Source organism: Mytilus edulis, chromosome 13, assembly GCF_963676685.1.
Source record: "Mytilus edulis chromosome 13, xbMytEdul2.2, whole genome shotgun sequence".
Taxonomy (NCBI): Eukaryota; Metazoa; Mollusca; class Bivalvia; order Mytilida; family Mytilidae; genus Mytilus; species Mytilus edulis.
Genome location: NC_092356.1, coordinates 57,070,048 through 57,214,226, shown reverse-complemented (window position 1 = coordinate 57,214,226; position 144,179 = coordinate 57,070,048). Strand labels below are relative to the sequence as shown.

Here is a 144,179-nt window from a genome sequence, read left to right as displayed (position 1 = left end):
TTATATTCAGGATTTTGGATTAAAATCAATTGACCAAAACTTACCTGTATTATTTCTGATCTATTTTCACACCTTATACATTATGTATCAGTATTGTTAAACTTGTGACACAAGAAGAAGGCCATTTGTTGAGCCGAAATATTTGTCAACACAATTTAATAACAACATTTACGTTTAATAACACCATTTATCAGTACCATTTGCAAATCTTTAGACTGATATATATATATACACAACTCGTCTAAACATCAACCCAACAATGTTAGATCTGTAAATTTGCTTTGGCAAATTTTTGGTTCTTCCCTCGCCGGGATTCGAACCCATGCTACTGTGATATCGTGACACCAAATCGCCTGCACTGCAGCCGTCCTGCTAGACCACTCGACCACCTGGGCTCTACAAAAAGAGCTTTCGCTGGCCGTGTGTTACCTTTTCTTGTCAGTTTTAATCTAGCGGCGTACTACAGTACATGATATATAAGGCATGAAGATGTTATTGTTACAGATCAGCTAAATTATCTATAGTAAAGGATCCTACATATTAATGTAAGATACAGTCACAGAAAATAGTTATATATAAAAAAAAATCTTAGTCAACAACTTTTAATTGCTGTAAAATTTTAAGTTTAAAGAATCTTGGGAGAACGCATCCAATACTGGAAAGATTAAGAATGGTGAAATTTGGTTTTGAATATTTTTAGAAAATACTTTGTAGTATTTGATTTGAAACAAATGAAGCATAATGCTTTGTCTAACATTTTGACTATCAAGATTAAAAGTTTTTAAGTATTGTTTCAACAGAAAGAAACTCAGAGGAATGTTTACTAACTGATGAAGTCAAAGAGATAGACTCAGAGGAAAGGTTACATACTGATAAGTCAAAAGAGAGCGACTCAGAGGAAAGATTATGTCGCCATTGTTCAGAACATAACTTGGAAATTAGAGGAAACCCAAGAAAAGATGGAAACTGTTTCTTTGCAGCTGTCAGCAGCCAAATTGAGATACTGAATCTCCAACACCATTTTAAACTTGATAGAATTGATCCACAGTACCTAAGACAGAGAGTTACAGACTTTATAAGAAACAACAGAACTATTCAGGTAAAATTATGTAATAATGATCAGAAGTGGCGTTTGCTTTTCCTTAACATAAGTGTATATCTCCCAATTGATACGATATTCCTGTGCTTGCATTTCCTATCATGATTTTCTTGATAGAGGGTTACTGCTTACAAGGAAGCTATTAAACCAAGAGTTCCAAATGGTGAAGTTGAAATCATCCCTTCGAAAAAATTTCGGACGCCATCTCGAGTTGGTTGACCGTTATGGAATAACGTTTCACAAATGATATCGGATATGTTCCTTATGTCGTAACTACAATCCCCTTCCCTTTCATGAATTTGACCTACCAAATTAGACTATTTACCGGATTTGTAATCACATAAGCAACACGACGGGTGCCAAATGTGGAGCAGGATCTGCTTACCCTTCCAAAGCACCTGAGATCACCCCTAGTTTATGGTGGGGTTTGTGTTGTTTATTCTTGAGTTTTCTATGTTGTGTCATGTGTACTATTGTTTTTCTGTTCGTCTTTTTCATTTTTAGCCATGGCGTTGTCAGTTTGTTTTAGATTTACGAGTTTGACTGTCCCTTTGGTATCTTTCGTCCCTCTTCTATTCTAAACTTACTATAATATTGAAGATTCTAAAATAGCATGTATCTAATAAATAAAAATTGTTGATGAAAATTTAGAAGATTGATAATATTTTCTTTCATGTTATTTACTATGTAATAATAAGTATCAGCATATAAGCTTCTTTAAATATTCTCATATAAAATCTAGATCAATCTTTGGATATAAAAAGATAAGAAGCTGTGGAATGATTGCCAATTAGAAAACTCTTTACAATAGAACAATTGACACAGAAGTTAACAAATATAGGTCACTGTACAGCTTTCAAAAGTGGGTAAAACCCATACCGTAAAGTCAGCTATAAAAGGCTCCAAATGATTAGAAAAAGAAAAAAAACTAGAAACATATATAACTACCTGATTTCAGTACAAATTTAAGAACAAAATACAATAGCTGTATTTGTATTCATTTCACAGTGAAACCCTGTTCATATAAGTTTATGTATTCTAAAAATAATGACACCAGATGTCTGCTTGAAAACACAAACAAAGACAAACAATAAACACATAGAAAAGATTGCATGGCTTTGATAAGGTTCAAAATGTGGTGATTTTATCATGCACAAACCATGTCAATACGTTTCTAAGCCATGTGTGATTAAAGTTAAATACACACAATGAAAATCCTGTACATTGCAGAGACATTTTTTTCTAATTTGAAAATTGATCACAATGAAAATTAATATGGTTATGATGTCTCATAAATGATATGGCACTATACTTAAATGAAAATACTTTTTTTCTTCTCAATTGACTGTTTAGAGATCTATCAAAGTCATTATTCACAAACAGTTTATTAGAAAAACAACAAAGTTTGCTAGTTGTAAAAGAATTTTATATATTTCATTTTATCATAATTTTATTTTAATTGAAGGGGACAGATATTGAAATAACGGATTTTGTTGGTGACATTGATGAATACTGCGATGGTATGGAAAAAGATGGACAATGGGCTGACCATGTTGCTGTAGTTGCTATGGCAAGAATGTTAAGACATGATATCAAAATATTACTAAGTACTCCAAGTTCTGATGATATAAAAGACAGATTTTCCTTAATAAAGGGTAGTGAGCAGCCTAGTGGGGAACCATTGGTTCTTGGTCATATTTTTGAGTGCCATTATGTGTCTTTACACAAAAAAGGTATGGATATAAAGTTTATTTCTTTTTTTCTGAGCATTACTATCCTTTTCCAGCCAAGTATATGAATAAAATTTATATTTTGAGGCAATGAGTTCTTAGTCTCTTACAACTGTTTCAAATGTGTTTATTTTTGGTCTTTTTTTTAGTTCAAAACATCCAACTAGGAATATATATTGACGCAAATGAAATTAAAAGATCTGTACTCTTCATTGACATTATAAGATAAACTCTTAAAAAAACGATTTGTAAACGTCATAAAAAGTGCAATCAATATATGGTCATTGACTATAAAGATCAATGTAATGTAACTGTACAAATAACACAATGGCAATATAAATAAACATAATTAAGATTGATTACATTATAAGATACTTTATGTTTTGCATATACAATACAGTGTATAGTGGCAAGCTTTTAATTTGATTTTTTGTCGAGCCTTCAACTTTAGTCAAAAAAGCGAGACTAAGGATTCCTACATTCCCTCGTCGGCGTCGTCCACAAATATTCACTCTGTGGCTAAAGTTTTTGAAAATTTAATAACTTTCTTAAACTATACTGGATTTCTACCAAACTTGGACATAAGCTTGTTTATGATCATAAGATAGTATTCAGAAGTAAATTTTGTAAAAATGAAATTCCATTTTTTCTGTATTTTATTTATAAATGGACTTAGTTTTTTCTGCGGGGAAACATTAGTTACATTCACTCTGTGGTTAAAGTTTTTTAAATTTTAATAACTTTCTTTATTATATGACTATAATTTTTCTGTTTTCTCATTGGCTAAAAGCATAGCAAATCCTCTTTGATAAAACATTATATCCACCGCAGCAAAAATCACGAGAGGTTAATATAAGATTTGGAACAGCATCCGTGTACCTAAATATAGAAACAGGGAATTCTTGTTAGCTATTTAAGGGATGTATAAATAAAATGGTTTTTAATTGAACGACCGAATAAATAACAACCAATCAGTGCTCTCGACATAAAATCGTTTCGATCTCACAGACGACAGTTACATGTTTCCGGCAACAAAGTATGGCTGGAGCAGCAGAAGTAGCTACTGAAAAACGCTTTTCATCGTTAAATAATGAGGAAATTAAGAAGATTTTGATAGAAAAGGATTCTAAAAATACTCGCCGATCAACAGATTCTAGTGTGAGGACATTTAAATCTTATTAACGAGAGAAAAATCTACCTAAATACCATCTAACCAAGGATATATTTCACAATCTAAAAATATTATAATGACACTGAGTACTAAAGAGTCATATAATAAAGCAATTGTTGACTTTTGATATCAGTTGATACAATGATTTATCAACCCCAGAGATGTGATATTCACCTCGGCCGTTGGCCTTGGTGAATATCACATCTCTGGGGTTGATTAATCATTGGTTCAACCTCATCAAAAGTCAATAATTGTATATTAACGATCCTGGGTTTGTACCAAACTTGGACAGAAGCTTGTTTATGATCATAAGATCATAGTATCCAGAAGTAAATTTTGTAAAAGAATAAATAATTTTTTTCCGTATTGTACTTTTAAATTCTGTATTCTTTTAAATGGACTTGGGGGTTTTCTGTCAGGAAACAACACATTCACTCTGTGGTTAAATTTTTAAAAAATTTAATGACTTTCTTATACTATTTTAAATTTGTACCAAACTTGGACAGAAGCTTGTTTATGATCAAAAGCTAGTATCTAGAAAGGAAATTTTGTTAATATTTGGTACCTGTGTATCTGTATTTTATTTATAAATGGACTTAGTTTTTCTTCCAGTTAACATTACATACAGTCTGCAGTTAAAGTTTTAAACATTTATTCGATTCATAAACTATCCTGAAATTTTTACCAAACTTGGACAGAAGCTTCTTACAATCAAAAGATAGTATCAAGAGGATATTTTTATTGATTGTTTTCCTCATTTTTGTTGAGCCTGGGAGTTACAGCAAAAGTAGGCGAGACACTGGGTTCCGCAGAACCCTTACAAATTATTTTTTGTTAAATGACACTTTAGACTAAATTTTCCAGTGCAGACTAACTGAAATTCAAAATTCATTTCCTTGTTGGATAAAAAAAAAGATAGAAATTGCACACAACACATTTGTGTTGTTGTATTCAATCAACTAAGTTAAGAGTAAAATGTTTGCTATTTGTATTATACGAATTTATAAAATTACATAACCCTGCAATAAATAAATGATTTGTATCTTTCGTTTTTACTTGCAGATGAGTTTTCGATAAATCAGGAACCTAAACCAACACACAAGCTCAATGAAATGTAAGTTGTTTGTAAAAAAACATTGAAAATGTTGTACTCTTTAATAAAAAAAAACATATAAATATACTTCTTGAAGTTTACCGTTATCTGACTTTTGAGGAATAAATCTTGCTCATACAAATCTCGTACTGTCTTGTTTTTGTAGAAGCTTTATATATTATGTAAATATAAGCATTGTTTATTCAAATGTAGTCAGAGGATTGTCAGTACCAAACCTGTGCTACACCCATGCAGACTATAATGCGTCATTAAATAAACAATGCTTATATTTACATGATATAAGGTTCTAATTATTCTGTGACTCCAGGGACTTTAGGGATATAACACAACGACTGAAATCCATGACTTTACAGAAGTAACCATGACATTGACAATATGATGGATGCAGCAAGTGATGACTGATTCATTGTTAAGTCTGTAATCTATTTTCTGTGGTTTATTGATAATATTCTTAACTAGTTATTCTGCCAATTGTTTCAGGTCATCAACAACAAAAACAAGTAAAGAACAGATAAAAATGAAAGGTAAGACTTCTTTGATCATGTTAATTGGTATTGTAATATTTTTTCCTTGATGAACAAAGTCCAGTTTTAAGCTTGCTAATGGGATATTGAAGTTTTCACCAGATATGCAAATATCAATGCACTAAGATAAAAGTATACGTCAATTTGTTATAAAAAAAAACGTGTTTCTTATTTTTGAATCTTTTTGCCAATAAAAAACCTATAGTGGAATAAAGAAAAACTATAAATAACCATAATGATTAAGAAAAGAATCAGAAATATTTCATTGCATTGTATTATATTTTTGAAAACATGCAAGGTATACACAATTTAATTCAGATCCAAGAAGCCTCTTGTTCACATTTTAAATTCTCCTTTGGATCATTAAAACCTTCTTTCAACTTTGTCATTTAAGTCTGAATAATTTTGTCAACTGTGCAATGCGTTGAGTGGAAAAATAAATTCCAGTCATCTATCTGATCTCGTTAGCACACTAGTGTTTACAGGTCTAGCCAGATTTGTATGAATCATACATCAGCAATATCAGCAATATCTTGGACGAGATCAAAAATTAAAAACGATCAATAATCATTATCTTAATTCTTGCGAGAACTTTATGAACTATATCAAGGGTTCATATTAGCAATTTCATGGATCAGTTAAAAAATCGATGTGAATCATATTTTTTATGCCCCACCTACGATAGTAGAGGGGCTTTATGTTTTCTGGTCTGTACATCCGTTTGTCTGTCTGTTCTTTTGTCCGTATGTCCGTTCGTCCGGCTTCAGGTTAACATTTTTGGTCAAGGTAGTTTTTGATGAAGTTTAAGTCCAATCAACTTGAAACTTAGTACCTATGTTCCTTATGATATGATCTTTCTAATTTTAATGCCAAATAATAGTTTTGCCCCCAATTTCACGGTCCACTGAACATAGAAAATGATAGTGTGAGTGGGGGCCTCCGTGTACTGAGGACACATTCTTGTTTAAAAATGTTGTGCCCCTTGGAAACACAGATTATATGGAAAGTTGCAATGTGAATTTTCTCGTATGTTATATTCTTTTATACCTATATCATAGGACTTTATCTATATTGTTTTGGGCGAGCTTCAATTATTTTAAAAGAGTTATGCCCTTGGAAAATTTAATTACATTGAAAATTGCATTATTTATATTTTTCTTTTTTAGTTACCTTCTATTTCTTTGTTAATGCTGGCCAAATCAAAATCATCTATTCTGGCAATGATATTTAATGTTTTGTCAAAGTCTGTTTGTTTAACAATATTCTACAGGTTTTCATTTATACTATCTAAATAATGGTAGAGATTTTACAATACTATTGTTATATACGACAATTTACTATTGAAACATCTGTATTCGGAGTTCAGTTAACTGGATTTCTTTCATCATTACCTATTTTAACTGTCAGCAATGTTTGTACATGTTTTTGTCATAATGTTTTGCACTGTAAAGTGTTGTTAGAGTTCCCACCTTGCAAGGGGAAAAGTACTCACAAACCTTATCACCAAAATACTCCAGACAAATATATAGAAGACTACAAATTTTGAGCAGTGTTATTGTCATGATTGAAATGGGCTCACAACACTTTAAAAAAAATATTGAAAATTAAAAATCCAATTTTTTTTTATAAAAGTAACATCACTGTGTTTAGAGATAATCCCACTGATTTTGTTGTCCTTTACAGGAAATAGAAAGGCAGAATTTTTTGAAAAAGATACACCCCATGGTTTCATCAAGAGATATATGTATATGAAATTCCTAGAGCAGTTCATAGCTGAAACACAAGATGCTGGTCTAGTTAGGCATGTGTATGATGTATTTGCTGGTGAAGGGAGTCGTTATTCGAATGACTGGTCTCCTGTAAACTCTAATGAGGGAAGCTCTACAAATAAAGAGATGTATGGGTCACCAGTAATAGCATTGAGAGTTGCAATAGAATATTTTGTTTCTGTGAAACAATTATCAAATGTGTATAATCCCTGTGTTTTAAGTGTAGATAATTTGAAACGCACTTGTTACAGTGAATTGAGGCATTATTCAATAAGGTTTTGCTTTGTTGAGAATGGAAAAAAATATTTCGAGACACTTGTCAACAATATAAAGCTGACATTAATATTTTATAACATAGATATTAACATTAAAGAAGTAAAGAAAAGAAAAAATAGAATCATGGAATTAGAAATTTCAAGTCAAAATGAAGATTTCCCAATCTTTGTTTGTATCAAAAATGATAAATTTGAAAAATTAGATCCACCAGACCTAAAAGAAGGGGAATGCATGATAACTTTTATAGATCCATATGGATATTCACAAATACCAATGAAGACAGTTGAAAAGTTCATAGGACCAAGAAAGTCAGTTTTTATTAACTTTATGTCTAGTTTTGTATATAGATTTAGGAAAACAGTGGTTGGGTTATCACATGTTACCCGATTGTTTGACTTAAGTAAGGAATTATTTGATGAACAAATTAATGAAGGAAAGAACTTAAATGAAATTTACACAGAAAGGTTAAAACACAAAGCTAAAACAAAGTTTGCCTTGAATTTTGAAGTTATAGATAAATTTAATCAAGTACTCTACTACTTAATCTTTGTAACCAATGATTACAGTAATTTAAAATGGATGAAAAAGTCGTTTGTCTTTGGTTCTCAATTTGATGACAAACTTGTGTTCTCAGATTTCCTGCTACAACGAAGAGATCGTGTGATGTCTCTTCGTGAAGACCAGGATGATCATAAAGCAGCAAGTGTTATATTTGAACATTTTTGTTCTCAGGCTAAAGTTCAAGTTGAAGAAATAGAAAAGTTTATATGGTGTAAAACTATTTTTGTATGGAGACAGACTCTTGTTGAGTTGATACAAAGGTCAAGGCGTCTTTTAAAGGTAGAGGATAGCACTGGTAATTCCATTAACTGCAGTGAATTTCCTCATGGTGCTTTGTTGTCATTTAGATAGAAATGTGCAAAAGAAAGATAAAAGATCTGGATAGTAATGGGCATTTAGAGAAAACAACAATTTCTGTCACTGCAAGCAGTTCAATTTGGTGTTTAGCATGTACACCAAACTGCACTTTATTTGCGTCAATTTTTTATTTTCATTTTTGCCAATTCACAAGTAAACACAAGTACTGAGAAATTATTAATAAGTTGTACAGAATTGTAAATGAAATATTAATAATTGGCGCAAATGAAAAATATTAATAATTGGCGCAAATGAAAAATACAATATTTTTAAAATTGGCACAAATGAAAAAAAGAAATTTTCAAAATTGGCGCAAATGAAAAATACAATATTTAAAAATGTGTTTGTTGTATACAATCGTTGTTAAGTGTGCACCCAATGTTTATTTTTAATTAAATCTAATTTTTTAATCATGATAATGTTAAGTTTTTGTGAAACCTGCAAAATGACCTTGATATCAAAGCCTTTCGATTGCAATCAATTATTATTATTATTATATATATTATAATCATTACCATATTGACGTCGCGTACGGTGTTGGTGTTAGTTTTGGTAACGTTATTTTGACGTTATTTTTCATGCATTGTATAAATAACGTCGTACTTTGTTTTATTTCGTGCAGCTTCATATTACAGCATAATTTATAGTAGCGGTTTGCTTGACTTGCTACGTATAGAACCGAAATGCAAAAGCGGCACATATTTTTTTTTTAAGTACAGTTAAATTAAAATGGAAAAATAATATTCATTTACATTAGTATCCCCTTGGAGCAAAGATATTTTCTCTTTCTTTTGATTGAAACAGGATATTTAAAAAAAAAGTTTAAACCACTGTCTTTTCTGCTGCCTTTTCTTTTAGTTTAAACATATTTATTTATAGTGGATTGGGAAACAAGTTATTACAACTTATATTAATCCATTTCCACTTTGAGGGTGTGAGTGCTTCTTTGTAGCCTTAGCCTGCTCTTTTCGAAATCTAAAAGGGTGACTTTTATGTGCAAGAGATATTGCTCTCTCTTAATAAAACACGGGTCAGTCATTTATCGCCCCCTTTCGACGGACTATCATTGTTTCACAAGACCATCATACTCGCAAATGGTGTCAAGGGCTAATTCTTTATCCGCTTTTGAAAATTTCCGAATTAAAATTTTATTAGTTGAATCGTTTGTTTCGTCGCCTGTATTAAATGTTAAAAGAATCAACAGTTGGAAGCAAATTCAAAATTAACCACAATAAAATTAATTAAATCAAATGTGCCAATTTCATAAACAAAAAAGAAATTTAATCTCAACTATGAACAAGAAAACAGATGGCCGCAGATAATTTTAGCGCAAAACTACTAGGGGACATTTTAGCGCAGACATTAGAGCCCATTTTAGCGCAGGATTAATCCGTTCAGCTGTATTATCGATAGCCCTTTTTAGCGAAAACTTTCCTAGTTGAATAATAATAAAACCACGAGCATTGATTTATGCTGGTTTAATATTAAAGTTGTATGTATATATATGTTCACTTTGGTTCATCATGGAAATAAAAGTAATTCTATAGTTGTCACTCAGCTATTTACGTTTTTCTTGATACTATCATCAAATTGCAAACAACAACATATATAAAAATACAACGTATAGGCGAATGTGCACCACAATCTAGACAAGATAAAGAGAAAAATCAGTTCCTTCTGCAACTGTATCAACAGTATTGTACTGATTGTGCATGGGTTTTCTCTTCTAGATCTCGCGCATGGGTCTTTGTTTTTTAATAAAAAGTGTACAAACAAAATAAATATTGAAACAAATATATAAAGAAAAATGCAAGGATGAACTTAAGGGTGTTTCATTAATCCTTGTATGTGCCCATCGAAATTGATAAAGAAGCATGCCAGCATTTTTTATCCTTGCATGTTTATATGTCCCTAGAAACACACTATCCATTCTTTCTGATTTGAAAATGTGCAATATAAATTGATCCTTTTTCTATTATAATCGTTCGTACTTAGACACCAGGTCCCATGTACTGAATAGAGAACATTCAAACTAGTCCCCCAAACTGCCTCAAATAATAGATAAAAGGGGAGGGAGAAGGTTTCAGAAACATTAAACCTGTTAAGAAAGTTTTGAATAAGCATTCAATGACATATTTGTCGCTGGACGTCAGATAAACAATGAATCAATACACAAAAAAATGCAAAGTGGAAAGGGATTAATATAAGTTGCAAAACTTGTTTCCCAATCCACTATAAATAAATATGTTTAAACTAAACAAAAAAATGCGCCAATTTGGGTTACGCAATGTTTCAACCAATCTAATTATTATAATTAAACCATACTATTGGGAGAGAAATTTGTTATATCAAATTGACAATTTGTTAATTCTAATTGAAAATTTGTTGTTATCTGAAATTGATAATCTGTTATATCAAATTAATAATTTGTTATACCAAATTGATAATCTGTTGTATCAAATTGATAATTTGTTATATCAAATTAAAAAAAGTTAATTAGCATGGCACGTAAAGGCTTCCGCACTTCTCGACGTTAGGCACTACATGTCAAGTTTTACAGAACGTAACGTCAAAACAAGTAAAAAAGCATGGTGTGACATTATGACTAGACAAAAGTAGTCGCTGACTGTGTCGTTAATACTTCCGGCATGTGATCGAAAATGGGTTCAAAAAAATCCCTGAACAGTAGATTTTAATGTTATATAGTATTTTTTTGTGCTATTATAATTTCAAAGTTCTCCCCTCCAGAACTGTATAATATAACTTATCATACTTGTAACAAAAATGTAAAAAACGGCGTTTTGTGACATTTTGACTAGACAAAAACAAAAAGATCGCGTTTATTTTTTTTTCAATATTTTCTATAAAAAATTATTTTTCATACACTTAAAAAAAAAGTTTTCACGTTTGAATAAAATTTCATATCGTAGAAAAGACTGCAACTGCCTATTACTTTTCATAAGACACTTAACAAATACGCCAAAACGTCAGAAAACGACGAGTGTGACATTTCAACGGATTTAATAAAACGAACAATTTAGGACATAATTTAAACAATACTTACTAATTGAAGACATAGAAAGTTGTATATTTATTGTATAATTTTGACACAGGAAGGGTGGATATGTAAATTGTGGTTTGGATCTGCAGCATTCGTTCGAATTTTGAAGAGCTCCAAAAAATATGCGAGATTTGGGTTTTGTGACAGAAATACAAATTTCAAAAAATCATTAATTCTGCCACGATCTTTTGAAATGTTGTAACACAACTTTTTATTTTTTTTCCCTTATTATATACGGAATAAAAAGATAGATCATTTTCGGAATAATCTATTTGAATTACCTTTAAAAATCACTCTTAACTTCACCCCTATCCATATTTTTTTTCAATTTTCGGCTTGACCACAAAACAAAGTGAACTTTTCGTCCTGGTCAGACGCGTCCAGTTAACGATGACGTCATAAATAAAACATACACCATTAACACCAAAGACTACTCTTGCTAGGAGTACAACTTTTTTTTAATAAGTTTAAAAAATGACAAGAATAACTTCAAAGCAACGCTGATCATATGTCGCGGTGTTACTTGTCTACACGCTCAAAATCAGTGTTATTAGGGATCATTCGAGTAACAAAATGAATACAAGTATTGATTTTAAGGCATATTCCATTTCTACTTTTAATTACGCACATTTTGATATATACATTTATATAGTTATCAATTCCGAAACTTTTAACAAATGCAATAAAGGCGAACTGGAAAGCAAAATCCGTATTATCACCAACACCGTACGCGACGTCTCTATATTGTTAAACGTATTATTCCTGTTTTACAATTTTCATTTGTTAGGATACTATTTTAAAAATACTTCAACTATTATCTAGTTTTTAAAATATGCTGAATTTTGCATTAAAAATATTTTGTGTAAATTTTTAGTTTAAAAATTAGATGAACCAAAGTCCCCTTCAATCTTTTACTGATATATACGTATATATATATATATAGTTTCTGTTTGATGAGATATATTAAGTGTATGTTTTTCATACAGTAATTTTATGTATTATTTAATAATTTTTATATGTGCCATGCTTTATTTTTATATGTTGATGAAGATTTATATTTTAAATAGTATGTCATGAAATATTATAAATTTATTATAATTATTATACAAAGTAGTACAAAGATTTATTAATTATTCTTACTGTTCATGTTAGCTTTCATTTATTTACTGACCATCTTTAGGTTTATAATTTGTTATATTGTTATAGTTAGTATTTCTATATATTTCTATATATTTAATAAAAATTAATCAAATTTCTTATTTTAAATTTTATTAACTGGGAATTTTTTTGGAGGGAGTGAATGCTTTGGGTAAATATGGATCTTCAGTTTTCTAAGGAGAGAACATCACTGTGGAATTATTTATCATTAGTTGGAGGGGTGAAGGATACCAGGGAGACAGTCAAACTCATAGATTGAAAATAAACTGACAACGCCATGGCTAAAAATGAAAAAGACTGACAGACAAATAATAGTACACAAGACACAACATAGAAAGCTTAAGACTAAGCAACATGAATCCAAACAAAAAGGAAGGGTAAGCAGACCCTGCCCGCATTTGGTACCCGTCCAGTTGCTCATGTTATTACAAACCCGTAAATAGTCTAATTTGGTAGGTCACATTCATGAAAAGGGAAGGGGATTGTAGTTACCACGTAAAGAACATATCCGATATCCTCTGTGAAACGGTTATTCCATAATGGTCAACCAACTCGTGATGGCGTCCGTAAAATTTCAACTTCACAATTTGGAACTCTTGGATTTAATAATTATTAGGAGAATGTCATATGACCTTGACCTCATTTTAACAGTTTCTTGGTCAAGGTGAACAAATTTGTGGTTGGATCTTTTTCTCAGGTCCTATTGGTAGGACCACTTTGTTTTGTGTATGGAATGATTGTTAGGTGAACATGTCAGTCTGGCATGGTTTATATAACCTTGATGTTATTTTCATGATTCATTGGTTAATGTAAAGATTTTTGGTTGGATCTTTTCTCAGCTGCTATAAGTGATAGGACCCCTGTGTTTGGTGTATGGAATGATTGTTACATGTCTGCCTGGCATGATTTATATAACCTTGACTCATTTTTATAGTCCATTGGTCAATATAAAGATTTTGTGGTTGGATCTTTTTCTCAAGTACTATATTAAAGTGATAGGACCACTGTGTTTGGTGTATGGAATGATTGTTACATGTCTGCCTGGCATGGTTATATAACCTTGACCTCATTTTCATGGTTCATTGTTCAATGTCAGGATTTTTATGGTTGGATCTTTTCTCAGGTGCTATAAGTGATAGGACCCCTGTATTTGGTGTATGGAATGATTGTTACATGTCTGTCTGGCATGGTTTATATAGCCTTGACCTCATTTTCATGGTTCAATGTAAAGATTTTTATGGTTGGATCTTTTTCTCAAGTTCTATAAGTGATAAGACCACTGTGTTTGGTGTATGGAATGATTGTTACATGTCTGCCTGGCATGATTTATATAACCTTGACTCATTTTTATAGTCCATTGGTCAATATAAAGATTTTGTGGTTGGATCTTTTTCTCAAGTACTATATTAAAGTGATAGGACCACTGTGTTTGGTGTATGGAATGATTGTTACATGTCTGCCTGGCATGGTTTATATAACCTTGACCTCATTTTCATGGTTCATTGTTCAATGTCAGGATTTTTATGGTTGGATCTTTACTCAGGTGCTATAAGTGATAGGACCCCTGTATTTGGTGTATGGAATGATTGTTACATGTCTGCCTGGCATGGTTTATATAGCCTTGACCTCATTTTCATGGTTCAATGTAAAGATTTTTATGGTTGGATCTTTTTCTCAAGTTCTATAAGTGATAGGACCACTGTGTTTGGTGTACGGAATGATTGTTACATGTCTGCCTGGCATGGTTTATATAGCCTTGACCTCATTTTCATGGTTCAATGTAAAGATTTTTATGGTTGGATCTTTTTCTCAAGTTCTATAAGTGATAGGACCACTGTGTTTGGTGTACGGAATGATTGTTACATGTCTGCCTGGCATGGTTTATATAGCCTTGACCTCATTTTCATGATTCAATGTAAAGATTTTTATGGTTGGATCTTTTTCTCAAGTTCTATAAGTGATAGGACCACTGTGTTTGTTGTACGGAATGATTGTTACATGTCTACCTGGCATGGTTTATATAGCCTTGACCTCATTTTCATGGTTCAATGTAAAGATTTTTATGGTTGGATCTTTTCTCAGGTGCTATAAGTGATAGGACCACTGTGTTTGGTGTATGGAATGATTGTTGGGTGTACATATGAAAAAGATGTGGTATGATTGCCAATGAGACATCTCTCCACAAAAGACTAAATGACACTGAAATTCACAACTATAGGTCACTTTACAACCTTCAACAATTAGAAAAGACCATACTGTATAGTCATCTATAAAAGGCCCTAAAAATGGCAAATGTAAAACAATTCAAACAAGAAAACTAACGGCCTAATTTATGTACAAAAAATGAACGACAAAAATACCAGGTAACACATCATCAAACGACAACCACTGAATTTCAGGCTCCTGACTTGGAACAGGCACATGTATACAGAATGTTGCAGGGGTTAAACATGTTAGCGGGATCCAAACCCTCTCCCTAACCTGGGACAGAGGTGTAACAGTACGACATAAGAAGGAATTATAAATATCAGTCTGGCATGGTTTATATTACCTTGATGTTATTTTCATGGTTCATTAGTTAATGTAAAGATTTTGTGGTTGGATCTTTTTCTCAGCTGCTATAAGTGATAGGACCACTGTGTTTGGTGTATGGAATGATTGCTAGGTATACATGTCTGCATGGCATGGTTATATAACCTTCGACTCATTTGTATGGTCTATTGGATGGTCAATATAAGGATTTTTGTGGTTTGAACTTATTCTCAAGTAGTATAAGTAATAGGACCACTGTGTTTGATGTATTGAATGATTTGTAGGTGTACCTTTAACAAAGATGTGATATGATTGCCAATGAGACAACTCTCCACAAGAGACCACATGACACTGAAATTAACAACAATAGGTCACTATACAGCCTTCAACAATGAACAAATCCCATACCACATAGTCCATGAGTCGGTTTTAAAAAGCCCCGAAATGACAAATGTAAAAACATGTCTGTCTGGCATTGTTCATTTAACTGTGACTTCATTTTCATGGATCATTGATAACATTTAGTTTATGTGATATTTGTAGTAAAACCTTCATAATACAGACTACATGAATTCAGTCATAAGTAAAACAGGCAAGACATTTCAGCATCTTCAGATTTCTGATATAACCATGACATACATTTTCATTATAATAAATGAAAACTGTTGGCCTTTTTTAGATGCTCTTGTGTTTTGTGTACTATTGTTTTTCTTTTTTAACCAAAGAGTTAATTTATTTTCAATTTATGAGTTTGAATGTCCCGCTGGTATCTTTCGCCTCTCTATTAAATTAACAACAATATAGAGACACTTCTGCTGAAATTTAAGCTAGCTAACTAAGTTTTCATCATTTTCACCATTTTCTTTGGAAAATGCCTGTACTAAGTCAGGAATATGTAGGATGTTTGTCACTCATTCCATTGGTTGATAGCTCTCATTCCATTGGTTGATAGCTCCCATTCCATTGGTTGTTTGTCACTCATTCCATTGATTGTTAGCTCTCATTCCATTGGTTGATAGCTCTCATTCCATTGGTTGATAGCTCTCATTCCATTGGTTGTTTGTCACTCATTCCATTGGTTGTTTGTCACTCATTCCATTGGTTGTTTGTCACTCATTCCATTGGTTGATAGCTCTCATTCCATTGGTTGTTTGTCACTCATTCCATTGGTTGATAGCTCTCATTCCATTGGTTGATAGCTCTCATTCCATTGGTTGATAGCTTGTGATTTTATTAGTTTTTCTGACTTCCCAATTTTGAATTTAACTTGGAGTGGGGTATTTTTGTTATACTTTTGTTTGTAGGTGTCCTGTGATTTTACAATTTACATTGTATATCTTTTTAAGAATAACTCAAGAACTATGAGCTGAAATAGATCGTATATTATTTTCTTACATTCAGACAAGCAAACATTAACACAAACAATCAATAACCATAGTAACATAACAAACGGAAATAATTATTTCATTGAGAAGTTTTTTTTCAAATAACCTTAATTAATAAAAGAGTCACTTGTTTACCAAGAACCTGGACTTTTTTTCACAAAAATTCATACACTCTATAGATAAAGTTTTAACAATGAAATATAGTGTTATTTACCAAAAGAAACAATTTTTATTGTCAAATAACATGAAATTAATTTTTTTAGGTTACAATCTGTTCAAAAAATAAATAAATAATAAAATTACTTGAGAAAAGAAGCAGTACAACTGCCTTCAGTGTAAAATAAGATGATGTGGTATGATTGCCAATGAAACAACTCTCTCATTATAGGTTATAATATTTTCCCTTTCTTCTTAATTTAATAAAATTCCTCAAATTAAAAAGACAACTATAATGATTGATGAACAAGAAGAGAGAAAAATTAAATACTTTTTATTTAAGAAATCACAATATGAATATGATACTTTTCTTGGAGTTGTAAATACCAATAACAGATTTATATGCATCAAATATTAATCTTACAATTTCTAATACTTTTTTCTCTTTAAATTTTGTTAACATTACAAGACACTTTATTTAAATTAAATCTCCAAAAGGGATATTTGTTTTTTCTACTTTGGCTTCTGAGTGTCATTTTGTATGTAATATTAAGTCATGCATAAATTTTAGGAATAATTTGTGTAAAATTTTCAACATATCCAATGTAATTAAACATACAACTAATTTATCTTTATTAAAATGTTGGGTTTTATTTTACTTGTAAAATTTAAACAAGGTAGGGGGTCTCATTGGGGGGTTTCGATCCTGGATCCCGCTTACTGTTTTGTCAGATTCCCGTATCCCGCTTACACTTTGTACCTAAGCAATTCTCATTTTTTTGTCATTTCCCTGGTCCCACTAGACCTAATTTCCCGTTTTCACGACACAATAATTTGACTTTCACGTGTCACGCTTACAAAAATCGGCAATCCTGCGTCACGCTTAGACCCCAATGAGACCCACAAGGTACTTGTGGATTCATTTATTTTCGTGGGTACCAACTTTCGAAGATTGAGGAAAACTATCATTCATGTGGATTTTTGATTTCGTGATTTTGCCAATCTCTGTTTACATATGGAAATCACTCAAAATTGTTGTTGAACATTTGAATTCTTGGTGGGTCACCTCTGCCCACAAAACAAACGAAAAATTGGTATCCAACGAATAATAATGAATCCACAGTAGCTTGATTTCCAGTACACATAAAAATATAAACTATTGTGACACTATGAAGCACTTCCAACAGTACAGTAAAATCCAGATATAAAGTCAAAACTTTTTAAGCGACATCACCGGTATTAAAAATCAATGTCTAAGAAATATTGGTTAATCTCAGAAAACCACAATTATTTAAGGTAGGGTTTTCATAAGAAATTACTGTGGCTTTCTTAAACATAAGGCCATAGTTATTATATTTTTAGTTTTACGAAATTTTTTGACAAAACCAATGGGTAGGAGGACGAAAAAAAAAAAAAAAAAAAAACTGCTGCTGCTGATTTTTTTTTTAATACCAACCGTCAATATCAAAAAAAAAAATTTTTATTTCACCAGGAGATTTTCTACTAGTGTAACAACTATTTTTTTTTCTTGACAAGGTTTGAATTGAAAATCAATGTGCAACAACTTACTAAATCACCAAGAGCATAAATTTAGATTCTTTCATGCAGTTATGAACTAAAATTTATTTTTTTTGCATGAAAAACACTAGGTCGGAGGAGAAAAAAAAATAAAAATCAACATTTTTAATTTTATTTTTTTTCCTATTTGGCAAAAATTAGGGTAGGAGGGTTCGTAAAACTAAAAATAAAAAAACTATGGCCTAAGACAAATTAGCTATGAATGCTTCAAATTTAACATATTTAAAGAAAGTAATGGGGCTAAGAATCAGTGGGTTTATAATAGAAACGTGAAATGAACATCCAAAATATGTCTAATAGACTTTTTCAATGATAATAATGTATTTATTATGTATAGCTGTGATCTTGTTAAATGCATATCACATATATGAGGGTTACAGTAATGCCCTTTACTGTCAGGCGTCAAACGATCATTTCCAGCTACCCTTAGCGTCAAATTGGTTAAAATTTTACTGTGATTCGTCAAAATATTTTTAACGTGATTGACCTGAGGTCTCAAATAACTATCGTTACCGTCATTTTTGGAAAAAAATTAACGTGATTTGTCAAAATCAGTCAATTTGTTTAACGTCTAAAAGAAAGTATACATTTTAATTTTATCCTCAAGCACCAAAAATTACCGTTAACGTCATTTTGCAAGAATTTTTACCGTTATTTGTCATGAAGGTACCCCCATTACTACCCTCATATATATCAATTTATATATGGTGTTCTGTATTTCTGATGGCTACAGCCAATTAAGCTTCGTAATTGAAAACAAAACTAATTTTTATGAACTATAATCTTATCAAGGGAAACGCAATTTATGTGTATGATTTTCAAAGAGAAGTTTAACCCAGACCTATATAAATGTAAAAAATATTATAACATCTGGGAGTACAAGAACCAAAGCACAAATAAATCAAAGCTAAAAATATGTTGTTTTTTTAAAAACCTAAATCCATGAACTCCTTCGAAATTTAGCTCCCTTTGAAACAAGTTGTAGATTAATATTTGGATATCATAAATAATTTCAAACTAATCATTTGCGTGTGACTGATTCAAAATCAGCTCCAACCCAATACTAGGTCCTTTCATAGGCCCCCTCATTTGTACAAGGAACACAATAAGACTGTATATAAAGATTTTACTGTAGCTATACATTTACACCATTATATACAGTAAAAGCAGGTTACATTTACCTTTTGAAGATAATTTTCAGCACTATAGATAAACAAATAAATTACTGTACAAAAACAATCTATTTCATAGTTTTGCCATTCTTTCATACAAATATATATTACTTTTGAAATCAGACTAAGAAAGACAACAACATGCCTGTAGTAAAAAAAAATCTTATAAAATCTTTGACATCATCAGCTTACTTAGATCAATAGACTTTCTTCATATAAATATTTGTTTTTTCGTATAATACAACAAATGGATGACTACATTTGTTAGCAGATCTGTTATTTTTTTTCAATAACTTCATTCTTAGTTATATTGTAGTTTCCATCAGGGGGCGGATCTAGAAATTTTCATAAGGGGAGCCCACATACTGCCTAAAAGGGGACTGCTTCATTAATGCTTCAGATATTTCTTATATAATCATACATTTTTTTTCAGAAAAGGGGGGGCCGATGCCTGAAAAACCCTCTAAATCCACATCTGTCCATGACTTAATGTTTGTGATTTTTCTATAAGATTTTTTGTTCACTGTAATTGACTGTCTCACTATTTTTCTAAAAACTCATGACAATTTGAATTTTCCAAGTTTCAAGCTATCAGCCAATTTCAAAAGTAATATACTGTTAAGGATCTAATATATAACTGGTATATACATACAAGTATGTACATAAATCATTTTTTAACTCATTTTCTAGTTTAACTTCATCAAAATGAGCTTCTAAAACCATCTATCAACATCGGATCCAATAATATATATATAGAAATACAAAATTTATAACAAACATAAATAGCACTACATTGTATACAATATAACAACCAAAAGTTTAAAAACTTCTATATATAGATGAACTATAAATAGAATATATAACGACAAAAGAAATCATTTTCAATAATAAATAACCTTAAGATGTTTAACATCAATACATATACTATTAACAAAGACAATAACACAGTGTTTTCTTTTAAGAACAACATGTACCTTTATCAGATAAAGGATTTACAATGGACTTTTACAATATATTTACAAAAAGGGGGGATATACAAATATACAATCAATTTTTGACTGCAACAAATTTGCTACTTTCCGTAATTTCGTCCAAGCTAGGTAACAATAATATTTACAAATCACATACGAACATAAAAATGCAAAATTCTCCTTTATAAGGCAATAAAATATTAAAACAAAAAATATATGAGTAAATTTATCTTCTAACCATGCTAATGTATGTAAGAGAATTAGAATGTTTAAAAAAATTAGAAAGACAATCAACATCATTATATGCTGCTACTTTAAAAGAGATCGATATATCTATAGATCTGTTCAATATAAAAATAGGAAAAGTTTAAAATTCTAACAAAGCATGTAAAATATAATCAGTTTTATAATCATCTAGTACAAATATCTTTTTATTCTATTAAAATTGTCTTTTAAGTTTTGTAAAGTCAGCAAAACAATGATATTCGTACACTGCACTAAAAGTCCTTAAATAAATGCCATGGCATGTAATTTGTATTCATGGCGAAAACCCTTCTTATATTTTTTTCTGCACCATTTGTTTGTTTAACTTATACTAAAATGAACTTAAAAACCAGCTGTTTCATCCATTTTATCAAATTTTTATGGGGACTGTTTAAAAAAAAAGTATATATATATTTATCTTACCTCCTATACATTTCTAGGAATGTGATTGGTTAAAAGCGCCCTCGTGGAGACCGTGTACGTATATTTGATATTAGGTTAGTAGGGAGGCGGGGCTTATCTCATACACGTTTAGTAGTGTAGTTACGTCCCTTTATATTCCCTATAAGGTAGTAGGGAGGCAGGGCTTATTTCATACACGGTTAGTAGTGTAGTAGTGGTATTACGTCCCTTTATAAAAACAAAACGGTACTGAGAAAAAAATCGTAAAGGTTTCAACAGAAGAAATTGATAACTGAAATTGAAATAAATTCATATAACACGTTTAAACCTCACAAGTTGTTATTGTTGGTATCTGTTTTTGTAGGATCAATGGAAGTAGTTTCTTAATGCTAACAGTATTGAGGAATTTCACACGTTAAGATAGTCGGTAAGATAAATTCGTTACATAGTGTGCTAGTGACCTAATACAGTATATATGGGGTCAGTAAATTCCATATGGGGATTCGAGCTTCGCTCTCACCCCATATGGAATTTACTGACTCCATATATATACCATATTAGGTCACTAGCACATTATGTAACTAATAATATTTAAACATATTACTAGTGGCAGTCATACAGAACATTATGTTTTTGTATACTTTTATGATGTCATCAAATTATTCCATTTGTTCAATCCTTACCCTTGTCTCATGGGTTTTCGTGCTATTAAGAATGCTTTGTGACGTCACAATATCCATTATAAAAGCATAAGTACGAGTTCATATGATGTAGGCAAACATATGCTCTGACCATAAAGTATTCTAAAGTAACTTTCATTTTTGTTTTAGATTGGGAAATTTTTCCCATTTATCTATCCAACATTTAAGGGAGATAATAAATTGCATTATTAAAATGATGGAGAGATAAAAAAAAGTTTTTACTAATTAACTTTACTGGCTAGTTACTCATTCCTATTTTATGGTGTTTAATCTGATCAGGCAAATCTCATTTGTTTTAAAACATAATATATAACAACAGGATAAAACACATTTTGTTCTGTAGTTTAAGTTCATTGGTGTGTAAACTGGACCAATTCACCCATAAATAAACAATGTGTAGTGATCCTTATTATTCTTTTATATATATATATTATATATATCCCTCTGAATATCCCAAGTATGATTATGTAATCATTGCAGTTAATTAGCCATTTTGAATATATTGGTAATGAACGTAGTCTGGCAAACAAGTTCTATAGAAATAAAAATCTGCAAAAAAATCACTTCATGACAAGGTTTTCAATCATTATATAGTAAGAGATTCTTATAATTATGCAAATCATATGAGAAATATTCATACATAAACTTTTCCCCAAAATATGGTGATAAAACTAAGCATTCATGCACTTACACAAATAAAAATATTCACAGAATGCAATCAAACCAGAAAAGCCACTGCAGACTTATTCCTATCTGGTAAATATATTTTCAGTCCAAAACACCATTTTGTTTGGATACATTAAATTGATTTTCTTGATCTTATCTCTTAATCGAAATGGAACTTAAAACTGTTAAATCACTCAGTTGTGAAAGATAATACGTCTGAATCAATACCTAAAAGGGGAATAAGTCGAAAAATTAATGTTACAACTGTTTGGAGACAACAGCTCTTTGATTTCAGAAAAAAATCCTTTTAGGGCGTTACATATCAAAACTCTATTGTAATAACAAAGGCAATCATCCTAATCAGTGATTATATGAATTCAATGATCACTTTCAAGGGAAGAACATTTATCCATATTTGGTCCATTAGGCTTTATTGTGGAAAAGGACCAATTATAGTACTTTCCTAAAAGTTGAGTAGAAACTGGCACAGTTACTGAAGAGTAATCACATCTTTAAGATGCATGTGGTGATGAATGATAGAACCATGTAACAGCAATAGTCCAAACAGACCCTTTGGACCATGTGAGCTAAAAATAGCTACATATAATTTAACAATCAAACTTAACCACCAGTCAATAAACAAAAGCATTGCAGTAAAGATGATATTGAATATACATCTAGTAAAGTTAGGAAAAACAATAAGTTGTAAACATAGTGCATGGATGTAAAAGGATTAAATTTTAGTTATACATTCTGATTATCGCATTTATTTTCATTTTTGCTATTTCCTTATAAATTGATGTGGAATTATTTTTAAAAAAATTGTCTTTTATGTTACAAAATCCTATCTATGACTATGGAGCCATGTTGCTTAGACCTTTTATATTTACATCAAAGAGATCTTGTAGGTGCTGAAATTATTTGTTATTTAAATTCTTTTTTTATCACCATTTGAAAAACGAAAATCTAATTACCAGTGGCAGATCCAGAAATTTTCAAAAGGGCACTCAACACAGACTGCCTTGGAGAGGGCTGTTTCAGTAATTCCCTAAAATATTCAATTATTTTTTTCCCACAGAAGGGGCTTACCCCACCACCCCTTAATCTGCCTCTGATTAACTTAAAACTTTAATAAGTTGATGCTGCCAATTTTTCTAATTGATATGAGGGACCAAAAAATAGTATTAAAATACAATCTACAGTTTTCGATTTGCATCATAACTCAATGATTGATTGTTCTTTTCTTAACATCTAGCAGGAAATATTTCATGCATATACTGACAAGAAAATATAATTAATAAATTTAAGCTACTGCATAATTACATAAAACGTTGTGAACATAATTAAAACATGCTGCTTTCCACAGTCGTCATGTGACATATGTACAGATAACTTAGTCATGTGACATATGTACAGATAATTTAATAGTTTAATCCTTCTACCATTGAAGATTATAACAAGATTAAAATTTTAGTTTTTAAACAAAACATTTAAATTGAGCAATTTCATTGAACTGCAATTGTATTTTGTTTGAACAACAAAAACTATACATAAACAACAACTTACCATTAAAAAAAGACGTTCTCAATTTTTTTATTGACCTTTCTTTATAACTGTTCTGAACCATATGAGTTTTTGGACCATACATGTATTCCACTTTATTTCATTACTCATTTACATCAATGATTATCATTTGATTAAATGAGAAAAGATTTCATGTTTAGAAATTTTTATATATGGTCATGATCATATAAGTATTGTCCAAGTACTCACATGGTTCCAAACATAACCATATAGCTAGACATACCTTCTAATTCAAAGCATTGGAAAGATCGGTGAATACATATTAGAACTCATCAGCTGTTGAACAAATATGAAGTTCTTACAAGTATTTTTTGGGAAAAGTGTGATCACATTTTTTTAGTTGTTTCAACATATTGAAAAATTCAAAGTATAGGTTAACAGGAAGTATTTGTGTTAGAGATCAAAAAAGTGGTTTTAATATTTATAATTAATCAGATTTATTTAGTCAGCATGGTTTTTATCCGACATTACAACTCGACACTGTTAAACTAGATCTTCTTTTCTGAATGGTTTCTAGTAACAAATAAGTAATAAGTATTTTTCATGTTGTTTGTGTTGACATGACTACATTAAGATATTTTTTAATATAAACACAAAAATAGATAAAATACCTACAGCTTAAGGATGTACTTAGGTGATCTTACATGATTTTAAATAAATCAAGAATTTAAAATTGATACTATAAGCTGGAATAGTATAAGTTAAGGATAAAAATAAGCTAAAAACATTGATAGGTCATGGAGCTCCTTTTCGAGATATTTCATTTTTAAAATATATCGGGAAAACTTAAGGCTGACTCAGACTTTTACCTTATATTTGCATTGGTCTTATTTTGATCTCAAACCAAAAGAAAAAAATCAAGAATCTGCTTAAATTTTGTCAAATGACCTTTTATGAGCTATTAAGTCTTATATTAAAAGATAAATAGGTGTTATGGGGCAAATTTTTACCTTGTATCGTATGGAAAAACACCAAGGAGTAGGAACACATCTGACACAAATTCCAATATCTCACCTAAGTACATCCTTAACAATTAACATTGCTAAGTAAAAAATAGCATTATATTATAGTTTATAAAACATCAATGCTGGTGTTGTAACTTAGTTACTTTTAAAATTCGCTAAAAAGTTATACAAATAGTTTGAAATAGTTCGGTAAATCTCTTTTTTACATAGGTTGCTGGCTGACAAAAGATGATGATGAAGAACTGATATGATTGGTTGCTTGTGGCATGTGATCAAATGTAGATCTTTGACTGGTGTGGTTGCTAGGTAGGCTACCATGACCATTAAGTTTGTTGAATTGTTGAATATCATTGATAAAGCTGTTGGCTCTTGGAGACTGGGACCCTAGTGGTGGCGGTCGTTGAAAAAAATCGACCCTAGGGGAATCAAATGGCATCATAGGGGGAAAACTCAATCTTCCATTTCTATTACGTGAATTATCTGCTAAGTTGACATTTGACCTATTGTTGACCTCTTGACCTCTGATCTGTGTGTCTGCTGGTGACAGAGAAGATGTATTACTAGACACAAGATTCTGCTGATCACGACTCATCATTGCTCTAACGATTAGATTTTCTTCGGAAAGTCTATAATTCTCTGGCTGCTGATCCTGCAGTCTGTCGTTTGCATTTTTATCTGGAAATCTAAAATCTGCTCTCTGTGTATCTAGTCGATCGGCAGATTGTCTGAAGTTGTCGGCTCTATGTGCATCACGTTCATCTAAACGTTTGTCAGTAAACCTATAATTATCTCCCCTATTATCTATTTCCATGCTTTCCGGGCCTTTGTTGTTAAATCTGAATTCATTGGTTTTTGTTTGATCAAATCTTTTTGCAACAGCAAGATGAGCAAATCTGGCAACTTCGTCATTTCTTTGCTGTAATGCCCTATCTAGTGGCGGAGAATTGGTAAATCTAAAGTTGTCTGCCCTTCTATCATCCATTCTATCACCAGAGTTCACATCACGTTCTTCTGAAGTAAGATCTATAGTGCTAGACATACCATTGCTAGGTAATCGTGTAGGCTTTGGTTTGTGAATTCGGTTGATAAGATCTGACGGAACACCATCTATTGACTTTAGATGAACATGCATCTGTAAAAGAAGATAGTTTATTTTAGTCATTTAATTTTTCTCTTAACAAGACCATATTTAATTATACATCCATAAGAAAAAGTATTCAGTAAATTTTGTTTCCCACTTTATACCACTATTCCTTTGAAAAAAACACATTGTTTTTACAATTATGGTGAGACTGTCGCTCTGACTTATATATTACTGAGACTATGCAGTATGGGTTTAATTCATTGTTGAAGGCCATACAACTTATATTTGATAGTTCTGTGTCATTTGGTCTCATGTGAAGAGTTGTCGCATTGGCAGTTATACTACATCTTCTTATTTTTATAATTGTGCATCACCTCAAAATGTGACAAGATCGAGCCCTTACAAATATTTATCTAACAAGTTAGTATTTTTAAAAATGATATGGAAGGAACATCAATAAGAATGGTTGTTTAATACAATTTTTAAAATATGTTAAAGTAGAACTATTTTTTTCAAATTGTTGAGTTAAAGATCTACTTCCCTCTTTTTTGATAATACTTTTAAAATCTAATCACAAATGAGTAGTTTTATAAAGTAACTTAGAATGAGAATTAACAAATAAAAAGAAATATCAATTGTAATATCTTTCAATCTACCAGAACATATTGCTAAATCACAAAATGTAGAAAAAATATAATAAGTTGAATTAAAAGTTTATACAATTCTTTGAACTTTACTATTTGTCATAAAATGCTTACAGAGGCTCAAATTTTAAAAAATAAATACCAAATTATTCTAATATATTCAACTGCTGAAATCTGAAATGGAACCATAAATCCTAAAATAGCTTGGTGCTGAGAAACTTTTGAATTAAGTTTCTAGAAATGTTTTCAAGCTTTTGAAGAAAGTAAGAAAGTTTCAGCATAAGTCAATGAAGCTATTTAGAATAAGTATACATTGTGCTATTGGTATTTTAAAAACGATGTATCCTATAAAATAATGAGTATTATGATCACAAAATTATAGATTGGCTGCTAAGTCAAAAGACTTATTTTTTATTCAGAGTTATTCCCCTTCCATCATATTCTGTTTATTGGTGTTACTCTTTGTGTATTTATATCATATGAGTATTCATATCAGATCTAATTGTTTACAGAGATTTTTTTATTGATAAATCTAAATTGAGAATTGTTTCCTGTTGCAGCACTGTAAGGTCAATGTGCACAAATTTCTTTACAAATCAAATAAATTTTTCATGTAGGCCTATTGCAATACATAAAGTTATTCTTTATATATATATATTTAATGAACATTTCTCATTTGCTTAAACCTCACCACAATCTAGTCAGATTCTTTCAGTGTCTTGATTAATTGTCCTTTTCATGTTTTAATTTGATTTGCCTAATACCAAAAATGTTTATTAAATGTGTTTGACCTCTAACATTGTGTCAGGGGAAATAACTCCCAACTTAAAATAGGTCGGTCATATGGAAAATTATCTTTGAGTCTTAATTTCAGTCTCAATGTATTAATTTTGTATCTGTTTGTTTTCTAAAAACACCATAGTAAAGAGTTTTGGATTAACCGTTTAATTTTTGCAAGCATCAATGAAATATCATAATTTATATTGAAAAGTCTCCTCTACAAATAAAAGAAGGACCGCTGAAGAAACCTGTATCATGCTTCACAAATCTGCACTAACACAAAATAATATCTTGTCATCAAACACAGCAAATTAAAAAATATGCCTATGCCAGTCAAGGTCATTATAAATTTCCATCACCATATGCAATTTTCAATATTTTTAATGGGCTCAGTATAAGCACATGATGTGTTATGGTATTCCCTATCTATAGGTTGTAATTGTTTTCTCAGCTTGAACATAATATACAAACTGTCTGTTGCGTAGTATTTGATATTTATCATGGACCATTTTCAATTAATATCGTAAATGATATATTTTCTACTGCAACTAAAAAATTTGGAGCACGAAAAGCCTACATTTTCCCTAAAATTGAGCTATGCAAAATATTTCAAACAAAATAATGACATTCTATAGTTGAAAAAATCAAAAACTTTGTCAACTTTTTTTTAGACAGTGTTAATAGCTTAAAATATTCTTTTGATTCGCATTGACTTTATAAAATCTTCTTTTTCTTTTACCCAATTGTGATACATGATTTTTTTAAATTATTTTTTTTGGCTTTGAACTAGGTGTTCTATGATTTTGTTTGATTTATTCCTGCTTTGTATGCATCTAAGGAGTTGCTGTTACACACCTGTCCCAAATCAGGGGAGAGGGGAGGGTTGAACACTCACATAAATGTTTAGCACCGCCAAATCTTTATGTGCTTGTGTAATTCAAAGGTTGGCCTTTTTGACATGTTAGACTCACCTTGAGCATATGAGATTTGAGACTACTTTCGTTGGTATGGTCCTATGATATGTTTGACTCACCTTGAGCATATGTGATTTGAGACTACTTTCGTTGGTATATGCCCTATGACAGATCATGCATTGGAATTGTTTGGTCTGAGACTTTTTGAGATGTTCGTCATGGTTTCTCATATGATGATGGAGATTAGCCATTTGAGCAAAGGCTCTGTCACAACCTTCAAATGAACACCGGTATGGTTTCTCTCCTGAAAAATAACAAAATTACATACTTTGAATAGTTAGTTCTTGGGGGGGGGGGGGGGTAAGTTTCCTGATTTCTAAGTCTGAACACCATTGATCTTGCATTAAGGCTTAATTTTTGCCTTTTTTTGTCCCAGACTCTCAAAGATCAAATTTACATGAAAATATATTTTTTTAATGCTATTTGCCAGCCATTTCTGAACTTCACAAATGTTCTCACGAAATCCCAATAGGAAATGCCTGAAGCCACAAAGGAAAAGTGTCAAAGATTCCCTAAATAGCAATAAGGTCTATTGGTATCCACAGACTGTGTGTGGCCCCCATGGATAGCCATGGTCATTTAATGTCATTTAGTAGTATATTAGTGAGTGTACCTTTAAAAGATTAGCTTAACTCCTGTATGGGAATCAAATACCTAGAATATGTCATTGCTTCCAGAAAAAAACTAATTACAAAATGTATTCTGTAAGGTAAATGGTTGATTGAATATTGGTGTTTTAATGCAACTTTTAAGTGCCATTTTGGGCTATATTGGGGCAGCCAGTTTTTATTGGTGGAGGAAGCCAGAGTGCCCAGAGAAAACCACTGACATTCGATAGGAAAACTGATTATCCTAATTAACTAAGATTGTAGTCCAGTGCATCCGCACTGGCAGGGTTTGAACTCACAACCTCAGTGTTGACGGCTAGTGATTACAGTAAAACTAATTGGACAACTTAGCCACAGAGGCCCCTATATTCTGCAAGAATAACTTTTACGAATTTAGAATTAATTATTTCAAGTTGGAAAATAAGATTTTCGTCAAATGCAGATTAAATAGGACACCAACACTTATATCCAAACTATTCCATAATTGCATCCATCCTCATCCAAATACAGAAGACTAATTATGTTTACACAGCTGGTCAATAATTACAACAAAAACAACCTGTGTCTAACTCATTTTTAAGGACAATTCATTCAAAGCATTATTCATTTAAATGCAGAAACTAGAATTGAAGAATTGATTTCTTCCTTGTTTTTCTTAGTGTTAAAAAAAATGTTCTCTCTACTTTTTTTCATTTATATTATAAATTTAAACTTTAATTCTCAATTATTTCAAAAATCAGATATAATTTTTCAAGTATAATTAATTGCTGAAAAAGACCCCTTCAACAATTTTGTGTGATGATAATTTGGCCCAGATTTTCAAATATTAATATTAAATAAGAGATTTTTCATTCCTTCTTGAATTATTAATCTTACAAATGTCATATGATCTATCCACCAATTTCATTGCTAAAAAAAATTAAGAGTTGTCTCCCATTGAACATATAGAGATTTGAAATGGTTTGCACACACATTGATTCACTGATGATGATTAATATCTTGCCACTAATATTACATGCAAGAGAATGATATGTTAATGTGTAATGGAGACATCAAGAAGTAAACAGAACCATTGAGCGGTAGTTTAAATGTGCTGAAAGGACACAGTTGGCAGGAAAATAAAACTACATTGATAATTAATATATCCTTGCTCGAAATGTAATAGTCCATGCTCTTTTAAATCTATGTGCTGCATGCTTGGAGCAGAAGGAGTAGTAGTTTAATGTGCCAACTCACATGGACTCATTTTATCCTATACTGACGTTTTATCCTATATTGACAATCTATTCTTGCTCCAAATGTAAACCAGTCCTTGTCCTTATATATATGTGTTGCATATGGAGCACATTGAGTGATAACTTATCCTACATTCTTTACCGGCTCTAAATGTAAAGAACCATGTTATAATAAATAATCCTATGCTATAGCTTTTTTGGCAAATTATTTATTGTTTTAAGTTTACAAGAAATTATTCAAAATAAATTCCAAATAAGGAGATGTATGATTGCCTATGAGATAACTATACACCAAACTTCAAATGAAGTGGATGTAAGCCATTATAGGCAATGTTATGCCTTCATCAATGAGAAAACCAATACCATATAGTCTACCCAAACAATTGCTCTTTTGACCTCTGAAGGCCACATAAATTATTAGATGGATATGTTGAAAATATAGGATATCAACTCTTCAAATTACAATATCTTTTTCCAATTTGTTCATCCTTGTAGTACAGTACCTTCTAAACAATTTTTTGTCAATCTAACATTTTGAAAAAAATCATAGTCATAGTCAAACCAACATAGACTCACTTTGCAATACCAAGAGCCCATGCATTGTGTTATATCTGTATTTACTCTTATCTCCAAAGGAGCTGTTATTCTAACATATTATCAATCAAAGTTTTACAAAATATTTAAAAAAAAAAAAAAAAAAAAAAAAAAAAAGTCTTTAATAAACAACAATTGATGTATGAGGGGCCTGATGGGTTATTTTAAGTCATTAATAAACAACAACTGATGTATGAGGGGCCTGATGGGTTATTTTCGTTCTTTGAGATTGGCACATTTTTGCTATCCTGATCAGTTTTTCTAGATTAATTTTTTCTATATATTTTCGTGATCCATGATCATGGAAATTTATTTTCTGTGAGTCGCGATTGACAAAAAAATCAACTTGTGAATTGTGATGAGACCCTGCCCCCATCAGGCCCCTCATGTATATGGGGTAGACCCAAGTTAACAAAATTTCATAACTTTCAGTTAATTTTTCGTAAAAAGTAATGTATATTCATAATGACTTAATTTACTTAATTAAAAATGCAAAACCTTTCTTCTATTGAAATTTTTAGGTAACCAGATTAGAAATGAAGGAGTGTGACTAAGGCATGTAGAAAAAGTGTGGACACAAATCAGTGTGGATAGTCCTGGAGGTTGGTGACTCCTTGTTTATTTTATCACAATGAAAACAAAGGATATAAAATACATTTTGGCACAGTATGATTTGTCTTTTGTCTTTTTGTAAGATGAGTTCAGTTTGTTCTAATGTTTTCCAGTTACAATAGTGACCTAAGTTGAATGGGGAGGTCATGGCTATCAAATATATTTAACCCTGTGTAACATTCTTTAAAGGCCGGTCTCATTTCAAGAGCCTATTTAATAGCAGACCTGCCAACTATTTATGGAGGATATTTCCCATGAGGAGTTGTGACTTTAATTTTGGAATTCAGTATTACAAAATAAACAATAAACCGTAACAAAATATCCGATTCATTATGATGAGTGTATAAAATTGAACGTTAAAAATCTTTCTGCTAATTTTTGTTACCGGAAATTCCTTAAATAACCTGATTGCTCTATCAAGAACTAATTAAGAAGTGGTGATCACTTATACATGAACTGCCTATAGCAAAATGTTGTCTCATTCACCTGATAATGCTATTCACCTAAAGATTGTCGCTAGGATCACTATATAAGTGGGGCATGTTTAAGAAAAAAGGAACTAAATTTGTCTACTTGTTTATGCAATTTCTACAGAAAATCTTTAACTGTCCATGCCTAGGAGCTTAATCCTTGTCTGTCAAATCAAGGTATACATTATATAGGACCTTCATGATGTATGATTTTGACTTAGTTGCCCTGAATCAAACATAATGGAAACTATTTTGTAGACAACTTAAATTCTTTCTGTACACTAATGTGTTTATTTGTACACTTTTCAAAAATATAAAACACAAACAAATGCAATATAAAATTCAAGATTATCAATGTACATATAATCAATATAAGAAGATATGGTATGAGTGTCAATGAGACAAACTCTCCACCAATTCACTAAAAATTTGTAAAAAGTAAACAATTACAGGTCAGAGTATTATGCCTTCAACATGGAGCATTTGCCAAAAGTTAATCAAAGTTATGAATAAACAAAAAGACAAAAAGAGTTATTAATGGACCAGATAATTACAGCATACTAGTAGTAGTTCATTCAGTGAGTAATGAGATATAATTAAAAAATATTTAGTCAATTAAGGGCATACAATACAGTTACTGGGGAAGTAATGAGGTTGCTAACGTAAATTGTTATTTTTGCAACATCAAACTGTGAATTATCAGGGAAAGATGCAGTTTTCGACTGATTTTTATCATTCCATAGACACAATGTTAAAAAAAATGGTAAAATAAAAGAAATCCCTACCTAACCTAACCTATTTTTTTTCAAAAATGTAGTAGCTATAGGAAACACACATATCATTTTTTTGGGCCTTAAGGATGTCTGGAAATGTTGCTCTCCTATCAATAATAATAAACAACATCTAAACCAGGATATGGTCACATGTGCTGGTAATACATATAAAACATAAATAAGACCTACATTGAAGGCTGTCACCTATAGCGTCAACACTTCTATATTACAAAAGTCACATTCAATCTGTCATACTAATTATAAAACTTATAAAAAATTTAAACACATTTGTCCTTCCTGTAAAAAGGCTCTATAATAATGATAGAGTTGTCTAAAAAAGAAAATAAGATAACATAAATTATTGCAATGGCAGATGAGGAGGGAATAAAGAATGAAGGAAAATTAAGAGGGGGGGGGGGGGGGGGCAGGGTCCCAAAATGATTCTCTTCTGCATGCTTGCACTTTTCACAAGACAATATGGTCATTTAATCTGTTTATGAATACAACTAATGCAATGAAGTAACATGCTACACAAGAATGTGTCCCCACAGTACACGGTTGCCCCATCAGCACTATCATTTTCTAGGTTCAATGGACCGTGAAAATGGGGAAAAATCTCTAATTTGGCATTAAAATTAGAAAGATCATACCATATGGAACATGAGTACTAAGTTTCAAATTGATTGGACTTCAACTTTTTCAAAAACTACATCGACCAACAACTTTAACCTGATCAAAGCAGGACAAACAAAAGGACGGACAGACGCACAGACAAGAAATCATAATGCCCATAAATGGGGCATAAAAAAAAGAAAGAGATAGATTCCAAAAAATTGCTGTGACCCTGACCTTGGACATTTTAATCTTAAAAATCAATGGCGGTCTTTCTCATCTCATGGAAAATTGTCAAACTATTGTCTTAGATTGGTGAAAATTGGAACTTTGGTTCAAAATATATATCATTTGGAAATCATACATTGTCCAAACTTTTTTTCACCTTGACCTAAAAGTATTCATCATAAAATTAATAGAACCCTTCCTCACGGCATGAACATTTAAAAAAAAAAGGGTGAATTTCTGACATTTAGTAACAAAAGTTAATATTTTAAAAAAAATGGTTTGTCGACAAAAAAAAAGAGGGTGTTTTGACTTTAACCTTTGATAAATTTACCCCAAAATAAAAGGTGTCCTTTCAACCCATGAGCCATAATAGAAACCAAGATTGCTTGACAACTTTGGAGACATCAGTATAAACTATATATACCTGAGTTCACAGTCATTATTCAGGCAGTATGTGCGGTGCTCAAAACACCAAATCCAGTATTTTGATTGGTTGTTTGATATAAGAAGATGTGGTATGAATGCCAATGAGTTATTTCTCCATCCAAGTCACAATATGTACAATTTGTGAAAGTAAACTTGATGGTCGGGTTGTTGTCGCTTTGACACATTCCCCATTTCCTTCTCAATTTTATTGATGTCAGATTTCCAAAGTTTTATGACCATAAGGCCATATTCAGCTTTTTTGTAATACTCATTATCTCTCTTTAAAAGTATATACTTTTTTAAATGATGACAATGTTAAAGAGTAAACTTGACCCTAAGCATTTTATTTAGTATATATCTATTATTCAAACTTTGCAAAGATTGCTAACAAAATTACACAAAACTAAGGGAGCTACCATTTGATTTTTATGGGGGGGCTAGGATGAAATTTGAAAAAAAGGAAGGACAGGAGTTTTGAGTAAAAAAAAAGGCAGGATGTGACACTTGCAAATAAAAATATGTCAGGATGACAATTTATGTAAAAAAAGTCAGGATAAACTAAAAAAAAAAAAGCAGAACCGAATAGAGTGAAAAATAAAAAGGCAGGACAGAGATTACAACTAAAAAAAAATGCAGGACAAAATGTTTCATCCTAGCCCCCCCCCATAAAAATCAAATGGTAGCTCCCTAAAAGTCAAATTTTTCAGCTTGAACAGATATATCAAAACTGGGGAGAATATGATACAAGGTATTCAACTCATTCTAAATATAGCGATGAAAGTAACAGACTGTAAAATTGACTGATCTGATGCATTATAAAAATCATAATGATAATAACTGTCTGGTTTTTATCATGCTTCATGGATTACATAAAAAGTCATATTACATAACATTGGGAAAATAAGGAGCCCATCAAAAATTTACATAAAATAGATTTTACTATTTTAACATTACTTAAATAGGCCACCTAAAATATATCATTAAACTATTTAAATAAAAAATTAAAGATTTAACCTTGTCTACCAGCGATCATACTAGCAAACTATAGTCATTTGTTGAAACAATGAGAGATGAACCTAATAAAAAAACCAACTTTCAATTACAGGAAAGGCAAAAATTCTTTAAAGGCTGCAACATATTACAGTAGTCTGAATAATAGAACATAAAAATTCAAGGTAACTGTATATTAGTTGTTACTTTCTCTTCATGTTTCTTTAAAAACAAATTAGATATGAATTGCTCCATTATTACTTTAAATAAAAAAAAGTTCATTAAATTCTAAATTTCTTGAATTATAAAAAGAGATATCAATTTTTCTTGTTTCTTTATATAAATTGATATCAATTTTTCCTTTATTTTTTTTTAAATAAATAGATATCTTTTGTTCCTTGGTTTCATTAAATACATACATATCAACTTGAAGAATCCTTTATTTCTTAAAAATAAAATAGATATTAATAGCTACATTGATCCTTTAAATAAAAAGGTGTCAATTGCACTCTGTTTCTTCAAATAAATAAATATCAATAGCTCCTTTGATTCTTAAAACTCATAGATATCTTTTGTTCCTTTATTTCTTTAAATAAATAGATATTTATTACTCCTTTGTTCCTTTAAATAAATAGATATATATTGCTCCTTTGTTCCTTTGAATAAATAGATACCAATTTTTCTTTATTTTTTGAAATAATTTAGTCTTCAATGAAATACACACTAAATTCTGATTAATATTATAATGGAGTCCATGCATGGTTAATAGTTTATTTTTTGGACTCCTACACTATTACCAGTACTGCTGTTAAATTATATTCCAAACTTTAAAATTCTATATGAATAAATTACTATGAATAAATCCCTTTTTTTTTATTTTATAACTTGTAATAATTATACTTCAGAAATTTTATATCCTGATGTTTTATATTAATCTGAGTTTTAATGGCTTCATTTAATCTCACAATTATGTTCATAAAATGAAATCCATGTTTTTTCTGGTAAAGGAGCATTTTTAAATGCATAACATGCATGAAATGCATTACAGAGTGAATTACAAGTACATCTTACACTTCAACAGAGTGCAACAAAATTAAAGTGCTTAAAATGCATGGCCTAGCTTCATTTAACAACTGAGATCGAACTCTGAACAGATACAGCAAGTATTGACTCAATATCAAAGCTTGGAACAGCTATGTATAGTCTGCAATCTGTTGACTGTGCTTTTGTGTGTGGTAAAGCATGCAATGTGTTAACTGTGCTTTTGTGTCTTTTATAGTCTGCAATCTATTGTCTGTACTTTTGTGTCTGGTATAGTCTGCAATCTGTTGTCTGCACTTTTGTGTTTGGTATAGTCTGCAATCTGTTGTCTGTGCTTTTGTGTTTGGTATAGTCTGCAATCTGTTGTCTGTAATTTTGTGTCTTTTATAGTCTGCAATCTGTTGTCTGCACTTTTGTGTTTGGTATAGTCTGCAATCTGTTGTCTGTGCTTTTGTGTTTGGTATAGTCTGCAATCTGTTGTCTGTAATTTTGTGTCTTTTATAGTCTGCAATCTGTTGTCTGTGCTTTTGTGTCTGGTATAGTCTGCAATCAGTTGTCTGTAATTTTGTGTCTTTTATAGTCTGCAATCTGTTGTCTGTGCTTTTGTGTCTTTTATAGTCTGCAATCTGTTGTCTGTGCTTTTGTGTCTAGTATAGTCTGCAATCTGTTGTCTGTGCTTTTGTGTCTGGTATAGTCTGCAATCTGTTGTCTGCACTTTTGTGTCTTTTCTAGTCTGTAATCTGTTGTCTGTGCTTTTGTGTCTTTTATAGTCTGCAATCTGTTGTCTGTGCTTTTGTGTTTGGTATAGTCTGCAATCTGTTGTCTGTAATTTTGTGTCTTTTATAGTCTGCAATCTGTTGTCTGTGCTTTTGTGTCTGGTATAGTCTGCAATCAGTTGTCTGTAATTTTGTGTCTGGTATAGTCTGCAATGTGTTGTCTGTGCTTTTGTGTCTAGTATAGTCTGTAATCTGTTGTCTGTACTTTTGTGTCTGGTTTAGTCTGTAATCTGTTGTCTTTGCTTTTGTGTCTAGTATAGTCTGCAATCTGTTGTCTGTAATTTTGTGTCTTTTATAGTCTGCAATCTGTTGTCTGTGCTTTTGTGTCTAGTATAGTCTGCAATCTGTTGTCTATGCTTTTGTATCTGGTATAGTCTGTAATCTGTTGTCTGTGTTTATGTGTCTGGTATAGTCTGCAATCTATTGTCTGTAATTTTGTGTCTGTTATAGTCTGCAATGTGTTGTCTGTGCTTTTGTGTCTTTTATAGTCTGCAATCTGTTGTCTGTAATTTTGTGTCTGTTATAGTCTGCAATGTGTTATCTGTGCTTTTGTGTCTTTTATAGTCTGTAATGTGTTGTCTGTAATTTTGTGTCTGGTATAGTCTGCAATGTGTTGTCTGTAATTTTGTGTCTGGTATAGTCTGCAATCTGTTGTCTGTAATTTTGTGTCTGGTATAGTCTGTAATGTGTTGTCTGTAATTTTGTGTCTGTTATAGTCTGCAATGTGTTGTCTGTGCTTTTGTGTCTGTTATAGTCTGCAATCTGTTATCTGTGCTTTTGTGTCTTTTATAGTCTGCAATGTGTTGTCTGTGTTTATGTGTTTGGTATAGTCTGCAATGTGTTGTCTGTAATTTTGTGTCTGTTATAGTCTGTAATGTGTTGTCTGTACTTTTGTGTCTTTTATAGTCTGCAATGTGTTGTCTGTGTTTATGTGTTTGGTATAGTCTGCAAACTGTTATCTGTAATTTTGTGTGGTATAGTCTGTAATCTGTTGTCTGTAATTTTGTGTCTGGTATAGTCTGGAATCTATTGTCTGTAATTTTGTGTCTCGTATAGTCTGTAATCTGTTGTCTGTAACTTTGTGTCTGGTATAGTCTGTTATCTGTTGTCTGTAAATTTGTGTCTGGTATAGTCTGCAATCTGTTGTCTGTGCTTTTTTTCCTGCTATAGTCTGCAATCTGTTGTCTGTAATTTTGTGTTTGATATAGTCTGCAATCTGTTGTCTATGCTTTTTTTCTGCTATAGTCTGCAATCTGTTGTCTGTAATTTTGTGTCTTTAATAGTTTGTAATCTGTTGTCTGTGCTTTTGTGTCAGGCATAGTCTGGAATCTGTTGTCTGTAATTTTGTGTCTTTAATAGTTTGTAATCTGTTGTCTGTAATTTTGTGTCTTTTATAGTCTGCAATCTGTTGTCTTTGCTTTTGTGTCTGGTTTAGTCTGCAATCTCTTGTCTGTAATTTTGTGTCTTTCATAGTCTGCCTTCTGTTGTCTGTGCTTTTGTGTCTGGTATAGTCTGCAATGTGTTGTCTGTAATTTTGTGTATTTTATAGTCTGCATTCTGTTGTCTTTGCTTTTGTGTCTGGTTTAGTCTGTAATCTGTTGTCTGTAATTTTGTGTCTTTCATAGTCTGCAATCTGTTGTCTGTAATTTTGTGTCTAGTTTAGTCTGTAATCTGTTGTCTGTAATTTTGTGTCTGTTATAGTCTACAATCTGTTGTCTGTGCTTTTGTGTCTGGTATAGTCTGCAATGTGTTGTCTGTAATTTTGTGTATTTTATAGTCTGCAATCTGTTGTCTGTGCTTTTGTGTCTGGTATAGTCTGCATTCTGTTGTCTGTGCTTTTGTGTCTGGTATAGTCTGCAATGTGTTGTCTGCAATTTTGTGTCTGGTATAGTCTGCAATCTGTTGTCTGTAATTTTGTGTCTGGTATAGTCTGTAATGTGTTGTCTGTAATTTTGTGTCTTTAATAGTCTGCAATCTGTTGTCTGTGCTTTTGTGTCTGGTATAGTCTGCAATGTGTTGTCTGTAATTTTGTGTATTTTATAGTCTGCAATCTGTTGTCTATGCTTTTGTGTCTGGTATAGTCTGCATTCTGTTGTCTGTGGTTTTGTGTCTGGTATAGTCTGCAATGTGTTGTCTGCAATTTTGTGTCTGGTATAGTCTGCAATCTGTTGTCTGTAATTTTGTGTCTGGTATAGTCTGCAATGTGTTGTCTGTAATTTTGTGTCTTTAATAGTCTGCAATCTGTTGTCTGTAATTTTGTGTCTGATATGGGCTGCAATTTGTTGTCTATGCTTTTGTTTCTGGTATGGGCTGCAATCTGTTGTCTTTGCTTTTGTGTCTTTTATAGTCTGTAATCTGTTATCTGTAATTTTGTGTCTGGAGTAGTCTGCAATCTGTTGTCTTTCCTTTTTTGTTTGGTATAGTCTGCAAACTATTGTCTTTGCCTTTGTGTCTTTTCTAGTCTGCAATCTGTTGTCTGTACTTTTGTGTCTGGTATAGTCTGCAATGTGTTGTCTGTAATTTTGTGTCTTTCATAGTCTGCATTCTGTTGTCTGTTCTTTTCTGTCTGGTATAGTCTGCAATGTGTTGTCTGTAATTTTGTGTCTTTCATAGTCTGCATTCTGTTGTCTGTTCTTTTCTGTCTGGTATAGTCTGCAATGTGTTGTCTGTAATTTTGTGTATTTTATAGTCTGCAATCTGTTGTCTGTGCTTTTGTGTCTGGTATAGTCTGCATTCTGTTGTCTGTGCTTTTGTGTCTGGTATAGTCTGCAATGTGTTGTCTGTAATTTTGTGTATTTTATAGTCTGCAATCTGTTGTCTGTGCTTTTGTGTCTGGTATAGTCTGCATTCTGTTGTCTGTGTCTGTTATAGTCTGCAATGTGTTGTCTGTAATTTTGTGTATTTTATAGTCTGCAATCTGTTGTCTGTGTTTATGTGTCTGGTATAGTCTGCAATCTGTTGTCTGTAATTTTGTGTATTTTATAGTCTGCAATCTGTTGTCTGTAATTTTGTGTCTACTTTAGTCTGCAATCTGTTGTCTGTGTCTGGCATAGTCTGCAATATTTTGTCTGTAATTTTGTGTCTTTTATAGTCTGCATTCCGTTGTCTGTGCTTTTGTGTCTGGTATAGTCTGCAATGTGTTGTCTGCAATTTTGTGTATTTTATAGTCTGCAAACTGTTGTCTGTAATTTTGTGTCTACTTTAGTCTGCAATCTGTTGTCTGTGTCTGGCATAGTCTGCAATATTTTGTCTGTAATTTTGTGTCTTTTATAGTCTGCATTCCGTTGTCTGTGCTTTTGTGTCTGGTATAGTCTGCAATGTGTTGTCTGTAATTTTGTGTATTTTATAGTCTGTAATCTGTTATCTGTAATTTTGTGTCTGGTTTAGTCTGCAATCTGTTGTATGTGCTTTTGTGTCTGGTATAGTCTGCAATGTGTTGTCTGTAATTTTGTGTATTTTATAGTCTGCAATCTGTTGTCTTTGCTTTTGTGTCTGGTTTAGTCTGTAATCTGTTGTCTGTAATTTTGTGTCTGGAGTAGTCTGCAATCTGTTGTCTTTGCTTTTTTGTTTGGTATAGTCTGCAAACTATTGTCTTTGACTTTGTGTCTTTTCTAGTCTGCAATCTGTTGTCTGTACTTTTGTGTCTGGTATAGTCTGCAATGTGTTGTCTGTAATTTTGTGTCTTTCATAGTCTGCATTCTGTTGTCTGTTCTTTTCTGTCTGGTATAGTCTGCAATGTGTTGTCTGTAATTTTGTGTCTTTCATAGTCTGCATTCTGTTGTCTGTTCTTTTCTGTCTGGTATAGTCTGCAATGTGTTGTCTGTAATTTTGTGTCTTTTATAGTCTGCAATCTGTTGTATGTGATATTGTGTCTGGTATGGTCTGCAATCTGTTTGTCTTTCTTTGTGTGTCTGGTAAAGTCTGCAATCTGTTGTCTGTGTTTTTTGTTTGGTAAAGGCTGTAATCTGCTGTCAGTGCTTTTGTGTTTGGTATAGTCTGCAATCTATTATCTTTATTTTGTATAAGGTATAGTCTGATAGCATGTTATCTATTTCTTTGTGTTTGTGTATGGTATAGTCTAATAGCTTGTTATCTATTTCTTTGTGTTTGTGTATGGTATAGTCTGATAGCTTGTTATCTATTTCTTTGTGTTTGTGTATGATATAGTCTGATAGCTTGTATCTATTTCTTTGTGTTTGTGTATGGTATAGTCTGATAGCTTGTTATCTATTATATTTGTGTTTGTATATGGTATAGTCTGATAACTTGTTATCTATTATCTTTGTGTTTGTGTATGGTATAGTCTGATAGCTTGTTATCTATTTCTTTGTGTTTGTGTATGGTATAGTCTGATAGCTTGTTATCTATTATATTTGTGTTTGTATATGGTATAGTCTGATAACTTGTTATCTATTATCTTTGTGTTTGTGTATGGTATAGTCTGATAGCTTGTTATCTATTATCTTTGTGTTTGTTTATGGTATAATCTGATAGCTTGTTATCTATTATATTTGTGTTTGTATATGGTATAGTCTGATAGCTTGTTATCTATTATCTTTGTGTTTGTGTATGGTATAGTCTGATAGCTTGTTATCTATTTCTTTGTGTTTGTGTATGGTATAGTCTGATAGCTTGTTATCTATTATATTTGTGTTTGTATATGGTATAGTCTGATAACTTGTTATCTATTATCTTTGTGTTTGTGTATGGTATAGTCTGATAGCTTGTTATCTATTATCTTTGTGTTTGTTTATGGTATAATCTGATAGCTTGTTATCTATTATCTTTGTGTTTGTGTATGGTATAGTCTGATAGCTTGTTATCTATTTCTTTGTGTTTGTGTACGGTATAGTCTGATATCTTGTTATCTATTTCTTTGTGTTTGTGTATGGTATAGTCTGATAGCTTGTTATCTATTATCTTTGTGTTTGTGTATGGTATAGTCTGATAGCTTGTTATCTATTTCTTTGTGTTTGTGTATGGTATAGTCTGATAGCTTGTTATCTATTATATTTGTGTTTGTATATGGTATAGTCTGATAACTTGTTATCTATTATCTTTGTGTTTGTGTATGGTATAGTCTGATAGCTTGTTATCTATTATCTTTGTGTTTGTTTATGGTATAATCTGATAGCTTGTTATCTATTATCTTTGTGTTTGTGTATGGTATAGTCTGATAGCTTGTTATCTATTTCTTTGTGTTTGTGTACGGTATAGTCTGATATCTTGTTATCTATTTCTTTGTGTTTGTGTATGGTATAGTCTGATAACTTGTTATCTATTTCTTTGTGTTTGTGTATGGTATAGTCTGATAGTTTGTTATCTATTATCTTTGTGTTTGTATATGGTATAGTCTGATAGCTTGTTATCTATTATCTTTGTGTTTGTGTATGGTATAGTCTGATAGCTTGTTATCTATTTCTTTGTGTTTGTGTATGGTATAGTCTGATAGATTGTTATCTATTTCTTTGTGTTTGTGTATGGTATAGTCTGATAGCTTGTTATCTATTTCTTTGTGTTTGTATATGGTATAGTCTGATAACTTGTTATCTATTTCTTTGTGTTTGTGTATGGTATAGTCTGATAGCTTGTTATCTATTATATTTGTGTTTGTATATGGTATAGTCTGATAACTTGTTATCTATTATCTTTGTGTTTGTGTATGGTATAGTCTGATAGCTTGTTATCTATTATCTTTGTGTTTGTTTATGGTATAATCTGATTGCTTGTTATCTATTATCTTTGTGTTTGTGTATGGTATAGTCTGATAGCTTGTTATCTATTTCTTTGTGTTTGTGTATGGTATAGTCTGATATCTTGTTATCTATTTCTTTGTGTTTGTGTATGGTATAGTCTGATAGCTTGTTATCTATTATTTTTGTGTTTGTGTATGGTATAGTCTGATAACTTGTACTTGTGTTTGTTTATGGTATAATCTGATAGCTTGTTATCTATTATCTTTGTGTTTGTGTATGGTATAGTCTGATAGCTTGTTATCTATTATCTTTGTGTTTGTATATGGTATAGTCTGATAACTTGTTATCTATTATCTTTGTGTTTGTGTATGGTATAGTCTGATAGCTTGTTATCTATTTCTTTGTGTTTGTGTATGGTATAGTCTGAAAGCTTGTTATCTATTATCTTTGTGTTTGTGTATGGTATAGTCTGATAGCTTGTTATCTATTTCTTTGTGTTTGTGTATGGTATAGTCTGATAACTTGTTATCTATTTCTTTGTTTTTGTTTATGGTATAGTCTGATAGATTGTTATCTATTTCTTTGTGTTTGTGTATGGTATAGTCTGATAGCTTGTTATCTATTATCTTTGTGTTTGTGTATGGTATAGTCTGATAACTTGTTATCTATTTCTTTGTGTTTGTGTATGGTATAGTCTGATAGCTTGTTATCTATTTCTTTGTGTTTGTGTATGGTATAGTCTGATATCTTGTTATCTATTTCTTTGTGTTTGTGTATGGTTTAGTCTGATAACTTGTTATCTATTATCTTTGTGTTTGTATATGGTATAGTCTGATAGCTTGTTATCTATTTCTTTGTGTTTGTGTATGGTATAGTCTGATAGCTTGTTATCTATTTCTTTGTGTTTGTGTATGGTATAGTCTGATAGCTTGTTATCTATTATCTTTGTGTTTGTGTATGGTATAGTCTGATAGCTTGTTATCTATTTCTTTGTGTTTGTATATGGTATAGTCTGATAGCTTGTTATCTATTATCTTTGTGTTTGTGTATGGTATAGTCTGATAGCTTGTTATCTATTTCTTTGTGTTTGTGTATGGTATAGTCTGATAGCTTGTTATCTATTATCTTTGTGTTTGTGTATGGTATAGTCTGATAGCTTGTTATCTATTTCTTTGTGTTTGTGTATGGTATAGTCTGATAGCTTGTTATCTATTTCTTTGTTTTTGTTTATGGTATAATCTGATTGCTTGTTATCTATTATCTTTGTGTTTGTGTATGGTATAGTCTGATAGCTTGTTATCTATTATCTTTGTGTTTGTGTATGGTATAGTCTGATAACTTGTTATCTATTTCTTTGTGTTTGTGTATGGTATAGTCTGATAGCTTGTTATCTATTTCTTTGTGTTTGTGTATGGTATAGTCTGATAGCTTGTTATCTATTTCTTTGTGTTTGTGTATGGTATAGTCTGATAGCTTGTTATCTATTTCTTTGTGTTTGTGTATGGTATAGTCTGATAGCTTGTTATCTATTTCTTTGTGTTTGTGTATGGTATAGTCTGATAGCTTGTTATCTATTATCTTTGTGTTTGTGTATGGTATAGTCTGATATCTTGTTATCTATTTCTTTGTGTTTGTGTATGGTTTAGTCTGATAACTTGTTATCTATTATCTTTGTGTTTGTATATGGTATAGTCTGATAGCTTGTTATCTATTTCTTTGTGTTTGTGTATGGTATAGTCTGATAGCTTGTTATCTATTTCTTTGTGTTTGTGTATGGTATAGTCTGATAGCTTGTTATCTATTATCTTTGTGTTTGTGTATGGTATAGTCTGATAGCTTGTTATCTATTTCTTTGTGTTTGTATATGGTATAGTCTGATAGCTTGTTATCTATTATCTTTGTGTTTGTATATGGTATAGTCTGATAGCTTGTTATCTATTTCTTTGTGTTTGTGTATGGTATAGTCTGATAACTTGTTATCTATTTCTTTATCTTTGTGTATGGTATAGTCTGATAGCTTGTTATCTATTTCTTTGTGTTTGTGTATGGTATAGTCTGATAACTTGTTATCTATTTCTTTATCTTTGTGTATGGTATAGTCTGATAACTTGTTATCTATTTCTTTGTGTTTGTGTATGGTATAGTCTGATAGCTTGTTATCTATTTCTTTGTGTTTGTGTATGGTATAGTCTGATAGCTTGTTATCTATTTCTTTGTGTTTGTGTATGGTATAATTCTGTTCTCTATTGTCTTTATTGGTTATGGAGCCTGTTATCTTCTAGCATTGTATTATTCGGTCGTTCAACACTATTTTATTCCCAAGGGTATCACCAGCCCAGTAGTCAGTACCTGTGTGCTGACATGAATTATTATTGATATGGTCATACTTTTTAAAATACTAAGGCTTTTCTACATCAGGAATAGATTACCTTAGCTGTATTTGGAAAAACTTTCAGGAATTTTCAAGGGACATATAACTAAGGAAATTAATTATTTTGTAAGAGGTTATAAACATGTAGCTCTGTATATAATATGTCAAATAATGGACAGTACAATTAAATTATTACTCTTTTTAAATTAATGGTTTCCGAATTGATCTCTGGGCAAACTATTAAACAATGGGTGTTATAGACAAATCTAAATTTGAACCTGTGGTTTGTCATTTTTAATAACTTTACCACAATAGCCAAAAAACTTCAATGGCATTTAAGCAAAGCCTGGAAAACACAATATTTGAATTACTTAGACACTTTCAAATCAAATATAAAGTTTGTACTTCACATAAATATATATTGTTTCAAAATGTCAAGTTATTCTAATATGCACTTATCAAACCTGCATCGGTCTCTTAACTATTGTTACACATTTATACTTAAAAAGAAATTTAGCCCAATAATGTTTAAAACGGTAGATCTACAAAATTGCTTAAGCCAATTTATTTTCTTCTATCAACAAAATTTGAACCCCTGCTAGAAATGACATGTACACACAATCATTCAGTTCACCGAACAGAGTTGACTTACTGCTTACAGAATTTCAGAAACCGACCATGTAAGTTGAACCTTGATCACTGATTGATGAAATGAGGTTGATGTCAGGTGCACTCTGTCAGACGGACAATATTATTTATAAGAAGAAGACATTGCAAGGAACCAAATTACAAAAAGTTATTTAATACTCATATTTTAAATCAGTGAGAAATTTGTATGACAAATAACAAAACTTTTTTTCAAGTTCCAATACTAACATTTACGCATCCTGGGTGAAGGGAAATTTCATTTCACCACATACACAAGGCAGAAATTACAAATAAGGGGACATTACCCTTAATTAATGTTGACTAACAATTATTTTTTTCCCCATTTTCCAGGTTAGGCTCAGTGTGCTTCAAGCATCATAGGCATCAGTATCACCCTTAAACTTAGCATGGAGTTTGGCTAAAATTCCAATTAATGGGTTTCAGACGCAAAGGCATTCATTTTCTATATGTATGCCCTACTTATATCAAAACATACAATCAAAAAATTAACCAAAATATCTGATTTAAAAAATCGACCACAAATATTTTAAAGTTGTTATATAAGGATGAGCCAGTCATACATATAAACATACCATGGGGATATATAAATTTTATGGTTTTTTTTAAAGCTAGGGGGAAATCTCCCTCGTAAATTTCTTATTACCACATGTTTACAAATTGCCACGTCCTTGAATGTCACACTCATAAGTAATTATAGTGGAATCAACAGACTGTGTCTACATGTTACATAACACAATGGAATAATTTGTTCTGTTTTAATTTATTTTAAATATTTTTGCATATTTATAATTTTTATAAAAATGTACTGTTCCAATCTTTTCAACCTGTGACAACCATTGTTTATATTATCTCAAAGTATTATCATTCGAAAATAGTGCAAATTATTGGAATTTGTTTCATTATAACCATAACTGTACCAATTTTACTGCACCAGATGTGTATTTAGACAATTAAATGTTTCTTTCATGTGCTTCAGGCAAAAAATATTTTAAACTATCGTATGATAGATTCCACCAAATTAAATGAGTCATTTATTTAACTATCTAATACATTTTTATTTGACAATTAAATTGTCTTTAAATAAACATATTGTGATGAACCATTTTGTTTAATAGGGGATTATTATTATTGCACATGTGCCCCTTTCAAAGGAAAATACCTCCAGCAATAATTACTCAAATATCGGATATATTTGACTATATAGCTTACAATTTTTCATTTTTTACCATTAAGGGACATAAAAGCCTACAAAAGTTTTCTGTGGCCATGTTGGCTCAGTGGCCTAAGTACTCAAACTACTGTATCACAATTCAAGCCTGTCAACACTGAGGATGTGTGTTTGAATCCGGCACAGAGCAGGTGCACTCAACTCCAATCTAAATTAAAAGGATTGTCAGTTTTCCTACTGAAGGTTATGGGTCTCTCCAGACACTCTGGCTTCCACCTCCATTAGGGGGCTAGGATGAAAATTTATGTCCTGCATTTTTTGCAGTTGTTGTATCTCTGTCCTGCATTTTTATTTTCACTTTAATTCAGGTCCTGCTTTTTTATAATTCACTCTACCGTTTTTGGTCGTGTATAGTCCACACTTTTTTTATCTTAAATATGTAGTTTGTACAAGGGGTGCAGATTTAATATACACAACTATAGACATTTTTTTCTATTTTTATAAAAAAACAATTTTTTTTATAAGAATCTACAGTATAAACAAACCTGTATGAATACGGACATGCTGCTGTAGATGACACAACTGTTTAAAAGCTTTGTCACAATAGGAACAGACATATTTGCGTATATTGGTATGGACTAGACTATGTTGAGCTAACTGCTGCTTGCTTTTGAAGCCTTTACTACATGTAGGACAAAGATGATTGCGATCTAACTGTGTCGTTGATTCAGGTTGGACCTGTAAGTCGTGATGTGCTGTGCCATTAGGGATCAAGTCTGAGCTGGTTATATGCTGTCTTTGAAGATCTGTAAAAGAAAATTAAAGTGTGAACTATTGATATAGAAAATGAAAGTGTGAACTATTGATATAGAAAATGATAACAATTTAAACACATAATATAGAAAAGAGAATCAGACAACTCTCATACTGCATCATCAGCTTAAAAAAGACCCTGCAATTACAAATGTAAAACAATTCTAGCAAGAAAACTATAATGGCCTGATCTATGTACACAACAAAAAATTGATTGTAAAACAAATAGGTTACACAGCAACAAACAACAAACACTGAATAACAGGCTCCTGACTTGGGACAGACACAAACAAAATGTGGAGGGGTAAAACTAGTTTTTTGGCGTCAAACCCTCCACCTGTGCCTACATAGTACAAAACAAAGGGTAAAATGACTTGACACTCAAAGAAACCTGTACAAAGTTTGGAACACAAGGAGGTAGACAGTCTATTTGCAACTGGTACTACATGTATCAATTATTGAAATTTGCATAACATGAATTAAATAGTGAACTATTGCATAATTATGTGTTATCTACTACAACATGTTTATATAGCTTAATTATCTTAGTGGACAGCATTTTGATCAAGGAATTTAACACTGTAAGAAGTATAACAGCATATATTTCAACGATTATGCTTCATTAGCCTAATGTTAAAAATTTTACTGATTTTTTGCCTTTTCTAAAAAAAAAAAAAACATTGATCCATTACTAATGAATATTTGTTAGGAAAGTTACTAAGCAGTTGGAATTAAAAGTTACAAAATTATAAAAGAACAAGGTTTATTTTGGGACAATTATAGCCAAAAATTTTAATTGATCTATATAGCTAACTCAACAGCCATTTTGAAATAAAAACAAATATTTTCATTAGAGCAAATTTAAAACTTTTAAAGTCTGTATAATTCAACATAAAATTATGATGATTTTGTGCATTTTTCATATTTATAAGCCATTCCAAAATGTTCTACAACCGAAAGAAGCCAATTATAATATGGAATCTGTAGACAAAACCAAATTCTGGATCAGGGGCTGCTCATATTTCATTGTGAAATTTGAAGTAATTTGACCTGTCATAGCTAGAGCATAAAAAGCTTAATTTAAGCCCTTCAAGTACCCACTTCTTTTATAATTCTGCCCATATTTTAATTAAACTAAAAAGAAGACAGGATAATCCATTAGAAAAAATACAATTTGTTTGACTTTATATGTTACTATAACCATATAAAGCTTGGTGTGAAATACTCTTTCGTAATAAATTCCTACCAAAGGAATTTTTAATCCCTATACATTTGTGATAAAATATTACGTAACAGATTTGAATAATTTATGATATCATTAAAACATTTTAGTAAAGATTATTTTACATAATTTGTAAAGCGGAGATGTCACTATAAACATGCTCATTATTGAACTACGTATAAACCTAAGAAGATGTGGTATGACTGCAAATGAGACCACTCTAAACCAGAGACCAAATGTCATAGAAGTAAATATTTACTATAGGTCACCGTACAGTAATGTACACTTCATTTAGAAGCCTGAGCCTGAAGATCATCATCTGGGAAAAAACAATAGGAAAGGAAAGGTGATATCCTGTTTGACATACATTCTGGTGTGAAGATTATGTCATTTGACATTTTACAGTCATTGTATAGAAAAGGACACCAATAACTTTAAATGTTGGAATAAGAAATTAAAGGGTAAAAATTTTACCAGTCCATTTTGCCACATGACTTGAATCAACTGGTTCTATGTATAGATATAGGAAGATGTGGTATGAGTGCCAATGAGACAACTCTCCTTCAAACTAACAATTTATAAAAGTAAACCATTATAGGTCAAAGTAGGGACTTCAACACAAAGCCTTGGCTCACACTGTCCAGCAAGGTATAAAGTGCCCCAAAAATTACAAGTGAAAAACTCATTCAAACAGGAAATCCAACTTATAACTTATTCCCAATGAGCATCAAACCTGCTTCAATCTAATGTAACTGACATAAAATTTGTTAAAAGAATATTTGTAAGTCCAAACTTATAATGATTTTTGGGGTAAAATAATTGTACAATTGATCATGACCTATTCACTTTTCTTAAATATGAAAACCCAGAGATTCAAACACATACTCTTTGATATATATATTTAATTGATTTATTTACAGCAAGACCAACTATAGACCTTATCGCTATTAGGAAATCCACACCGAGTGATTCAAGAATCTGCGCCTCTAATGAACAATTGACGTCATACAACAATCACTTTTCCATTCTGGCGTCAGATATTGTCTATTATGATGTTCAAATTTTACAGGAAGCTTTCTGATATCCAGTAATTTTATGGAGGGCAAATAGTGAAAAAGTGTATCAAAAATTAACTCTGGAACTTATTTATGAACTTGCAATTTAAAACTACATATAAACTTCAAATCGATACCTTTTTACACTTAAGTATGTCTCACCTGTTTTAGAGGACAAACATCTACCTGGACTTATGATAAATTATAACTACGGTAGTTGCTGCACTTATAGGAGTTGATATCCCTTATTCTGATCAGAATATGCACAGAAAACTTTGGTCTATTTTGTGTTAAGCTGAGTTGCAACTACATTAATTGACAACTAACCAGAACCTCTTTTTTATTATACTTCTATAATAGCAGAAACTGCTTTCGTTTAAATAGAACAAAACTTCAATGGTTTTAACTCTGATTGATGGGTTGCTTCATTCTGTCTTTCACTTTGTTCATAATCTAAGTTAATCTGATTGGAGGGAACAAACTCTTAAAAATTGAAATTTTATGAATGCTTACCATACTAAAATTCAGCTATTCTTAATAAGATAAATCTAAATTATAACATATTGACATGAATTAAAATATGTTAAGGTGGTACCCAACACTTTCACTAAAATTAATTTGGCTCGTTTAATTTTCATAAAATTTTGACAAAGTATTTACTTTGACCCTTTAACCAAAATATATAAATTTTAAAAATTTTGAACCAACCATTTTATCAGAAAAATTACACTGGTTATATAGCAGTTTGACAAACACCAATTTTGATCATTGAGAAGCTTAATGTTCCATTAAAAACTCAATGTAATTAAAACGTTTAGCTGATTTTACAGAGTTATCTCCCTGTAGTGTTAGGTACCACCTTAATTAACATTCAAATCACTATTTTTTTTCTATTTTGAACACATTTTCCAAATAAGATTCTTTTTAACATATCAGACGAAAAAGTAATTTTTTTTTTTTACTTTTCCGACTATTTAAATTTAAGTCCACAAAAATAGAATTATTCTTCAATTCTATGAAAAATTGGTTTCCATGAAAATTACGTGAATCCCCAGCAGATGTTTATCTTAATGTTTCTAAGCTGTGCTGGTTTACTTCAAGGATCCAGTAAAACCAGAATCTCAGTTGTTATTATTGTTTATCATTTAACGATCTTGACCTTCAAATTTTGTCACATGTTTATTTTCCTTTTAATCATCAATATATTTCCAATTAGATTTTTTTCTCCATTTTGTAAAAATAAAAGAATTCTAAAAGTTTTCAATTCATTCACTGTCAAAACCTGCTCATTGATGTCTGTTACTGAAAGCTTTACTAAATAGTTTTGCCTCCGTCATTCAGCTAATAAACGCATTGACATCATTAAAACAAAATCAGCCAGGGGTAATTGATAACTTTTGTACAAAAATGCATCAGGGAAAAAAATTTAGGCCAATAATTGATTATCAACAGAAAAAAAGTTAATCAAATATCTTCAAGACATTTAAATTATCATACTTAAAAGCAATCATTCTTTTTTCTGTTTATTACAGATTTCTGTGGCGTTCCTATAGTATTTCTACAAGTATTAAGAGTGGGATTTTCCGTGATTATTTTCTGGGAAAACCAGATCTTAAAACATTGTCTGGATCCTAAGTTAATTTAAACGTTGCACATTCTGTTCGCTTGAAAAAAAACTAATTATTACTCCCGGCTTTCTTCCTTCCTACTAAAACTCATAACACTCCTCTTCAGTTAATGGTAGTATTAACATGGAAATTTAAACACAAATTGAAATTTACGACAAGTGATCCATGATGTTAACCCTGCATCCTAATAGCATTGATTTCTTGACACCTATAACCATTTCTACTAGGTTATCACCATTCATCTTACCTAATAAGGTTAATTATCAAGTTTTCTATGAAAAATCTAATAAAGGTTAAATAAACTCTTATATTACAAAACAAGAGGCTGTCACAACGACAGCAAACCGGATTTATTAACATTTATTTGTATCCTGCCAATATCACAAGAACCATAACTGATGAACGGTGAAAGTGAAAATCATCAATATCAAATTTGACCTCCATTTTGTCATCAGTATCAACATATTAAAATTTGAAAAGCTTAGGTTGAATGGTTCATGAGTAAATGCATGGACACGACTGGAAAAGCCATTTTTCAATCTTTCAAGAACCATAACTCCTGAACGGTAATAGTCAAAATCGTCATTATTGAACTTGACTTCCATTTTTTCATCAGTAACAACATATTAAAATTTGAAAAGCTTTGGTTGAACAGTTCATGAGTAAATGCACGGACACGACTGGAAAAGCCATTTTTCAATCTTTCAAGAACCATAACTCTTGAACGGTAAAAGTCAAAATCGTCATTATTAAACTTGACCTTCATTTTGTTGTCTGTAACAACATAGTAGAAGGCAAAGATTTACTGCCAGTAGAAGATAAGCCACAGATTTACTGACAGTAAAAGATAAGATAAATGTTTACTGGCAGTAGAAGGCAGATTTACTCACAGAAGATAAGACAAAGATTAACTGACAGTAGAAAGCATGTAAAGATTTATTGACAATAGAAGGCAATGATTTAGTAATAGTAGAAGGTCAAGATTTACAGAGAGAAGAAGGCAACCATTTACTGACGGTAGAAAATAATTAAAGACAAAGGTTTACTATCAGTAGATGGCAGATTTACTAACAGTAGAATATAAGACAAAGATTTACTGACAGTTGAAAACAAAGGTTTACTAACAGTAGAAGACAAAGATTTACTGAAAGTAGAAGGCAACAATTTAGTGACAGTAGAAGGCGAAGGTGAAGGTTTATTATAAAGAACTGACTGTCAGGATTATGAAGAAGTGTTGACAAACACAATGCGCTTATCTTCATATTTTCTACAATTGTTATGTGGAGTTCCCCCTCAGAAATGTGATATTTGATTGGGGATTACAATAAGGAACAAGAAAAACGTGAAAAATAAATCTTTGCAAACAGGTTTAGCAATAAAAATTGCAAAATTTAATCTCCCAGAAAATATAATGCACTTTACAGTTTCTATTTATGATTTATTTCTTTGCTTGACATTTAGAAGTGTTAAGCAAACACTTGATGTAAATATGATTATCAATAAGTCTATCAATTAATTTCTTTCTTTACTTTTTTTAATTGATAACTTTTGAGTTTTTTTTGTGAGGAGTACCCGGTATAGATATAGGAGTACAGCTACAACTCCTTCAAAGAGTAAATAACAGATCATAAATATAACTATCAATTCCTTATCATATAAAGGAATGAATCAATTCACTTACAAAATCATCTACTAGTATTTAAGAGATGCTTAAGTTAACTTTGAAATAATAATCACATAGAATACAAAACCATTGACAGTATTAGTTACTTATACAACTCATTCAATATACAAATTACTTAAAGGGGCACTAGCTGTCAAATTCATTGTAACCGATTTGACTCAAATTCTCATATATGGTTTATAACAATGTAAAACATTTATCCAAACTATCAAAAGTCTAAAATAAACAGTTTACAGAGCATGGGGTAGATAATATATAGGTTTGTTTCGTGTGTATTTTAGTCCAGACGCCATCTAATTAACTATCGATTTGACCTCAGATGACCATATAAGCGATGTAAACAGAAATAAAGATACGAATATATTCAACCAACACGTGCAATTGCATTTTTATAGGTCTGTTTGATTTTATTTTATAGATTAAAAATAGATGTTTCTCATTGTTTTTAACCATATAAGAATGATTTTATGTGCATCGAATTAGTAATCAAATGATTTACCGTAGTTTCACTTTCATTGTTGACATTCTTTCTCTTTAAATAACCAGTACACGCACAATGCATGCGTTGTCAATCTCTAGCTAGGGGTTAACTTGAAGTTCACATGAATACCGGTTAGAATGATGACGTTTTCACTTGCAAGTGAATCAGTCAAAAATTATGTTTAATCGCTTATTTCAACAAAATTAAAGGAAATTGATTGCTAAAAGCAAATTATTATTTCATTATTCCAATTTGATTAATGATTGATCTAAAAAAAAATCATACTTTATTTTTTTATATATATCGTAGCTAGTGCCCCTTTAAGGTAACTCAACTCATCTAAGAATTGACCTCAATAAAAATCAAGATAAAAATATAATAATTGTATTAATACAAATTTGTATATTGATTAGCCCTAAATATAGAATTGATGGTTTTGATGAAGGATGATGAAGTTATGTATAAATGCAGTTATTCTTGAAAATCAATATGTGCAACCTAATATTACACAAAATAAAAAAAACATTTCTGCAGAGTCTTGTCATTCTGATTTGATGCAATAAACTTTTACTTTATTTTTTCTATCCATCAATTTGTAAAGAAATAGCATTGATTTTCCCGGATGTTTCATCAGAGAGAAGATTACATGATCTACAGCGTAGAATTCAGCCAGTGCTAAATCATAATAGACTTATAAAAACATTGTGCAGTGTTATATAAGATTTCAAAGGCCAACTAATGTTATAAACAAAACATGAAAATAGCAAGATTAAACGGCTAAAAAAAAAATTTGTATGAGACATACCTCTTAGCTGTTCTTATGTCTGACAAATTTGTTAATGTATTGGTATACATTGTATAAATATATACATTTATGACCATTTAATTGTTGGTTTGTGATAAAATGGTGGTTCTGTTCTATTTTAGTTTGATGAACTTGTTGACCCATTTGTATACAAGTATCTATACTATTAAAAGAAGAGACCTATTTTATTAAGCTGCATAAATCTCCTCTCCAACCATAAAAAGTATGAAATATTTGTGATATGACATATAAAGGTAGCTAGTGCTTTGTACTGAATCCTAAATTTGTCTTTGAAACTATCTTTTTTCCTCAGAAAATGCAAACTTTTTGAGAAAATAACCCAATTCGGATATTTATCGATCCATTGTCTGAAAAACTTTTGTGCATCACAGCTCAGTCGACATACTGACCGTAAAATTTGAAACTTTTTGGTTCAACACTTGTACATAGTTGTACTGCGATTCAGAAGGCATCTGCTAGTTTATCTTACCTCCTACACATTTCTAGGAATGTGATTGGTTAAAAGCGCCCTCATGGAGACCGTCACGGCGTGTATATTTGATATTAGGTTAGTAGGGAGGTGGGGCTTATCTCAAACAAGGTTAGTAGTGGTGTTATGTCCCTTTAGATTCCATATAAGGTAGTAGGGAGGTGGGGCTTATGTCAAACACGGTTAGTAGTGGTGTGTTACGTCCCTTTATAAAAACAAAACGGTACTGAGGAAAAAAACGTAATGGTTTCAACAGACGAAGAAATTGATGATTAAGATTGAAATAAATTCATAAAACACATTTAAACCTTACAAGTCGTTATTGTTGGTATCTTTTTTTGTAGGATCAATGGAAGTAGTTTCTTAATGCTAACAGTACTGAAGACTTCCTCATTTGATAGGTCTTAATTTCACACGTTAAGATAGTCAGTAAGATAAATTCGTTACATAGTGTGCTAGTGACCTAATACGATATATATGGGGTCAGTAAATTCCATATGGGGATTCAAGCTTCGCTCTCACCCCATATGGAATTTACTGACCCCATATATACCTTATTATGTCACTAGCACACTTGTAACTAATAATATCATAAGTTATGACCTCCAAATAAATGTCAATTGTCAGTTAAAAAGAGTTTGAAGAACTTCAAATGTTGATGCATTATTTATTATAGATGCAAGCTTATATAGTCATGAATTATCATTTAAAAATATTTTAGACAATGGTAAACTACAGGCTCTCAAGAGCCTGTGTTGCTCACCTTGGTCTATGTGCATATTAAACAATGGACACATAAATTCATGACCAACTGTGTTTTGGTGATGGTGATATGTTTGTAGATCTTACTTTACTGAACATTCTTGTTACTACAATTATCTCTATTATCAAAATTTTCCTTAAAATTACTAATTTGGTGGCAGCAACCCAACAACAGGTTGTCTGATTTGTCTGAAAATTTCAGGGCTGATAGATCTTGACCTAATAGACAATTTTACCCTCGTCAGATTTGCTCTAAATGCTTTGGTTTCAGAGTTATAAGCCAAAATCTACATTTTACCCCTAGGTTCTATTTTTAGCCATGGCAGCCATCTTGGTTGGTTGGCCAGGTCATGCCACACATTTTTTTAACTAAATACCCCAATGAAGATTATGGCCAAGTTTGGTTAAATTTGGCCCAGTAGTTTCAGAGGAGAAGATTTTGTTAAAGTTAACGACGATAGGTGACAAGGATGAGGACAACAATGATGACGCCGGACGCAAAGTGATGGGAAAAGCTCATTTGGCCCATCAGGCCAGGTGAGCTAAAAATTAACTGATAGTCTCTAAATATTCTACAGTTTGACAATTTTTTACCTATTGGCAATGATGGCAAGTGTTTAAAGTTTTGACCATCCTTATGTTAGACAATTGTTAAACTGTGAGTCACTTATTCTAATTTTTGACAAACTTGCTGACTCATGGGTATACAAGTATAACTAGTTATGCCCATCCTTATGTTAGACAATGGTTAAACTGTGAGTCTCTTATTCTAATTTTTGACAAACTTGCTGACTCATGGGTATACAAGTATAACTAGTTATGCCCATCCTTATGTTAGACAATGGTTAAACTGTGAGTCTCTTATTCTAATTTTTGACAAACTTGCTGACTCATGGGTATACAAGTATAACTAGTTATGCCCATCCTTATGTTAGACAATGGTTAAACTGTGAGTCACTTATTCTTATTTTTGACAAACTTGCTGACTCATGGGTATACAAGTATAACTAGTTATGCCCATCCTTATGTTAGACAATGGTTAAACTGTGAGTCTCTTATTCTAATTTTTGACAAACTTGCTGACCCATGGGTATACAAGTATAACTAGTTATGCCCATCCTTATGTTAGACAATGGTTAAACTGTGAGTCACTTATTCTAATTTTTGACAAACTTGCTGACCCATGGGTATACAAGTATAACTAGTTATGTCCACCCTTATGTTAGACAATGGTTAAACTGTGAGTCTCTTATTCTAATTTTTGACAAACTTGCTGACCCATGGGTATACAAGTACAACTAGTTATTACAATCCTTAATGTAACATGTTGATTTGTATGTTATTTTACAGTTTGACAATTCAAATCAGCATAAATTTACAAGTATAGTACTATTAGTACACATTTCTATTGATATCTGTGACATTTAAGTTTGGAAAGATATTCAAATTGAATGCATAAATGTCTTGTAAAACTCACAATAGGACAAACAGAATTAAGATTTCCCTCTTTGGCAGGTTCAAAGTGTATTTACCAGCGGCTGATTTAGGGGTGGAGGGGCGAAGGAGGACCCCCCTTTTCTTTGAAAAATTTGGTTGATTATATATGGAATCACTGAAGTATGACAGGAACTGCCCCCCTCTTAGGTAGTCAGATGGCCCCCACTTATGAAAATTTCTGGATCCTCCACTGTTTACAACATACAAAAACACCATCAGTCAGAAACATTACATGCAGTGAACATTTTGATCAATGGGGAATGGGAGAATTAAGCATATATACATTTTAATTTTCTAAATTTAAAGGATAAACAGAAATACTTTATCTGGAATTCAAGCAGAAGCTGAACCAAATGTAAACTTTAAATGCTGCTAATGTGACACAACAAACCAAATTGTGGCTACATTTTCATATAGTAACGTTTATTATAAAACTGTTTAAGGAAGCAATTATAAGACACTTGAAAGTGCTATCAGCTATTTACCATGCAATTCTTTGTGTTTTTTCATCATCAATTTTTCAAATATATTCAAGTATATATATATAGTTACAAAGATCATTGCATTCAACATCCATTTCTTATTTTACCTTTTAACAAACTTGATGACTGAACAGTATACATCTATAGTATATACAATTCATCGTGACCATCATCATTCATGTGTTCTACATCAATTAAACATTAAGTCACTGCTTTTACTTCATATACATGGTTCTCTAATTTTATAATGAAAGGAATTTACTCATTGCTGAGATTCTAGGTAAGTATTAAGTTGCTTGCATCTACAACATTTGGTTTTTGGTAGTTATTAAATGTCTCATTTAGTCAATCATACCACGTGACATCTAGTTCTTTTTATATTCAGATAAGAACCATAGAAAAAAGAACAGGATAATGATTTCAACTAAAAGGATGAATGCTTCCTCAAATGATTCTATGACATTCTGATGCTTTCTTTACATATACGCTAATGTGCTGCTATACTTATTTGACATACAAAAACCCTACCAATCTGACACACTTCTGTAAAGTTGCTGAGTTGGTTTTTCGTCTTACCGATATTTATGAAAATGTCTCTCGTTTTTTGTGTCTATAAAATCTAAAGATATCGACCAATCAAACAAGAACATTATAATAGACTAACTACAAGTTGTCCGGTACATTTTTTATACCTACTCAACTTATCTGGAGTGGTAAAATGCCAGACTTGAAGTCTACAAAATATTTGTAGTGCTATGTTATGTAACGAAGAAGTTGTGAGGATTTCTTAACCAAGATCGATATCATACATGCTGCTTCCAAAAGTACAAATTATTGAAAGATGTCAAAATAAAATTAACTTATCAACTTATATAATAGTTAAAATTTAAAGATAAAATCAAACAAGACATAAATGATGAAAGATGTACGATTTTTTTTAAATAATCATCAAATAATAAGTTTTACGAAAAAAAATAAGACATTTTAATGAAAGAAAACATGTGATTTAAGTCTAATTCAAAAGATTAGGTAATTGGTTAAATGGTTCGTAAACTACATTGGAATGGCACAGAAAGATAATAACTACATGTAGATAGCATATATTTATTATATCATATTGAGCTCATCACACAAGGGACGATCTATTACTCTTTATTTTACGTAATAATTCTAAAATTATATGATTTTTGTGTGAGACTAGGTTATAACTCAAGAGTTCAATGCCCAACAGGATCAAACCATTGAAAGAGTTTAAAAACTGTCATGGACTGTGAGATATTGCTATAATGTCTAGGTCGGTGGTGTTTAAGAATTACTGCATGTCAAGGTCTTAAGAGTCACTAACACTGAGGTGGATTTAGTGGGGGAGAGCAAAGGGGGCCTGAACACACCCTTTTGTGGGAAAAATTTGTTTGATTATTTAGGGAACATCACTGAAGCATTACTTGAGGAGAACCCCACTTTGGCAGTCAGTGGGCATGCCTTATGAAAATTTTGGATCAGTCACTGACTACAGTATACTGCCTCTATTTTGTTGGAGTTTCTTATGTTGCTTTTGTCATCTTTTGCTCTTATGTTGAGGTCTATGAAATTTTCTTCAGTTCTTGAGATACTGCATTGCTGTCTAACTTCTATGGTACAAAATGACTGCTTGTCATGTTGTTAAGAGATACTGCCTTAGTGTTAGCGTTACGGGATTATAGGATTTCTACCTTTATAACGCATTAGACAGCTTGGTATTTTGTACTAAACACCTGTCTTATATTGAAGGCTCAATGTCAACAGAAAGATGACTTTGTTTTCTGCAACATTCAGTTGTTTTTATTGACTTATAAACACTCAACTTCTACATACATTCATTCAGAGGCAGATTTAGGGTTCCAACCCCAACCCCTTTTTTTGATGAAAAAATGTGGTTGATTATATAGGGAATCACTGAGGTGACCTATTAGGCAGACAGTGGTAACCCCTCCCACTTATGAAAAATTCTAGAACTGCCCCTGATTCATATCTATTCAGACACTAATTTAGAAGACATCTGGGTTTGATGTTTGGTTGGTGACAACATTCTAGACTACAGGTAAGATAATAAACTGTTGACACAGAATATATGTCTTGCCTGTCGGCATAAAATTCCAAAAAGACAATCTGATTGACAGCAAAATTACTAATTATTTAAAAGTTATACTGGATAATGAACTATTGGGCAGGGCCTGGAAAATTAATGGTCAACAAACTCAGCTGTACAGACAGTTATGTAACATTATAGGCAAAAAATCCTTTAAAGAGTCATCAAATTGTTTTGGTCGTAATTGGAATATATGGAAATCTTATATTGTCGATAATTTTTGCTATTTACAGTTACCATCAAACTATTATTGTTATCAAGATGAAAGGTCAAACCACAAAACCTAATCAAAATTAACTATTCAGGGGCAATAACTCCTGTAAGTGATCCTCCAAAAGTTTCAGATATATCCACATAGATTTATATGCCTTGAATTATAAGAACACTTAATTCTCGGTCTGCTGTGTGTTTTAAAGTTTAAAATTCAATTAAAATAAAGTTTTAGAGTATAATGTGTATAGATTTTTATTTCTTTGAATTCCTACCTAATCATATTTTTAACTGGCCGCCTTCTTATAGTGACATTCATACCTTGTATTGATCTTCCAACAATAGTACATTTTACATTTTGATTTAAGGTCACTGTGTCCTACATTGCTACAAATCAATTGTCATTGGATCAATAACATGTTCATTGACAGGTCACTGTGCAGATTATTATAATGGTATTAACTATAAGTGCTCAGAGGTTATGTACATTGCAATGCATAACAGGTGCTCCTTGAATGAGACCAAAAATCCAATAGCTTTAAAACGACTCTTAACAAAAGTGTTTAAGAGAATGTCATTAAGCTATTTATTATATTTAGCAAGATTTCTTCAACAGAAGAAAGTCTTTCCATGCTTTTTCAATACTGTGGATTTTTTTTTCCGTGGATACCAGGGTTTGAGGAAAATTTGCAAATTCGTGGATATATATAATTTGTGGTTTTGGCACAATCTGCATTCATTCCTTTAGAAAATTTGTAACTCGTTGAACAGTTGAATTCGTGGTTCCCCATTACCCATGATATCCACAAAAATTGTTATCCAAAAAATATTAATGCATTCCCAGTAACTTATTGATATCATAAGTATTAGAAATAAGGAATTATAAATAAGATAGAGTGCTAAAGGCTATAGGGTACTTTCTCATGTTAACACCAGTAAACAAGGTTTGCAAAACCATCAATTTGACACTATATACTTCATCATATTTGTTTGACCTTTCTGGCAACTTTTGGTTAATACTGTCAGGAACAACTTTATAATTAAGTTATCCATCAGTTTTTGGGCAGATTAGACAGCAAATCATATGATGGTGTTGGGAGATCAGACCCCGGATTGAGTAAGACTGGTGGAAAAGTGTGAACCCAAATTGTTTTGTATGATGCAAATCCTACGATTAAAACCTATACCTCACAGAAAAATGTCACACATGTTGATATTGTGCACCTCAGCTACTCTGGGCTTTCAGGTTACTGTGGTTTGGTAGTTGGTAGGTGTTGTAGTTTATGCTACTCTGGGCTTTCAGGTTACTGTGGTTTGGTAGTTGGTAGGTGTTATAGTTTATCCAACTGCACTGAGACTTTTAAATTTTATCTATTTACAACTCTACTGCACTCTAATCCTTTTTATTGCTCAAGGATACTTTCAGACAATATTATTATATTAACATTAACTCCATGGTTGTCTCAATTTAATAATGTCAAGAATGCATCAATTAATTTAAGTTTGAATTTTAATCAAATCGACTGCATTGTAAATTATTCCGGCCTCATTATCAGACATGTTTTAATATTGAAATTGTCAAAAGGTTCCTGACTTACATTATGTATACAATATGGTAGCTGTAAACATTATTTTAATGTTTAACATTATTTTAATGTATTTTTTGTACTATACTTTTTGTAATATAACTTTTATTTGATAGATAGATTGATAGTTTGGTCATACGTTGTTACTTTAGGCTATATATGTCTTTTTATGAAAATGTACTATAAAAACAGGTTAACATAATCTATTCTCTGTCTATGTTCTGCATTAAAATTTAGGATTGGACAACAATCTGTTTAAATTTCTGTTCTGATACATACCTTCAAAATTATGGAGATAGAAATTTAATTGATTGACTTAATAATTATCAGAGCAGAAAGTAGAATGCATTGTTATATACGAATGTAAACAAAGCGAGGACATTTAGACTAAGGAACTGTATTTAAACCAGATCAATATTTAACGTTTCAGATGCCTTGTAAAAGGCAAAAAAGTCCAGAATTTGTTTTTCGCTATTCCATACTATTACACAACACCTATAACAAGTCAAAATTCCTATATCATAAGAGGTTGTTTTTGTTGATTGTCTGTCACTAGCAGTTAAAACTAGAGCTGTTTTCTCGATAATCTTATTTGCATAAAACAGAGATGAGGGGTTTTAACCTCATTGAGATATGGAACAACTAATGTAGAACAAAATAAACTGCTGGACCATGCATGTGTGGTAATGTCATTCCCTAAAAATTGCTATAAATTGTGATATAAAAATTTCAAAAATATGGATTTTTGCTTAAGGTAAAAACCAATAATTTAATTTCTAAATTTTCTAAACCTTATTCAAATGACTTCTGACTTAATATGTTTGATATATGTGCTGTAAAATTAAAGTCCCATAATTCCAGAACCATAAAAAAAATGTCAACAAGTATATAAAAACCTCCGACCACAAATCTGAAAATTTTTGTAAAGTTTGACGTAAATCACACCAGATATGTTTACATCAACCGGATAGAGGGACAGTGGTTAACCATAATATGTCCACTGTTGACAAGTGTATAGAAGTCATAATTATAATCAACATAAAGTAAAAAACACAGTATGCAGGTGATCAATAATGGCCTTCAACAATAGACAAGAGTCTGTATAATATTTCGGCTAGCTAGCTCTTAAAACCATAATGTCTAGGCAAGATGTAATGAAATTCAATGGGGACTACCAGGGAAAACAAATTTATTTGTGGGATACTAACTTTTGTGGGTTTCGTAGGTATAGGGAAACAAATTGACTTTAAATATCCAAAGAAGTACACATTTTTGGTCAGGCGAAACTATGCAATCAAAATTCCACAAATATGTCATTATTCCTCAATCCTCAATAATTAGTATCTAAGATAATCCACAGATCCATGATTGATTCTTTTTACCTATACTTTATGATTATATAGAGACATGAGGAATCTATATGTGACAGCAATGCAATAACTCAAAAACATCTTAGATCATCTTCATTCATTAATTAGAAGCTAATCAAAGCTCGTGAATGGTAAGAACCTCTAATTTGTACAATTTTTCATATTCAATACAAATGACCTTTCTGTCCTGAAATATATTCTTTCTTTTTTGTATATTTAAAAGTAATCAAAAGTTCTACATACAGAGATAGAAACTTTGGATTCATGCATTATAACTCCTTTTCCTACTTTTAAATCTGTAATTATTTTTAAATTTGATTACAAGTCCCTATGGTGTCTGGTCTATCTTTGTTTTAAAATCAAACAGAATCATTTTCTTAGCAATAAATGCATTAAAAGATTATTTGTCAATCATTTATCTTTTTATCACTAAACATGAATAGTGCATTTTTAGATTACACAAATATATTCCTCCTATTATAATCAAGAGTTTGTGAATCTCTGATGGAAAGAATGTATTATTAGTTACACAGTGTGTAATTGTCCTAATACGATAAATTCCGTATTAGGACAATTGAACACTGCATGTGTAACGAATTTATCCTGATTTTGTTATATTACATATTATTATATTTAAATTCAATATAAGGACAATATCAACGAAATATGTTTTAGATATTTAATCTAAAACTGTAAAAAAATAAAATATTAGGACTATGAAACCATTTATTTTTTTTTATTTTTTTATTAGGTCAATGGTATAAGGGAGATAATCCCAATTGACGTGATAAATAAGGGAGATAATTCCTATTGACGTAATAAAAAATTGTACTGAAATTTATTAGGACAATATCAGCCAATTAAATTGTGAGAAATTATCCTAAATCAGGATAATAGTTTTTATTAGACAATGTGTGATAGATCGACTAAGGGACATAATTTTTTTATGAATAAAAATGGTTATTTGTTCCTATGACTTTGTGTTTAGAGGTTATGGGATTATGGGATTTTAATATATTTAATTCTAATGCAACATCGTTTGTAAGATTCATTTTGATTGGATAACGTCACTAATTTTCATGACATCAGTTTACAATTGATGCTATGAAAACGTTCATGCAAGCTCAGACGACAATTGGTAGATTTTAAATGTATGTTTTAACGTTGTTTTTTATCAGTTTCATTAGAATGGAGATAAAACTATTGTGTTTTAAGCCTTGAAAGCATCAATTGGTGATTTGATGGTCCCAAATACCCGTTCATTGGTTCTGCCATTTAACTTAAAATTTGTGACCATTAAATCACCAATTGATGCTGTAGGAGCTTAAAATTCAATGCAGTTGTCTCGTAATTCTATTATCCTCAGGTAAGTTTTGAGGTATATACAAACTTATTCCAAAATCAGTGATCCTTTTGACAATAAAGGTAACTTTGGGGTAAGGAGGGTAACATTTGTGCAAGGAAATTGGTGTCATTTGGGAAAAAGAAGCTAACCTCTGGACAAGAAATGTAAAATTTATACAAGGTAAGGATTGGGCAAGGGATATAACATTTAGGTAAGAAAGGTTAACAATTGGGAAAGAAAGGAAACCTTTGGGCAAGGAAGGTTGCCTAGGAAAGTAACGACTGGGGAAAGGAGTAACATTTTACATGTATTATAAATAAATGTTATGTAATCTTCATTTAGTCACAGGAAAGAACAATTTGAAGGTATTTTGTCAAAGCATTTTCAAGTTATTGCATGGACAATGCTTATAAAGTATCATTTTATTTGCTATTTTAAAGGTCCAAAACTCAACAATGATAAAAGCTAAAATCATGAAAATCAAATTTAACCTGCATTTGTTAGCCAACCAATGTACATGTGTCCAAATTTGAAAAGATCTTGTCAAATCCTTTTCGATTTTGTTTGACAGCCGCCTGGCAGCTCCTGGCAACCAGCCTGCGGTACATCACCAAATAAACAACCTCAATTTTCCTTTGCGAAACCAGTTAAAAACATATTGTATCTTAACATTAATTAATCTTTAGCTATCTTGTTCATCAGTTCAATACAACCAACCTACCTAAAACAAAAAAAGTTTCAAAGGAATAAAATGTTAATTCGAAATTTATTAAAAGCTCTGACTTGTGAAATACAGTTAATATTGCTCCACTTACTTAAATTTTCTGGATGAATAAGACTTCATATGTTGTTGTGCTTAAGGCATACCCCAGATTGTAATTCAAAGTAAAAGACTACAGGATGCAGGTGTTTGACTGTTTCAAAAAGTCACATATATTAAACCTCATTACTGTTAAACTGCTGACCAAATTTGAATTTGTTCGATTAAGAAATATGGGAGATATGCGTGATGAAAAACTTTACCATTTCTCAATATACTGAAAAATGTACATAAATATGTACCAGACAGTTCAGAAACATCCTCATGATCACTAAGCTGCTAAAGAAATATGAAGTCTTTCTGTTCCATGAGGAGATCTAAGGAAAATGTGACAAAACATTTGACTTGTCAAACAGATGGAAGAACTAAAGGAATTGAAACGGAGATTGCAAATAATTAGCTCCCACTCCTAGAGGATTAAAATTTTATGATACAAAAAGTATGAAAATGTATGGCAATCAAACTTTCAAAACTGACAAACCATAAAAATTAATAATTAAATTCAAATTAGTAGATCACCATATTTTCCTCTAATTTCCAATGTCACTCACTATGATTTATAAAATGAAAATTTGGTGCAGATGTAGAAAATTTGCCATGGGGGTAAACATAGAGATTAAATTTTAATTACAATATGAGAATTATAATAATAAAATATCTGTAATAAAAGATTTAAGCGTAATTTATACAAAAAACGAGGGTTAAAAAACTTAAACTCCTCCAATATGGAATTCCCACTCCTAATACAATTTATATAATTTCTTAGGAAATTTGAAACATGCATAAGACGCACAAAAAAACAAGCCTTACGGTAATGCTGTTTCCTTTATAGTTAGTCCCATTTGGGATTTATTTGATAATATGTCATTAATAAACTTGTCATAAAAAAGCTTAAATCTGGTATATCCAAGTTTTTACACATTAATATTAAAAAGACAGTGCATTAAATATACTCCCCAGTGTACATATTTAACAAGTCTTTTATTTCTCATTAAAAATTGAACGATATGCAATTTAATTTACCATGTGATTTCTTTGCACATTCTGCAACTGCAGTCCGCAGGATTAACGTAAGCTTTAATGCAAGTTTCTTAATGTCAAAACAAATGCCTTTGTACATACAGTCAAATCTGCTTAAGAGACCACCCGTATTAAGCAAAAACCTGAGATATCAGACTATTTTAAATCCCTCTGTAGTACATTTCATATAAATTAAACCTGTATTAAAAGACCACCTGTCTTAAGAGACCACTTGTTTGCTCTCCCTTAAGTGGTCTCTTAAAACAGGTTTCACTGTATTTCCATAGTTATGTATTGTATATTTGCCTTCTTGTTGAAATTACATTTATATAAAATCTAGAATAAAAAAATAAATAAAAAAGAGTACATTAGGTTCCATAAGTCATTGACTGACTCTACAAATTGGATGGCATGAACATTGTACAAAAGCTAAATCAAAATGACACTATTGCAGTCTCAAGGGATTTGCAATAAATAAATGTATACATAAAATGTCTTAATCTGCAATATTAATTGCAACATTGCAATGCAAACATGCAGTTTGATATTTTAAAAGTTTTAATCAGAGCATTTGCCTTCCTAAAAATGATAATAAGTGTTATTACACAGAGAAGAAGATTTGCCGTTGTTTAATTTGAATAATTTAATACAAAGCTGCTGAATCCTATCACAAATAAATGGAGTAGAAGTGGGCCAAATAATCTCCAGGAAATGAATATACAACTGAATACCAAATATCATGGACTTCATTACCATAAATTATGTTGCATAAATGGTTCCACTTAAAAAGACATTTGGATCCTCTTATAGCTGCATATACTATGTAATATGGGTTTTGATCATTGTTGAAGGCCATAAGGTGAACTGTAGTTGTTAACTTCTATGTCAATAGGTCTCTGGTGCAGAGTTGTCTAAGGCCGAAGACATTGGCAATCTAATACCACATCTTATTATCTTCCACTTATGAATGTGAATGTCCCTAATTTTAGGTATCTTTTGACTCTCTCTTGCATATGATTATAAAAACTTTACAATCTAAAATAGTAAGGTCCAGCTAAAAATGGTTTGTCCACATGTATCTCAGGATCTTTGATTGAAACAACAGTTGATGTTAATAAAACTACTACTAACTACATTAGAAGTTATCAATTAAAGGGACAAGTGTACTTTTATGAAATCTTTTGTAAGCTTCTTTTTACCATATCTATTTTAGTAAAGCTATAAATCTGTGTCTATTCAAGCTAGCCAAATCACATAAAAATTGCAACATATTTCTTTTATCTTTTATTTTTGATACAGGATTTAATTTTAAAATTCCAGCAGAGGCCCTTTTTTCTTATAAAAGAAAATCGATTTGTATTTCTTCTGTATCTATTAATCTACATCAATTTAGTTTTTGTTTATACTTCATTCAGTTAATTCGACACACAAAATAAAGCAGAAAATCTTCTTTGAAGAGACATAATTTGAAAATCTTAACCGTTATTATTGTGCTATAGTGTAACTGCTTGTGAGATGTTTTTCTGACTAGAAATATTGTTTAAGATCGTGGTATTAAAATCAAAAAGATGCGAACTTCTGTTGTTGTTATAGATCCTATAATTTTGCATAAAGTACAAAAGAAAACTTGAATCTTTTAATAAAAAATATGTGTGGGAGGTTTAGCTTGCAATAACATCCAGTTTAAACCACCATTTTCTGCAGAAAATGCATACTGTGGATCGATTCATTATTATTCGTGGGATACCATTTTTTGTAGTTTTCATTGGTACAGGTGAACCACCAATTTAAATGTTCAACAAATCTCAAATTTGCAATTGGGTGGTATACAGATTTTGATAAAACCACGAAATAAAATAACTACGATCAAAAATCTAGATTTTCTCAATCCACAAAAACTATACCCATGAAAATAAATGAATCCTAGTATGCCAAGACTACATATGATGTATAATCCACAGTACATGTATACCAAGTCTACATATGATATATGTTTTCCACTCATTCCATTGTTAGATTAGGTATGATATTTGTCAGTTTTCAGACTCTTTTAGAATTTACCTTGGAGTTTGGAATTTTTTATATATTTTTTTTCATGTATTTTAAAGTTTTTTAAACACTATTTTTTGTGTCACTATATGATTATAAACAAGAATGTGTCCATAGTACACGAATGCTCCTTAAGATTTTGTTGTTGTTGAACATTTAAATTTGTGGTTCCCCTGTACTCTTAAAATCCACGAAAATTGGTATAAAACAAATATTACTGAATCCACAGTATAGCATGTGGGCCAATGAAACCAATACACAGTCTTAAGGAATTTACATGCAAACAATTAATATGATGAGAATGTGATCAAAACAGACCAGCAGCATGCTCATTTACCCTTAAACCCTAATCAGTACAAGGATATTGGTACAGGTCTATATAATTCAACAAAAAGATACGAAATTTTAACGTACATACAGTAACTTGCAGAACTTTTATAAATAAAAGCATTAGCACAAAGATATGTTTTGCATGGCTACTACCTACAGAAATAAAGAATTAATACACAGCCATACTACTGCATGTTTTATATCTTTGCAAGCAGCCAGGGATCTAAGTGAGGGTGTTTTTAAAGGGCATGCATGCATATACCTCTTTGAATGAGAAAAATTATAATTCTTTTGTATTAAAAGATTATTCATGAAAAAAGGTTCCCCTGGCATCAAGACCTTTTTTACCATTATGGTCAAATACATCCCCCTTTACTCAAAACTTGCATGCTCTTGTAAATAGTTAAACCTCACCTGATTAGTAACATTAAGTAGAACATCGGCTAGAAAACGTCATTATCATGATGATATCATATTTATTAGCTATATAACAGCATTAACGTTATCAATGGTCTATCTTGAGTTTTTATATTTCACTATAAACACATCTGTCAGAAACATATGAATTTTTTATTCACTTTAAACACATCTGTCAGAAACATTTGAATTTTTTATTCTCTTTAAACACATCTGTCAGAAACATTTGAATTTTTTATTCACTTTAAACACACCTGTCAGAAACATTTGAATTTTTTATTCACTTTAAACACATATCATAAACATATGATTTTTTATTCACTTAAACACATCTGTCATAAACATATGAATTTTTATTCACTTTAAACACATCTGTCATAAACAAATGATTTTTTTTTCTATTTAAGCCAACTGTCAGAAAACACAAGTGTTTGTATTTACTATAAGCAAATGTCAAAAATGATATTTCTAAGTACTGTTGGATTGCTGTCTTTTAAGGCATACATACATATATTGTACATTTTTATTTATTTATATGGTCAATGGTCCCATGTTGCTTTTGTTTCTAAATATGAAAAAAGGCATAGAGGAGTAAAAATCAATGAAACATTTGATAGAAAAGTACCTCAATGTAACTCATTGACATTTACTCACATCTCTTATTTGTGCCTTGCCCTTAGTAGTCACCTGGAAGCATGGTTCCCTCAAGTGACAAAAGTGATATATATGAAATAGAGTAAAGAATGGTTGGTTTTGAGTCAGAAAAATGTGTTGTGTGTCTTTTTGTGGCAACCTTGTAAATTAAAGCATTACAAATCTGTCTCAGTGTTTCAATCTAGTGCAATGTAGGGTCCATTTACATGTTCTCATCTTCAATATAAATTTAATTAGCTGCAGGATATGAAAAGCCATCCATTGTCAGCATCTCATACATAGAGTTAATGTATGTATTAGATATACCCAAGGAGTGAATGCTGAATGAGGCATATCATATATTTACACTATGATGTCATTGGACGTTATCAGATATCCTCCATTTATCATGCTTTATCCCCAATTCCTGAAACACACCTTTCTAAATGATTGAAAGCTATCATTTAGCATGAACTCTAATAATATAACAAATGAATGACATTCCCAGCTTCCTAACAAGAGTCAGTGCTATAAAAATTATATCTAGAAATACAAATTATTCAATCAAGCATAGCCAAATTATATAATATTTTTTTTTATATTATAAATGCCAGAAGAATCACTGAAGGGCAAATATTCAAATTTCACACAAAGATTCATTTTTCAAATTTATTAAAGCTGAACTTAAATTTTTTCTCTCTTGCACGTATTCATATGAATAGTCAAAGGTTAGACAATCTTTGAAGGAGTACCCTGTGTAACATTATTAAAAGCATACATAGATATTTGTGGAGCCATGGTGTGGATAGTGGATATTATCAAAAATGAAATATTTATATTCATCATTCAATATTTTATGTTCTATTTTACAGTCAATCACACTGCTTCATATTAAATGTGTGAGGTAATGAATGCCAAAAGGTAGTTGTTCCTTGCTAATCCCTACTTAATCTAAAATTTCAAACCAACAGGATAGGTGCCTCAAGTGAAGCAGGATCTGTTTACCCTTCTGAAACATCTGAGATCCTCCCTGGATTTTGGTGGGGTTCATGATGCTCAGTCTTTAATTTTTTCTCTATTGTGATTTTTATATTGTTGTTTGCCTTTTGGTCTTTTTTATATTTTGCCATTGCATTGTCAGATTATTTCGAAATTGTGAGTTTGAATGTCACTTTGGTATCTATCGCCCCTTTTTTATGGACATCTGTGGTTAAACATATCCTGCTCCACATGTGGCACTTAAGTTCAGACATTTTGGGGTAAGGGTGCTCAAATATTTCCCGATATAATATATGTTAAATATTTATTAATATAAAATCATTTTTGGCCACCATATATTTTTCTGGCAGGTGACAGGAAACAACATTTTTTCTTTCCCAAAATAACAAGTTTTTATCTTTGAACTAAATTTAAAATTAAAACAGACATTTATATATAAGAACACTTTTTTAAATTCCCCTATGAATTTATTTCAGCAAGAAGTCCAAAATGTTGTTATACAAATTTTCATTTTGTGGTTTTATTCTTCAATATTTGATAATTATACTACGTTTTAACTATAAATCAGTGTATTGCCAAACTGCAACATAAATATAAAACTTATATAATACATAAATCACCTATGTTGCACCTCACAAAAACTATAAAGACAGGTAAAATGATTTATATATGAAGATTTAAATTTCTCTTGATAACATCAGACAAAGTGCATTTTTTGTGCATATTTAATGCACACATCAGTGCATTTTACACAAAGAAATTTTTTACATATCTATCATCAAAACTTTCTATTTCTAGTTTTTACAGATTGTTTTCTTGATAAATATTCAAATGAAAACTCATAAATATACGGGGAAAAAAAATCAAATATGGGGAGGGTTTTTGTTCTTTATTCAATAAAGGGACATAACCTGTCATGGCTGAAACCCAAGACATTGTTACATTTAAATGCCACCAATCAGACTAATATGGTATAACAATTCAATATCCAGAAAAAAATTCAAATGCCTTGACATTAATTTACCCTGTATTTTACCTTATTCTTGACATTTATCTTGGACAATTATACTCAAACGGAATTAAAAAAAATACATATATCAACCAACTCACATTTATCAATGATATTCAAACAAATTTACCTATAATTGTTAATTTCTGTGTTATTTTGGTCTCTTGTAAAGAGTTGTCTCATTAGCAATCATACCACATCTTCTTTTTTTTATAATTACTTGTACTTTGGAGATTATGTATTGATACTGCTGCTTGTAGCATGACTCAACTAGAGGCTCTCAAGAGCCTGTGTCGCTCACCTTGGTCTATGTGCATATTAAACAAAGGACACAGATAGATTCATGACAAAATTGTGTTTTGGTGATGGTGATGTGTTTGAAGTTCTTACTTTACTGAACGTTCTTGCTACTTACAATTATCTCTATCTATAATGAACTTTGCCCATTAGTAACAGAGGAAATTATTTGGTAAAAATTTACAAAAATTTACCCAATTAATGAAAATTGTTAAAAATTGACTATAAAGGGCAATAACTCCTTAAGGGGTCAACTGACCATTTTGGTCATGTTGACTTATTTGTAGATCTTACTTTGCTGAACATTATTGCTGTTTACAGTTTATCTCTATCTATAAAAATATTCAAGATAATAACAAAAACGGCAAAATTTCCTTAATATTACCAATCCAGGGGGCAGCAATCCAACAACCGGTTGTCCAATTCATCTGAAAATTTTAGAGCAGACCTGATAAACAATTTCAACCCCTTTTAGATTTGCTCTCAATGCTTTGGTTTTTTAGTTATAAGCCAGTAGTTTCAGAGGAAAAGATTTTTGTAAAAGATAACTAAGAATTACGAGAAATGATAAAAATTGACTATAAAGAGCAATAACTCCTAAAGGGGTCAACTGACCATTTTGGTTCTGTTACCCTATTTGTAAATCCTACATTGCTGAACATTTTCGCTGTTTACAGTTTATCTCTATCTATAATAATATTGAAGATAATAACCAAAAACAGCAAAATTTCCGTAAAATTACCAATTCAGGGGCAGCAACCTAACAAGGGGTTGTCCAATTCATCTGAAAATTTCAGGGCAGATAGATCTTGACCTGATAAACAATTTTACCCCCCCCCCCCCCCCAACCCAACCCCACCCCACCCCCCCTCCCCCGTCAGATTTGGTCTAAATGCTTTGGTTTTTGAGTTAAAATCCAAAAGCTGCATTTTACCCGCAATGTTTTATTTTTAGCCATGGTGGCCATCTTTGATGGTTGGCCGGGTCACCTAAACTAGACACCCTAATAATGATTTTGGCCATGTTTGATTAAATTTGGCCCAGTAGTTTCAGAGGAGAAGATTTTTGTAAAAGTTAGCGACGACAGATGACGGACTATGGAAGACGACGGACGACGGACGCCAAGTGGTGAGAAAAGCTCACTTGGCCCTTATGACTATTAGCTGCATCTGTCAAAAGTGCTAATATCTTACAGTCTTCAACAATGATCCCAAGAGCTAATAATGCTTCAGAGAAAATTCAAGTTGACTTATCTGGACTTGTTGATAAATTCATCAATATCTAGTACATACGTGTGTATTTAAAGCAAAATATGAGTGGGAAACTAATATCTTTGCATACTATATAATAATGATAATTTCCTACAAATTTCTTTTAAAGGAGAAAATAATAATTTGGTGTCAGGTTGAATTTCCTTTTGACCTTGAAAAAATCAACAAATCCATTTGTCTACAAAGACGTACATCAACAATGTCTTCAGACCCTCAGACCAGACATTCCAAACATGTAAATAACCTTGATGACAAATTAATTAGGTGGGTGTGGCTTAACATCAATCATATAAATGTAATTATTGTTTTCAAACAAATATGATAAAAAAAAATCAGTTTATGTTTTACTTATACATACAACAAAGTCAACTCTTTATTTATCACCAATATTCATCCTTTTGAAGTTTTGGTTAACAGGCTTTAAAGGCCTCAGATATATAATATTTAAAGCTGCAAAACTATATGAGAACATGACCAAAGAATTCAGAAGACCAATGTAGAAGAAACAGTAGACCAATATAGAACAAGAATGTGTCCTCAGTACACAAATGCCCCACTCGCACTTTCATTTTCTATGTTCAGGGGACCGTGACATTGGGATAAAAACTCTAATTTAGCATTAAAATTAGAAAGATCATATCATAGGGAACATGTGTACTAAGTTTGAAGTTGATTGGACTTCAACTTCATAAAAAACTACCTTGACCAAAAACTTTAACCTGAAGAGGGACAGACGGACTAACGGACGAACGGACGCACAGACCAGAAAACATAATGCCCCTCTACTATCGTAGGTGGGGCATAAAAAACAGACTATTCTTTTACGGTACATGAAACCATAACTGATATGTAATTGGACATATTGTAGTGTGTTAAGAAAACATTCATTCTTGACCAAATACAATTTATATTTGTCAATTACAGTGCTTATCCAGTGACCTTTGGGGTATCACAAAAGCAATGGCCAAAACAGTTTACCAAATTGCAGTTAGATTTCTTCTCCAACTAACTGATCAACTGGTAAAATATTTTAGCATATTGCTCAAGTGAAATGTTGTTAGTATGAAGTGAGTGCTGTGAATTCAAAAGTAATACTTACCATCCAGATCCAGTTAGTTGATATCTTTGTCATTTGTTTCAAACACAAAAATGACTTACTATAGTATGAGTCACTGAATAAGAAGGTCTAATTTTGACATGGAAACTTCTATCATAAATAGATTTTATAAATAAATAGTTCAAACCATTGTTTTGTAGATGTATATTTTATAGCTTTGTCTTCTAAGACAAAGTTATTGTGTAATTATGATTCGTATAATGTTTTCTATACAAATTACTGATCTGCTGGCATTAAAGGGAAATAATTTTTATTGAGTTATTGTACACTAAAAAATTAATCAATGATACCTGGCTTCTGATTTTGCCTACAATTTTTTTCAAAATTTTAATCATCTTAAAAATAAATTTCATTGTTTCTTTTCAAAACAGAGGATAAAAGTTTAATAATCATAAAAGTAATGTTACAAACAAATTAAATGAGGAAAGTTGATATTTGTCAGACAAAAATGTGACAACATTTTGCTGATTTTCAGTAATGTAAATTATTTCCCTTTAATGGTAGCAGATAAGTAATTGCTTTAGAAAAAAAATCCAAATTACAATTATACACTAACTTGTTGTTGGAAAACGAAGCTATAAATTATAGACTTACAAAACAATGTTTTCAACTATTTATTTATAAAATCTATTTATGATAGAAGTTTCCATGTCAAAATTAGACCTTCTTATTCAGTGACTCATACTATAGTAAGTCATTTTTGTGTTTGAAACAAATGACAAAGATATCAACTAACTGGATGTGGATGGTAAGTATTACTTTTGATTTTACAGCACTCACTTCATACTAACAACATTTCACTTGAGCAATCTGCTAAAATATTTTACCAGTTGATCAGTTAGTTGGAGAAGAAATCTAACTGCAATTTGGTAAACTGTTTGAGCCATTGCTATTGTGATACCCCAAAGGTCACTGGATAAGCACAGTAATATATTTTTTTTCTTCTTAACTAAATCATCTTGAAATCAAAATTAAGTAATTTTACTGTGAGAGATTATGTATTCAGATATGATCATAAAAAAACACAAATCTTTGTTGATAAGTTATGGGTAACATATTGAAAACATCTTTTAGCTGACACTTTTTCTATGTGATGGACATGTTAAAACATCAATGATATTGTGCAGCTGTGGGATTGACATGTACTGATTATAAAATGCAAGCTCTTAATTAAGTAGAAACACTGGACATAATACATCCCTGTTATAAAATGTCACTTGTTAATTATATCCTAGTCAAAGGTAATGATATGCCACCAATCAGAATACAGTGTTGGTAAACTGTTCCCTAGTCAATATCAAAAGCAAGATATGTTGTGCCTCCAATCAGAATACAGTGATTGTTAACTGTTACCTAGTCAATATCAAAAGCAAGATATGTTGTGACACCAATCAGAATACAGTGCTTGTTAACTGTTAACTAGTCAATATCAAAAGCAAGATATGTTGTGCCACCATTCAGAATACAGTGCTGGTAAACTGTTCCCTTAAGTCAATATTGAAAGTAAGATATGTTGTGCCCCCAATCAGAATACAGTGCTGGTAAACTGTTACCTTAAGTCAATATTGAAAGTAAGATATCATATGCCACCAATCAAAATACAGTGCTTGTAAACTGTTACCTAGTCAATATCAAAAGTAAGACATGAATTGCCACCAATCAGAACAAAGAACTAGTAAACTGTTACCTAGTCAATACCAAAAGCAAGATATGAATTGCCACCAATCAGAATACAGTGCTTGTAAACTGTAACCTAGTCAATACCAAAAGTTAGATATGAATTGCCACCAATCAGAATACAGTGCTTGTAAACTGTAACCTAGTCAATACCAAAAGTAAGATATGATATGCCACCAATCAGAATACAGTGCTTGTAAACTGTTACCTAGACAATACCAAAAGTTAGATATGAATTGCCACCAATCATAATACAGTGCTTGTAAACTGTTACCTAGACAATACCAAAAGTAAGATATGATATGCCACCAATCAGAACAAAGAACTAGTAAACTGGTACCTATTCAATATCAATATGATATGCCACTGAACAGTCAATACAGTGCTTGTCAAGGGTTATTAGTTTAAATATCAAAGATAAGATATAATATGCCACCAATCAGTCAATACAGTGCTTGTCAACGGTTATTTAAGTTTAAATATCAAAGATAAGATATAATATGCCACTTAACAGTCAATACAGTGCTTGTCAACGGTTATTAGTTTAAATATCAAAGATAAGATATAATATGCCACTCATCAGAATATACTCCTTGTTACCTAGTCAATTTCAAAAGTAAGATATGATATGCCACCAATAATTATCTATAAAAAAGTTATCCTTGGCATTCCTCTTTATTTAATTCATAAAAATTGCAATAAATTTCCATAACAATTCTTCAAATTGAAGGCCTTTATTTCTCGAAATTTACTCTTCAGGGTTGATGTCCTTCTAGGAAAATTTGAAGACAGGTTCAAGACTGGGACAATATTATATATGTCTTCAGTGAATTAGCTAGCTTTTGATTGGTCAAATTCCTTATACTTACATACCTTAAAATTAGTTCCTTATAGTTTAATAAATGTTTCAGACTGTTGATCCAGGATTTTGAGTTAGAGGCACAATAAATTTGTGAGGGTTTCTGTAAATCTTTCAAATGCCAGGCATCCGTTGGCTTTGTTGGGAGGTGCCCGGGGCTACTTCAGCAGACTTAATAAATCTTTTAACTTTGGTCCTCATACTATTTTCTGCTTATTAAGGTAAATTTATTTTCATATTCAAAGGATCTGAAATATTCTTTAGAAACTATAGTTTTTCATTTGGAATTCCATGTGAAATTAAAATAAATTATGGCTCAACTCAACAGAAAAAGTCCACTTTCATAATTACCTTCATGTTATTTTTATATAAATAAATAAAGATCGTGTGTCAAAGTAGTATTCTTGTCGCAGTATCATTTAAACTGAATTATTATTCATAAAGCTCAACTTCCAAGGTCACAAATTACAATGGTACTGAAATTGTAAACCTATTTGTTAAAATTACATTTTACACTGGAACATTATAGTTTCATAGGTTTCAGTTCCCTGCTAGCTCTAGCTTTATTCTTGTAACAGGGCACACTTATTCCAATAGCATTTTTATATAAAAAAAAAACCCACATAATATGAGATGTTCTTATGCATTTACAAGTGAAATAAATCTTATATTTTTTAATTCAGGAATCCTACATGAGTAATTTTTAAAAGTAAAAGAAATTACTATCTTAACCTCATAAAAATCTGGATGAACTAAAAGTGCAAAACAAGCAAGAGGTTATTTTATATCAACCTATAAAATAATATTGCTTGTAATGTTGTGCTTTTAAGCTAGCTGTATAATGCAGCATGAGACAAAAATCTATAAACTGTTCTAAAACATCTGATATTTTGGGGATTTCCAATTTTGTGTTCATACATAGATGACTAGAAATATTTGTTTAATAGCACATGTGGGGCTTCCAAATTGATTTCAATATATTGCTATTTTGTATAACTAGGGATTTGTAATTATTCATGGGGTACTAATTTTCATTGATTTTTGGAGAAAAGTTGAACTTTTAATTAATTCAAATATTCATCAAAATACAAATTTCTTATATTCTTTATAGTATAGAATTTGTCAAAATAAAAAAAATAAAAATTTTACAATTCAATACAATTTTTCTGGGTAATAATGTTTGTACCAATCAGAATATCTAAAACAAATGAGTGACCTTCTTTAATGATGGAAAATCATTTCTGAAAATGGCAATCATAAAGACCCTCATTTTTTTTTTAAATATTTTATTCCAAAGTTGTTGTTTTTCAAACACTGCACCTGAATTGGCCACTGTATGAACATTTTATCAAAGTTTAATAAATAATAATTTATATCTACTTATTTATCACTATGATTGAATGTTGGCTTCTAAACACCACCTTGGCACATATTAAGACAGTATGAAGAGACCATATTCAAATAATCATTATAGTAACAAGAGTGCACATGCTGAAATTTCAATTCCCTGCTAAATTGATGCGATCTGTTAATGCTGACAGGTTTTGAGATAAAGATTGTACTACATGTATCAAGGAAACTTTAAATTAGATCAATGTACCATAAAAATGAGGCCATGGTCAGAATCAAATTTCATGTAATAAAAATTCTATTGACCAAATATAGAGGCCCTATGAACCAAACCTAATCACAAACTATGTGTTGATCATTAAGCCATGAAAATAAGGTCAAATTAGGATTGCAATAATACATTGTAAACACTCACATTTTGATATCTGATACAAATTGACATTTTTACCTATTGTGTCTGTTTGTTTTGTTCGGTGACAATATAATGGAATTTGATGCGACTGTCATACAAGTGAGAGGTTTAGCTAGCTATAAAACCAGGTTCAATCCACCATTTTCTACATAGGAAAATGCCTGTACCAAGTCAGGAATATGACAGTTGTTATCCATTCGTTTGATGTGTTTGAACTTTTGATTTTGCCATTTGATTGGGGACTTTCCTTTTTAAATTTTCCTTGGAGTTCAGTATTTTTGTGATTTTTACTTTTTATATATGTTTATGCAGGTTTTCTTGAAATCGCAATGATATATTCACATTTTTGTTCATTCTTCAAAAATGACAATAATAAATTCATGCAAATTTTCTGAATTTAAAGTAAATGATTTGTTTCTTGCATTCAATTCACAAAATTCCATAATAAATTGTCTCCCCCTGAATCACAAAGCCTTCTATTTACAAAATAGTTTAGTTTCCCAGGATGACAAGAATGACCAAATATGACAGATTTTTCAATTGATTTAGTTCCATCTAAACCTTTATTGTCAAGTTTTAAAATACATAAATATATATTCGATTAGTATTGCACAAGATATTACGTATTGAATTAGTTTTGCATGTGTACAATTGCAAGGTTATTACATAACAAATATGGTGTATTTTTCACACTGACTTATATTTTTACATTATCTTGGTCACATATTGTATTCTGACATGAGATTTTAGTTCTCTATTTCTTTAAAAACTAATGCCCTTCTTCCATTGTCATTCTCTTATGATCAACCAGATTCATTCCTAACACTTTTTATGAATGTAAAAAGTTTTAAAAAAGATTTGAAAAAATAATACTTTGTAAAACAAGAATGTGTCCATAGTACACAGATGCCCCACTCACACTATCATTTTCTATAATAAAATCTCTAATTTGGCATTTAAATTAGAAAGATTATATCATAGGGAACATGAATACTAAGTTTCAAGTTGATTGGACTTAAACTTCATCAAAATCTTTCTTGACCAAAAACTTTAACCTGAAGTGGGACAGACGGACGAAAGGACGGAAGGACTGACAGACGGACGAACGAACTGACGCACAGTCCAGAAAACATAATACCCCTCTTCTATCTTAGGTGGGGCATTAAAACAGGTACTTCAATAAATGAATTGAGAAATATATAAAACAAATAAACAGCTGATCTCTCATATCATGTATTGTGCCAAACATGCCTGAACTATCTGCCACTGGAAGTTAGTTAAACAACAATCAATCTTATCAATGAGGAATAATGTCAAACATATAAGGTCAAACAAAAATATAAAGAATATTTTCTGCATCTCTGAATATCAAGCCCCACTTTAAGAGGAGGGAGAAATAGGACATAGTGTAAGTAAAACAATTTGCCCTGCCAAGAGGTTAATGGTTAACATGTCTTCCTACAGTCTGTAACCTTGTGTATTCAAAACCAGGCCCATCTGTGAGCTTAGTAAACTACTTAAAAGAGTTTATCTATAACATTAAAATGAATAAACATATTTCACTGCACTATTTTAAACACCCATCTATTAATCAGTAGATAGTACATATTGCATCTCAAACCAGGCTTATATGTGAGTAAGTACTGAAAAGGGTATATCTACAACATTAAAATGAATAAACATATTTCACTGCTGGATGTCATACACCCATCAATCAATCAATCTATTATCTAACAATGCATCAAGTTAGCATCATGTTAGAGGAGATAAAAAAGCAAGTTAACTCCTTTTACAAAAAAGCCAAGTTTTCAATTCTAAGAATTTTTGATAAAGAGATTTGTTGCAGAACCAGACTTCACATTGTTTACTTAGTTGCTTTATCTTATTTCATGCATTGAAATCATTATTCATTTTAAAAGAATTCTTCAATTGATAAAAATAAAATTAGCTTTAATAATTTCTAGCCTGTGAGCATTCTAATATATGTTAAAACACCTAAGCTCATCCCTAGTTAAAAATCCCCAGTTAAAAACACCTAAGATCATCCCCAGTTAAAAACACCTAAGATCATCCCCAGTTAAAAACACCTAAGATCATGCCCAGTTAAAAACACCTAAGATCAACCCCAGTTAAAAACACCTAAGATCATCCCCAGTTAAAACACCTAAGATACTCCCCAGTTAAAACACCTAAGATCATCCCCAGTTAAAACACCTAAGATCATCCCCAGTTAAAAACACCTAAGATCATCCCCAGTTAAAAGCACCTAAGATCATCCCCAGTTAAAAACACCTAAGCTCATTCCCAGTTAAAAACACCTAAGATCATCCCCAGTTAAAAACACCTAAGATCATCTCCAGTTAAAAACACCTAAGATACTCCCCAGTTAAAACACCTAAGATCATCCCCAGTTAAAAACACCTAAGATCATCCCCAGTTAAAAGCACCTAAGATCATCCCCAGTTAAAAGCATCTAAGATCATCCCCAGTTAAAAACACCTAAGATCATCCCCAGTTAAAAACACCTAAGACCATCCCCAGTTAAAAACACCGAAGATCATCCCCAGTTAAAAACACCTAAGACCATCCCCAGTTAAAACATATAAGATCATCCCCAGTTAAAAACACCTAAGATCATCTCCAGTTAAAACACCTAAGATCATCCCCAGTTTAGTTTGGGTTCTAGTGGCTCCTTCCGTACTGTACTATGTAGTGTTTTGTCGACTTGTTTATATTTAAGTTGGTTATTTGGGGAGACATTTGCCATATTGGCATAGCCAGTTACACTTTTAACTAATAAGTTTTTAATGTCCCCTTTAGTATCTTTGACCTCTTTATAATTTTTAATGATCTTGTTAACATAGTCAGGTATATAAATTTTGTCATAAAATGATGTTGAAAAGGGACAGGAAACTTGTGTGTACAATGGCCCTCAGCCCTATTGTAGAATATCATAGGTCTTTGACATGAAAACTGACATCTCCAGTGTACCAACTTGACCAAACTTTATAATGCTATTTATAAATATCAAGGAAATTAATGTAGTTTAAAAGTTTTCAAAAATAATAGAATTTTTTATATTTTAAAGTTTCCAACTTAAAGCACTTGTATTAATCTTCAACCTTTATCAAAAATATAATAGGAGCTTCCAATAACATTGAAGACATAATTATTAGAAATTGGCCCTCAAATTTAAGGTTACATATTCATTTAATCATCCAAAGAGCCCTTGATAATCTTTTCAAAGCAAACATCATGACATCTGCAAGCATAAACAACTTCAGTATTCATCTAATAAACTTCCATGGATAACAGGTTTTTACATTTTTCCTACTTAGTATTATTGAATCTGTCAAAAATAAAGTTGATGTCTAAATATTCTTTGATTTTAATTAAGGTTTATAGGTATATTACAATCACTTTGGTAATGAATTTAGGACAGATATGTTCAAGCCACTTATTTTGACCCTTAAACTCTTAAAATAAAAAAGTACTACAAATCTACTTATTTAATTACATACGACAGATGTTCATAGGGTTAAAACTTAGTCAGTCTAATATTAGTATTTGTATAATTTTGGATTTTTGAATTTTGTCTTACATATTAGTATTAGGTCTTTAAACTGTTTGCTACAAAAACTGCTAAAATAGACTCATTTTGAGATCTTGTCGTTGCAGATTACATATTGATACATATGAATCAAATACTTATAGGCTTAATGCCCCAATAAATATATTGTCAAAATATTTATTTCAAAGTAGATGTTATATATAGAATCTTTGAAAAGCATGTGTGTTAAGGTCGACCTTTAGCTATCATTCTATTTTTGTCATGTATTTTGCCAAATTTATCAATTTCGTAATAATGACAACCCAACAACAAAATTAGCCCCAGAAAAATGACAAGACATCAAAACGTCAACATAAGTTCTTAATCAAATTGCAAAATCAAAAGCTCAAACACATCAAAGAATGTATAACAACTGTCATATTCCTGACTTGGTACAGGCATTTTCTATCTGATCATTTGAACTTAATGCAACAGGGAAAATGTAAAATAAAAATCAGTACATAAAAATGCCCTTAACTCTACAGTATTGGTATTGCATATAAGACTCACTAAAAAAAAAAGAAGACTTTTGATAGTGCAGAGAATAGAAAGAGGGTCCGACATGAATATAATTAGAAGAGGTAGAGTACTTGACCATTAGATTACTCCTGTAATACTTCAGAAGTTTAATTTGCTGCAATGTATGTTATATAGTTTCATAGTGGCCACTCAATATACATGTACTGGTATGAAAAACTTGGCCCAGGTTAACCACCGGTGTATGATACCTGGTCCAGGTTAGTGGCCTGTTGTAAGTGATAGTTGGGCCTAGTGAGTGGTCACTTGATGTAATGGTATATAATACTTCCTCCTGGTCAGTGCCCTTTTGACTTTCTGGTATATGAAACTTGGTCCTGGTAAATGACAGATTGGTCTTCTTGTTTATGATATTTGATACTTGGTTCATGTGGGTTGATTTACTATCATCTGATACTTGGTCCATGTGAGTTGATCTACCTGCATTTGATACTTGGTCCATGTGAGTTGATCTACCTGCATTTGATACTTGGTCCATGTGAGTTGATCTACCTGCATTTGATACTTGGTCCATGTGAGTTGATCTACCATAATTTTGATACTTGGTCCATATGACTTGATCAACAAGTAGTTGGTACTTGGTCCATGTTAGTTGATCTATCAACATTTGATACTTGGTCCATGTGAGTTCATCTATCAACATTTGATACTTGGTCCATGTGAGTTGATCTTCCAGTATTTTTTACTTGGTACATGTGAGTTGATCTACCAACATTTGATACTTGGTCCATGTGAGTTAATCTAACAGCATTTATAACTTGGTCCATGTGAGTTGATCTACCAACATCTAATACTTGGTCCATGCGAGTTGATCTAACAGCATTTGTTTGATACTTGGTCCATTTGAGTTGATCTACCAACATTTGATGCTTGGTGCATGTGATTGGATTTACCAACATCTGATACTTGGTCCATGTGAGTTGATCTACCAGCATTTAATACTTTGTCCATGTGAGTTGATTTACCAGTATTTAATACTTGGTCAATGTGAGTTAATCTAACAGCATTTAATACTTTGTCCATGTGAGTTGATTTACCAGTATTTAATACTTGGTCAATGTGAGCTGATCTAACAGCATTTGTTTGATACTTGGTCCATTTGAGTTGATCTACCAGTATTTTTTACTTGGTACATGTGAGTTGATCTACCAACATTTGATACTTGGTCCATGTGAGTTAATCTAACAGCATTTATAACTTGGTCCATGTGAGTTGATCTACCAACATCTAATACTTGGTCCATGCGAGTTGATCTAACAGCATTTGTTTGATACTTGGTCCATTTGAGTTGATCTACCAACATTTGATGCTTGTTGCATGTGATTGGATTTACCAACATCTGATACTTGGTCCATGTGAGTTGATCTACCAGCATTTAATACTTTGTCCATGTGAGTTGATTTACCAGTATTTAATACTTGGTCAATGTGAGTTAATCTAACAGCATTTAATACTTTGTCCATGTGAGTTGATTTACCAGTATTTAATACTTGGTCAATGTGAGCTGATCTAACAGCATTTGTTTGATACTTGGTCCATTTGAGTTGATCTACCAACATTTGATGCTTGGTGCATGTGATTGGATTTACCAACATCTGATACTTGGTCCATGTGAGTTGATCTACCAGTATTTAATAGTTTGTCCATGTGAGTTGATCTAACAGCCTTTATAACTTGGTCCATGTGAGTTGACCTACCAACATTGAATACTTGGTCCATGTGAATTGATCTACCAACATCTGATACTTGGTCCATGTGAGTTGATCTACCAACATTTGATGCTTGGTCCATGTGAATTGATCTACCAACATTTGATGCTTGGTCCATGTGAATTGATCTACCAACATTTGATGCTTGGTCCATGTGAATTGATCTACCAACATTTGATGCTTGGTCCATGTGAATTGATCTACCAACATTTGATGCTTGGTCCATGTGAATTGATCTACCAACATTTGATGCTTGGTCCATGTGAATTGATCTACCAACATTTGATGCTTGGTCCATGTGAATTGATCTACCAACATTTGATACTTGGTCCATGTGAGTTGATCAACCAGTATTTAGTTACTTGGTCTTTGTGAGTTGATCAACCAACATTTGATACTTGGTGAATGTGAGTTGATATACCATCATCAGATTTTCATCAGATTCTGATATTTTTTAAGGAACACCAATTCCATATTTATTTTACAGGAATACTGCAGGTCTTTTGCCAGCTGGCTGACCAGCTTTTATATTACTAGCATACAGTAAAAACAAAAACTTCAAGTTAAGTAAGGCTCCTTCAAACATAAGCACATCTTAGTTTCCATATCATATAAACTATATTCTATTTTAGTCAATTGAATTTACTGATTATTAATTCTTTGAGTCTGACTTGCACTCATAAGGAATATTTTTCCTTCTAAAAATGCAAAAGACTTAAATAAGGTCAATTGAGACATTTACAGTTATAAATTAATAGTAAAAAGAGAGTCGAAAGGACCCCAAAGAATTGTTTACATGGTACATAAAATTGAGAATGGAAATGGGGAATGTGTCAAAGAGACAACAACCCGACCAAATAAAAAACAACAGCAGAGGGTCACCAACAGGTCTTCAATGTAGCGAGAAATTCCCGCACCCGGAGGCGTCCTTCAGCTGGCCCCTAAACAAACATACATGTAACATGATAGTTAACAAATATGATTTAATCAATTCAGCACTCAAAACCAGTTCAATGCTCTGAATATCATAAAATAGAGAGTTATGAAATGAAGAATTCTAAACAGTCAAAATGTATTTAGATATCAAAGTATTTATGAGGCAAACTGTCATTATAAAATCAAATAAGAGCTAGGAGCCTAAATTTATTCATATACACAATGGTGCGTTTAGTTTTTTTTACTTCTTTGCCGTTTGATCTCTGGTGGAGAGTTGTCCACATCTTCTTATTTTGAAAAACAACTAGTTTTCTATGCATAGGACAGTCAGTCATTACCATATTGAAAATACTCATTTGGATGAGGAGAATGAAAATTATCTCATAATATTCTTAAGGTTGCTTTACAGATGAACCTAGAGACTAGTTTCTCCAAAATTAAGAGCACATTTGTAATTTCATGGGGAGAACTCTTTCCATAAGTAGATGCATATCTCAAGACATGAAGTTCAAAGGGTATATCTTAGAATTAAACTATGAGGGATGTTTCAAACAGGTCTCTTCAAAGAGTTCATTGGCATAGGATGTTTGACTCAAGAAAAACATTTTTCTCAAAATAAGTCTTTGATTCAAAAGTACCTAAATAGACTAAATATGAAGGCCTATTTATACTGTAAGGTAAAAAAGACTATCCAACGGCACAGGACACTACATAACAGCTGGGTCCAGGTTATCATATATATATATAATACCCTAGGTAATCTTGTAGGTTAATTAATCCTTTGAAAATATTGTTAACAAACAGAGACAACTCTACTTTCACTCAATTAAATATCATACTACGCCATATTCTTATTAACTTAAAAGAATTAACAGCAAAATTAAAAGAAGGTTCTAGAACATAATCTCAATTCATTCATAATTAACAAAAACTAAACATTTTATTATTTATTTATATAATACCAAAAATATGTAAATTAAAAAAAAATAGTTGTTCAAAATTTAAAAAAAAAAACGGTTTACAAATTAAAAAAACTTGAATTAGTCTCAGGTATATAAAAGTAAATGCAAATGGGATAGTTCTAACAAAAAACCAGTTTCAAATAAAGAAGATTTCAATTTTACCTGATTGAAAATACCTATACCTATAAAAATGGTGAGAAAATATATCATAACATGAAGTTGATCATGTAATAAATGACATACTTATTCTTGGTACAAACAGTTCATACATTGTAAAGTTTCCCTTCTATCTTATAAGTGGAGAATGAATATCTATTATAAGAAAGTAAATATTTTATTAAAAATAAAGCTTGTCTCCCCCCCCCCCCCTTTTCCCCCTTTTTTAAATTAAAACAAAAGACAAACCTGAATCTTGTCTATGATATTGTGATGGTGTTGGTGGTCGGTGGTGGACAGATGTTGGGATGGGAAAGTTTCCAGCTGTAATGTTTTGGTTCGATGTCGTGGACGGCTGCATGTCCATCCCCGCCGACTGTAGATAGGGCTGTGCCATTCTAGACGTCAGAGCTGCCTCAGCCATTGTCGGATCCCTGTTAGACATCAACCAATATGTTAACATCAATTTAAAGTTCTCAAACCATGGGTCCATCTCATTCTCTTAAGACCCAGTCTTACTCTCTACTGCGTAAGATGATTAAAGTTTCAAAGTGACACTAAATATATCCTTAAGAAAAATCAATGTTACGATTCAGATCTGCAATGCACTTGTAATTTCACTAAATCCAATCATGCATTCGTTGCAGCTGCACACATTTTTTTCTGCACTACACATAATTTACACAGTGAACTAATTCAACCTTATATAGATTTGTGTCTTATTCACATATTTAGTATTATAACAGTACTAATAGGTCCTTCCTAATATTTCTATTTCAATTAAACAATTACTAACTCAAGATCTAGTTCAAATAAAAAAGAACCATCAACTGAATGTAAATTTCATCTGTTCGTATTGAAAGGAAATGCCCTACTGTGAATAATAAATTCTGCATTTAATGTGCATCTAATCAATTTTAACACAGGTCTGCATAGAGTTTGCAATTTTGTCTTCCTATACTACTGAAGTACGATTACGTAATCAATCCTAGCTCTACGGCAAAAAATAGGTTTGCAGTCAAGTAGCTAACCAAAAGTTTTAAAAATCAATTTTGTGTTAAAATTTGACATGCATGTACATTTTTAAAATCCCCCAAACCAGGAAATTGTGAAGTGCAAGGTGTAATTCTATTTATAGAGTGTAAACTTGAATGATTAGAGCTTTTTTTTTAATGTGCATTTTGTGCAGTCATGAGAAGCCTTATGATTTTTTCTACTGAAATGTTATATTGCCAACTCTTTATTTTTTTATTTGATACAAGATAAACACAAAAATATAATATTACGTAACAAAATTTATTAGATAGGATCAATAACTCAAGTTCTGCACATATGAAGATTTAATTACTTATTGATGAAAATCATTTAAATTATTGAAAAGAAATATGCATAAAAATTGCAAATTTTTATTCAGTTGGGATAAATGTTCAAAATTTGTATTGATTTGAAATAAATTGTTATACAATTGAAACAATATTTGAGAAAAATAAAATGTAAAAATTTCTAATGGGAATTCAATTTCATGTTAAAATAATTATTTTGTTTTACACAAAGCAACTGCATTTTCATATGCATTTCTTTTCATTTTGTGTACTATTAAATCACACAAGCATGATTTTAATGGATAAAACATTCTATATGAAATTTTAATATTTATGTAATGAAGATAATGTAATCTTAATTATCAGAATAAACATTCTTAATGTAAAAGGTTATAAAATGAAGAAAACGGAATTCCCTGATGTGTGGGGGAATTAAAAATGAGGATTAAAAGGAAATGAAAAAAGAAAAACGGAAAGATATAAAGGAAAGAATATAATGTAAAGAAACAGAAAAAAGAAAGAATGAATCAGAAAAGTTAATAATCGAACTTTGGGACAGAGAGAAGAGGGAATACATAAATAATACTATCTTACAATTTTCTAGGACAGACAGACAATTGGTAATCAGTAACAGTAACTGAAGGCTGTGATTAAGCCATAGCATAATATTGTCAAGACCCTAATCATACTTCTTAGGGGTTTCTAGCCACGAGGTCTGTACCTAAATTTCACCATTAGATGGATGAAAAGGACATGAAAAAAAATGTAGAGATATAGAAAGAAAACAATGTAAAGAGACAGAAAAAAGAAAAGTAATGAATTTTGACAATATGTTTCTAATCTGTTTCAAAAGGCTATTAAAATAAGCTTGGGGTGTAAGATGGGGTGATGGGCTCTGGATATGGCCCACATTAACATTTGGATAGATAAAAAATTCAACAGTTCACTTTTAGAGCAAACAAAAAAAACTTTTGATAATTTGGAGGAAAGGGGGGGGGGGGGGGGGGGGGCTGTACCAAAAAGGGTATTTTAATGTTGAGGGTTTACATTAAAGTGTTGGGTCACAAATTCCTGCCCACAAACTCAAATCTAACTTTGACAAAATTTATTCAGATGTGAAAAAATGTGATCATATCTTATGAAACAGAATGTGGGTTTGATAGACATATTGGTTTTTGAGGTAATATACATGCACATTTCATTAAATGCAATTACTGTGATGATTTGAGCAGTGAAAAATTCAATCTATTTAAGGTATTCAAACAAACTTTAATTTGTATGTACTTTTACAATATGCTTTTAGATTTGTCATACTAAAAAAACAACAGCTGATTTAACTTTCATGTATTTCAATGTACATGAAATGTAGGCAATCAGGCTACACAAATGATTTAGTAGTTTAATTCTAAAATTGTACTATACAACAGCTGTTTATAACAAATCAGTGGAAATTGTGTTTAATTCACTGGTCAAATTAATCCTAAAATTTGTTATTCATACCACACCCTTTTTACTCCTTTTACATGACAGCTTTTAATTTTGATTTGACAACAAATATGAATATTAATAAACAGTCACAATAATTTCATAATATATATATTCGTTATACACATATACATCTTTTTATAAATTTCTATTGAATCAAAGTACAAGATTTGATTTGATTTATTGTGTTTTAACGCCACTTTTAAGCACGGCATTTAGGCTATTTGTGGAGGCCACTTTTAATTGGTGGAGGAAGCAGGAGTGCCCGGAGAAAACCAACAACCTTCGATAGGAAAACCGACAATCCTTAGTCAATTAAGATCAGAGTCTAGAGCATCTGCACGAGCAGATTGCAAACTCACAAACCCAGTGTTGACCTCGTGTTGACTGGCTAGTGATTACAGTAGTTACTACTTAGACCACTCTGCCACCAAGGCCCCCACAAAGTACAAGATATAAAATTGACAATGATGAAAATCTCCACAAGAGACCAAATGAGACAAATTGATTGATTGACTGTTGGTACTTAACCCCACTTAATTGACCCTTGGCTATATCATGGCCGTAAGTTTATATTGGTAGAAGGAGAATGAGTACCTGGATCTTTTGCAGGAAAACAGGCATTTCAATTAATTTATGTGGAGTCAAGTGTACCTTTCCCTGATTGTGTTTGAAAACCAACAACCCCAGTGTTGAATGGCTAGTGATTACAGAAGTAACTACTTAAACCACTCGGCCACCGAGGCCCCCACAATCACAGTGTTGAATGGCTAGTGATTACAGAAGTAACTACTTGACCACTCGGCCACCGAGGCCCCCACAATCACAGTGATAATTAGCATGGGATGACTGTAAATGACAAACTTGCCACTTAAACATGAAATTTTTATGCAGGGATTATTTTTATACTTATTTTTTTATTATGCAAAATGCACAAATTACATCCCATTCCCATAATTCTAGAAAGTGCCATTACCCCATTAACAATTGTTCTACGTAAAAGTTGTACTCTGATAAAACATTAATTTAAAAGTCTATTTTTTTACATGGAAAAATTCATCATAAATGCACTTCTGCTTATTTAAGTAATGACACAAGTAAACTAATTGACCTTTTGTCATGGGGGCACAAAAATAAAAGAGTTCAAAATCATGTTAAGAGTAGTAATTCTAAAGAAAAGAAAATTTTGATTATGTGTACAATTTAAAATACATGCACAAACACTAACAAACAAAAAGGAGACAGATTAATAAAACAAATTTTGCTTGTTTCTGAATCCTATTTATTTCATGTATTAGATTTGTACACTACATATGTGTTGAATTAATTAAATAAAATATTGTTTAAACTAATAAAAAAAATCTAGCTAACTGCATAAATATTTCAGTCACATAAACATAATTTTAGCAATATCTAAGTCTTTAATGTATTAATAAACAGGGGCGTAGCTGCCGTTAGGCACTTTAGGCACGTGCCTACACATATTTTTTTCACAAATATTTTTTTTTTATTAAAAAAAATGATAAACAACATTATCTGTAGATGAAAGTCGGTGAAGTTGTCAAAACTCTTTAATTATGGAATGCCATGTGTACACTAGTCTCTCGTCTTTAGTGAATGGAATATTAGATAGAATTGAATGTTTTTACGATTTTACCTTATATAGAAACTATAAACTAGAACTTTGGTTCAGATCATTTCGCTTCTATCAACAAAAATTTGAATGAACCTCAACTTAGACATATGAGCTTTTTAATTAGTTGTTGTTAGTTTTCAACTCCACTTATAGTCTTCACCTGACTTGCAATGTTGGTCGTCTGTTTGGCTATGCAGGATGTATAAATACGCAGTCACGTCTGGTCAGAATGGGGACATTAAATCCGATGCCTAGTTGTAGAGAGAATGCAACTCTTTGAGGAATTCGCAGTTGGTCTACTGAAAGGCAAATTTCTGCTTCTATCCAATAATCCCTCATTTTCCAATGCATGTCATTTTTAAATTTCCAGACCTTCGTCCTGGACGACACCTATTACAGGACCTAGCTCCAAGTTGTATTTATTGCAAAGAAAAATTTCAACGGTCCTGAACTTGCATAAATATTTGACACTGGATGGAAAAAAAACAATCAACCAACTGGCTACCAGTAATTTTGAGTACTCTCAAATCTGTGTGTAATGGCCACAATTATTCAAAATTCCTAAGCAGGTAGGGATTTCACAGTAGAGGATATAAAGAAATAGGAATTTCTTGAATTGTTAGGCATTGACTATGTCTGTATGTGTTTGTGTGGCTAGGGTGAAGGTTTAAGATTCAAAAGATTGATGGTTGATGTCTAACCAAAAGGATAGTTCTATTATATAGTAGTATCAGTGTTTACGTTTTGTAAGTATGTTTCCTTATTTCAAAAAGACCAGATGAATTTTTTTTAAAGTTTGGTAATACATCTTGTTGACGATTAAAAGTTACATCGGTACTTCAGAAATTGACACACGTAATACTGTGAGAGTCAATGACCAGACAGACAAAGACATTTAAAACAGAAAGAAATTCAATACATTTCAGGGCCTTTTATAGCTGACTATGAGGTATGGGTTTTGCTCATTATTGAAGGCCATTATGGTGACGCAGACAGTGAAAGTAACATGTGATAGGAATACAGAGTCAATGACCAGACAGACAAAGACATCAAACAGGATGAAAGTCAAGACATTTCATAGACTTTCATAGCTGACTATGAGGTATGGGTTCGTTTTTCTGATTGTTGAGAGCCATAATACTGTGAGTATTAGTTGTTAATTTCTGTGTCATTTTGGTCTCTTTTGAAGAGTTGTCTCATTTGCAACCATACCACATATTTTTTACAGATGATACAATGTAAATAGACGAGATATAGAGGCTCTGCAGACAGACATACAGAGACATAATGTAATCAGACAAACTGTCAGATATAGAGGCTCTGTAGACAGACAAATAGAGACACTCTACAGACAGACAGACAGTCAGAGACACAATGTAAACCAGAGAATGTGTAGAAAAACATACAAGGACACTAATCAGACAGACAGACAGACAGAGACACAATGTAATCAGACAAACTGTCAGATATAGAGGCTCTGTAGACAGACAAATAGAGACACTCTACAGACAGACAGACAGTCAGAGACACAATGTAAACCAGAGGATGTGTAGAAAAACAAACAAGGACACTAATCAGACAGACAGACAGACAGAGACACAATGTAATCAGACAAACTGTCAGATATAGAGGCTCTGTAGACAAATAGAGACACTCTACAGACAGACAGACAGTCAGAGACACAATGTAAACCATAGGATGTGTAGAAAAACAAACAAGGACACTAATCAGACAGACAGACAGACAGAGACACAATGTAATCAGACAAACTGCCAGATATAGAGGCTCTGTAGACAGACAAATAGAGACACTCTACAGACAGACAGACAGTCAGAGACACAATGTAAACCAGAGGATGTGTAGAAAAACAAACAAGGACACTAATCAGACAGACAGACAGTCAGAGACACAATGTTAACCAGAGGATGTGTAGAAAAACAAACAAGGACACTAATCAGACAGACAGACAGACAGACAGAGACACAATGTTAACAGACAAACTGTCAGATATAGAGGCTCTGTAGACAAATAGAGACACTCTACAGACAGACAGACAGTCAGAGACACAATGTAAACCAGAGGATGTGTAGAAAAACAAACAAGGACACTAATCAGACAGACAGACAGACAGACAGAGACACAATGTAATCAGACAAACTGTCAGATATAGAGGCTCTGTAGACAGACAAATAGAGACACTCTACAGACAGACAGACAGTCAGAGACACAATGTAAACCAGAGGATGTGTAGAAAAACAAACAAGGACACTAATCAGACAGACAGACAGACAGAGACACAATGTAATCAGACAAACTGTCAGATATAGAGGCTCTGTAGACAAATAGAGACACTCTACAGACAGACAGACAGTCAGAGACACAATGTAAACCATAGGATGTGTAGAAAAACAAACAAGGACACTAATCAGACAGACAGACAGACAGACAGAGACACAATGTAATCAGACAAACTGCCAGATATAGAGGCTCTGTAGACAGACAAATAGAGACACTCTACAGACAGACAGACAGTCAGAGACACAATGTAAACCAGAGGATGTGTAGAAAAACAAACAAGGACACTAATCAGACAGACAGACAGTCAGAGACACAATGTTAACCAGAGGATGTGTAGAAAAACAAACAAGGACACTAATCAGACAGACAGACAGACAGACAGAGACACAATGTTAAAAGACAAACTGTCAGATAAAGACTTTGCAGACAAACATACAGTAACTTTCCACAGACAGGCAGTCACACATAGACAATCTATAAACAGAAAAACCCTCAGAAATAGAGATAGTGTGTAGAAAGACAAACATAGACACTGTACTGACAGAAAGACAAAGACACAATGTAAACAAACTCTCATGTATAAAGGCTCTACAGACAGAAAAACAAACAGAGACACTACAAAAACAAATATTCAGAAAGAGAAATTCTATAAACAGACAAGCTGTCAGATATCGAGGCTCTGCAGACAGACAAACAAACAGAGACACTCCAAAGACAGACAGTCAAACAGAAAAATTCTATAAACAGACAAACTATCAGATATGGAGACTCTGCAGACAGACAAACAAACAGAGACACTCCAAAGACAGACAGTCAAATAGAAAAATTCTATAAACAGACAAGCTGTCAGATATCGAGGCTCTGCAGACAGACAAACAAACAGAGACACTCCAAAGACAGACAGTCAAACAGAAAAATTCTATAAACAGACAAACTGTCAGATATCGAGGCTCTGCAGACAGACAAACAAACAGAGACACTCCAAAGACAGACAGTCAAACAGAAAAATTCTATAAACAGACAAACTGTCAGATATCGAGACTCTACAGACAGACAAATAAACAGAGACACTCCAAAGACAGACAGTCAAACAGAAAAATTCTATAAACAGACAAACTGTCAGATATCGAGACTCTGCAGACAGACAAACAAACAAACAGAGACACTCCAAAGCCAGACAGTCAGATAGAGAAATTCTATTAACAGACAAACTGTCAGATATGGAGACTCTGTGGACTGCAGACAAACAAAAACATTCCACAGACAGACAATCAGACATAGGCACAATGTAAGCAGACAAACTGTCAGACAAAGTAGCACTGTAGACAAACAAACAAACCGAGACACTCTACAGACAGACAGTCAGACATAGACACTATATTATCAGAGAAACTGTCATACATCGAGGCTCTGTAGACACACAAACAAACCGAGACACTCTACAGACAGACAGTCAGACATATAGACACTGTATTATCAGAGAAACTGTCATACATATAGGCTCTGTAGACAAACAAACAAATAGACAAATAAAACTCAACAGACTTAAAATTAGACAATACAGTAACAATATCCCCGTCTGTCAACTTCCAAATCTTTAAATAAAGGTTATAACAAATATGAATAAGGAAATAAAAATAACCCTGAATCAATCTGTCTTTTGAGAACAGCAGTACTTTACTATTTTCATTCCTTTTGAAGTAACTTTACCTTAAAAAAAAATTCAAATTACAATAAATTATAACCATATGTTATACTTCTACTATCAAACATATGACACAATTTTGTCATTAAATAGCAATAAACAGTTGAAAACTTGTTCTTGCCGTGTCCTGCATAAAACTTTTATTCATATATCATTTTAATCATTTGATCTATGGATAGATTACATAACAACGCAAATCTTATAGACATCATCAAACATAACAATGAGTGATCCATTGGTAGATACATGACATTATTGTACTCAATATATAGTTTGTCCGATAATCTATTTCTGGTAAACATATCCCCCCTTTTTTCCTTGTAAAGTATTCAAGTAGGGTAGGCAATTCCTATTTCATATGTGTGGTAATAATAGTGTGAAAAATACATGACATTATTGTACTCAATATATAGTTTGTCCGATAATCTATTTCTGGTAAACATATCCCCCCTTTTTTCCTTGTAAAGTATTCAAGTAGGGTAGGCAATTCCTATTTCATATGTGTGGTAATAATAGTGTGAAAAATACATGACATTATTGTACTCAATATATAGTTTGTACGATAATCTATTCCTTGTCTCAACAAATAATATATATCCCCCCTTCTTTTCCTCATAAAGTATTCAAGAAGGGTAGCAATTCCTATTTCATATGTGTGGTAATAATAGTGTGAAAAATACATGACATTATCATATACTTAGACTAAATAACATATGATAATAGCATTAAATTAACGTAAATCCCATATTTTTCGAATTGGTGCTTAGCGGGCTGATATGAAAAGTTTATCACATGCTTCGATTGTTATCACATGCCTTTCTGTAACGTTATCGCATGGCATTCCGTTGATACTCTGCAAATTCCAGAAAATACACCTCAATGTTAGGTTTTCAATGAAAAACATTACAAAGTAGTGTACAAAACAATTATTTGGATACTGGAAAGTATATTGTGTAAAATAATAATAATAAAAAACAGGGAAAAAAAACCCAAACAAATTATCATATATATGCATTTTTTTAAGCTTCAAACAAAATTTAGAAAATTACTTTAAAAAAGTTAACTTTTCCAAACTGTTCATTATCTTCATTGTTGAATAATTTTTTTTTGTTGATTCTTCCATATTAAAATGTTTTCTTCTATCAGATGAAAGTCAAGAAAAAAAAGTTAAAAAACTAAAAGATAAATTTAAATACTGAGCTAAGCTTCAGACTCAAAATGAATCTTAAGATAATAACCAAAATTATTTACACAATATCTACATAGAATTTATTTTAAAAAGTTGAATGCTGTACAGTGAGTGACCTTACATAGCTTATACCAATGCCATTTGCACTCTGGTGGACAGTTGTCTCATCGCAGACAGTTCTCAAGACAAGAAATGACAAGATTGAGACGTAAATGTACATGTTGTCACCAGGGGATATCTAAAAGTTCTTTCTATACTTTTTTACTATGTTGTACTTTATTGAGACTGACTAATGCCATAAATAATATAAAGTTTGTTCATGATCACAAAATATCATAATTAATAATATTTATCTTCCCTATTGAGAATTAAAAGAAAATGTAGATATAAAAACAAGTCTTAAAAATTTTATTTGGAATTTATAATAATGATTTAACTACAGAACAGTGCATTCATTACTGTTATGATTTCATCTTTTTTATAAAGATTGCAGATGATTATACTTGTGAGGTTTATATTATACATTTTGGATTCTATGAATATTTATAACTCAAAGATAATAGATAAACCTCATCTGCTAGCTTGACAAATTTACTTTAGATTTTCTGATAAATTTAATATCAGCAGTCTCTATATCTTTTTCAAGACCTCACATATTCCCTAATTAAAACAGTTCAATTAAATTATAAAGGGGAGATAATCAAATAATAATTAATATTCATCGTCTCATCACCTCACTTGACCAATTTACGTGAGATTTTTTCATAATTTTTCTATTACTAGTTTCTATCTTTTTCTGTATCATTAAACTTAAACCTTATGTATTCCCCAATAAATACATTTTAATTGATTGTAAAGGGGAGATAATTCAATAACAATTAAACCTCATTAACTCACTTGACCAATTTACATGAGATTTTGTCATAAATATTTCTATTATAATACTCTGTATATTTTTTCAGTGTTATAATACTATGACCCAATACATTCCCAATAAATACAGTTTAATTGAATGGTATAGGGGAGATAATTCAAAAATATTATGTCTTATTTGTGCAGATAGGTTAAAACATTTTCCTTTTAAGGCTATTTGCAAATTTTTAATATATGCATGTATTGTAAAGTCTAATTCATGTGAAAATTGTTATTATATATCTTTAAACAACCAACAATGATGCAAATTTGGTTAATGTTTAAGGAGGCTCAAGGGTATAAAAATTTCAGAAAAAAAAATAAACATTTATTTTTTCATTACATATTTAATTTATTAGTTTATAAGTCGTTACTTTATCATATGGTACACAAATCATTCAGAAAAATCAATTCGCTTTCGCCCCAGATGACTTTTTAAATTTATTAATTATTGAAAAAGCTCCAAATTATCTCCCTTTGGTGCATAAATGCTATTTTTTTGGCATTAAAATTGAAATATCTTTTTTAACTTGTTGGTGACTTATATTTTTTATCATTGTTTTCAAATAAGCTCAAACTAAACAATTGTAAAATTTGAGCGATTTCTGTAATTTAGTTTTTTTTTTATTTCGATAATACCTTTTTTTCTCCTATTTATTATTTCAACAGAAAAAAGGGTACCTTTACAAAAATGTATGCTTCTTTCGAAGGCAAATCATGGGAGCTTAAATGAACGGTGACCCTTTTTGTTATTTCATTTTTCTATTAAGCATAAGATAAAGTTCATTAATAGAAAAATATAGCGAAATCCTATATTAAAAACTAGAGGCTCTCAAGAGCTTGTGTCGCTCACCTTGGTCTATGTGCATATTAAACAATGGACACAGATATATTCATGACAAAATTGTGTTTTAGTGATCATGATGTGTTTGTAGATCTTACTTTACTGAACATTTTTGTTGTTACAATTATCTCTATCTATAATGAACTTGGCCCAGTAATTACAGTGGAAAATATTTGCAAAAAATTTACAAAAATTTATGAAAATTGTTTAAAAATGACTATAAAGGGCAATAACTCCTTAAGGGGTAAACTAACAATTTTGGTCATGTTGACTTATTTGTAGATCTTACTTTGCTGAACATTATTGCTGTTACAGTTTATCTCTATCTATAATAATATTCAAGATAATAACCAAAAACTGCAAAATTTCCTTAAAATTACTAATTTGGGGGCAGCAACCCAACAACGGGTTGGTTGATTAGTCTGAAATTTCAGGGCAGATAGATCTTACCCTAATAGACAATTTTACCCCATATCAGATTTGCTCTAAATGCTTGGTTTCAGAGTTATAAGCCAAAATCTACATTTTACCCCTATGTTCTATTTTTAGCCATTGTGGCCATCTTGGTTGGTTGGCAGGGTCACGCCACACATTTTTAAAACTAGATACCCCAATGATGATTATGGCTAAGTTTGGTTAAATTTTGCCCAGTGGTTTCAGAGTAAAAGATTTTTGTAAAAGTTTACGGACCCCGGAAGCCAATTGATGAGAAAAGCTCACTTGACCTTTCAGGCCAGGTGAGCTAAAAAACTAGAGGCTCTTAAGAGCCGGTGTCACTCACCTTGATCTATGTGCATACATGTATTAAACAAAGGACACAGATAGATTCATGACAAAATTGTGTTTTGATGATGGTGATGTGTTTGTAGATCTTACTTTGCTGAACATTCTTGCTACTTACAATTTTCTGTATCTATGATAAACTTCGCCCTTTTAATAGTTATAGAGGAAATTATTTTGTAAAAATTTACAAAAATTTACCCAATTAATGAAAATTGTTAAAAATTGACTATAAAGGGCAATTACTCCTTAAGGGGTCAACTGACCATTTTGGTCAGGTTGCCTTATTTGTAGATCTTACTTTGCTGAACATTATTGCTGTTTACAGTTTATCTCTATCTATAATAGTATTCACGATAATAACAAAAAACAGCAAAATTTCTTTGAAAATTACCAATTGGGGGCAGCAACCCAATAACCATTTGAGCAATTCATCTAAAAATTTCAGACCAGATAAATCTTGACATGATAAACAATTAAACCCTTGTCAGATTTGCTATAATTATGCTTTGGTTTCAGAGTTGTAAGCCAAAATCTACATTTTACCCCTATGGCGCCATCTTGGTTGGTTGGCTGGGTCACTGCACACATTTTTAAAACAAGATACCCTTATAATGATTGTAGCTAAGTTTGGTTACATTTGGCCCAGTAGTTTCAGAGGAGAAGATTTTTGTAAAAGTTAACGACGACGACTGACGAAGGACGCCAAGTGATGAGAAAAGCTCACTTGGCCCTTTGGGCCAGGTGAGCTAAAAAATGATTTATACCTGCGAGCCCCATTAAACATATTGGTAGAAGAGTTCGTTTGAGTTCTATAAATTTTCAAAAAATAAATTATTAAGATCAGAATTTTAAATTATGTTGTTAGTTTAAACATATTTTATTTGCATAAGTAGCAAAAGGGATTGGACACAAGTTATAACAACATTAGAGACGTCCTATCCCATATGTTGTTAATTTGGCATTATATCCCAATATTTATCAAGGAATAATGGTCAAACTCTGACAATCAATTCCAGAATTTTTGCTTAAGTTAATTTGAAAACATATAACTATGTCCAATTTTGATTTAATGATGGAATTTCTTTTCAAACCAACAGCTAATAAAGGGGTAATTAAATGAATCAAACAGTAACACCAATTCAACTGGTCAGATGTTCTATTTATAATTCTACAGCATAACTTAAATATGTCTAGAGATCAGCTAGCCATTATTCTTATAAGAATTTGTTTATTTTGAAAATTTGTAGGTATGTATTTTCTTAAGATTTTTTTGGTACTGGTAGGGTTCTCAGAAAAAGTGTTTGTGCAATTTAAAAAAAATGTTAAAAATATAATGTTTTGTTTATATATTCTACATGAATTTTTTTTTTTGTGAAGGAATAGAGAAATCTTGCAACTGCTGACACAGCATTACATACATCAAGCTTACACGGAAACTTATATATATCAAGATTGGATTTTGTAAACTATATTTACAATAGAGACCTATTGGTCAGTTTTTTTTTTTATTCCTTTACAACACCTATAGCCAAAACTGTTAGAGTTTTTATTTTTAAAAACATACATCATAGATATAAAATACAGCTACCACATATGAAAATTTGAATAATTTATTTTCGAAGATTCATTGAGATCAAATGGACTATAATCATGATAAAAAACTATCACTTGTCAAAATTAAAATGTTTTTCATCATGTCTCATTTTTCTCAATAACAAAATAATAATTTTTGAACTTACAGTAATGCATACATAACTATTTATATATATAATTTACAGGTAAAAGCCAAGGAAATTAAATATCACAGTTAAGTTCCTTATTGTAGAGAATTACTCTCTTTTCTTCCTTAAGTTGACAAAAAAGTGTCCGTGTAAATCTGTATCATTCATTCCACATACAAATGAATACACATGAAAGTTAAAAGTTTAGTCTTAAGTTTGATAATTTTTCAAAAATGTTGGCTGGCTATCTCAAACCCATCATCTTTTATTCATATTGTTTGTACCATTCACATTTATTGTACAAATCTTAATGGTCATGTTTTACAGAGAGAGACCTTGTTTTTTAAAAAGAAAAGTAGGTTTTCTTTAGTATCGTGTAATATGATTTTTTTATTTTTTTTTGGTGTTTTCAACGACACTTTTAAGCACCCCTTCTGGGCGTTTTTATGGCTGCTTTATTGGTGGAAGAAGCCAGGGTGCCCAGAGAAAACCACTGATCTTCGATAGGAAAACTGACAATTCTAGTCCATTAAGATTGGAGTCCAGTGCACCTCATGTTATAAGACCCTTCAAAGTTCAATGTAAGATGAACCCTGCTAGATGGACATCTTCACCTTACAATCATTCCATACATCATATAAACCACAGTTAAACTATCCCTTAAAGAAACAAAGCTAATTACTTAAAATCAACATTTATCAATGGTACTTAAAAATGATACTTGCCAGACAGACATGTACACCAAAAATTCAGGAAATATAGCAAATATATATTACAGTACTCAAATTAAGCCCTCTGAGCTGGCAGATCAGCTGATACCTGTAGGCTACCTCAACTGCTATTTGTCTTAGATTTGGTTCAAAGCAGATACTCCTGGTATATGTCATGATACTTGAGGTGTTTATAAATACAATAGTACATTGTAAATACTTACTATGAGGATGTAATTTGGAAACTAATCTTTGGTTGAGTCTATGATGGAATATTTCAGTGTTTCTATGACAACAGCATCAGCAACGGCAACATTCTGTACTATATCCAAATGTCTTTGTCTGCTTGAATGACGAACATCTCAGTTAACAATTCTTTAAAATGATATGTATCAACATATTTAAGTTTTGCCTCCACACACTTGATGTGTATAACATTTTATGTCCAGTATCACCAACATTGTCTAGTGTATACATTCAGATGTCCAGCTGTACTGGAGAGACATGCATCTGGTTCAACAATTCTTAAAAAGAGTTATACATACATTTGCATATACTGTGGATTCGCTTATTTTTATGGATACCAATTTTTGGCGGATTAAGGAAAACTTACATGCTCATGGATATTTAGTTTTGTGGTTTTGCCAAAGTTTGCATACGAGCCTATAGGAAATTTGTCATTCATTGAAGCTTTCACTTTGTGGTTCACCTGTACCCTAAAAATCCACAAAAATTGGTATCCAACGAATTATAATGAATCCACAGTATTAAAAAGATTTTTGTTTACAAACAAAATTGATACAATAAGTCATGTACAAAATTCAATAATATATTAGTTCAATGTATGGTTCAAGTATCTGTAGCAGTGACATGCTTTTCCAAAACTGATTTTTGTTATTGCATATATTATTTATTCCACAGATCCCATCTGAGCCTGGGTAAGGATATCTCTATAAAATAATTTAACCTGGTCACATGTTTATGTGCTTGTCCCAAATCAGTAACTTGTTCAGTGTGAATGAAAGGAGATATGGGGCATAAAGTAACTTATAAATAATTCTTATTGTATTCATACATCACAGCAACAATTTGCTTTGACTTAGACAATCATAACCTTATTCACTAATTACCATGAATAATTGCTCATAAAAGTGGGCATCATTGTCATTCAGATATTCTTAAGTTTTCTTAAAATTTTAGGTCCCCTTTTATTGTGCATACATGTAGCTCTTTCATTACAATGACTTAAAAAGAGCCATGTAAACTACCTGATACTTTGAATTAAAGGATCATGTAGAATTGGATAAACTTTTTTTTTGCACAGTAGTGAAGGTTTGATATATTGCTTTTATCATTATGATAAAATTTTAAGAAAACTTATAAGAGGATGTGGTGTGAGTGCCAATGAGAAAACTCTCCATCCAAGTCACACTTTTTAAAAGTAAACCATTATAGGTCATTAGGTCAACGGTCTCAAATACAGAGCTTTGGTTAATGTCTTGTATAAAGTATAAAACACCCTTTAAAATATTAAGAATATCTATTTATAAGGTACTTTTTATATATAGGAATTATATATTGCTGTGTATTCAATTTGAGCGACCAGCTTCACTTTTTACATCTTTAACAAGAATGTGTCCAAAGTACACGGATGCCCCACTCCCACTATCATTTTCCATGTTCAATGGACCGTGAAATTGGATAAAAAATATAATTAGGCATTAAAATTAGAAAGATAATATCATAGGGAACATTTGTACTAAGTTTCAAGTTGATTGGACTTCAACTTCATCAAAAACTACCTTGACCAAAAACTTTAACCTGAAACATGCACTTTCATTTTCTATGTTCAGTGGACCGTGAAATTGGGGTTAAAAGTTTAATTTGGCTTTAAAATTAGAAAGATCATATCATAAAGAACATGTGTACTAAGTTTCAAGTTGATTGGACTTCAACTTCATCAAAAACTACCTTGACCAAAAACTTTAACCTGAAGCGGGACAGACGGACGAACGAACGAACGAACAGACGGACGGACGAACGAACGAACGAACGAACGAACGGACGCACAGACCAGAAAACATAATGCCCCTCTACTATCGTAGGTGGGGCATAAAAAGTGCAAATTGTATGTGAAATGAGGGAAAGTATTAATTTAAAGGGTGTTTTATACTTTATACAAGACATCCAAAGCTCTGTATTAGAGACCGTTGACCTATAATGTTACTTTTAAAAAGTGTGTTTTATTTGCCTTTAATTCAGAAATTTGCTCCTTCTTAAAGTCTGGACTAATCACCCTTGCAAAAATGTTGAGGATATCACAAGATATACCCAGGATATCTCAGAATAATCTTGAGAAAAATCATAGGGCATATTGAGATATCCTGATCCTGAGATAGGGTTAAACATGGGGCAGTATTGGAACAAGGATATCCCAGGGATATCCAGAGATCAACCAGACCATAAATATCCTAGTAGAAAATTCTGTGATAATCCTGTGCTCAGGATTCTCTGGTCCTGGTCTCAGGAAATTATCCTGATGTCAGGATTTACAGATTTGCTTGAATTGAGTTGGCCCTGGGATAATCCTGGTTTATCCTGTAAATATCCTGAGAATGTCTTCATAGTTTAGGACCAATAAATGTCTTACATGTATTCTATTAAAAATTACAAAATTTAAGTAAAATCCTTTTTTAATACACATTTTTTTCTACTGCAAATATTTTCTTAAACTAGTTTAAAACCATATTCCTCATTCTAAGTCAAGCAAGAGCGGATCCAGCCATTTCAAAAAGGAGGTTCCAACTATACATGTTATATGTCCCCATTCAAATGCATTGATTGTCCAAAAAAAAAAAACAGAACCCTCCCTGGAATACGCCACTGATAAGGTAGATGTTTGCCCTGGTACACAGGGGCTTGTTTAGTGAGTTGGATGAGGTTTTACTGTCAATGGCGGTCACTATCCTATGGTGTTTTATATAGGATAACGACCGCCATTGACGGTTTGAATAACATTACATGTAGTTAATATTAATTTATTACAGCAAGAATTGTTGTTATATTGAATAAGTATAAATGAGTATTGAGTATTTGTATTGGCCATGTTTTAGTTTAATAGCTTATTTTAATGGCTGTCGAAAATCCCATTAAAAAAATACCTTGTATTTAATGATTCTTTAACTTTTAAATTAGATACTAGTACTATTAGCAAACTTGTTGGCCATTCTTAATGGCTGCACATATTGTTAAACAAGAGTGCACACACTGAAATGTCTCGCCTTCTTCACTAACCATTGATATTATGTTGACAGTCCTAAATATAAAGCTTTATTACTGTCACATCATTTGCACATAAACTTAACATTAACCAAGAAAACTAAACATTGACCAATGAACCATGAAAATGAGGTCAAGGTCAGATGAACCATGCCAGGCAGGTATGTACAGCTAAGAATTCTGCCATACAACAAATATGGTTAACCTATTGCTTATAGTTAAAGAAAACAGACCAAAACACAAAAACTTAACACTGAGCAATGAACCAAATAAAACCTGTGCGACTGACATATAGATCATAAAATATTTCCATACACCAAGTATAGTTGACCTATTGCATATAGTACTAGAAAAAAAATACCAAAACTCAAAAACAACATATAATACTCAACAAGATGTATACTTACAATGAATCTGCCATCTCAGAACATCTCCATCATGGTGCAGTTTACTGGTCATGGTATTGAAGTTCTTCTGAGAATTAAAAAAATATTATGAGGGAAACATCTCAAACATTTTTTAAGTTTAATATTCAATGGTAGAAGCAACAACAAATACATGTCAAAGTTCAAACTGCAGAAACAAATTTCTGACATTTTTTTGGAGGGTGATTTCAGATGAGACTTACTCTTTAGGGGCACCTGATATCACCCCCAGTTTTTGGTGGGGTTCGTGTTGCTTAGTCTTTAGTTTTCTAGGTTGTGTTTTATGTACTATTGTCTGTCTGGTTGTCTTTGTTTATTTTAGCCATGGTGTTATCGGTTTATTTCAATTTATGAATTTGAATGTTCCTCTGGTATAAATTTGCCCCGCTTTTGTAGAAATTATTGCATGTATTGCACTATTGTGAACGCTAAGTGATGCAAATAGTTAATAGTCGCTTTTTGCTATTTTAAAATACATATATATATATATATATACATTAGCTTCGTGTACTTGACTTTGTTTTTTATAAATATGATACATTAATGTTATAGTATAAATTCATGTTCGTGGGCTGTACAGTGAATGCAATTGACACATCTGGATACAGAAAACTTTCTGAATTATAAGTACATGTAAATTTACTAGTAAATTTTAAAGACTAACATGACTATTAAGATTGTATTTATCACCCACTTTTTTTCCCAATTACTTTGTGAGTTTTACTGAAAGTATCTAGGCAGTGGCGGATCTTTGCCAAATCTCAACCATTTGCTTTTAATACTGGACCCTCCCCCTTTTCTCTGCATCTGAGTTCAGCTCTTTACATCTCATCTACACAAACCCATTTTTTGTATTGCCTCTCCTAGGGTTAAAAGTGGATATTTGCTAAACATAGGGAGACTAATGTAGGGGTTGTGGCATCGTAACTATTGACCAAAGTTAAGTGAAAAGTTGGGGCGAATCGGCATTCGGACGAGTTGTCTAAGATTCGCCCCAAAAGCAGACACCAGCTCATTTCATCCTTACAAAATGTAGAATATCTTAAATTCTGCTCAATGTTCTATCAATTGTTTGAAGAATAATCGTTTTGTGTTCATTGTATACAAACGGGTGTGAAAAGTCAAACCTTTGCAGCTGATTTCTACCCTAAGTTTCATCTTATTTTGGTAGCTGAATCTGATCAACCGCTTACGTCACAGAAAAAAAAAACTAGGGTAAAATACTTCAAGTTCAATATTTTAAAATTAGTTTTAATATTCTATTCAAGACACACCTCTTACATTCAGATTTTTTTGTTTCCATAATTTAAGTTTTAATTTTAACGTTTTTTCTAAAAAAAAAAAAAAAAAAAAAAAAAATTCAAACTATCAGCTTTTCTAAAAAGCTGATAAAATATTTTTAATGGCATTTTCAGTTTAAACAACCTTCTTTTTTCAGAAAATGTTTTTGTCACTCGTAGTCTTACTGAACATATGGATACAAGTGGAGCTAAAGCCCCACATTGTACCGTGTTTTTTTTTAAAAAGTGCAAACTATCAGCTTCTCTAAAAAGCTGATAAAAATATTTTTAATGGCATTTTCATCTGGATCCAACTGGATAAAGGTAAATGCCTCTCCAAAGATACCTGTTTAAGAAAGGCTTCATGTTGTTTTTCAATTTTGTGTGGGTATTTTGTGTGTATTATTTGGAGGAGGGGTCTTTGTTATTTTGTACAAATTTCTATTTACTATAGTATTTTAAGTACACAATCATATTATAAATCAACCAAAGTCACTTGTTATATTTACTGCTAGACATTTTATGTTTTTATACTAAGGGAGCAACCATTTAACTTCATGGTGGTGGTGGGGAGGGGATTCTGAATTTGGAGTCAGAATAATTTTTTTTGTCATCTGCTTGACTACCGTATTTTTCGTCCAATTAGGGATCAGAATATTTATTTTAGGAAAAGACATACCCCCCCCCCCCAATGTCCAAATATTCAGAGCAATATGTTCTATTTTTGCATACCTGAACTTACCTACCTCTTTTAGATTATAGCTCTATCTACTATTTATACCATTGACATAATGGCAACAACCCTATAACTGATTTTGCTACTTTCTCAGTTTTTATGTTCTCCACTATAGAATTCTCAGCATTGTAGAGGCCATTATAGTGATCCTAAGGTACTTGATCCGGTTAACCTGAAATTTTGACCTTTTTTTTGCTGTTAAGATCGATCATTGTTCCTTGCCCACTTCTCTATTTTATATTCATAAATAAATTTACACAGACCTATTTTACCCATCCTGACTTTGATCATCTAAGTTGTTATCATAATATAAAGTGCTAAAAAATAAACCTGTACCATAAACTCATGTTACTCATTTCAGTAAATTGAGTATAATAATTCTGATTTTTTTTTTTAATTTATTGGAACCCCATTCAGAGCAAGAGTATATACATCTTGAAATTTCTTACCTGCTTTTGTACTGATCGTGATTGATGATGAAAGATGAATGCTGTTATGTCCAGGGGCAAATACAATGCATATTTAGGATGAGAACATATTCAAACCCTGCATAATGTTCCACACCAGCAACCTGTCACACTACTAGTTTTTACTTTTTGAGACAACAAGATTTTGCTCTTAATCCTTTACACTATGTGCCTAGCAGAAACGTTAATTTTCAAGTCTTCAGTTTGATGAGGCCAGGAATCAAGTGCACTGTACCAAAAACGTCAAAGAAGGTTGATTATGATTTGATTTTATGATTTTCCAAGGTGATTACTTAGAGTATTTATCTGAGAAACAGAAATAGCAGAGAAAACTTAATGATGACCAACGAATCATGAAAATAAGGTCAATGTCAGATGGATCCTGCAAGCTCAACTTGTGCACCTAGCAATCATTCAATTCTGAAAATATGATTAACTTTTGCATATTGTTTCAAGGAAAAGACCTTAGCAAGAAAACTCAACATTCTCATTAATCCATGAAAAGAGCAAAATGAGTAGGTCAGGTGAACTTGGTTTGACAAGCATGATTACCTCACAATAATTCTATATTTTCAATGTAAAGTTGTGCAAATTATTACTCATAATAAGTGAGAAAATCACTTGTTGAAATATGAGTGCACACACTGAAATGTCTTGTGGGCTTTACTGATTATTGATTTTTTTATGTTGATAGTCATAATAAATATAAATTTTCACTACTAGTATCACATAAACTTAACACAATCAAAGAAAAGAGTGCACACACTGAAATGTCTCGCCTTCTTTACTAATCATTGATATTATGTTGATAGTCCTAAATATAAAGCTTTATTACAACTGTCACATAAACTTAACATAAACCAAGAAAACTAAACATTGGCCTTTGAACCCTGAAAATGAGGTCAAGGTCAGATGACCCATGGCAGGCAGGTAGACAGTCAGGCATGTACAGCTAACAATTCTTCCATACAATAAATATAGTTGACCTTTTGCTTATAGTTTAAGAAAAACAGACCAAAAGACAACAAGAGTGCACACACTGAAATGTCTCACCTTCTATACTAATCATTGATATTATGTTGATAGTCCTAAGTATAAAGCTAAGCTTTATTACAACTGTCACATAAACTTAACATTAACCAAGATAACTAAACAAAGACCAATGAACCTTGAAAATGAGGTCAAGGTCAGATGAACCAAGCCAGGTAGACATGTACAGCTAACAATGCTTATATACAACATATATAGTTGACCCATTACTTATAGTTTAAGAAAAATAGACCAAAACACAAAAACTTAACACTGTGCAATGAACCGTGAAAATGAGGTCACGGTCAAATAAAACCTGCGCAACTGACATAAAGATCATAAAATATTTCCATACACCAAATATAGTTGACCTATGGCATACAGTATTAAATAAAAAGACAGAAACTCAAAAACTTAACTTTGACCATTGAACCATGAAAATGAGGTCAAGGTCACATGACATCTGCCCGCTAGACATGTACACCTTACAATCATTCCATACAACAAATATAGCAGACCTATTGCATATAGTATGAGAAAAATAGACCAAAACACAAAAATTTAACTATAACCACTGAACCATGAAAATGAGGTCAAGGTCAGATGACACCTGCCAGTTGGACATCTACACCTTACAGTCCTTCTATACACAGAATATACTAGCTCTATTGCTTATAGTATCTGAGATATGGACTTGACCACCAAAACTTAACCTTGTTCACTGATCCATGAAATGAGGTCGAGGTCAAGTGAAAACTGTCTGACAGACATAAGGACCTTGCAAGGTATGCACATATCAAATATAGTTATCCTATTACTTATAATAAGAGAGAATTCAACATTACAAAAAATCTGAACTTTTTTTTCAAGTGGTCACTGAACCATGAAAATGAGGTCAAGGACATTGGACATGTGACTGACAGAAACTTCGTAACATGAAGCATCTATATACAAAGTATGAAGCATCCAGGTCTTCCACCTTCTAAAATATAAAGCTTTTAAGAAGTGAGCTAACACCGCCGCCGCCGTAGCCGCCGCCGGATCACTATCCCTATGTCGAGCTTTCTGCAACAAAAGTTGCAGGCTCGACAAAAACTTAACACAGAGCACAATGAACCATGAGAATGGGGTCACGGTCAAATAAAACCTGTGCGACTGACATAAAGTTCATAAAATATTTCCATACACCAAATATAGTTGACCTATTGCATATAGTATTAAAAAATAAGACCAAAACTAAAATACTTAACTTTGACCACTGAACCATGAAAATGAGGTCAAGGTCAGATGACACCTGCCAGCTAGACATGTACACCATACAATCATTTCATATTCCAAATATAGTTGACCTATTGCATACAGTATAAGAAAAAAGGACCAAAACACAAAAACTCAACTATAGCCACTGAAACATGAAAATGAGGTCAAGGTCAGATGACACCTGCCAGTTGGACATGTACACCTTACAATGCTTCCATACACCAAATATACTAGACCTATTGCTTATAGTATCTCAGATATGGACTTGACCACCAAAACTAAACCTTGTTCACTGATCCATGAAATGAGGTCGAGGTCAAGTGAAAACTGTCTGACGGGCATGAGGACCTTGCAAGGTGTGTACATATCAAATATAGTTATCCTATTACTTATAATAAGAGAGAATTTAACATTACAAAAAATCTTAACTTTTTTTTCAAGTAGTCACTGAACCATGAAAAGGAGGTCAGGGACATTGGACATGTGGATGACAGAAATTTCGTAACATGAGGCATCCACATACAAAATATGAAGCATCCAGGTCTTCCAACTTCTAAAATATAAAGCTTTTAAGAAGTGAGCTAACACCGCCCCCGGATCACTATCCCTATGTGGAACTTTCTGCATCAAAAGTTGCAGGCTCGACAAAAATCAGGCCAAGGTCAGACAAACCAAGCCAGATATACATGCACACCTTACATTCATTCCATGCAAACATATAGTTGATTTATTGCTTATTCTATACAAGAAACAGACTTAACAGTGAAAACTTCATATTGACATATGAACCATGAAAAAGGGGTCAAGGTCAGATGAACCCTGCCAACAAGACATAAAAACCTTAAAATCATTCTATGCATCACATGAAGTTGACCTATTGCAAATAGAATAAAGAAACAAATTTATCAAGGAAAACCTAACATCAACCAATGAACCATGCAACTGAGGTCAATGTCAAATGATACCTGCTAGACAGACATGTACACCTTAGTCATTCTATACACCAAATATAGTTGACTTATAGCATGGTTTAAGAAAAAAGGCCAACATATTGAAAACTTAACAATGAACAGTGAAAATGTGGTCAAGGTCATATAAAACTGCCACACTGACATGTACATCGTTAAATATTACCATATACTGAATATTGTTGACCTACAAAATGTATTGCATACAGTATAAGAAATACAAGTCAAAACACAAAAACTTAACTTTAACCACTAAACCATGAAGATTAGGTCTCGATCAGATGACACCTGCTAGTTGGACATGTATACCTTACAATCATTCCATATGCCAAATATATTAGACATATAAATTACAGTATCTGAGATATGGAATTGACCAGAAAAACTTAGCCTTGTTTATAACTGATCAAAGAATGAGGCTGAGGTCAAGTAAAAATTGTCTGACAGACCAGAGTACCTTGCAAGGTACACACATACCAAATATAGTTATGCTCATTATAAGAGAGAATTTAACATTACCAAAAATCTAACCTTTTTTTGAAGTAGAAGCTGAACGATGATGATAAAAATGAGGTCAAGGACATTGAAACATAACAGACAGAAACTTCATAACATAAGGCAGCTATATACAAAGAATAAAACATCAAGGTATTCTATATTATGAATCATTGGGCTTTTAAGAAGTTAAAAGCACAGTTGCAACCTATCACGATCCTTTGGTCTCATTGTCTGCGACAGAAATAGCAGGCTCGACAAAAACTATACCCTTCTTTTAGTATTAAATGAGCCATGAAAATGACCTGATGGACTACAGACATATTTTAGTTAGAAACTTTTGAATTTAAGGATCTGTAGTACAAGTTACAACGTATACAGGTCTTCTATTTGTTGAAATATAAAGCATAGTAAATATCATCAAGGCCACTGAATAAACATCACTATGACTCTCATTCTGCAAAGAACATGAAAGCAAATATTAAACAGGATTTAACTATTTAATATAAGTAACAAACAATTTCACTTCTCTGAACATGAATACATGCATATATGTGTATATATCTATATATATAATGATATAAAATCTACTGGAAGACAAGTCAAACAATATCATATTCCAATCATTATAAGTGTTAATTAAAAATAGATCTAGATATATAGGATATACATAATTGCTAATTTAAAGTAGTAAATACATTTGAAGAGAAACACATATTTGTAAGGGGGATTCTTTTGTTTTATGGTTTGTAGTAATAAAAAATATTCATGGAATTAAGGTGGTACCCAACACTTTCACTAAAATTAATTTGGCTCTTTTAATTTTCATAAAATTTTGACAATGTATTTACTTTGACCCTTTAACAAAAATATAAAAATTTCAAAAATTTTGAACCAACCGTTTTGTCAGAAAAATTACACTGGTTATATAGCAGTTTGACAAACACCAATTTTGATCATTGAGAAGCTTAATATTCTCTTTACAACACAGCATAATTAAAACGTTTAGATGGCTGTACAGAGTTATCTCCCTGTAGTGTTAGGTACCACCTTAAACATGGGATAATATAAAAAGTTTTGATTAATCATGGAATTCAGAAATGGTTCATATTTTCACTCCACAAACTATATTTGATCTTTCAATATTATGTGGCCCTAGGATTCAAAAGGATGCTACATGTGCATGCTGCTGATGATGGAAAGATTGTTGGCAATTAATGTGTAGTAGATTAACAGCAAAACTTATACTGCTGTAACTGGATTACATTTTTATATCATTCATTAAAATAAATCAGAACAGAAAAAGTCGCTGGGATTCCAAAATGTTCAAATTACAAATTTTCCCAATAACCTACAAACAGGCTTTGAAAATTTGGTTGAAATGCATGCTTCCAAAATGTCGTAAGTGAACCTGAATATTTTTGTAAATGGCAGTGAAATAAAAACTATGATGTTTGTGGATTACTCAAAAACTAAACTTATTTTAACAGAAATATAGAAATGTACAAGTATTTAATTCCCGAAGCTATTATACAACACTATACATACAAAATTTTGGAAGCAAACTTTACAAGCGGTTGAGATTGGCAATTTTGTCAAAAGTCTTTTTTCAAATGTCTTGATTGGTCTAACTGTATGCTATTTTGGAGTATCAAAGATTGCTTCGCGCCAAGACGATTTGGGTGAAAAAACATTTTAGCCAAAAAAGTCATATACCACATTTTGGAAGCCCAGGGAGAAATGTATCCCAATGTATTCACACAATAACAATGTATTCATAAAATAACAATGTATTCATACAATAACAATGTATTCATAAAATAACAATGTATTCATAAAATAACAATGTATTCATACAAAAACAATGTATTCATGGTATTCATACAATAACAATGTATTATACTGTGAATACAATGTATTCATACAATTCCCCGAGGGTATCACCAGCTCAGTAGCCAGTACTTGGGTACTGGCATAAAAATACGGATTGTTTGTGTTATTAAAATTTGCTGTTACAAAATGATAGAAATTATTATAAATTAAGGAATGTATCTCCCTCATGCAAAGCTCTGATTCCTTTCATGGATTTGGCTATACTTTTTGGACCTTTTGGATTATAGCTCTTCATCTTTTATATAAGCTTTGAATTTCAAATATTTTGGCTACGAGCATCACTGAAGAGACATGTATTGTCGAAATGCGCATCTGGTGCAAGAAAATTGGTTCCTTTAATTTTATTACAGCGTATTCATTTTGTTTCAATGAGAATTATCATATTGAAAATATTTAAAAGTATTCATGTACTGGAATTTGTTTGCAATTGATCTTCAATAAAAAAATTAATATAATTATTTTTTACATTTGACATAATTGATATGTAAGCCATAAGCATGTCAAATGGAAAATCTTTATTAATTTCATGAATAATAAAGCATGATATCTTTCGAAATTGAACTTAGAAAGGTTCGGAAAAGCCTCACAACTTTTAAATAACAATGCATTTACAAGATTGGCACCTACATGTATGAACGTAATAATCATAAGCAATAACGAAAAAAGAAAAAAGCATCAATAAAACCATTGGAAACTTGCAAACAGTAATTTATAAAATTTCAAAACCAAAACAAAAGAACATAAATACACAGATAAAGTCATAACTTGAGACACAACAAGTAAATTAAAATAAATAATATATCACTAACAATAGTTTTGCTGCCAGCAGCTTAGTAATAAAGACAATTATTGCACAGATTAATAATATCAATTAGTACAAATTAATAAGAATTAACAAACATGTTTAGTACCTCTTAGATTTAGGTAAATCTTTGGTCAAACTATTATGCACTGCCAAATTTTTTAATCTATTAATTGTTACAAGCAAAGTAATTTTTCTGTTATATTGCTACTTTAATAAAAGAACAGAGTTCCAATGTCCCCTGTGTTGCACATATTTTATATTTCAATGGGGAATAACTCTTTTCGATAAAATGCTTCACCAAGTGCAGCTGGATACGACCACAAAAGTGAAAATAGTTATAGAATTTGAATTTATATTCAATTGAAGATTTCTTGAATTAGTTTTGTGCAATACACTGTGCTGTTTCACAATACTTAGTAAATCTGTTTTCAGACTATATCCAACAAGGCCATTTTCCATAAATTTAATATTCCCAAGGGGAATAACTCTATAAAAAAAATCTATCGACCACCATTAATATAGAACTTGTCTAAGACATTCCTGATTTTAACCAATAGTATAAGTTTTTTCACCACTCTAGGTATAGAAATAAGAAAAAAGAATTCTTATACAAAAATACAAACATTTGTTGAAAACAAAGTTAATTCCCTATTGAGTTAATTATAAACAGCAGTTTTATTCTTTGAATAAGATGTGTTATTTAATTTTAAATTTACTATGCATTATATGGATATTAATGCCTCGTTCACACATACATTTCATTCGAATTCCCTCATCGCGTTCACACACTCTTTTTTTTAATTCGAATTGGCTAATTCGAATTATTCAATTCGCATTAGAAATACGCTTTTTTTATTTAGATAATACGAAGTAAAAGTTAACGTTGTTTGGATAATAAAGCGAATTTGACGCGTATAGCAATTCGAATTAGAATTGACATTAGGACGTAAAACGTTTCTAATGCAAATTAAACTAATTCGAATTAGTTAATGCGAATTGAATTCAATTACGTGTGAACTCAGCATTATATATGTCAAATTATATTCTAAGCATTAAAAAACAAAACTTGTTTACAGTACAAAATGTACATGTAAGGTCAACAATGTACAAAAAATGTATATGGTCATGGTAAAATATGTCATGGTAAAAATACATGCCATATACATGATATACTTAAATAGTACAAGTAATATTTTCTTACCAGTCCTTACGTCAATAGATAAATGTATTTATAGTATTAATTGTTCTACATTAGTTTCAATATTAACTGAAAATTACATGATTATAACATAATAATTTACACTTAACTTTTTGTCACAACCATGAATGTTAATATCAATCATCCATATATATTTTAACCTTGAACAATGAACAATATATTTCATTTATATGTCATGGAATGCGTATATATATAGAATAACCATACATTGTCTCGAAATATCAATGTTATTTGTACAAGGCTTAGAAACAGGAAGAAAGCAAGGCTGTGTCTAGCATTTCTACCGGTTTCGAGCCGAGTACAAATAACATTGATATTTCGAGACAATGTATGGTTATTCTTTATATACCGCAACTCTTATAACTGTTCTAAATGAAGTATTTAGGGTGAAAACCATCATTTCTTAATTTTGAGCGGAAGACGTAAAATTTCTGCGAACATGTATGTTTTATTGACTTCATAAATAAAACTCTAAGGAAACACATTGTCCACGTCATAAACAAGGTGATATACGGTCAGTGACTGTATATCACATATGAATATAAGGTCAATGCAATTTGACTGCTCAAATAGCACAGCTGCAGTATATAATGTCTTATAAAATAGTCAAATGCTTTCTCTAAAGATAAGTGTATGTATTGAAGAGTTTATATTTTTCCTTTCCAGCTAAATACACATGTACATGATGCATGAAATTTTGGGTAAATATACACATGTATTGCTAGCACTTTCTTACAACTTCAATCTTTTTCAAATTACTCCTTAAAATATATGGTTAGATTTGTTCTGTTATACAAGACTTTGTTTCATAGCATGTCATTTAAGCTGTCTACTAGTCTAAATTTTAAAAAAATCAATTTAATCTACATTAGATCATGCCTAATATAGTCCTATGAATTTGAGAGGTACATGCATGTACAAGTAATGGCAAATAATCCCTGAGATAAACATACATGTATATAACAAAACTTTTCCATAAATTTGCATTAACATTTATAATTAGCAGCTATTATTCCCCTGCAAAAATTATAAATAGCTAACACATTTATATAAAACTAATTGGAGTTTAAAACTTTGTAAAAAAATAATCTTACTCATAATATCCCCTTAAAAGGTGTTAATACCATTAGAACTATTCATTAAATGATTAAAATTAACATGGGGTTAAAAAGGGACAATCACATGTAAAAATCTTACACAACCTACATTACATTCAACATACTTTAAATCACATCAAATGAAATGTCTCCATAAATTACCAACAACAAAAAATATATAAAAAATAAAGCTTCCCTTTTATTTCAAAAGAATAAACCTTTTTTTATTATTGTCAGTTGTAAAGAAAATCATATTTTTTTTTAGAATAAATAGGAAAACTAAATATTGCAGATTTTTGTTTAAATATAAACCATATCAATTGATTCGATGTTAATTCTATCAATGTATAATGATTGAAAAACTCAAGAAGAATAAAATTTACATGATTTGGAAAAAAGGCAATTTCATAGCACCAAAAATTTACACTTCTGTAATTAAATCATTATTTTTAGACACAATATAAGGGTGATGAATTTCTTCTATACTGGCCTCGTCAAAACTATCATAATTTTCATCAATAAAAACTTGCATAGGAATAGATTGTTTTGCTGAGAAATCTAGTTTTGGAGATGGCGTTATGGAATCTATGTCTTCTAAGTCAATGATAAAAGAATCTGAATCTTGTATCTCTATCGTTGTACTTTCACTTCTCTCAATATTTGTTCTTGGCAAGTGAACATCAGCAGTTACTGTTATTTGAGCATTTGATTTATTTCGGTTTGGCGTTTTGTCAGCTTCCATTTCAATTGTTATGTTTCTTGGTGTAACAAATTCCTGGGATTTCCTATTTTCATTTTTATCATTTTCAGCATCAGTTATTATGATCTGTGGAACAGCTTTTCCAGGTATTGGTTTGTCTTTTCGTTTTGCACTCTTACGGTGACCTTTCTGTCGACCTTTGGTCATTTTACCTTTCTGATTTTTAATTCCCATGGTTGTATCCATGGGTAGATAAATAGGTTGAGCTCCATCAGAAGTTGGAGATGAGTCATTTATAGCAATTTCAACTGGTTCCAAGTCTAAATCATAATAATCCCATGTTGGAGTTTCAGGTCGAGAGCTCTGACCTTCATCCTTTTCTTTAGCTTTTACAGGCTCTTTAATCTGGACATTTTTATTTGGCATATTAATCTTAGTCTCAAGAATGTTTTGTTCTGACTCCTTGATATTTTGATATTTCCAATCTTCAACAAATCTTGGAGATAACCGTTCATCAAGTTCTATACTATGTTGCTGTGAGCTAGCTATATTTTGTACTTCAGTTTTCTTTTTTGGTAAAAGTTTAGATTTTAAAACTGAGGTAAAGGCAGATTTTCTCTCAACCTCCCTTTCATCTCCATAATCTGTTATATCGACAACTCTAGATAGAAGCTCTCCCTCTCCTGATTGTACATCCTCTGCGATGTCAAAATTTAAATCAGTCAACCCAGGGATTTTTGTAAGGAGTTGTTTCTCAATTTCTTTTTGCTTTTTCTGTTCATTTGAAACATAGTCTTGAATTTCTGACATCTCCAGTTTTACAGGTGACAATTCTGATTCAATTTCCAAGTTAACTTCATGCATGTCAGGATTGCTAGCTGCACGACTAGAACAATCTGACAAGGCATCGGATAGATTTCTAACGTCAGGATTGCTATAAAAAACTTTTTTAGAATTAGTTATTTTTAACTCAGAAGCACAGTAAACTTTCATATTGGCAGGGATTGTATGATTCATACAAGGAATAAGTGGATATTTCTCTCTAACCATCTTTTTAACTGCATCTTTTAACTTCATATGAAACATGCCTATGAGAAAACTTCGTTTTGAATATTTCTGCGTCAAACACAATTCAATTTGAACACTTCTCTCCTTAACTATGTCTTTTGCAATACAATCATACTCTAATGGTTTAGTGAATTTGAATGTGGACGGTGAATACACATGCTGTACACTAAGATGTGAACTTTTTGTCTTCACATGTGCCTCTGTTGAATCGACCCTCACCTCCTCTGTTTTTCTTTTAGAATCTTTCTTCTTATCAGGCATGAGGTAGGATTTGATAAACAGAGAGTGAATCATAGATGTATTTGCTTAAAGACAAAAAAATGAAAATTAATTTAATAATATATATGTTTAAATATAAGAATCCAAAGAAATATTGTCCATGTAATCTAGTAAAATAAAAGTAAGGTATCTTAAATATATAATTCCTCCAAATTAGAGAAAAATTACGTGATAGTGCTGCCTAAGTTTGTGGGAGTGTTTTGGTGATCTGATTGGTGGAATATATTTTTTTGGTAGAATGTCAATGGTTTGGAATTTCTAAAAGCCAAGAGTTGGACATAATTTTCGAGGATGTTGATACCAATTCTAATATGACGTGCTTCTTTCGCTTTGTAAACAACATTGTAATAAAATTCTCGAAATATATCTATACTTAGGGCGATTCAGAGATATACAAAATAATGGCTGTTACAATATACAAATTTCCCACGCTAAGTAATGCTCAGGATAAAATTCCAATATCAAGGCCCAGGCCATGTGTAAATTTCCAACAATATTTAATCCTTCCATGAATTATTTCTTAAACAATGTATTTCTTTATTTATTAGGATAAAAGAAAAGCTACTGAAGTGGCTGATTGCTTTATGAAACTGATTATAAACTACTTTTATATGAGTAAGTAAGTGTGGAAGTCAGTCTTCCTAGTTCATATATGTTAATCTTTTTACATACATAAACAGTTGTAATTATATGAACTTTCCCCGTAACTATAACCTATATGTAGTTTTCATTTTAATTTTGTTTAACTTCTGTGTTATGTTCCTGAGGTCCTTCAAATAAAAAAAAGTACCGGTTATGTGAATGTTTGGGTTTTTGTTAATCAGTATTTTTAGTGAGCATATAATAGGTCAGTATTAAAAACTATAAAGGAAATACAAAAACTATTTCTATATCACAATTGTTTAAATCAGACATAACTTTGTGGGAATTTAATATTTTACTGCTATTCAACTGTAATTTTTTGATTTTTTAAAGAAAAATATAGAAATCATATCTGGGAAATAAAGGAAGAAATTGTGAATAAAAACTAAAGTAGGCCATGAAAAGAGGCAGAGTTTGTAATCAGATTTAGAATTTAGAAAGTGCTACATCAAAATTTCACTGAAAAATGGGAGACAACTCTATGTATATAAAAAAAACCAAGATAGGATGAGAATTTAATTGAAGGTATAAATTGTAATAATTTATCTCATTTTTGAAAGGTGGTACCAAACAGCTTGACTAATATTAATTTGGCCTTTGACAAAAAAAAATAAACATGTCAAAAAAATTTGAACCAACCACTTTATCAGATAAGTTTATCGTAGTATATTTCTTTGGTTATATAGCAGTTTGACAAACACTAATTTTGATCATTGAGAAGCTTAATATTTCATTAACAATACAATGTGATTAAATGATTTAGCTGATTTTTACAGAGTTATCTTCCTGTAGTGTTAGGTACCACCTTAATTAGGCAGAAATCAAAACACATCTTTAAAATTAAAGATTTTTTTATTCAAAATTGTTGAACTACAGAACAAAATCACAAGTGTTTTATTAAAGGTCTTTTGTATTCCCAAGATAATTTCTAACCAATTGTTAGGACTGTCTTAGTTATTTGTTCTTTTCAGATTCTTATTTTTATTCTATATATATGTTATGCTTTACTTACTTGGAGGTAAAAGAAGGTCTGTAATTTGCCATACTCTGATCCTCAAAGAACTTTTCTTTGAGTTGTATTCAAATGTCAGGTGGATATATCCAATTGCTGTAAAAACAAACAATACTGTTGTTAAAGTTAAACCTCATAATGTGTTATAGATTATAGCATTTTGTAAACCTTATTTAATAAAGAATCGTAGTTAATGTCACAAGTTATTTAATGATGTTTTGCAATCATCCAATAAAATATTAATATTTTCCAACTTTATCAATTGAATGGTCATTTTCTTATTGGTAAATAACTAAAGACCCAAACAAAATCTTGAAAGTTTTCAAGTTTTGTCATAAATAAAGTTTTTAACATATTGTGGAAAAGCAAGTTAAATATACAAAAAAGACTTCAAGCCATATTATAGCTAAGGTACTGTGGATTCATTAATTTTTTTGGGTACCAATTTTCAGGAAGTGAGGAAAACGCATTTTCATGGATATTCAATTTTCATTGTTTTGACAAAGTCTGCATATATACCTTTTGGAAATTTGTAATTTGTTGAACATTTAAATTCTTGGTTTCCCTGTATCCATGAAAATTAGTATCCAATGAATATTACTGAATCCACAGTAAGTGATTAAGATAGAATTAAACGCCAACAATCAATAAATCATACAACCAAATGGCCTCTTTTTAATAAACTGTATTATATTTATTTATAAATAAAAATCTTTAAACCATTTTCTTAAAGTTTTCATGTCAGGTAAGAAACGTCCTAATCCAGAAGCCAACAAAAGGTCATTGTAAAATATAATAAATACCTGGTGGTTTTTCTTCATCTGTAAATACACTGAGATCAGTACTACTGGATATTGAAAGGTCGAGGTCATCTTCTATATCTTTCTTCACTGTGGTTATTTTCTTGGCATCTTCCAGAGATAACTTCATTAAGTCTTTAGCTCCTGATATGAATGAAATCAATTAAGATGAGATTTTTTTTGTTTTTTTTGTTTGCTGTATTATCTGTATATCAATTTTTATGGATTTTGTGTGTATAGAAAAACCACAAATCAAATGTTCAATGGATTACAAGTTTCTATGGGAACGTATCCAAACATTGTAAGAACCACAAATCAAATGTTCAATGAATTACAAGATTCTATGGGAATGTATGCAAACATCAGAACCAAGAAAATAGAAGTTTTTTTTCAGTAAACTTTTTTACCCATAAAAATAACTGAATCCACTGTTAGTTATTTCCATAGAATAGAAAAAAAAATATGGGTAAATACTTCTCTTACAGCAAAGCACTGGCAGTCGTTTCTATTATTACTATAATATCCCTTGACAATCTGATATTATCTCCCCTTATTTTCAGATTAAATACCTTCCTATATATTCTTAAATTGACTCTTTAAAGAAGAATGGTCTAAAATGAAAAGTATATTTCTCAGAAAGTCTATAATCTACACAAAAAAATGTGTCCTTCAAACCTTCTGTACATAAATGTTATCATCTAAATTAAAAGTTATTTCTACAGAACTTACGTAATGATTGTAGAAGATCTAAGCATTGTCCCTTTGCTATATCCAAACATGATGTACCATTGTTATTAGTTATATTGTAATCTCCTCCCCCGTCCAGCAACAGTTGTAAACACTCCACATGATCTTCTCTGGCAGCGTAATGTAGAGATGTATAGCCCTGTAGGAAATCTTTTCTGTCAGGATCTCCTAAAATCAAGAATAAGATGAGGTTATAAAACAAGTGAAACTGCAAGCTACTGCTCACTGATGATACCCCCGCCACAAGTGGATAATTTTAATAGTGTACAAATATGCAAGTGTTCTGTAAACAGGAAGTTGTTGAGTGATGAATCTGAAAACACATTACACGGTATAGCTGACTTGTATAAATCCTGAAACCAAATTTCAGAAATCCTTGTATAGTAATTCCTGAGAAAAATGTGACGAAAATTTTCAACTTGGTTATCATGTGTAAAATAATACAAGTGTTCGGTAAACAGGAAGTTGTCAAGTGATGAATCTGAAAACGCATCACACAGTATAGCTGACTTATATCAAGCCTGAAACCAAATTTCAGAAATCCTGGTAGTGTAGTTCCTGAGAAAAATGTGACGAAAAATATTCATGGGACGGACGGACTGACTGACGGACTGATGGACAGAGGTAAAACAGTATACCCACCTTTTTTCAAAGCAGGGGTATAAAAACATATAATGTCTTATTCATTCAGTACTAATTTTGCAGGTTATTATAAATTTACATATATGTCTTTTTTTAATTTCATTTGTCTGGTAGTGGTATTATTCTTTTTAGAGGTAATTATCATAGCACTGGCCTCATTCTTCAAGAACCTTGTCCCAACACTGGAGCATGTAGTCCAGAACCTTGTCCCAACACTGGAGCATGTAGTCCAGAACCTTGTCCCAACACTGGAGCATGTAGTCCAGAATTGTCATGGTTGTCATTCGTATTTGTGGGTTTTTTATTTCATTCTATTACATACATTCATGAAGTTAGGCTTTTTTTATTGTTCTTTTCCATTTTATCATCTCAGGTTTTTTAAACGCTACTAAACAATGTGGATTTTACTAATTGTTGAAGGTTGTATGGTGACCTTAAGTTGTCTATATCTATGTTATTTAGCTCATTGTGGATAGGTGTCTTTCATCTTCTTATTGTTATATTTAAAACTAGATGTGTCAAAGCGACATGAATGGCCCTGTCTCAAAAAGTTGAAAAATCTGCAATTTCAATAAAACATGTGGACACAAACATGATGGTAGTCTCACATATGGATGTGTATAGAAAATAAGTAAGTATAACTGTGATTTTCAACAATTTTCAAAGTTGTAAAGCCTTAATTTTGGCTAAAATTAGCAGAGCGGAATGAAATTTAAACTTGATCTGTAACTCATCATGGTTAACGTACATACCAAAAATCAGCCCAATATAATCTGAAGGCGTTTAGAAAAAAACTCTGTATAATGGTTTGTTCCTGAATGATGGAATTACAGAATTTCGGAATTACGGAATTTCAGACAAGGGTAAAACTATATGGCACCAACAACTTTGTTGCAGGGCCATAAAAATATCCTTCCAGGTTAAGTATGGCATGACCTTAAATTACAAATACTGCAATGCAAAGATGTCTAGTCATAAAATTAATTCAGCAGCAATCTGTCAACAGCTATTCTAACCTTTATTCTTAAGCAGACATTTTAGAATATCCACCTCTCCATTATGCGCAGCTTCGTGTAAAGCACTCCACTGATACAGACCAATCAAGTTTGGGTCATAACCTTGCTGTAATGCTACTTTAACTTCATCTAGATCTCCAAAACGTACAGCTTCATGGAGGCTTGTATCAAATGTTCCTTCTAAACTACCCATAGCACCATTCTGAAAAACAAAAGAAAAGAAAAGGATTATGCCGGTTTTAATTTCACTCTTAGCAAAATTTTGTATACCTACCTAATACATTTAAATAATTTGATGAAATCTGTCACTAAAAATAAAATGTAAATTATTCTTTAATATTATCCATAATTTGAAGCTACAATTAATCCAAAAACAATTAATTTAACATAAAATATAATTCTAAAACATTTCACTTAACTGTACACTTACCATTATTCTGAACATTTTTTAAGCCATTTTTTGTTATTGTCTGGATTATAAATTTGAAATTTTTCAGATGTCTCGAAATAAGTGAATCCATTCATAACATGAAATATTTGTAATGGTGATGTCATTTATCTGTATCAAATTGAATTAAACCTCAACTTTTCCTTTGGCTTCCTTGAAGGTCAATGACAGACAAAAACAAAAATGAAATACATCATGGAGTATCTGAAAAGATTGTTTTAATTGTCGTCTATTCAAGCTTGAACACTACGTACATAAACAATAGTTATAGATACCAACATAATCCTAATACTTATTAACTCAAAGTTTAACTGTTTTGCAGGTTCAATGTAACATTTGGCCCATCAGTTAAAAAAAATCCACTTGTTTGGAAAATTTCCAAATGGAAATGTATAAATAGTAAGAATTTGTGAAAATTACCAAGTCAAAACATGACGATGATGATAGCGTAAACCATTTACAAGAGAATAAAGACACATACATGAGTTCTACTTTCCAGACTCAGAGAGATACAATTGAGACCATCCAGTGTCAGCAGCTCAAGCTAGGTAGAGAATAATAGGCACTATCATTGATAATACACTTGGTATATGTCAGCTACATGTAACATGGCTAAAGAGATCTAGAATGCATAGGGATTTTTTGTTGTTTTTTTTTTGTTTTGTTTTTTTAAGAAACAATTTTTAGCTACAGACACTAGACATGCTATCAATAGTTTTAAAATATGGGCAATGTAAAGAAAATAGTGTCTAAGAATATAAAAAATATATAATGTCACTTTACAGTATCTAAATTGCACCTGTTTGGCAAAATTAGCAACAGAAAGCTAATTAAGACATGTTTTCTTAGAGACTAAACAATTTGTATTTTTATTATTTCACATTATGTAAGTCTTTCAACAAAAATAAATATATTCAAATAAGCACAAAACGTTCACAGTATACATCAACATATGAAATACCATTGGAAAAGGTAGAATATAAAAAAGAAGATGTGGTATGATTGCCAATGAGACAACTGTCCACAAGAGACCAAAATGACACAGACATTAACAGCTGTAGGTCACCGTACGGCCTTCAACAATGAGCAATACTGCATAGTCAGCTATAAAAGGCCCCGATATGACAATGTAAAACAATTCAAACAAGAAAACTAACGGTCTTAATTATATAAAAAAATGAACGAAAAACAAATATGTAACACATAAACAAACCACTGAATTACAAGCTCCTGACTTGGGACAATGTACCTAACAAAATCATCACATGACATCGCCATGTCTTTAAAAAAATGTGCAAATAAAATATGCTACAAGCCTTTATTTCTTAAGAAATGAATTGCAAGTTTTGATTAATGACAAATTGTTCTAAATATTTGATGAACTAAAACAAAATTATTCATGATTCGATTTTAAAAGATGTGAATTATAGCAAAGATGCAATTTGGGTACCCCTCATTTCAGAATCAGGGATAGTTTGGGGGTCTGTTCAGCACCATTTTTTATGATTCAATATACAATGTAGATTCAAAATTAAATTGGTGGAACCTTATCATGCTTATTGTGAATAATGATATATAGATACGAAATATTCATAGAATCAATGCAGAATGGGAACTTTTGTGTGGATCATAATGCATGGATAAATGTAGATGAAATAACTGTCAAAATAGGAGCAATTTTGGTACCCCTATTCACAGTGGCTTGCTTAGTGGGTCAGGCAAGGGTCTACTGTCAATAGCGGTAGCTATCCAATATAAAACACTTGGTGTAAATATAGGTTAGTGAGCGTCATTGACAGTTGAACCATGTTTAGTGTTTTATAAAAACTGTTACCTGTGCTCTACATTGTATGTCGGGTTCTCATTGGGGGTCTGATCTAAAAAAATGTAGGATCCCGCTTATGGTTTTGTCAGATTCCTGTAACCCACCTCTCGTTTCCATGATAGCGCATGTAATTTCCTGTGTCCCGCCTGACTTCATTTCCAATTTTCACCCAATATTATTTTACTTTTAAAAAAATAGCAAATCCAGGACTCCATCAGGACCCAATAAACGTATTTACACTTTTGGTATTTAGCTGAATCTTGCCTCCGAATGACCTAAAATTAGATCTACTCCAAATCACCTTTTGACGTCAAGCAACAATCACTTTTAAATTGTGACGTCAAATAATTTAAATTATGATGTCAAAGTTTACGGGAACCTGTGTGATATTACGGAATGGCGGACAAATTTGCATACAAGTGTAAATACGTCTATATGTTACATGGACACTATTTTCTTCCAATTGCGCATATTTTGTTGGTTTCTTTAAAATATAACAAAAATAAAATAGAAATCCTAACCTAACCCAACATTTTTGCAAAAAGTGTCCAATTTAACAATAACTTAGTTAATATTGTTACATTTCAACGTAACCCTAGCCCGAGCTAGGTGCCTTTATTATAACTTTTGATAGAACGACTATTTTTTTTTTTATAGTGAATAATGGCTAATTAATGTCTGTGTTCCAGCCAAATTGGATATGTAATTACTGAATTATGTCATATGCAAAATTCAATTGTTGGGAACCATAAACGTAAACGAGCAGCCTACCATTATTGTTGACCTGTAACAGTTTATTGTTTGGCAACATGCCAAAATAAAATTTGAAGTCAATATAGACAATAAAGAATAGCATGTCTTGTATACAAATCATCGTTCATCTTAAAAAGTCTGCCTACCTAGTGAAGGTTAACGTTTTACAATTTACTCATAATTAAAATATGTCTGATTCTTGAAGGTCTCAAACGTCTAATGCAAGCATGTGCGAAATGAGGTTTGTTTTCGTTTCCATCGACGCCTTCCAGTTTTTGAACTTCCGGTTGGAAATTATTCGGGAACTTTCTGGTTTTATCCAATTAAATTGAATAAAACCAAGAGAGGCACTTAATGAAATTAAGAGCATGATGGGAATTCAATGGCGGCATAAATGCAGTGAAACTATCGTCCTTGAAATATATTAACTTTCCCTATCTACATGCTCATTTAATTCCCATTAATGTGTCTTTGCAAACTTCAAAATATAAAAGTCTTGCACTCATGATCAAGTACATTGTTATGGGATTGCGTGGATTCTTCTTACTGGCAGCCAAAATATGGAGTTTCATTTGCTACTGTTTTAAACGACAAGCCAGGGCTGTGAGTGAAATAATTCGATAAATAATCGACTATTCTCTACTCCCTGTCATTGGTTTTTTTTTAACCCATTGAATAAGTTGTAGTCTCTGTATCTTATAAAGAATATCTAAAAAGGACATGTAGGAATTTGTGTTTCAAACCATAAAACAAGAATTATCCAGGTTCTTTTGCCTCAAAACACATTCACACACATTCTGAGTCATATTTGAACCTTACACATTTGCAACTAAAGTATGTTTGTACCCTACATGTCTGCAACCTTTTTATGAGGGCATTAATGCGGTTACTGTCATGACAAATATTGGTAAAAATTCTTGTCAAATGACGTTGACTGTAATTTTCGGTGCATGACAATAAAAGGTACACTCTCATTTAGATGCAATCTAATTGAAATGAAATCTCCCCACTCGCTCATTTTTGTCTGTGTATAATACCAAGCATAAAAAAGAGCGAGTATGGACATTTAATTACATCTATTTAATTAGATTGGTTTGGTAATTATAATTATAAGGATATTATTGACTAATCAAGTTAAAATTTTAACCAATGATTATTTTGGGCTTCTGTTAGTATAAAGCTAACGGTAGCGGAAAATGACTTTTTGACACCTGACAGTAAAGGGCATTCATACCCTCTTTTATTGGTTTTGTATTAAGTAATTTGTAATAAAGTTTTGGTAGGTGTATTGCAATTGCTATAGCTTATTTTTTGATGTTTTGAAATAAAGTGAGATTATGACAACGTTTTTTTTTTAATCATGATTTTCAACAATAATACCATGAATACCTAATTTAGCTGTGTTTAAATATTAATTAGCAGTAAATCATATATAATTAACAATAATTAATCATCAAATAGATAAAAAAAAAAATCATAAAAATTCCTTAATTTTATTTAGGAAAATAGTTTTTTAATAATTATTTATTTAAGATCATCTATTTATTCAACTGGAATTTGAATAAAAATTGGATGTGAACGGACTTAGGAAGCAAAAGTGTGAGGCGGGAATCATGTAGGGTGCAAAGGTATATTTTGCACAATTGACCTGATAAAACATAAACATGTACATGTATCAGTTGGTTATATTTATAATATAGATGTTGTCAATAAACTACTTTCAAATTTGTACACTTTACAGTAAATACCTGTAATCAGGTCTGTTTGCTCCAAAAACACATTTTTAAAATTAAAATAATTCACAAAAAAAATCTGTTTAAACTTTATGTTTTTTTCAATTCAAACATGTCAAATGTCTCTTTATTTTAAAAACAATAATTTATAAAAAACTTTTTTTCTTTTTTTTGAATAGCCATACATTAACTAAAGCATAAATACAAAAACCTTTATACATTTAAATGGTGTAGAACAGATCCAGGTTGAATGTGTGGAGTGCTAACATAAATGAGAGTAAACATGATTTTGGGCAAACAGACATGGGATTCTAAATACCCTAAATCAAAATGGTTATTTTGTTACTTCACAGTAAGAACTCGTTCATAAAAGCATCTGGAGGAATACCCTGGGTCAACCTGTTAACATGATTCTGGGTAAAACATCAGTTGGTATAAAAAGGAATTTGAGCAAAATAGGGTGCTGACTCAAATTTCATAGTGAACTTAAGTTATCCAAGCTCAAGTTTGGTTCAAATTATATACAGGTTTTAGGTAGTTAACCTTGATGTTATGGTCGCAAAAACTTAAAACTTGCCATTATTTTTTTTATGTCAAATGTGTGCCAAATTTGGTTTTGATCCAGATTGCATGGTTTGCTGAACTTTGAAATGTGACAGTGCAAGGGTTGCATGGTGCCCAATTGACATATTTACTGGCTAGTTGTATTTTCCATCGCAGGAAGAACTTTGTCAAATATAAGTTACACATAAAATGCATATAAAAGAATACTGAACATTAATAGAATTTATTAACGTAAAAAAAGTGATTGGATAAATATAGTAATAATTACAAGGGACATCATTATCAGTGGTGGTTATTTACATTACTAAATTCAAAATTTAGAAAAAAAATCTAGAATAGGTATTTCTAGCTACTGTACAGTATAACTAGCCATTTAGTTTTATCTGACTTTTTCCATTTTGATTATTAATTTATTAATATAATTATTTTTTTGTTTCAGATAATTCAGCACCAGACAGTTAAATATGAGTGCATACCATTGTCACCATTATCTAAACACCGACTGAGTAAGTTACAGGTCACAAATAATATACACAAATAAGGCTTAAAAAAGATACACACATTCATGACATTACCCATACATAAGTAACAGATCACAAATAAGGCTTAACCCTTTCACCGATTGCTACCCAGACAGAAGCTACTCTGAGACGATGGCTTCCCTGGCTACTATTACTCAAGTGGGAGATCTTCATAATTTATGCCAATAAAAACTTGTTTGTAGTTATTTGTGCATTTATTTCATTCACTAACATCATGTTCACAGTTTTGTTCATGTTTTGATCTTTTTTTCTTCATAAAATATTCAAATTTTCAGCATTATTTTCGTAAAATTCTCAAAATTCTGCTCTTTGACCCCAAATCGTAATTTTTTAACCCAAAACGGCAAAATTTTGAAAAAATGTATGAGGCTGTACAAATTCCTCACACTAAATGATGTCCATTCCAAGTGTTTTGTACATAAAACAACATTTTATGTAAAAAAAGTATACTAGTTTGGCTTCAATTCTTCCATATTCTTTCAAAAAAAATGTTCCCTCATTTCAAATTCTCGTAAATAATAAAATTCCGTAAATTTCCTCTGATTTTGACACGGTTTTCAACAAACAGAAGCGCCATGTTTACACTTTCATCCGGGTATTCATCAAAGAAAGATAACTCATGTTTGCACTGTTTAAAGCAGGAAACATAAAAGAGGTATTCCAATCCCGGTAAAACAAGACTCATCATCAGCTGTCTGAAGCGTGAATCCCAGTAAACCGGGACTCATCGGCGAAAGGGTTAAAGAAAATATACACACAGAAAGTGTTCACAATTTTACTTCAAGAATTTATCTACTTATTTAACAATGTTTTTACAGGGTTGAAAAGTGAACTTGTCAGTTGGTGCATACATAATTCTTAAATTTATCAATTACAGTGTTCATTACTTAAGCAAAATTGCCAGCTGAGATGAAATAAAAAAAAACAGCGCTCAATAATGGAAAAGGTGTCACTGTCTTTATTTTTTGATATTATAATGATAAGCAAAGAAAGTAGGTAAAAACACTGCCCAAATATGAATGCTGTCTGTTCATTATAGAAACAGAATGTGATTGATTCTTGAACAATGAGAAAGTATGTAAATGCTTTGTGAACTATGTTATGGATGGAAGTCCTTGCCAAACTTAGTAGAGTTAAAAAAAAAATGCACATACTTTATATTATCAAATTTGCAATGTAAATCCACTAAAAATTAAAAGAGATTAATGGATTGCTTTAATATGAAAACTTAAGTCTTTTGTTTTTGTAACAGTTAAAACTTTTTTTACAGGTATGTTGAAAAGAAAGATATTGGTTTTAGATTTAGACGAAACATTAATTCACTCTCATCATGATGGGGTTCTTAGACAAACAGTTAAACCAGGAACTCCTCCAGATTTTGTATTAAAAGTAAGTTAACAAGAAATCTTCTAGATTTTATATCAGATTTCAATGTTCTCGTCAAAAAGCATCATGTGATTTGAATTGTGCTGTTTCCACTTATATTACAAACTTACATTCATAATACATTTTATAATAGAAACCTAAAAATATTACAGTACACAATGGTAAAAATAAAGTTCCAAAAGCCAAATGGACAACACTCGAATTTTTATTAGAGGACAACAAATTCACTGAAAATTTTATTTAAGGTGGTAACAATTTTACAAACACCTTGCCTTAAAATAATTTGGCTGGTTTACTATAATTTTCATAAAATTTTGACAAAACTTTTACTTTGACCCTTTTTGATAAAATATAAAAAAAAATCAAAAAACTTGAATCAAACACTTTATTGGAAAAAAAAAAATCATTGAATAAATAGCAGCTTGACAAACACTAACTTTGATCATTCAAAAGCTTAATATTTTCTCATAAACATTAGAACTTGATTAAAAAGTTTCAGTGGATTTTCACAGAGTTATCTCCTTGTAGGGTTTTGTACCACCTTGGAAAAGATAAAAGAATTGCTTTGATATGTCAGACAGTATTAATAAGGATGTTATTGACATTGTTATGTAAAGTGGAAATCTTTGTTTACATCCTGAATGTTATTGACATTGTTTCTTTTTTACATCCTGGGTGTAATAAAGTAAACTGATATCACTTACTGACTTATCAAGTTCATTATCATAATTTATTTCAAATTTAAAGCTTGTGTTAGAAATCAAATTTTAAAGAAAAAAAATTATGAAAGAATCCAATGTTAGTAAAGACTGAAAAGTTATAATTACTTAGAGTGATGATAATTTATGTTAATAAGGTCTCTTCTTTTATTCATTTATATCAACAGGCAGCCTTATGCATGTTATGCATACTGGAAATTATAAGCACCATAGTAAATGAGCTATTAAATTATGAATTTGAGTTTTATAAAATTTGTAGAAATTTTACTTTACCATGTTTTGTATATAAAAATATATCATATTCAGCTGTTGGATTCTTGAAACAGTATGGTCAGTGTTACAATTGATGTCGCAATGATATAAGTTCAAATTCTGCTGAGGGAACGATAATAGGCACACCCTAACCAACCCTTATTTGGAATCCTGACCCTTCATGCTTTTTGAAAAAAATAACATTTATGTTGTATTATTACTAAAACTGGATTTTGTAGATATGAAAGAAAACAATTTTTAAAATAGATTTCTGGTTGATTGACTCTGTTTGCATCGCTGAAGACAGGAAACAATTATAAAATATGTATAATAGTTATTGGTCTCAAAACCCAAAGTCATAAATGATGTTATAGCATTGTAGGGCTAAATGGTAAAATCTAAGAGAAAATAATAATTAATGAATTTGTTTATCTTATATTTCCAGGTAAACATAGACAGACATCCTGTTAGATTTTTTGTTCATAAACGACCTCATGTTGATTATTTTTTAGATGTTGTAAGTAATTATCAATTTTAATCTTTGCAAGTTTTTGAATGGATCAGTTCTTGAAAAGATTAAATTAAACATGTATTATATATATGTAAAATTGAGAATGGAAATGGGGAATATGTCAAAGAGACAACAAACAACCCAAGAGAAGAAAACAACAGAAAGGCCACTAATGGGTCTTCAACACAGCAAAAAAATATGTATTACTTTACATAGATATCAGAAAATGCAGTAAGATTGTCAATGAGATGGCTTTCCTCCAGATAGCATAAAAATTAAGTTGGAAAGTTTTAAGATTAAATTATGGAACATACCTGCAGTTTTCGCTGAGCATCCTGTTCATTTGTAAATTTAAAACAGTACTGATAGATGCACGAGTCAGTACCATATAACATGCACACAAAAAAAGGGACAATGGAAACTACTATAAAAGATATCTATAATCTTTGAATTTTCAGGTTCATTTGCAAATGTACAAAACAAGTAGTTCAGTTGATAATAAATATTGTCCTTTTATTGCTCCACTCTGTTAAACTTATATGAGTGTATGCAAGAAAAGACATGACTGTCAATCATCATTTTTCAGTGCTACACTCATCATCTGCTAGCTGTGTCTATTACCGTATTTCACATTGTACCTGTCTATGATTAAAGAATTATAGATTTATGTTTGATACTATGATATGCTCCTACTTTATAGGTTAGCCAGTGGTATGATTTAGTGGTATTTACAGCTAGTATGGAAATATATGGGGCTGCCGTAGCTGATAAATTGGACAATAATAGGGGTATATTAAAAAGAAGATATTATAGGCAGGCAAGTAGTGAGAAAAAACCTAAATATATAGCTTTACTAAGAAAGTTTATTGCATCTAGACTCAACACAACTTGATATATTTTCAACAAAATCATGTATGCAAAAATTAAAAATTACTTTAAGTTTTAATTTTTTCTGCCCACGCTTGTTTTTTACCATGATGTGGAGATGTGCATATTTTTATTGTAAATTGCGATAGATTATTCTTTCGAGTTGTTGAAAATTACAGGTAAAAAAATCAAAAATGTTGAAAACAATCTGGTAGCACTTGTTTTCCTACAATTAAGGTTTGAAATGTAATTCAATTTTACATACATGTAGGTTTGAAATAAGTAGACAGGTCAAGGATCTTGCATTTCTTTTACACACTTTCTGTCTTTGAAATTTCTTAAAAGTTTGGCCACTATTTCAAACTATTGAATTTATTCACACTAGATTCATAGAATCAGCGAAATGGTGTTGCCTGTGAATCGCGTTTACTTCATTAATTTTCTTACTGTTTTGCTCCAAACGTTCAAGACCCGATAATGGAATGCAACAGTTTAAAACTGGTATATTTCAATATTTTAATAAGGCACTGTAAACAAAAATTTATTAAAAAAATTGAAAACTTCACACATAAAAAATGACAATCTAAAAGTTGCGATTATGTGCTAGGAATCTGCTAGAATGTATGTTTTTGCTTCCAAAAAACTTTAAAAAGAACAAACAATTGACTTAGCAATTAAGATTTGATGCTTTTCTCATTCACCATGCAGCATTAAGATCAGCTGATTAATATCTTATCCAGAAATGTAATGCATTTACTTTCAAAATAAACCTAAAAATACTATTGATAACAGATGCAGTTTTAACATTGGCTTTTGTATAGTTTAATTGAAAAGAAAATGAGGAAAATCTAAATAAAGGGAGATAATTACTTTTAAAATTATACAATGTTGTGAAGAGAATGTTTGAACTTTACAACAAAAAATTACTTTTAAAAGAATATTCAAGAAAGTTATGATGGTGTTTTTATATTAATGGTTTATTTTTTGTTGTTTTTTCAGCACTGTCAGTTAATGCAGGGAAGTTATACAAAGCAGTTAACAGAAATATGTAAAGATCTCTCTAGTATATTTATATTAGATAATTCACCGGTGGCTTATAAAAATTATCCAGGTATTATTGAAATCAATTAGTATTTACATTTCTTCATATTTGTATATTAAAAAGTTATTAACAAGGCAAATTCAAACAGATCTTCATTTGTTGTTAACTTTGAGTATGAATAGATCGAGAAGACTTGTGCAAATCGAGACAACCTTTTCTTAAATTTGTATATAAAAAAAGCATATTTTATTATATTTATGAATTATTGATAATGTAATATTGGCATATATATATTTGTAAATATTGAGATTCAGAGTTCACAATGGTCAATATGGAAAATAAATAAGTTGTATTAATCTCACAAACAAAGAAATAAGAAGATATGTATGAATTCAATTACAGCTTTTACATTAATGCTAGCAAGACAAATCTTTGTTTGGCTTGCTTGCTTTGTTTGTATCAATGTTTGCTCAAGCATGGCAATTAAGATAGGCAGGGCTTCAGCTTGTATACATCATACTTAAATTTTATTGGACGTTATGTTTGAGGTTAAGGACACCTAATCACATGACAAATAGTCTCACATGTTTCCTCACCTGTAAAAATACAATAATTTGTCAAGGAAAGAAAAATATAAACTTTTTTCTTGTATGAGGCTGAGAAACTGGCCTTCAGCATTGACCTAATATTGTTTTTTTTATAACATATCAATCTATTAGTTCAGTCAGTTATTTCCATGTCTGCCCTTCCATTATGTAACTCAAGAAAATATTCAAAAAAATGGGAAACAATTGTATCGAGAGGAAATCGAGTGTACATTTTTTATGTTAGGGTGTGTTTGAGATGAATATTTTGTCTTGAAAACGTACAAAGCAAGAGTATTTGATACATCATCCCGCTTCAGATTGTATCATTTTAATATAGCAAAGCTACAGGTTGACTTTATAACATAAAAAAAATCACAGTACTAAAAGATGAAATATAGGGGTGAAGTGAAATACCTATCCAATGGATCACAAAATCAGAGTAGGTGTGTTCGAATAGCTATTTTACTAAAAGTGCTTGACGACAGTCTTTAAGTTGGATATTTGAGAATCATTTGAAGAAAAAAAATTGTCTTCCATTTCTACGATTGTGAAAATAAACTGGCGTAATGGGGAGATTATTTCGACGAAGTAAAATCCTGTCTGTATTGTATATTTACAGGTAAGGAAACATTTGAGAATATGAGTCATGGGATGTTTTAAAAATTAGTGTCCTTAACCTCAAACATAACGTCCAATAAAATTTAATTATGATGTATACAAGCTGAAGCCCTGCCTATCTTAATTGCCATGCTTGAGCAAACACTGATACAAACAAAGCAAGCAAGCCAAACAAAGATTTGTCTTGCTAGCATTAATGTAAAAGCTGTAAATGGTTTATTGATATTACAGATATACTAGTGCCTTGATTCATTGTTGCTGTTTAAGTCTTTTTCCCAATAATCATAATCTTATAAAAGCATGGTTCAGTGAACATACAAATTCACCAAGGCTTAAAATAATGTTTATGTGGATAGCAGATTATATTCGTTGCATTTATTCTGTCTTTCCACATAATGCTATTCTTATAAAGTCATGGTTCAACGAACCAAGAGATCATTCATTGCTTTTTTACTATCTTTCCAGATAACGCTATTCCTATAAAGTCATGGTTCAGTGAACCAACAGACATATCACTTCTATGTTTACTGCCGATGTTAGATGCTCTACGATTTTGTCACGACGTGCGATCAGTACTTAGTAGAAACTTACACTTACATAAAACAGTTTGAGGATATTTTAGAGTATTACCATGATAATAATTTGTCTCGTCATCATCATATAGCCTGAGGACCACTACCTCTGAAGTAGAGATCTGTATGGTAGCTTGACAGGGACAAGATTGGCAGAATGTGACTTAATGTATGGTGGGCTCTACCGGACATAAATGGCAGTGTGAATGCAACCATAACCTTGTATGAATGCTTGAAGGCAGCACGATATATATCACTGTTTTGTATGAAGGTTTTAAACATATATGTATTAATTGTGTAAAAAAAAACTTGAAAAATATTGTGAAATTTTCCTTTATATTTGAGATAAGTCACCAGTCTAAGGTTAAAAATGCAAAAATTACATGTATTCTCTTTTTCTGTCTCTTACAATGTTTACCATATCTATGAAATATTTTATGTAAGAAAATGAAAATTTATATGCTTATTAGCTATTATACACTTTGTTTTTTTCTTTTTCTCTATTTTTTCTTTTTTTATGAATAAAAGAAGATTACGAGTATACCTCATTTAGACAGCAACCCAATGACACAAAAAATTGAGAACATATCTAGAGGTCAAAATATATCTTCAACATTTGTCGTTGTAAATTTTTTGAAAAAAAACAGTGTTCAGACGCTATTTAAGCAAAATAAATGATACAAGAAATATATCGGATGACTTTCTTTTTGAATCTGATTGCATTGTTGGAATAGGCTAGGACATGTTGAATGCTGAATAAAACAGTAAATTTTATGTAATTATACTAATTAATTGTCTTTTGTCTTAATTTGATTTGAATAATGTAATAGAGAAGATAAATTTAGAGTAGAGACTATTTGGCTGGAATATTTAAAATTAAAAGATTCTAGAGTGGCTTATGTTTAAAATTTGAAATACAAAAAAGTATGGGTATGAACAATTATATTCTCATGAATAATTATTTTTACTACTAAAAACTATTAAAAAAATGTTTTTTCTGTCTGAGCAGCATTTATACAATAAACAATAATGTATAGACGTCATTAATAATAGCAGATTCACAAAACAAAATTTTAAGACTGGTTGATTAAGAGCTTATGTATTGTATAGACATATTTCTATATTTGAAGCCAGTATTTTGACCTCTAGAAGTCCTTGAATTAATGTGCTTATGTTACCGTCTCACAAGTATACCTCACATCTTCTTTTACTCCTGTTTATGTGAATTCGAAGTCTGTTGAAACATTGAGAGGACTCTAAAGTCTAGTTATATAAACATATTTCAATTATAGATATACATGTAATATAGCAGTTGAATGAAATATAAACTCTTGAAACTTATATGACAGTTTAAAGTGTAACGATAGAGTCTAGGTATACATATGGTAAAAAAAAAATATTTTTAAAGTGATTTAGTTTGGATTACAAATTTCTTTCTGAAATTGGTAAAAAGTATATTTGTCATTGTCACCTGAAAACGTAATTTGCAGAAAATTATTTAAATGCAAATGTTTGCATATATAATGTTTTGGTTTGATGAGAAGTGCAATTTCTATATTAATGATTTTACTTTTATTTTAAACAAATGCTTGAAGTATTTGCCTGTCTTCCCATAATATTTACACACATGTTAATTAAAAAATACTTGAGGCATTCATAAAATCTCAGGTTCTACAAAACATCATTGTAGTAATAGTTACTTATTTTTCTAAGGTTGTCTTTCTTTGGTCTTAATCTTTAGGACGACTTGTACACCTCATAACTTTTCATAAACTTGTAGTGTAATACAATGTTTTTTTTTTTTTTAAAGTAACAGACAAGTATCAGTTTATTGTATGTTATGGTGAAAGAAAACAATTGTTTATAACAGGAACCAAAAGTATCTGTCTTCCCTCGATAATGAAGATTCATCTTTATTGTTAAAATAAACTTGTAGTATTTGCTTTTATCATAAATCTTAAAATTTTATGTATTCTAAGCATGGATTCATTTGTCTTTGGAACTGAATGTATTTCTTGTTGATTTAAAAAATCAACAGTTTTTAATATTTAATCTATTAATAAGTTTATACTAAATAATTTGACTTCCTGTTGTACCTGTAATTAGGTATACACACACCTCATTTTACCTTTAAATCTATTGTAGGTAAGGTGAATACCACACAACAATGCTGTCAGATGTTTGCTAATTTGATTTGCTTATGTCATTAAAACCTATTGAACTTTTGGCATCAAGCTATTTTCTTTGTTTATGTTTGTTTTTATTTCTTGACATTATTCCAATTAGGTATCTTAACATTTTATTGTTGATCAGAAAACAATTAAACTTAAAACTTGGCAAAGAATATTTTATTAAAATTTCAAAGTTAATGAAAGAAATGCAAGCTGTTATAGTAGCATTAGCTGTCAGAGTTAAGATCACGGGTCAAATTCGTCATATTTGATTTATAATGTACTATAATGTATATCCAAATTATAAAAAGTCTTAAATATGATCAATTAACAAGGCATTTTATCAATAAAATGTTTAAGCATTTCATGTGTATTTTAGTCTAAAGACGCCATCTAATTAACCATCAAGCTGACCTCCAAAGATTGCATATTTAAATTGCAATGATAAATATGGATATATGGTAGATAGATTTTCAAGCACAGTCTATTGGATTTAATTACAAAACTTCAATGATATTTAACCTAGTCTTATCCACCTACATGTAACATGCAGTCTTCTTGCTTAACCAACGACCCTCCATGTCAGGCTTTTACAATTTCTTTCTGGCCTTTTATAAACTTTTCTACAAGCCAACATGATCCAACTTGAATTTTAGTAAAATTGAGCTTGGTACCTGTGGATTCAAAAGTTTAATTATCATGAAGACTGAACATGTTATTTATCGTAAACTGATTGTTCTAGGTGAGATTGGGATATCTATTTGAAATATGATAGGAGTCAAATTGAGATGGTTTTCTGGCTTAAATGTTTTGCAATTTTCTTTGTTGAAGTTCAATATATAGTGCTATACTTATACTACTACTTGAGTTAGTTAGTTTTGTTGATTTTTTAGAGTATATCAAACTCAAAATTTATCTAAGAAAAAGTGTACTTTTTGTTGACATATATTAGAAGTAATTACTGTAGAAACATTAATTTTCGTGGGGTTAAAATTTTCATGGTTTTGTCTCTGTATAAGATTTCATGGAGTTTTTAATTTCTTGTTTTCCAGTATATGGAGGTGATGTTATATGTAGGTTAAATTTTCATGTTTTTTTTTAATTTCATGGATATATTTTTTCTACAAAATAAACAAATTTAAATCCTCTACGAAAATTTCTGCTTTTACATTATATATAGAGTTTGATTCTGATTTAACCAAATTAGAATATTGTATGCTGAGATAATTTCCTTTCAAAATTGAAGTTTTTTTTATGAAACTCTGACACTGATAGTTGTATAACTGTTATATTAGAAAGGTCATAATTTACAGCATTGTATAGACATGATGAAATAATATGTGATATCAATATTATAGTTTAAACATATTTATTTATAGTGGATTGGGAAACAAGTTTTGCAACTTATATTAATCCCTTTCCACTTTGCAGAAATAGCAATAGATTAGTCCATATTCTATGCCACCTCAGAAAATATTAAATGAACAGATAACACTTCACTTTTAAATGGTTAGTACATACTTTTGAGGTGTTTAATTAGTAAATAAAACATTAATAATTCACTTTCAAACATCAAGGATAATTGAATAATCCAAAATTATAATTCCCCCCTTATTAAAGTCTTGTGGGAAAATTTTAAACTATTTGCTCTTATACAAAATAATAATCCAAATGATGAGGCATTATAAATTAGAACGGTTGAACTTGAAGCAGTATTTTTAAATAAATCTATTAATTTAATCTGTAGAACTTTTATCTCCCTCAATAGAAATAAAATCATCAAAAAATATATCTTTAAAAAAATAATTATAAAAAATTATCAATTTTAATCAAATAGTTGTTTCATATCTTTTATTGCAATTTCTGAATTAAAATAAAAATAGCTTTACATGATTGACCAATTCTCCTCTTCACTTGAATGTTTCCATGTTGAAAGAAATAATTGATAAAGTAAGAATTAAGGTGGTACCCAACACTTTGACCTAAATTAATATAACTTTTAATTTTCATAAAATTCTGACAAAATATTAACTTTGACCCTTTGAAAAAGATATAAGAATTCCAAAAAACTTGAACTAATCACTTTAACAGAAAAATTTCATTGTTTATACAGCAGGTTGACAAACATTAATTTTGATCATTGAGAAGTTTTATATTTCCTAAACAATAGAAAGTGATTAAAATGTTTAGTTGATTTTACAGAGTTATCTCCCTGTAGTGTTAGGTACCACCTTAAGTATCCCATAACAATAACCTTGACCATCCTTGACATTCCAAAACTTGATTCCAGTTATGCATATAATGTACCCTAATGTAGTTTACGGTATATTAAAAATTTCGCTATTTCAAAGTCAAAACCTAGTAGCAGATATAAGACTTGCATTTTATTCTTGTCTTTGATTGTCAGATATGTTTCAGATAAAAATTAACGGAAAAAACTAGTGAGAATAAACCCCTCATGAAAATATATCATTTTATAGTATACAGTGACCATATTTTATGATTTGTTATAAGATAGTTTTTGTCACACTGTACAGGGTATTCCATACTTGTCCTTTGGTTTTATTGTGTAACACTATCCTTCTTTGTTCTTTTTAAAAAAATGATACAGGAAAAGATTTCTATGGTAAAGTGTATACCTCTATAATATTACATGAGTAAATGGGCTTTATGTGTAAAAAATCTAGTTTCATTTCTTATTCCCCTACCTAAAAATGTCACCAAAAAAATGTTGTTTAAAAAATTTTAAAAATGGGTCAAACTATTTCCTCTGTTTTAATATTGCAAAATGGTAACCTTGATATTAATTAAAAATACATTTTCAATAATCCATATTGTCATTTAATTGATATGTGAGTAATTTTGGAATACTTGTACATGTACCGTATTAGTAAGTTTGTATTTCATTAAGATTGAATGTTGCAAGCCAGTTTTGTATAAGATTATAATGCATTTTTGAACAGAAACACCTATGTGTAATTTTACGTAAATAATTTGTTTGATAGATTTTATAAAATTATGTTAGTGAGCCTGAAGGTCATGTGATATGTGATCTGTGGTGGGTCACATGACCAGTGATCCATGATGAGTCATGTGATATGTGATCTATAGTGAGTCACATGACCAGTGATCCATGATGGGTCATGTGATATGTGTTCTGTGGTGGGTCACATGACCAGTGACCCATGATGGGTCATGTGATATGTGATCTGTGGTGTGTCACATGACCAGTGATCCATGATAGATCATGTGATCAGTGAGTCCTAAAGGCTGTGTGATCATTTGTATGTGATCTTCATAAAATATTTTATGTTTAGACAATAATAAAATGTTGATCCTTGTGGATTTCTAATGAAATGAATTTCTAGTTTATTTTTAATTTGCAGTTGCATCAGAAAAAAAGACAATAATTTCCCCCTGTTTCAGTGTCAAAATGTCCATTTTGATTCTGAATTCATTTGGTATTAATGATTATGAGAAAGCAGTCATACAACAAAACATACCAAATAAAAATTGATATTTGTTTTTACTTCAAAAAATGACAAGCAGACGTCCCTTCTTATGCTAAAGTCTTTGCAGACAAGCAGTGAAATTATTTGATGGTGTCTTTGGCTATTGTTTAGACATTTGATTAATGTATATAATGTGAAATAGTATATGTCGTAGAAACAGAAACCCAACAAAACAATAATAAAAATCAGAAAACTCTTAGAGGTCAACAAATGACATACATGTTCAACAAGAAGAATATATCATCAAGCTGTGAATTGCCTAGAATAAACACAAAATGAAAAATAAGACTAGTAAGACTATAAAAGGATTAATCACATTTCTTTATCAAACATAGACAAGCTATTCAAATATGAATTGTTTTTATTAACAGTATATAATGTCAAATTGATCTATGTATGATTTATTCATCTTATAATTTTGAAACCATGACAAAACTGACACACCAAGTGTTTTTTTTTTTTAATGTTTACACAAATGATGCATAAATTGATACATTTATGCATCAATTATATATAATGTGACATATATAAATGTATAAAACAATTTACATCCTGTCTGCATAATTACATAAGCCACAATAATGACATATACATTATATTGTAGATCTAGTTTTATGTTGTAAAGGTGCTAATACTAGCAGATCTTTCATCAGATCCTTTACAAAACAAAAATATACCATCTAAGTAAATTGTAACTGTAAATTGGAGAACTCTGTTTATGTTTTAACATATAACATCTATGGAATTCAGTACATGGGAGAAATATTCGGCTAAATAACCATCAATCCCATTACATTACATCTTCGCTCTGATTTCACTTTGGTAGATGCAAGCACATTGCATTTATTTTTTTATCGCATTATAAACAATTTAAACATCGAAATTTACCTACCACCCCCCCCCCCCCCCTAGGTTTTGTGTTTTGGTACGTTTTTATACGACCGCAAAATTTGAAAAAATTTTCGTCGTATATTGCTATCACGTTGGCGTCGGCGTCGTCGTCGTCGTCCTGCGTCCGAATACTTTTAGTTTTCGCACTCTAACTTTAGTAAAAGTGAATGGAAATCTATGAAATTTTAACACAAGGTTTATGACCACAAAAGGAAGGTTGGTATTGATTTTGGGAGTTTTGGTCCCAACAATTTAGGAATTAGGGGCCAAAAAGGGCCCAAATAAGCATTTTCTTGGTTTTCGCACTATAACTTTAGTTTAAGTTAATAGAAATCTATGAAATTTTGACACAAGGTTTATGACCACAAAAGAACGGTTGGGATTGATTTTGGGAGTTTTGGTTTCAACAGTTTAGGAATTAGGGGCCAAAAAAGGGCCCAAATAAGCATTATTCTTGGTTTTCGCACAATAACTTTAGTTTAAGTAAATAGAAATCAATGAAATTTAAACACAATGTTAATGACTACAAAAGGAAGGTTGGTATTGATTTTGGGAGTTTAGGTCCCAACAGTTTAGGAATTAGGGGCCAAAAAGGGACCCAAATAAGCATTTTTCTTGGTTTTCGCACCATAACATTAGTATAAGTAAATAGAAATCTATGAAATTTAAACACAAGGTTTATGACCATAAAAGGAAGGTTGGTATTGATTTTGGGAGTTTTGGTCCCAACAGAATAAGGGGCCCAAAGGGTCCAAAATTAAACTTTGTTTGATTTCATCAAAATTGAATAATTGGGGTTCTTTGATATGCCGAATCTAACTGTCATGACTGTGTATGTAGATTCTTAACCTTTGGTCCCCTTTTCAAATTGGTCTACATTAAGGTCCAAAGGGTCCAAAATTAAACTTAGTTTGATTTTGACAAAAAATGAATCAGTTAGGTTCTTTGATATGCTGAATCTAAAAATGTACTTAGATTCTTGATTATTGGCCCAGTTTTCAAGTTGGTCCAAATCGGGGTCCAAAATTAAACTTTGTTTGATTTCATCAAAAATTGAATAAATGGGGTTCTTTGATATACCAAATCTAACTGTGTATGTAGATTCTTCATTTTTGGTCCTGTTTTCAAATTGGTCTACACTAAAGTCCAAAGGGTCCAAAATTAAACTTAGTCTGATTTTAACAAAAATTGAAATCTTGGGGTTCTTTGATATGCTGAATCCAAAAATGTACTTAGATTTTTTATTATGGGCCCAGTTTTCAAGTTGGTCCAAATCAGGATCCAAAATTATTATATTAAGTATTGTGCAATAGCAAGTCTTTTCAATTGCACAGTATTGCGCAATGGCAAGAAATATCTAATTGCACAATATTGTGAAATAGCAAATTTTTTTTTAATTAGAGTTATCTTTCTTTGTCCAGAATAGTAAGCAAGAAATATCTAATTGCAAAATATTGTGCAATAGCAACATTTTTTTTAATTGGAGTTATCTTTCTTTGTCCAGAATCAACTTAAATCTTTGTTATATACAATATACAATGTATATTCACTTTTTACTACCAACTGATAAATTAAAATAATCTTTACCATTCAGTGATAACAAGCAGTTTTTTTACATCTTAATATTTTATGATGTATTTAAATGAGTAGTTATTGTTGCAAACTCCATTAGAAATTGTAATTGAGATTAGTTTTGGAATAAGGGAAAGGGGAATGTGATTAAAAAAATTGGGTTCAATTTTTCTCATTTGAAATTTCATAAATAAAAAAGAAAATTTCTTCAAACATTTTTTTGAGAGGATTAATATTCAACAACATAGTGAATTGCTCTAAGAGAAAACAAAAATTTTAAATTCATTAGAACACATTCATTCTGTGTCAGAAACCTATGCTGTGTCAACTATTTAATCACAATCCAAATTTAGAGCTGAATCCAGCTTGAATGTTGTGTCCATACTTGCCCCAACTGTTCAGGGTTCAACCTCTGCGGTCGTATAAAGCTACGCCCTGCGGAGCATCTGGTTCTTATACTGTATGCAATAGGTCT

General features: G+C 31.2%; 4 protein-coding genes and 1 long non-coding RNA gene across 5 annotated transcripts in view; 2 read left to right on the top strand and 3 right to left on the bottom strand.

Annotated features, from left to right (window-relative positions):
- The window catches only part of LOC139501157 (uncharacterized), a gene marked incomplete at its 5' end in the record, with an annotated part of 9,523 nt that extends 414 nt beyond the window's left edge, over positions 1-9,109 (top strand). The window contains 5 exon segments of the mRNA XM_071290148.1: positions 801-1,099; positions 2,565-2,832; positions 5,063-5,114; positions 5,595-5,638; positions 7,322-9,109. Coding sequence (XP_071146249.1) covers positions 801-1,099; positions 2,565-2,832; positions 5,063-5,114; positions 5,595-5,638; positions 7,322-8,595 — 1,937 coding nt within the window.
- A 14,303-nt stretch (positions 9,110-23,412) lies between these two features.
- LOC139501156 (zinc finger transcription factor lin-29-like) lies at positions 23,413-87,557 on the bottom strand. The gene is made up of 4 exons (XM_071290146.1): positions 86,925-87,557; positions 47,493-47,753; positions 28,738-28,922; positions 23,413-26,328 (listed from the first exon to the last, which is right to left on the bottom strand). The coding sequence occupies exons 1-4, from the start codon at positions 87,166-87,168 to the stop codon at positions 25,399-25,401; spliced, it is 1,620 nt and encodes a 539-aa protein (XP_071146247.1). The 5' UTR covers positions 87,169-87,557; the 3' UTR covers positions 23,413-25,398.
- A 13,947-nt stretch (positions 87,558-101,504) lies between these two features.
- On the bottom strand, positions 101,505-106,177 carry LOC139501155 (uncharacterized). Its single transcript, XR_011658476.1, has 3 exons — positions 106,112-106,177; positions 104,967-105,033; positions 101,505-101,804 (listed from the first exon to the last, which is right to left on the bottom strand). It is a non-coding gene; the product is annotated as an uncharacterized lncRNA (long non-coding RNA).
- A 9,714-nt stretch (positions 106,178-115,891) lies between these two features.
- Positions 115,892-126,461, bottom strand: LOC139500808 (uncharacterized). The gene is made up of 6 exons (XM_071289675.1): positions 126,312-126,461; positions 123,140-123,341; positions 121,464-121,649; positions 120,738-120,878; positions 119,935-120,030; positions 115,892-118,306 (listed from the first exon to the last, which is right to left on the bottom strand). Exons 2-6 carry the CDS (start codon positions 123,330-123,332, stop codon positions 116,655-116,657), a joined length of 2,268 nt encoding a protein of 755 aa, XP_071145776.1. The 5' UTR covers positions 123,333-123,341; positions 126,312-126,461; the 3' UTR covers positions 115,892-116,654.
- Positions 126,462-126,514: 53 nt separating this feature from the next.
- Positions 126,515-141,090, top strand: LOC139501516 (CTD nuclear envelope phosphatase 1-like). Its single transcript, XM_071290632.1, has 7 exons — positions 126,515-126,768; positions 128,902-128,968; positions 130,275-130,393; positions 131,807-131,878; positions 132,573-132,689; positions 133,739-133,850; positions 135,452-141,090. Exons 1-7 carry the CDS (start codon positions 126,670-126,672, stop codon positions 135,595-135,597), a joined length of 732 nt encoding a protein of 243 aa, XP_071146733.1. The 5' UTR covers positions 126,515-126,669; the 3' UTR covers positions 135,598-141,090.
- Positions 141,091-144,179: the final 3,089 nt, after the last annotated feature.

What these genes read in the sequence shown, in the direction of transcription:
- LOC139501156 (XM_071290146.1), bottom strand. Translation starts at nt 87,168, where the DNA reads ATGGACCCATGGTTTGAGAACTTTAAATTGATGTTAACATATTGGTTG. An exon ending in ATATCATAGACAAGATTCAG is followed by an intron (nt 47,754 to 86,924) that starts GTTTGTCTTTTG and finishes TTTCTTTTACAG; the next exon opens with ATCTTCAAAGACAGCATATA. An exon ending in TCAAATCACATATGCTCAAG is followed by an intron (nt 26,329 to 28,737) that starts GTGAGTCAAACA and finishes CTTCTTTTACAG; the next exon opens with ATGCATGTTCATCTAAAGTC.
- LOC139500808 (XM_071289675.1), bottom strand. Translation starts at nt 123,332, where the DNA reads ATGGGTAGTTTAGAAGGAACATTTGATACAAGCCTCCATGAAGCTGTA. An exon ending in ATGTCTGCTTAAGAATAAAG is followed by an intron (nt 121,650 to 123,139) that starts GTTAGAATAGCT and finishes TCTTGATTTTAG; the next exon opens with GAGATCCTGACAGAAAAGAT. An exon ending in AGACCTTCTTTTACCTCCAA is followed by an intron (nt 118,307 to 119,934) that starts GTAAGTAAAGCA and finishes TTTGTCTTTAAG; the next exon opens with CAAATACATCTATGATTCAC.
- LOC139501516 (XM_071290632.1), top strand. Translation starts at nt 126,670, where the DNA reads ATGATCAAGTACATTGTTATGGGATTGCGTGGATTCTTCTTACTGGCA. An exon ending in CTCCAGATTTTGTATTAAAA is followed by an intron (nt 130,394 to 131,806) that starts GTAAGTTAACAA and finishes TTATATTTCCAG; the next exon opens with GTAAACATAGACAGACATCC. An exon ending in TTGATTATTTTTTAGATGTT is followed by an intron (nt 131,879 to 132,572) that starts GTAAGTAATTAT and finishes CCTACTTTATAG; the next exon opens with GTTAGCCAGTGGTATGATTT.